This window comes from Saimiri boliviensis, chromosome 12 (assembly GCF_048565385.1).
Source record: "Saimiri boliviensis isolate mSaiBol1 chromosome 12, mSaiBol1.pri, whole genome shotgun sequence".
NCBI classification, from domain to species: domain Eukaryota; kingdom Metazoa; phylum Chordata; class Mammalia; order Primates; family Cebidae; genus Saimiri; species Saimiri boliviensis.
This window is the reverse complement of record NC_133460.1, coordinates 57,065,395-57,208,715: the sequence shown is the minus strand read 5'-3', so window position 1 is coordinate 57,208,715 and position 143,321 is coordinate 57,065,395. Positions and strand designations below refer to the sequence as shown.

The following is a 143,321-nucleotide window of genomic DNA, read 5'->3' as shown; positions in this document are numbered from 1 at the left end:
ACATCTTTCTCCTTTGCCTGTAAGGTGACATCCCTGTAAAGTGACAGTGAGGAAATTTAAAAGGCATAAACCTAAGACAGCAAAGAGAACAGGGATGGAATATCAATGGACAGGAGATCTCATGTATTTCTTAAATATAGAAACTCATTGAATATTGACAATGTAGAATGGAAGAAGAGGCAGCCTAGAACACATGGGAATGAGGTTACAGCCAGTGAGGAAACCATCCTGCCATGTCCCATCATGGAGATGTTCAAGACTCAAAGTTGCCAGGTAAGAAGGAGGGTGGGAGCTGAAACTCTGCCATGGTGTTAGTGCTTTCCTACTCAACCTTCACAGGGGAACCCTGCAAGCCCAAGCCAAGATCACAAGCCAAGATGGCACCACTGCACTCCAGCCCGGGCCACAGAATGAGACCGTCTTGGGGGCTGTGGGGCGGGGAATCTTATTTTTGCTTGTAAATCTGCCATTTAGACCGGTCTCGGTAGGGACAGTTGTCTCTGCTCCATGTGGCACCAGCTGAAGAGGTTCAAAGGCTGGGAGTGACTCAATGGTTTCAAGGCTGGAATTAAAATAGCCACTGCAGCTCCCACCTTACACCCCTTCATGAAAAGTGAGAGAATGGATTTCTCGAAATTCCCAACAAACATCTCACTGAGCCTCAGAGTATCTGATTGGGTCTCACATATACATGCCTGAGCCAATTACCATTGCCCAGTTAATGCAGTGCAATGACTGGCCCCGCCTTGGTCATGTGCTGGCCCCTCACCTGAGCTGGAGAGAAGTCCCACGGCAGCATGAGTTGAGTGTGGCAAATGAGAACATCCCCAGATGATAAAAGGAGAGGGGAAAGCAAGATGGATCCTGGAGGGCAAGCATCAAGCATGTAGGCCTCCCAATCTCCTGGTTACTCCCCTCCCCTTCTGCCTGCTCTTCCATGGAAGGAAGTGCCCTGTTCCCATGTCTTGCTGGGTGGAAGGAATGCTAATTCCTCTCACTGGAGAGCTCTCTACTCAGAAGGGCCATTTACACTCAGCTCAATAAGACTGATGAAGCGTACACTAATTAATTCTTGGAGTGGGAGTATCCCTATCAGGTTTTTCCCAAATAGTAATGAATCATTATCAGCCAAAACCTTAACATGTGCTTACTCGGTCAATCCACCTCTAGTCACATGCCATTAATGTCAACTGCACTGTTGCCCCAGTACCAGGGAGCCTGGATCCCCAAGCCCCAGAGTCTCATTAGCCTGTGTGGCCAGAGAACCTCAGGCCTGTAAGGGGATGAGGATTTTTTTTTCCACCAGCACAGGGGTGAGGCTTGTTAAGGAATGGCTGAGGGCGCAGTGAAACAGTGACCCCATTTCCAGCGCTTTAAAAATCAGAAAATCTCGGAGATGAAGGGATCTTTGAGCCAAATGCTCTTCTATCTCTTCTTACACACCTCTGCTGACGGTGATCTCACGATTTCACATGGCAGCCATTATACCATTTTACACATCTGACTATTAGAATTTCTCAGTCTGTGCCCAATTAATTAATTATATCCAAACTTGAGACAGCTCAAATGGTTGTGTCCAACACCAAGGGGTAAAATGAACATCAAAATAAATCAAGGAGTATAAAGAGTATAATTAGCATTAGAAAAGCAAACCATCCCATTCTATAGACCTACAAATTTGACATGAAGCTACCTTGTGGCCAAAGGACAAAAGAAGCCATCATCCCTTACAAATTTACAGCATCGGTAAGAAATAAATAAAAGGTAGATTATTAGAAGGATACATAGATAACAGAAATATGTTAAAGCAACTCATTACTGAAGCTTTTCTCCTGAACATGTTTACTCATACCGAACCAAAATCTATTTCCCTCTAATTTCTGTGCATCTGTTTAACTCCACAGACATTTAAGAAATCCCCAGTGTCTACCTTATTCCACAGACTCCCTATGTTTGTGCTGAGCAAGACATCACATGTGCTCTTTCAAGTTCATATTCCCTAACTCATATCCTTTATTCCCTGTGAGACCTTCAGCAAGTTCCTTAACTCATGAGCTTCAGTTTCCTTGTCATAACACGGAAATAGCCCTACTTTGCAGGGTGGATGGTACAAATGATATATGAGACCTGCTCCACCTCCTAAAGATTGAGTTCTACTCTACCTGTTTGATCTTATCATCAACGCTCCCATTCACAAACTGTCTGCTCAAGGTGAATCCACCTTCCAGGTATATCCCCCGATTTCCACTTCTCAGTCTCTCTTGCTCAAGCTGCGCCTTCCACTCAGAATGCCTTCCTCCCTACTCCTACTCCCACCTCCAGTTTCTAAATCCTGCCCACGCTTCACAGCCCAACTCTAATGCCAGCTCCTACCGGAAGTCTACTAGGATTCTTACAGCTGCTAATTATACTTACCTTCCCCCAAATCTTTTAGCTCATATCTTCACCTCCCTCCAGACTAATGTATCTACTCAGAAATTCTTTTCTAAATTTAAATTTCCTTTCTAAACTTAAATTTCTCAGGAAGTCTAAATGTTTTCCAAATCTTAATTCCCTAAGAAAAATTGAGAAAACAAGAGAAAGTACCATAAATCTCCTATGAGAACTAGAGCTTATCAATTCAAAGACATCACTGGTTCAAAAGAATTCGCTGATGTCGAGCCAGTCCCAAAAATAGGAAACACTGACATCCAGAGTTGAAGGTCAGGTCTGACATCAGTCATGCATGTAACCATTGTCATTTAATTGGTATGTGTTTCCTGCTCTTTTTGCTGTGATCAATGAGTTATTCTTGCAAATAAAATAATATTAACATGTTCGTATGCATAGTACACTTTACACAAATTCTGTGAGTGGTGTTCCAAGAAATAAGTTTTGGAAACAAAAGAGAAGTCCCTAAATTCGTAATTTTGACATATGATTCTGCGTGGTGCTGTTAACCTTGCTAGCAGATCTCAATGTTACATTATTCAAATACCATCCAGTAGTGTTCCCTGGCATTTTCCCATGGTTTAATATCCACTATAGGCTACAGTTCTACTCTACTAACTTCATATTTCTTATTTCTTAAACAAAAACTTTAGCTAGACATAATAATGAGCAGACAGAATGACGAACATTAGTATCTTAAGAATAACTTAGGATTTTAAGAATTCGCAAGAATCCCTTGGAGTTCTGATTTTTGTTGTTGTTGTTCCAGAATCCTGAAGATTGGTATCACTACATTAAGATTTTCCTGCTTTCTATTTTGTGTTACAGTTATTCCCCTCATTGTCTCAGCTCCTCTAATTGACTGCTGGGTTTGATGACAATGTTCACACCCAAGTGCCTGCTAACCCTACTACCTCACTTGCCCTGCTTAGCATGAACCGTGCAGACAGAAAATCAAGATGAAGTCTCGAGATATAAAGAACACAGGCATTGGGGCGTGAATGTCAGCTTCATCACACTCTCATTGTCTGGACCTATGAGTGGCTTAAACTCTCCAAACTTTGGCTTTCTCATCTGTAAAATGAGATAATAACAATGTCCATCTCAAAGGGTTGTGATAAGAATCAAGTGAGATAATGCATATGAAATACACCCAGTACGTATGTTACCTTTCCTCTCAATAAAAGCTCAGTGCTGCCGGGCGCGGTGGTTCAAGCCTGTAATCCCAGCACTTTGGGAGGCCGAGGCGGGTGGATCACGAGGTCGAGAGATCGAGACCATCCTGGTCAACATGGTGAAACCCCGTCTCTACTAAAAATACTAAAAATTAGCTGGGCATGGTCGCACGTGCCTGTAATCCCAGCTACTCAGGAGGCTGAGGCAGGAGAATTGCCTGAACCCAGGAGGCGGAGGTTGCGGTGAGCCGAGATCGTGCCATTGCACTCCAGCCTGGGTAACGAGCGAAACTCTGTCTCAAAAAAAATAAAATAAAATAAAAATAAAAAATAAATAAAAATAAAAGCTCAGTGCTAATAGGATGGATGATTGAACAGATAAATGACTAAACTATATTGGAGAAAATGTCAAGTGCTTCCCATACACACATTGCCTACTCCTACCCCACAGTTCTTCTCTTCATCAGAGAAGGAGACTAAACTAAAAGATTTTAACGAGGCAATGACATTGCCCAGGTTGCAGGAAAAGAAGCCACCAAAAGCTAGTGTGCTATCTGTGATGCTATAGACCTAAAAGAAGCAAGAACAGAACCCATGGTCTTCAGCAAAACTATGGAGATCTGTTGTCTCTTAAAGAGCAGGGCCATAATCCAGTTAATAGAGATCATTTTTTTCTTCCATATAGGTTTAGGTTGTGCTCCTCTAAAAAAGAGAGAGAGAGGGAAAGGAAGGCAGGGAAGAAGGGAGAGAGGGAGGGAGGGAAGGAGGGAAGGAAAAGGAAAGAAAGCTTTTGAGTAGTGAGCTAACTTAACAGGTCACTCCTTGAGCTGCCATAATAAAATAAAATAGCCTGGGTGACTTAACAACAGAAATTTATTTTCTCAGAGTTCTGGGGGCTGAAAGTCCGAGATCAGGATGCCAGCACGCCCAGGTGTGGAATCTCTTCCAGGCTTGCAGATGGCCGCCTTCTCACTGTGTGTTCCCATGGCTTTCCTCAGTGCTTGTGCATGAAATTAGGGGGGAAGGGGAGGGTGTAAAGGAGGGAAGGGAGAGAATAAGCTCTCTGATAGTTCTTATTAGGGCTATTTCCATCATTAAGGTCTCACCCTTGTTACCTCCCGAAAACCTCATTTCCAAATACCATCACACTGGGGGTAGATTTTCAACATATGAATTTGGGAGATACATTCAGTTCTTAACAGTCACCTAGTAAGGAAACAAGCAAGTCAACAGTTCTCACTCATTAGAAGATGAATTAAGAATTAGTGACCCATTTTTTTTTCTTTTCCTCATTGGGATAAAACTCACTCATACATACACACTAGCCTTCAAGCCTGGGCCAACTCAGACATGGGATTAGTCAAGACTCTTTCAGCTGCAAGTGACAGGAAACCAGTTCAAAATGACTTTAGCAAATAAAATGTATTGACTCCAGTAAAGTCCAGGGTAGACCTAACTTCACTCAAAATTGAATATAGGAGTTGAAACTCTTTCTTCGAACCTTCCCCTCCCCCTCCCCCTCCCTCTCCTCCTCCCCTCCTCCACTCCCCTCCCTTCCCCCCTCCACCCTTCCCCCTTCCCTCCCCCTCCCCCTTTTCCCCCTCTCCCCCTCTCCCCCTCTTCCCCTCTCCTCCCTCCATTTTTCAGCTCTGCTCCACTCAGTTTTGAATTCATCCTCAGGGATACAGCCTCCATATGGTGGCTCTTTCCTGACTTACTTTTCACCAGCTTAGCAAACTCTAAATACAGAACTTCTATACTAGCAAAAAAAAATTTAAAAATGAAATTTCCTCCAGGTGCAGTGGCTCACACCTATAATCCCAGCACTCTCGGAGGCTGAGGCGGGCAGATCACTTGAGATCAGGAGTTTGGTACAAGCCTGGCCAACATAGTGAAACCCCATTTCCACTAAAAACACAAAAATAAGCTGGGTATGGTGGCATGTGCCTGTAATCCCAGCTAATTGGGAGGCTGGGGCAGGAATCTTTAGAACCTGGGAGTTGGGGGTTGCCGTGAGCAGAGACTGAACCACTGCACTCCAGCCTGGACAACAGAGTGAGACTGTCTCAAAAAAAAGAAAGAAAGAAAGATTTCTTTAAAATACTTTTTACAGTAGCACCACAAAATATAAAATACTTTGGAATGAACATAATAAAAGACCTCTTCACTGAAAACAATCAATCATTGCTGAGAAGAATTAAAGAAGAACTAAATAAATGGATAGATGTATCATATTCATGGAACAGAAGATTCAATATGTATAGATAAGATGTCAACTTTCAACAAATTAATCTGTAGATTCAATCAGATCCCAACCAAAATCCCAGAATGCTTTCTGAGAACCTAATATTTATATACAAATATAAATAACCTATACAGTAAACAGTCTTTAAAAAATTAGAAAATGTATACTGTCTGGCTTCAAGGCTTACTATAAAACTACAGAAATCAGGTCAGTATGATATTAAGAACATACAAATAAATAAATATAAGAGAATGAAAAGCTCTAGAATAAGAAAAATCATCTATAGTGATAAACATCAGAATAGAAGTTGCTTCTTGTGTATGTATGTTAGGGAGAGGGTGGCATTGACCAGGGAGAGACAGAGGGAAATTTCTGGCATAAACTGGAAAAGAGCCTGGTGGAATTTGTTAGGGTGATGAAAATGATCTATATCTTGTTTGGGTGTTGATTACACAAATGTATATACATTTGTCAAAACTCTTTACACTGAACTCTAAAAATCTATACATTTTTGCTCTATGTAAATCACATCCCAATTCAAGAAAAAGAGCGCTTCCCTGTTGTAAAGGTCTAGTAAGTTCTCAGCGCTGACTCTCATTACACAGATGTGGGTCACACGTTCATCCCTGGACCAGTTCATCACTGGCCAGAACAGGATAATCTGATTAGACAGGACTGATTTACCTGTCTGTCCCTGGAACTCAGGCATGGAGTCAGCACCCAAGAACCACATGGCCTGGAATAGAGTACTTCTCCAAAATAAAGCCAGGGTGTCCATCCCTTCATGTTCAAGGGGTTATGGAAAGGAAAAGATTAGTGGAGGGAGGGGAAGCTGGAGGTGAGGTCAATGCGTTCTATCTTTCCTCTCCAAGCTGTGTCTCATCTCAAGGAGATACATTAGAGAGGTTGAGAGGAAAGCCAAGGTCATCCAAAAAACTAAAGGTCTACTTCCCATGCCCATTAGCAGGAGTCTGTGAGCCTACAGGAAAAGCCACTCATTTCCAACATGGCAGAGGGTGATGGCACAGTAAGATTGAAGGAAATGGTCTGATGAATGAGCCTGTGGCAGTACCCCTACCCTCCATCAAGAGGGCAGGCATGTCAAAGTACCAAAAGGGCAGAGGCCTGAGATCAAAGATAGAGGCCACCATGGATGGAAACCTTGTGACTCGAGGACAAATGGCCAAAACCACAGATGGCACCAGCAGCCCATCACCAAGGAGGCAAGAAGAGGCCTATCATGCCTTAGTGGCCTACTGTCCGGGGAGCAGACTGGACTAACCCTGAATATGAAGGACACAGTGTAGACCTGAGGCCCCTCTCCCTGTTGCCTTGTGGTTACAGTAAACCCCTTAAATACCCAGGCACCATCTTGAAGAGAAGGCACCAGAGTGAAACTCTGAAAGATGTAGCATTTGCTTAGTGAGTCATTGAGTAATCCCAAAAGGACTGTTTGAGCCAGCCCTGATAGGAAGATAGAAAAGCCAGAGTGGAAACATTTTCACTGAAAGAGACTAAATAGACTGGTAGGCACTCAATTGGCATGTTAAGTGTCCCTATTATCCTATAGAGAAGGAGCGCAAAAGGAAGGTATGATAAACTAGAGAGGCTACATGTTGAAGTATATTCAAGTATGGTTTGAGGAAATTTACAGGCTCTACAATTTAATTTTGGTGTCAGAAAAGCAAAATGACATGCCCAGGATCATACAGATGGTAAAAGATGTGAACAAATGTGAACCTGAAAGAGCCAATCCTTAAAGACAGATCCCAAGTGGCTAACTGGGTCTAAATTTAAAACAGGGCCAAGTGGCCATTTGCTGACAAGAGGTCACATATTCCGAGTTCTACAAAAATCCACAACTTTTTAACTTTCTGAGTTCACGTGAACTCAGAAACAATCAGAGCTCACCTGCCTCAGCTAACCAGGGCTCAGCTGTGTCAACCAATTAGGACTAAGCAAGTTTGAACTCTTCATTTGCATAAAGAAACCTGGGCAGAAAATGTTGCTATAAAACTCAAACCCTGGCCTGGTGCAGTGGCTCACACCTATAGTCCCAGCACTTTGGGAGGCTGAGGCGGGTAAATCGCTTGAGCTCAGGAGTTTGAGACCAGCCTAGGCAATATAGCAAGACCCCATCTCTACAAAAAAAAAAAAAAAAAAAAAAAAAAATACCAATATTAGCCAGACACAGTAGCATGCACCTGTAGTCCCAGCTACACAGGAGGCTGAAGCAGGAGAATCACGTGAGCCCAGAAGGTCAAGGCTGCAGTGAGCCATGATCACGCCACTGCATTCCAGCCCAGATGACAGAGTAAGACATTGTCTTATAAGGAAAAAAAAAAAAAAATACTCAGACCCTCTCTTTGTTCTCTAGAATGCACCTTCATTTTACACTGAAGGCTGCCTCTCCCTGGTTTGCAAACTGTTCAGTGGAATAAAATCTCTTTCCTTCAGATTTCTTTCTTTATTTTTTCCTCCAGATTTCTTTTCAGATAACTCTTATTCACAAAGACTAGGCTGAGAACTGAACAAGATCTGCCATGAACCAGAGATGCATTCTTTTTGTAGCCCTATGCCAGCCCCTGCCTCCCTGCCTTCCAGGGTCTGTCCTGCTGCATCTGGAACCTTCTCCCATGATCTCTCCCAACCCTGACATGCCTTTTTCTTGAGGGATGTTAAACTAGACCCTTTCACCTGCTAAGGGGGTAATGACTCTATGGGCAGACAGCCCCAGCACTAACACTCAATGGTAGCCCCAGGAACTGCAGACTCCCCAGCTTCCTATTCCACCTCACCAGCATGCCAAATCCCACTCCAAATGTTCCCCCATGGCCTGAGAGAGCACAAACTCCTCAGCCTGGCATGCCTAACAACTCCCCATCTGGCTCCAACCTGCTCTCTCTCTTGCCCCCCACTGTTTTTACACATTCTCAGTGCCAATCAGATCTGCCCACTCTTTGTTCCTGAGCCCTTTGTGTGCACTCCCCTCTCAGCACTTTTGCTTGCCGCCCTTGCTTCCAGGACATCCCCTCATCCTGAAGTCCCTCAAGACTATTCCACCCAACAATGACCTCTCCCTCCTGTAACGCCCCCAAAACTCTTTCATTTGGAAATCGTAGCTGGGTGGAGAGTTTTGAAAAACAGATCTAGCTTCAAATCTTGCCTACTAGTTGCTTGACACTGGCAAGTCACATTATCTCTTGATGCCTCTGTTTGACTCATCCACAAAATTGGAATGGAATTGCTTAGCTCACAGAGTAGCCCTAGAAGTTAAATGAGGTAATGCATGCCAAGTGCCTGTGGGGCCTGGCACATAGTAAGTGTCCTTTTGCTACATCCTGAGGATCTTTCTAATTTTATCCTCTTACTCACAAAGGGATAACACAATGTAAATGTGTCTTACCTTGTCTACTTTAGAAGGGTCACTTATATCAGGAAAATGGCACAGGAAAGCAAGGATGGCTTTTTGAAATGCATACTTGGGCCAGGCATGGTGGCTCATGCCTGGAATTTCAACACCTTGGGAGGTCAAGGCAGGAGGACCACTTGAGCTCAGGAGTTTGAGACCAGCCTGGGCAACATTAGAAACCCCATCCGATATGGTTTGGCTCTGTGTCCCCATCCAAATCTCATCTTGAATTATACTCCCCTAATTCCCACATTGTGGGAGGTCATTTGAATCATGGGACTGGTTTCCCCCATACTGTTCTTGCAGTAGTGAAGCAGTCTCTCGAGAGCTGATGCTTTTATCGGGGTTTCTGCTTTTGCGTCTTCCCCATTTTCTCTTGCCACCACCATGTAAGATGTGCCTTTTGCCTTCCATCATGATGCTGAGCCCTACCCAACAATGTGGAACTGTAAGACCAGTTAAACCTTTTTCTTCTCCCCAGTCTCAGGTATGTCTTTATCAGCAGCATAAAAACAGACTAATACACCATCTCTACCAAAAAAAAAAAAAATGATAATAAATTAACCCAGCACAATGGGGCACACCTGTAGTCCTAGCTCTGTGGGATGCTGGGGTGGGAGAGTCACCTGAACCCAGGAGGCCAAGGCTGTGATGAGCCATAGTTGCACTCCAGCCTAAGCAATGGAGTGAGATCTTGCCTCCAAAAAACAAAGTGTGCATACTTGGAGTCAGACAAATCTGGGTTCGAGTTCTGACTAGATGCATGAGCTGTGTGCCATTGGTCATATTACTTAACCTCTCTGAGCCTCAGTTTTGTCATATGTAAAAGGAAAGTGATGGGCCGGGCGCGGTGGCTCAAGCCTGTAATCCCAGCACTTTCGGAGGCCGAGGCGGGTGGATCACAAGGTCGAGAGATCGAGACCATCCTGGCCAACATGGTGAAACCCCGTCTCTACTAAAAATACTAAAAATTAGCTGGGCATGGTGGCACGTGCCTGTAATCCCAGCTACTCAGGAGGCTGAGGCAGGAGAATTGCCTGAACCCAGGAGGCGGAGGTTGCGGTGAGCCGAGATCGTGCCATTGCACTCCAGCCTGGGTAACAAGAGCAACACTCTGTCTCCAAAAAAAAAAAAAAAAAGGAAAGTGATAATAATAACTACTTCAAAGGATCATTTCGAAGATGAAAAGATTAAATCCATGGGCAGTTGGTTTAATAGAGTGAAATTAGCAAGCCACACATAGAAAACAACTTTTTTTTTTTTTTTGAGTCAGAATCTTGCTGTCACCCAGCCTCGAGTGCAGGGTCATGATCTCAACTCACTGCAACCTCCGCCTCCCAGGTTTAATCAGTTCTTCTGCCTCAGCCTCCTGAGTAGCTGGCGTTACAGGTATGTGCCACCACACCCAGCTAATTCTTGCATTTTTAGTAGAGAGAGGGTTTCACCATGTTGGTCAGGCTGGTCTCAAATTTCTGACCTCAGGTGATCCGCCCACCTTGGCCTCTCAAAGTGCTGGAATTACAGGCATGAGCCACCATGCCCAGCCGACTATTTATTTCTAGGCACTGCCTTCATCCATGCCCTGATGAATCTTGGTTTCCTAGTTTGTAATCACATTGCAGGAAGAGCCCCCAGCCTCCTTTCATTTTCAGTATCTAAAATGAAAGTCTAGTCTGGCTTCAAATCACAATTGTATGTCTAATTTCATCCTCCCCTTCCTCTCAGGCCAGCCGGGAATCAGCCTGAGAATCCTGCCATGAGGAAGGGGCCACAGCCTGCTCCTTTGCCCTCATCTCCTTCCTCTCCTGGGGCCCTTTCTGCACAAGTGCTTTTGGGCACGGAAAAATGATAGAAAGGAAAAGGAGACTGATAGACATTAATGTCGGTCAATAAATATTCCCAGTTCTAACCCCTTCCAGGCACATGGTAGGGTTATACTTTTCTGTCCCCTTGAAGTTAGATGGAGTCGTGGGACTTGATATAGTAAATATCATGTGAGCATGTATTCCACTAGGTTGAGTAGAGACAGACGTGAAGAATGAACAAAAAAGATTTCTGTATTTCATCAGACACTAAGATTTGGGGACTTTGTTACTTATCTAGCCTAAGGTTTTTTTTGTTTGTTTGTTTGTTTTGTTTTGTTTTGTTTTGTCTAGCCTATCTAACTGATACGGGTGGCTAATGGCTCTCGTGCAGCCCTCTCTTTGCTGTCTCTGGTAAGAATCTCTATGTTGTAGCTCCTAAACTGATCTTGGAATGCATGCATGAGCTCCTCAGGAGAACCCACAGGAAGGGAGGCTGTCCTCTAGACATCCCCAAGAGTGGCTCAACCTCACCTACTCTGATTCCCCTCAACTACCACCCTTGGAGGACCATCCCAAAGGCTTTTGCTGTTAAGCTTCCTTCTCCTGCAGCCAGCTGCTTGAATGGGTCTTGACAGAATGGCTCAATTCTGGTTGTGTATTAGTCTGTTTTCACACTGCTAATAAAGACATACCTGAGGCCGGGTGCGGTGGCTCAAGCCTGTAATCCCAGCACTTTGGAAGGCCAAGGCGGGTGGATCACGAGGTCAAGAGATCGAGACCATCCTGGTCAACATGGTGAAACCCCGTCTCTACTAAAAATACAAAAAATTAGCTGGGCATGGTGGCACATGCCTGTAGTCCCAGCTACTCAAGAGGCTGAGACAGGAGAATTGCCTGAACCCAGGAGGCAGAGGTTGCAGTGAGCCGAGATCCCCATTGCTCTCCAGCCTGGGTAACAAGAGCGAAACTCTGTCTCAAAAAAAAAAAAAAAAGACATACCTGAAACTGGGCAATTTACAAGAGAAAGAGGTTTAATTGGACTTATAGTTCCACGTGGCTGGGGAAGCCTCACAATCATGGCAGAAGGCAAGGAGGAGCAAGTCTCCTCTTACATGGATGGCAGCAGGCAAAGAGAGAATGAGGAGGATACAAAAGTGGAAACCCCTGATAAAACCATCAGATCTCGTGAGATTTATTCACTACCACAAGAACAGTACAGGGGAACAATCCTTTTGATTCAATTATCTTCCCCCAGGTTCCTCCCACAACACATGGGAATTATAGGAGTACAATTCAAGATGCTATTTTGGTGGGGATACACAACCAAACCATATCATTCTGCTCCTGGCCCCTGCCAAATCTCATGTTCTCACATTTCAAAACCAATCATGCCTTCCCAACAGTCCCCCAAAGTCTTCACTCATCTTAGCATTAACTCAAAAGTCCACAGTCCAAAACCTCATCCAAGGCAAGGCAAATCCCTTCTGCCTATGAGCCTGTAAAATCAAACAGCAAGTTAGTTACTTCCTAGATACGGGCATTGGGAAAATCCAGCCGTTTCAAATGGAAGAAATAGGCCAAAGCAAAGGGGCTACAGGACCCTGCAAGTCTAAAATCCAACAGGGCAGCCAAATCTTAAAGTTCCAAAATGATCTCCTTTGACTCCATGTCTCACATCCAGGTCACACTGATACAAGAGGTGGCCTCCCAACACCTTGGGCAGCTCCACCCCTGTGGCTTTGCAGGGTATAGCCATGCTTCTGGCTGCTTTCATGGGCTAGCATTGAGTGTCTACGGCTTTTCCAGGTGCACAATGCAAGCTGTCAGTGGATCTACTATTCTAGGATCTGGAGGACGGTGGTCCTCTTCTCACATCTCCACAAGGCAGTGCCCCAGTGAGGATTCGGTGCGGGGGCTCTGACCCACATTTCCCTTCCGCACTGCCCTAGCAGAAGTTCTCTATGAGAGCCTCGCCCCTGCAGCAAACTTCTGCCTGGACATCCAGGCGTTCTCATACGTCTTCTGAAATCTAGGTGGAGGTTCCCAAACCTCAATTCTTGACTTCTGTGCACTCGCAGGCTCAAGACCACGTGGAATCTGCCTAGACTTGAGGCCTGCGTCCTCTGAAGCCATGGCCCAAGCTCTACATTGGCCCCTTTCAGCCACAGCTGGAGTGGCTGGGATACAGGGCACCAAGTCCCTGGATTGCACACAGCACAGGGACCTTGGGCCCAGCCCACGAAACCACTTCTTCCTTTTAGGCCTCTGGGCCTGTGATGGGAGTTGAAAACCTGTGACATGCCCTGAAGACATTTTCCCCATTATCTTGGGTTAACATTCTCTTCCTCATTACTTATGCAAATCTCTACAGCCAGCTTGAATTTCTCCTCAGAAAATAGGTTTTCCTTTTCTATTAAATTGTCAGTCTGCAAATTTTCTGAACTTTTATGCTCTGCTTTCCTTATAAAACTGAATGCTTTTTATAGTCACCTCTTTAATGCTTTGCTGCTTAGAAATTTCTTCCACCGGATACCCTAATATGTCTCTCTCAAGTTCAAGTCCCACAAATCTGTAGGGCAAGGGCAAAATGCCACCAGTCTCTTTGGTAAAACATAACAAAGGTCATCTTTGCTCCAGTCCCCAACAAGTACCTAATCTCTACGTGAGACCACCTCTACCAGGATTTCATTGTCCATATTGCTACCAGCATTTTGGGCAAAGCCATTCAATGAGTTCTTGGAAGTTCCAAACTTTCACACATTTTCCTGTCTTCTTCTGAGCCTTCCAAACTGTTCCAACCCCTGCCTGTTACCCAGTTCCAAAGTCGCTTCTACATCTTCGGTTATCTTTTCAGTGGTGCCCCACTCTACTGACACCAATTTACTGTATTAGTCTGTTTTCAAGACTGGGCAATTTACAAAAGAAGCAGGTTTAATTGGACTTACAGTTCCACATGGCTAGGGAAGCCTCACAACCACAGCTGAAGGTAAGGAGGAGCAAGTCCCACATTACACGAATGGCAGCAGGCAAAGATAACATGAAAAAGACACAAAAGCGGAAACCCCCGATAAAACCATCAGATCTCGTGAGACTTATTCACTACCATGAGAACAGTATGGGGGAAACTACCCCCACGATTCAATTATCGCCCACCAGGTCCCTCCCACAACATGTGGGAATTATGGGAGTACAATTCAAAATGAAATTTGGATGGGACACGGAGTCAAACCATGTCAGGCTGCATTCTAAAATGTCCACTCAACCCATAAAGAAGCCATGCAATTGTACCATGCCAAACTGCTAAACCCTCTCTCCAACCCAGTGTCTCTGTATTAGATTCCTATTGTTGCTATGATAAATTACCACAAACTTAATGGCTTGTAATAACACAAAAAAAAGCTATCCTACGTTCTCTATGTCAGAAGTTGAGCAAGAGCTCACAGGACTAAAATCAAGGTATTGACTGAGCTGTGTTTTCTTCTAGAGGCTTTAGGAGAGAATCTATGTATTTCTGTTCCAAGCTTCAAGAGGCCACCTGCATTCTTTGGATTATGGCGCCTTCTTCCATCTTCAAAGCCAAGCCCACAATGGCAAGTTGAGTCCCTTTAACACTTTTAATTTCTTTTGCCTTTCTTCCCTCATCCCAGTCATCCTATATTTGACACCAGCCAAGAAAGTTTCTCATATTTCAAGGACATGTATGATTAGATTAGGCCCAACTGGATAATCCAGGATTATCTCCCATTTCAAAATCCTTAGCCTTAATCACATCTGCAAGGTCTCTTTTGCCATGTAAGGTAACATATCCACAGGTTGCTGGGACTTCTACATAGGCATCTTTGGGGCTAAAGGGAGCATGGGGTTTTTGTTTTGTTTTGTTTAAAGACAGGGTCTCGCCCAGACTGGAGTACAGTGGCACAATCATAGCTCACTGCAGCCTTGACCTCCTGGGCTGAAGCAGTCCTCTTGCCTCAGCCTTCTGAGTAGCTGGAACTATGGGTATGCACCACCACACACAGCTAATGTTTACTTTTTTAGAGACAAAGTCTTGCTATTTTGCCCAGGTTGGTCTCAAACTCCTGACCAAAAACAATCCTACCCGCCTTGGCCTCCCAAAGCACTGGGATTACAGACATGAACCACCTCACCCAGCCCAATGGGGGAAATTACTCTACTTACTGCACCCTCCAATTGTGTTTTACCCCAGTTCAAATAAACACAGGGAGAGATCAGCAATTGCCCTGCCTAAGAAGTTAAGCCAAAAAATAAGATGCCAATTGTATTAGTCCATTCTCATGCTATAAAGAACTGCCCAAGAATGGATAATTTATAAGGAAAAGAGGTTTAATTGACTTACAGTTCCACAGGGCTGGAGAGGCCTCAGGAAACTTACAATCATGGTAGAAGGAAAAGCAAACATGTTCTTCATATGGTGGCAGGAAGAAGAAGGAGAGCCCAGCAAAGGAAGAAGCCCCTTATAAAACCATCAGATCTTGTGAGAACTCACTCACTATGATGAGAACAAGATGGGGGAAACCGCCCCATGATCCAATTATCTCCAGCTGATCCCTCCCATGACATGTCATGTGGGGATTATGGAAAATGCAAGTCAAGATACGGTTTGGCTGTGTCCCCACCCAAATCTTATCACCAATCTTCATCAGCTCCTCCACATCTCTATGAGTAATTCTCTTAGAACCCTTTACATGAGGAGGGGGACAAACTTCCCACTAACCTCCCCTATGAGAAATCAGAGGAGTCACATCACCACCCTCCCAGGACTCCCTAATCTCTTGAGATAAATTCTTTGAATATCTAAACCATCACCGTCCAATAGAAATATAATGCAAAATACATATGTAACTTTAAATTTTCTGATAGTCATATTAAAGCAAGTAATATGACTACTGGTTGAATTAATTTTAATACTCTATTTTATGTAACTCAGTTTCTCCAAAATATTGCAACATGTACTCAATATAAAAAATTATCAATGAGATAACTTCACACCATTTTATTGCAGAAATCTTCATCCATTGTATATTTTACATTTACAGCACATGTCAATCTGGACTAGTCACATTTCAAATGCTCTAAAGCCACTTGAGGCTAGTGGCTACTATTAGTGGACAGTGCCAGACCTAGACTTTCATCTGTTAGGCTGGGACTGTGTAGGCTTCACAGGGTTGCATTTCGGTGATAGCTGGGAGGTAGAAGAAACCATTCAGTAGTTTCTGGGGGATTTTCTGTATCTCTTTGTTTTGAGAATTCTTTATGACACAAGGGTGTTCTGCCTCTTGTCCCTACCTTTACTTCCTGATGGTCCATTCTGAGGCAAGGGGAATTCACCAAGCTTTTAAACATGTTAAGTGCTCAACTCAGTGCTTAGCTCATAGTCTATATTCAGTAAATTCTATTATCCTACCTAATGCCAAGAATAGGGTCAGATACATGGTAGGTGTCCCCAAAGAACTTGTTGAGCAAATTGGCTCTTACTTAGTCCCCAAGTAGAACTTACCAAGTTCCATCAAGTTATCCCAACACCAGGCACAGGGCCAGGCACGAAACAGGACTCAATGAGCGCATCCACCGGGCCTGGCCCTGGGTGCCGACCACAGCAGGTACTCAACAAGAATACACTTGCACGTCACAACAAAGTAGAAAGGAGCGTTCAGTGTAAAAATGGAAATTAGACTCCCTTCCTCAAAGCACCAAGCTATAGCCAGTTAAGGAATTTAAAATGTAAATAACAGCATAGAATGTCAAAGCTGGGATAAGAGGTCTCTGAAAGGCCACCTCATCCAACCCCTTTGTCATGTGGAGTGTGGGAAGCTGAGGCCTAGAAATTGAAAGGGATTCATAGACCTAGGAAGGACAACCCAAATCCCCTCTCAGCAAACCAAGAGCTTAGTTTAAAATAAAGACTCCACAATCCTTCCCAGGGCTTTCAGTGCAGAGGAAAAGCTTTGCAGGTGGAGGGGTTGTGAGAAGTGGATCTGAAAGCTTTCATCTTGACTCTGCTTCCCACATCGTCTTAAGGAAGCTCCTTTCCTCTTGGATACCCGTCAGGTTCCAGAGGACAGGGAGAACAACTGAGCAAATGAGATGCTGCCAAGCTTCTACCAAGGTGTCATAAAATCACACAGACCTTCCATCCCAAGTTCCATTTTACAGATGGAAAAATTAAGTCTCAGAAATGGAAAAGGACTTAAATCAGATCACCCAACAAATTAGCAGCAGATCCTCACTCCCAACCTGAAGTTATAGGGCTCTTTCTTCTATGCCAGAAGCATCTCTCCAGACAACAGCACTCACTTCTTCCCCATCCTACTTCTTTGCTTTTGAAATACTGGGCAGAGGCAGCCATTTCTTCTTTGAAAGACAGAAAGGATCTGGAGGATGGGAGGGCAGTCAGCTGACTTTTCTAAAGAGGGCTCTGACACTGGGTGGGGGGGAAATGGGAATTCAAGGGCCAGGCTGGGATGAGAGCTGGCAGCCAACAATCCGGCCTAGAGAAAAATGCAAATGAAATGCCGCTAAGGAGAAGAAATGCAAAGATCTGAGGCCAATTCCACCAAGCTTACACACACACACACACACACAGCCGGAGCCTCACATCCCACGTCATTCAATTCCCCTGCGTGTTCTAAACCTAGATGATCAGATAATAAGAGGTTGAGTGGTATGCATAACATCAAGTTGATTAAATTTGTTTACTGATAATTCTTTCAGGTTCCCATGAATGTCATGTAATTTCCTTGCTGTATTTCAAACAGATTTGGGCTAATGCATTATTGACAGCACCCTTGCAGACCATCTCCACAATGTCATTCAGGATAATTATTTCACAACAGATTTCCAGGGCCTCTGGTTCCTGTTGGGATTCACTTGGGCATAAATTACAGAGCCGAATATTTAATCAGTGTCCCCATTAGAACCCTGTGGCTTATTTTTAGGAATTGAGGAGGGAGTGTGGGTGGGAGAGAGGATACTTGTATTATTACGGCATGAATACATTTCTTCTGGGCTGGGTGGGTGGTTGTGGTGGTGGTGTGCTGTGTTTTTTGTTGTTTTTTTTTCCCCCCAAAGCTCAACCAAGCTGAAAAGCAGCCTGAAGCATCATTGCCTTTTTTTTAGAAATAAACACATGCATTAATCTTTTGACTTCATTAAGTTAAATATTAATGTTAACGGATCACATAATATGATGTTAAAAAAACGATTAACATTTACACCACATTCTCTCTTCATGACTCTTCCACAAATCAGTCCCTCTCTTAACTAATAAGATCTAAGAACTGTCATCCTGGAGAGGTAGGACCAGGAGGCAGGGGCTCGGCTATTGTTTGGGGTATTTCTGAAAAACAACAAGGGGAAAGGTATCCACGGGCAGCCACGAGCTCAATCTGCCACCTGCTTAGGTAGTTCAGCCGTAACTCAGGTGTGATGGAGTTGCTTCCTCGCAAGGAATAATCTCAGGGCTAATTAGCAATGCCAAGTTATGCTGTGCTGGGTCTGGGAGTGTTTGCATTTCCGACTAGCTGTGTGGTTTGAGTGGCAGCATCAATCCTGCCACCATGATGCCCTAGAAAACCATCACGCTAGGCTGCCAGGGGCCTCCTTGCTGCCCGTTCCAGCCACCTCTCTTCAGCCCTCCAGAGACTGCCTTCTCTGTAGCCTGTAAAGTTGCTATTTCCCCTCCTTTTGAAAAGTGTGCCCCTGAGGCCAGGCGCGGTGGCTCAAGCCTGTAATCCCTGCACTTTGGGAGGCCGAGGCGGGTAGATCACAAGGTTAAGACATCGAGACCATCCTGGTCAACATGGTGAAACCCCATCTCTACTAAAAATACAAAAAATTAGCTGGGCATGGTGGTGCGTGCCTGTAATCCCAGCTACTCAGGAGGCTGAGGCAGGAGAATTGCCTGAGCCCAGGAGGCGGAGGTTGCAGTGAGCCGAGATTGCGCCATTGCACTCCAGCCTGGGTAACAAGAGCGAAACTCCGCCTCAAAAAAATAAAATTTAAAAAAAAAAAGAAAGAAAGAAAGAAAAGTGTGTCCCTGAAGTTTTGAGACTTCTTCTCACCCCTTTTCACTGTATTTACGCACTGCCCAACCCGTCAGAAGCCACCAGGCAATGTGATTCTCCCCTGCCTTCTTCCCTTCTTTTCCTTGACTGCTAACTCCAGCTCTGGCCTCCCCATGCCTAATTCAGACTCATCAAGCATCCCCAGTTGTCCTCATCCAGGCTCTACCGTTAGCCCTGGGCTTCCCACCTTACCACTGCCAGAGCCCACTTCCTTGCACAGGTTGACAAGGCAAGGCGAGAGAAACTCTCTGGGCCATAAGGGGGCGCCACCCATTTCCTGTCCAGGTCATTAGCAACCAACAACCTCTTTCCACCATTTGCAATGCACAGGATCTGGAGCCGGCAAACTGAGTTCTATCATCCTGGTTCAGCCGCTTACCAGTGATTTGATCTTAGGCAGGTCTTGGAAGAAAGGAGCCCCCATTTTTTCATGGGCAGAAAGGGAGCCAAACATAATCCTGCCATGAAGGCATGCAAGAGAACACAGGGAGAAAGGTGCGGCAAAAAGGAAACCCTGCAACTCTCCTACTGCACAAGTGTTCAGGGAGCAGAGCCCTCCCCCTAATACAGAAAACAGTACAGGCCTAACGCTTGTTTAAAATTTCCCTGCTCCTCTATACAACCAGAGTCTAGCATGTCACCAAGGAAGAGCCAAACAGATACCCAGGACTTACAGGTGACTTGGACAGAGTCAGGAGAGAATGCATCTCAAAGCTTTAGTCAGCACCTGTGTTCACAGGGCACCAGGGTGTGGTCCAGGCACACGTCCATAAGGAACATAAGCTGCATGCTAAGTTTTCCCTACAGCACAGTTTAAACTGGGGTCCTGGTACCCAGCCACCCTCATCCTAGTTCCCGGGTTTCCCAGTGATGCTCTGATGATCATATTCTCTTTCAACTAACGTCTTTACTACTCAAATCAGCCAGATCAATTTCTGTTGCTGGCAACAATGAAGTTGAACTAACAATGCTCACCCCAATGCAGTCTTCTGAAGCCAAGAGGAACTCCTGTCCTGAACCTCCTTCTCCACGTCCTCAGAGTGAGTGAGCCAACCCCAGAGGATTCTGGGGCCTTCCAGTTAAAGCTAAATGGTAATAATTATCCCCTGTGCTTAAGTATCAATTATACCCTTTTTTTTTTTTTTTTTTTTGAGACAGAGTCTCACTATGTTGCCCAGGCTGGGGTGCACGATCGCGGCTCACTACAACCTCCGCCTCCTGGATTCAAGCGATTTCCGGATGATTTTTGTATTTTTAGTAGAGACAGGCTCTCACCTTGTTGGCCAGGCTGGTCTCAAACTCCCAACCTCAAGTGATCTGCCTGCCTCAGCCTCCCAAAGTGCTAGGATTACAGGTGTGAGCCACCATGCCCGGCCAATTATACCCAGCTCAAAGCTATCGTATCCATTGTCCCACCTCATTGTCAGAGCCCACAGGTGAGGTAGACTGAACAGGTCTTTGTTATTGGCAGAGGAGGCTGATAGAGGCCAAGGGAGAGGACAGCATGAAGGCTGGGGCTCAGGACACTTAGGGATACTTTTGTTATCATTACTATTAACAACAATACTACAAGCCACCACCTGTTAAGGGATGGCTATTTGCAAGTACTGTGCTAACACTTCATATACATCATGCAACTCTGCAATGTAGGTATTTTGATCCCCACTCTAGTAATAAGAAATAAGCTCAGAGAAGTTAGGAAATGTGCCTAAGGGCATCAGTTGCTAAGTTCAAAAAAGGGCTCGAATCTAGGTCTGTCTGGCTCCAAAGCGATAATTCTTAGCCATTATATTAAATCGCTCTCACTGTTGGCCACTGCCTAGCTCTCCAGACAAGCCAGGATCCAATGTCACTGGTGGCAAAGTGAGTGCGCTGACTTGTACACTGACGTTCAGATTCTCCAGGTGAAAACCGAGCTCCCTTGAGACAAGGTTTTCTTGAGCTAAGCTCTGGTGGGGGAAGGAATTTAATTAGAACACAGGTCTCCTGGATCCCAGCACCAAGACTCACTGGACAGACTCCCATCCAGCCAGCCATGGAGGCCCGATTGGGCACGCAGCTCATCATTAGTAAGTCCTCTCTCCTGCTCTTTAGGCTGTCTTGGAAGCAGGAAGTGGGGGCTGACTGAACAGGTGGGCATCGCCATGTTATTAACTTGGATGCTGATCCACTCCACCTGCTAATTGGGAAGGATTCTAATTACAAAGCCCTGGGAAGCAAGTCCTGGGGATCTGCCCATTACTGTGCCTTCCCATGCCTTGCCCCAGGGGCCGGGCAGAAAGGGAGCACAGAGCAAAAGAAGGCTGGACAGAGAGCAGAGAGCCTATCTCTGCCAGTTCGGGTAGGGGATGGTGGCCCTACTGGGTAGCAAAAAAGAGGACTGGGTTCTGGGAGGCTCAGGTGGGGGCAGGCCCTTCCCAGTGCTCAGAGGAGATGGAACCACGCCCATCCAACCCAGGGGCACCACTTAGGGCATTTACAGGAAAACGGGAAGGGAACTACCTCCCGGCTCCATCTAGCTGCATTGGCTGAAGGAGCACCTATGACATTACACAGATTAACACTCCACTGAGCAAATTAATCCTTGGGATTTCACTCACTACCTGTGGCTTGTAAATTTTAATTGCTTCTAAACTGCCACCTGAATTGATGCAAGGTCTTGGTGATGTGAGGGAAGACATCAGAAACAGCACCAGCCATGAAACACATGTAGCTTGGGATGGAGGGGAACCATATTCCGGGGGCCAAAGGTGAGGGGAAAAGGGGACATCTTTCAGGTGCCTGTCCCCAGTGTCTCCATCTGCATCCGAGGGGGTGGGGGGAAGAAAGGGGCAGCCCCCAGCCTCCTCCATCCCTCCGCATGCCCCACGTTCACTTCACAGCTCAACAAGCTTCGGTGGAGCACTGGCGTGTGCCCCATCCTGGGTTGGGTGACGAGGAGTCAACTACACCTCAGCATTATCATTGGGGTTGCAAGAAACAAAAACCCACTCAAATTCTCTTGGGTAAAAGTAGGGGGCAGCATTGTTTTGAAGACACCCAGGTGTCACGGGACCTGGAAGGCCATTAGGGCCCCGTTCTCTCTGATGTCACATTCAGGGGTGCAGGTCTGTTGCCTTGCTCCCTCTCTCTCCACAGACAGGCTTCTCATCTCCCTGCACTCAGCCTTCCAAGCCACCCAAACATGGCAGCCCCAGGTCCTGAGTCTAATGACCTTGAACTCAGCACCACCTGCCAACTGTCCTTGACCTTGGGCAACAAGCATGCCCTCCACTTTTAGAGTGTTCCACTCTGGTCCTCCTGTGGCCACACCTTTCTCTCCTGGAGATGAGCAATCTGTGGATCCAAGGGGATATGCCCATGCAGACACCACGGGCCCCTTCTAGACCAGCGCTGTCTTGCACAACTTTCTGCAAGGATGGAGAAGTTCTGCGGTTGCAGTGGCTAGTGGCAGCCACAGCCTGCCATGGAGCCCTTGGTATGTGGCTGCTACTCCTGAAGAACTAATTTTTTTATTTTTCTTTAATTCATTTTACCTCCCACTTGGCTCCCTGCACTGCCAGACTTCTTCTGTAGCCCCAGCCCCACTCAATAGCAGTTTTTTTGTTGCTGTTTTTGTTTTGTTTTGTTTTGTTTTGTTTTTGAGACAGAGTTTCGCTGTTGTTATCCAAGCTGGAGTGCAATGGCATGATCTCGGCTCACCGCAACCTCCGCCTCCTGGGTTCAAGCAATTCTCCTGCCTCAGCATCCCGAGTAGCTGGGATTACAGGCGTGCACCACCATGCCCAGCTAATTTTTGTATTTTTAGTAGAGACAGCGTTTCACCTTGTTGACCAGGATGGTCTCGATCTCTTGACCTCGTGATCCACCCGCCTCGGCCTCCCAAAGTGCTGGGATTATAGGCATGAGCCACCGCGCCCGGCCTCAATAGCAGTTTTTGAGTCACTCTCCACTCCTATAAAATGTCAAGTGATCCTCTACCACCTGTGTATTTCAGAATCAAGTCTAACTGTTCAGCCTCATGGTCAAGGTTTTTGCATAGCACGCCATCTCCTGCCATGCTTCCTCCTGCCCCCCAGCACACAGACACACAAAGCAACGTCTGCGCCTTTTCTCTGTGTTCTTTGAATAAGTCCTGCCCCTTCTCACCTCTGTGCCTTACAAAGACTGCTCCCTCTGCTCAAAATCTCCCTCATCCCGCCATTGCTCCAGTGCTAGAAAACTATTCATCCTTCAAGACCCCAAGTGAACTGTCACCTCACCATCCCTCATGACCTTTCCTGACCCCCTTCTCCTCTCTGCCTGTTGGGCATGGCTGGCTCAGTTCCCAGGGACCAAACTCAGGCCTATATAAGCTTTGGGCAGCCCTGGACCTGTGTAGACTTAACAAGGAGATGATATTCATATCACTACTGTCTTCAATATTCATTCCATCCAATGTCCCACAGATATACAAGCATCCCTGCAGGCCTCTGAAAAGGAGGAGTTGGTCATTTTGCAGAGATGTGGGTTTGAATCTCCTGTGGGAAGGCTGGCATGCAGGGGGGGTTGTTCAGCTGATGCCTGAGCCCCGATAACCACCACCATCTGCATCTCAATACATACGGGTTATTCTCTAATCATTATTTATGAGGTAAAGTGATTTTTGAATGAAACAATATCTTTATTTGTTTAAAAAAAAAAAAAGTGCCCCTCTCATCAACGCCAGCCAAAAAGGGCTCTGTGACAGTGGTGTCTATAAATTCAGATGCAGGCCGGGCATGGTGGCTCACTTTGGGAGGCTGAGACAGGTGGATCACCTGAGGTCAGGAGTTCAAGACCAGCCTGGACAACATAGTGAAAGCCGTCTCTACTAAAAATACAAAAATGACCTGGGTGCGGTGGCGTGTGCATGTCCTCAGCTACTTGGAAGACTGAGGCAGGAGAATCGCTTAAACATGGGAAGCAGAAGTTGCAGTGAGCCAAGATCACAAGACTGCACTCCAACCTGGGCAACAGAGCAAGACTCTATCTATAAAGAAAGAAGCAAATCAAGATGGTCTCAGGATGTAACCAGTCTCCTGCAGTGGTTCTTAGAGGGTGATCACTACACTGGAGCATCAGTGTCCCCTGGGAACCTGTTAGCTACGCCAACTAGCAGCCCTCCCGGCCCTGCTGCACCAGAACTCTGGGGTGAGGCCCGACACTCTGTGTTTGAACAGGCCCTGCAGTGGTGCTGATGCCCGGGTCCATTTATGCATTGTGAGAGTTTGGAAGGCGGGGTCTGTGCCAGCCTCAGCTCTTCCTAGCAGGCCTGGCTCAGTACTCTCAAGGGATGGGCCTTCCTTAGCTTCACATGTGTGTGCTCAGTGAGCGAATGAATGCACACATGCTGAATGAATGGAAAGTTCAAAACAAGTAGAAGAGAAATTGAGCATCAGATACAAAAGAAGCTCCGAGCACTTCTTGTTAGGCATTCATTCAGCCCTGCTGATCCAATGAGGAGGAAAAGAAAGGTGGGAGAGGACAGTGCAGGTGTGGCAGCTCCCCTCCCCCACGGGGACCTCACCTCCCACTCCCACCCACTCCCCACCCCCACACCTGCCCCTGAACAGAGGCCTGAGTGACAACCCTTCACCACTCACTCCCTCCAAGTTAAATCCCAGGTGAAAACTGTCCCAGTGATTTCCTCAAACCCCAGAAGCAAGGGAGCACTTGGTCCTAAATGGCCTGTGCAGGACCCATAAATTAATTACTTAATATCATTTACAGAAGGCCAGTTGCTCTCCAGATGAATGGAGCCAATGCTGTTCTTGGCATCCAACTTAAAGATTCAAGGCGCCAGAAATACAAAGGAAGGTTTCTTTCAACTTCCAGACTAGACTGCTAAATAAAAGTGGAAGGATGGGATGAGGGCCCCTATTCAAGGAAGGAATAAAGGTTTCTTTGGTGAAGAAATATTAATCTCAATATTCACATGGCGTTAAAATATATGTTTGAGATCTCCAGAATGAGATGTTCATAAATAGATAAGCTCTAAGTGGATGATTTTTTAGCCTTGATTTTCCTTTACTGAAATATAATTAACACTTCCTGAAACCAGCTAGCTTGGAATAATTTAGTTCAATTGTAAGTATGCAAAACACTTAACAATTAGCTCCATGAAATGAGACCAGCAAGCACTGAGCCGACTTCATTAATGCCCTAAGTGCATATGCTCTATTATAAGAGCTTTCAGAAATATTGTATAAATCTGAAATGCCCCCACAGAATGGAATGGGGAGGGAGTTTCGATTATTTTCATTCATTTGAAAGCGACATCTCATAAATGCAGCGGTCTGAAAGATGATGGCAATGGGTTTTAATATTTTTACAGCCACTTCCAAGGTGGTAAAAAGAAAAGAAACTGAGATATTGTAATGGGGTCTTTAAAGCCAGGGTGACTAAACCTTTCACGAAGAGGGGCAGCTTGGACGGAGGGAAAAGCTCACAGGTTCTCGGACTTAGAGGCCTTGGTTTCAGCTGCCTGGCTTCGCACACATTCTTCCCCTGAGTTTTCTCATCTGTAAAATGGGCATAACCAGGGTTACTATTTAAATAGGTAACCATCAGTACAGCATGAGCCCTGACCTTGCATCCTGGTTGCATTGGAGCAGAATAATAACACCTCACTCAGAGACCTGTTGAGAGCATTGCAGGAGGTCATGAACAGGACGCAGCTTCAAAAGGGAAAAGCCTCAATTTAAATACGGGAGATCCAGATAAAGAGGAAGGCTGGGGGCAAAGCTCTCATGTGATTAATATCATCTCAGGCTACTTCCCCTTCCAGAAGCTCAGAATAGAGTGAAAAATGAAGAACTGCCAAAGCCGGAATGCAAACCAAAAAAAAAGTGAAGAATTTTCAACGTGCGCATTTACCAATATATTGCTTTAACCCACCAACCCAAAACAAAGCACAATGCAATGTGCTAAATCCTGTATTCCTGACAAGTATGAAGTCAAAGTCAACAGCCTGACACGTAATGAGGGCCAGGACTGAGGCATGAGTTCAAAACCCCAAGACGTACATCTTTCAGGCCCACCAGCCAGCTCTGGGACTGCAAATACGACTTCATGGGGCGATGACCTCAAAAGTCCGTATCTGAAGGCTTTGAAAATGTGAGGCCTGAGCTGAACATCCCATCCATGCTCATGTGGGACAGGCCCCAGGTAAGGACAGTTATGACATCTGGGCCCCCCGAAACAGGGGAAGTATCAAGGAGCTGGTTCAACCTCAGGGAAGCCCTGGCTGAAAGCGAGCTCTTTGTACTGCCTAGTCCTGATTCTGTCCTTGAGAGAACCCCTGACAGGAAACACTCAACACGACCCCCAGAGTCAAAGGGGCTCTCCTAGGGAAGAGAGTCCCCAGATGCATCCCACCCTGGGAGAAGGAGGTAGCGAGATGGATTGGGTTAGAATCTGCCAAGTGCCAACCCCACCACATCAAGTACTTTTCCTATGTTAAACTCTCTACTTTGTAGATAAGGAAACTGAGGCTCAGAGAGGTCAGGCAACTGGCCCAGGATCACACCACAAATGAGCAGTGGAACTGGGATTCCTGCTCGTATCTTCTACAACAAAGCCCACTCTGAGGCCAGGTGCAGTGGCTCATGCCTGTAATCCCAACACTTTGGGAGGAGTCTTGAGGCCCAGGATTTTGGGACCAGCCTGGGTAACATATATGAGATACCATCTCTACACAAAACTGAAAACTTAGCTGGGTGTGGGGGTGCACACCTATTGTCCTAGCTATTCAGGAGGCTGAGATAGGAGGATACTTTGAGCCCAGGAGTTCAAGACTGCAGGGCTGCAGTGAACTGTGATCCTGCTACTGCACTCCAGCCTGGGTAACAGAGAGATACTCCAATCTATAACAAAATTAAAAAAAAAAAAAAAAGTCCACACTGCCTCCACTCATCACACTGCTTAGAGAAACACATTGAGGTGGAAGTGCCCAGCAGCACCTGGCCTGACAGAGTTGCTATTAAATGCCTGTGCAGGATAGGCAAGGTGGCTCACCCCTGTAATCCCAACATGTTGGGAGACCAAGGCAGTTGACTCACTTGAGGTCAGGAGTTTGAGACCAGCCTGGCCAGCATGGTGAAACCCCATCTCTATTAAAAATACAAAAATTAGCTGGGCATGGTGGTACACACCTATAATCTCAGCTACTTGGGAGGCTGAGGCAGGAAATCACTTGCACCCAGGAGGCAGAAGTTGCAGTGAGCCAAGATCAAGCCACTGTACTCCAGCCTGGGCAACAGAGTGAGACTCCATCTCATTAAAAAAAAAAAGAATTGACCTGCATCCCCATTGTGCCCATAGACAGGGTCTCTAACATTAGAATCATAAGGCTTTTGTTGAAGGATCACTGAAGACATTTTTCAGGCCCCAGTTCCAGCAACTGGTTTGAAGACCCCGACAGAGGAATGGGATCAGCACAAGAACACAACTGCTGCTTTTCCCTACCCAATGACTTCACCCTGCACTCTTCCATCTCCACACTTTGCCCACTCCAAAACCATTAAAACCCATACCCCAAATTCCTTAGGGAGATGGATTTGAGGTCCTCTCCCATATCTTCATTCATTGACCCTGTGATCAAATCTCTTTCTCTGCTGCAACCCCATGTGTCGGCATATTGACTTGCTGTGTGCATCAGGCAATGAACCTATTATGGTAACAACTAAAGAACTTTTCCGTGTAACCAAACACCACCTGTTCCCCCAAAAACCTAAGGAAATACAATTAAAATTAAAATTAAAATTAAACCTATTAAGATTACAATAATAGCCATGTCTTCTTTAGATCAACCAAAAATTATTGCATTAATCAGGCTGCACTAAGTTACAACAAACATAATTCCAGGTTTTCAGGGGAAGACTCAGCATCAAATACTGGTACTCCTTATCAATAATGATAAAAATGTAGGACTACCATTTACATCCTTGGCAACATAAGAAGTACATTTTAAGGATTATATCATTTCATCCTTTAAAAAAAAGCTCTGTGATTTAGACATTATTATTCCTAATTTACAAAGTAGAAACTAAGGTTTCAACAATTGCATGATTTGCTCAAGGTCACACTTATTAAATGGTGGAGCTGGATTTGAACCTCACCTATCTGCGGTTAGACTGACCATCCAGTCAGGAATTGCTAGCTCAGCAATTACAGCCACCAGACAAACAATCTATGCATGGAAGAGAATGTACTCTGGAAGATATGAAGACAGTCTTAATATTAAAGGGAAGATCATTAAATAATATGGACATATCTGGGGCCAAATCCCAGTTCTACCATTTAGGCCTTGATTTCCTCATCTGTAAAATGGGCTAATAACACCCACCTCCTTGGGCAGGTGTGGAGATTAAAATGAGATAATGCATGTGATGCCATGTGTTCCAAAAGGGTTCCAAAAGACCAGGCAGTCTTAAGACTGCCCCAGAACAAGACTACGACCTTGAGCTACTCCCTTCTGTCTGGACCTAAGCCTCTTCCCATACACCGTGAAAAACAAATGCTCTCCAAGGCCCTCCGCCTCTGACTTTTGGAAACAAGACCTTACAGGCTTCTTCTGACTCCACACCAAAAACCTCTGGCTTCCCGACATTGCCAGCTTCTCCTTCCCCTGGTCCCAAGGTGGCCTCAGAATGGATGGGAATGTGTAAAAAGGTCTTAAAGAATCTTGCTCAGAACCACTTCGCACAGATGCCCTTCAAGCCTCTACAGCAGCATCGTTTATCAGACCCGTGAAAACACAGCGATGACTGTAGGCCTGGAGCCCAGACCCAAACTGTGTTCTGCGTGTGGATTAATGACTGGTGTGATCAAGCAGGAAAGGTTGGCTAGGGCAGCTCCATGCTGACGTCATCCAGGCAGCTCCTTTTGTCCCTGGGAAGAGAAGCTCCATCCCTCTCTGCCTCATACTCTTGGGACAGTCCCATCCATAGCCCAGCTGCAGTGGGCGGAATAGGCAGGTGGGCCGGGCGACCAGCTACCCCTGTGGTCACGAGGCCCAGGGCTCTGCCCCAAGGCAACACAGCAGCCCCTGGTGCAAGGAAGTGGCGTCGTGTCTGTCTGCTCTGCCTCTAACGGCTCTGTGACCTTGAGCCAGTCACCATCCTCTCTGTGCTCCAACTCCATCAGCTATAAAATAGAGGAAGTAATGTACCTATTTCGTAGGGTTGTTGTGAATTAAAATATGTAAGGTGTTTAAAAGCATGCTCGCCCATAGTGAGCGCTATATACTATTAGTAGCTACTTACTATCTTAGTAGAACTTGGCTCCAAGTCCCTTGACTGCCACATTAGTGCCCTTTCCATGACATCAGAGCCAGCTCTTGCCAGGTTAGCGCTCTGACATTGATACGTGTTTTCTCGCCTCAGGAAATCCTGAAACAACAGGAACCCAGGGTCCTCTCTCATTCTCCCAACTCATCCAAAACAGGACCGGCCCCTTCGCCACATACTCTCAGTGGTGGTTTCTACAGCATCTCCAACAAGGAGTTCATCATGACGACCAGGGAGCTTAAACCAACAGCCAGAAGCTCCCTCTCTGTGCAAAGAAAGCAACCAGGCAGAGGGGAGACGGCTGTTACCCCGGTTCCAGAAAGCCAGCCAGCCAGCTGGTGCCTGCTGGAGAGAAGCTGTGTCGGATCCAGAGAGCAAGAGAAAAGCTGCCACTTGCTCCCCAGCCTTCTGATCTCACCGAGCATCGAGGGGTGGCTGCCACTTCCGGGAAGCAGGAGGCCGGCCTGGAGGGAGCGGGACCTGGTTGGCTATTGTGATAGCCAATTAAGGATGGTCACCTTGTCACTTTGCTCATTAAAAGGCCTAATACCAAGGTCTCCTTTTGTCTCCCTCTCTTTCACACCACACCACACACACACACACACACACACACACACACACACACACGGCTTGTTATTCAGTGAAGACATGACCCCAACGTCAGGACAGTCCACAGGGGCACAGCGGACATGGCTGTCAGGGGCAGCTCTGACAAACATGGCCCTGCTTAGCCAGCTGGGCCTGCAGAGCTCCCAGACACAACCACGGTGCCACAGCGTGGAAGCCAAGCGTCCTTGTGACCCCAAGATGGGGCGGTCCAGGCAGGATGAGTAGGATTGAGGTCAGGAGGCAGAAATGAAGGAGAAAGGAAAGAGGGGCACACGCAAGGACCCCACTCCCCACCCCGACGTCAGCACTCACAGTAACCAGCTCAGGCCAAGGCCATGAGAGCACTCTTCCCCAGGCTGCCCCCTGGCCAGCAGAGATTCATCTTCATCCAGAACTTTTGTATTGCATGGTAAGAGGCCCTCAGGCCTGGGCTCCAATTCAGATTGTTCCACTTCCTAGCTGTGTGACCTTCTGCAAGGAACTTAACCTCCATGGACTTCAATTTTCTTATTTGGAAAATGGGTTTAAAAGGGAATTCTCTTGAAATAAATGGGGATGTGATTTTTTTTAATGGAAATTCTTTCATAGGGTTGTTCTGAGAACTAAAAGGGATACGGGCTGGGCACAGTAGCTCGCGCCTGTAATCCCAGCACTTTGAGAGGCCAGGGTGGGTGGATCACCTGAGGCCAGGAGTTCCAGACCAGCCTGGCCAACATGATGAAACCTCATCTCTACTAAAAAAGTACAAAAATTAGTTGGGCATGGTGGTGGGTGCCTGTAATCCCAGCTACTTGGGAGGCTGAGGCAGGAGAATCGCTTAAACCTGGGAGGCAGAGGTTGTGGTAAACCAAGATCCTACCATTGCACTCCAGTGTGGGCAACAAGAGCAAAACCCTGCCTCAAAAAAAAAAGTGGGGGATGCGTATATGTAAACCCCTTGGTTGGCATGGTCTCTGGTCCACAGTTAGCTTGCAGTAGTGGTATCTGCTGTGTACAATCACATCCCAGTACAGCCGTGGTACCCAGGAAGCATTCAGTAAGTCCTTGATGAACAAATGGATGTGACTTCATTTGTGTAATGGTAGTAATCAGGTCCTTTTTTCCTGGCAGGCTTATGAGAATGAAATGAGATTCCCTGCGTAAAATGTTGAGCACAGTGCCTGGCATGTGGGAGATGCTCAGAGCAGGGTATTATTAGACTCTTGATTGTGCAGAAGCAGGTCTCCCACAGCACTCTATCTCCTTCGTGGGCTCCCAATGACTTGAAACCCACCAGCCGATGGCTGTTTTCTGGTCCTCCCCAAAAGCACCATCTCCCTGCTCAGAGCCTTCAGAGGCAGCTGCCCACTCTGAAAAGATGAGACCAGGAGACAACGAGCCTGGGAAGCCATGCTGCAGGTTCTTCCGTCCCACCGATGGCCTGGAGTGAGACAGACGGCCTCAGCTAGTGCCTGGTCCAGGCAGATGTGCTAAAGCATCTTTGTCCTAGGTGCAATTCTAGGAAGTAGGAAGCCATGGTTGCACCACACGTTCTCCCTTGATTAGACTAGAGATAGATATCTGCCCTAAGGACCTCAAAGCAGATCATCCAAGAGGATGGCGACTCCAAGGGGGAAGGCTGGTTGTGCAGGGCAGTCATCTACAGCCTCACCCTCCAGTCCGTCATGGCCATCGTCAAGGCCACAGGCAACCTACAGACTGGCTTTGCCAACCCCTTCCATATGGGTGACGCTGGGCAACTGAGGACCTGTCCAGATGCCACCTGTGAACTGAAGCTGCCCAGCATCATCTGGAGCCTCTGGGCTGCCCATGGGATCTGCTCCACGGGAGACCTGTTTCATCCTGCTTTGACTGCTCATAGGATGCCAGCACCACAGCTCAGCTGCCTTTCACCTGAACGACCTGGAGCCACGGGGCACAGAGAGACCACGGCCCCAGACGGCAGGTCAGGCTGTAGGGCTGCTTAGAGATGCCCTTCACCTCCAGGGACCTACTCTCTTCAAGATGGTTGATGTGCCAGTCAGCAATCTGGGCAGAAGTGGACCCACTGCTTTGAGGGCATCACAACCATCATCTTCTGTACGGTCTTGAGCATCTGTGACCTGGCTCTAGCTGAGGATGAGCTGAATCACATGCACCAGAGCATGAAGCTGTTTGACCATCTATGTCAATGGTCACGGAAACATCCGCCATCCTCTTCCTCAAGAAGGACCTGTGTGAGACGATCGCGCGCAGCCTCCACCATCTGCCTCCGCAGGTACACAGGGGTCAGCAAGTCTGATGAGGCCGCCAGCTACATCGAAGTAAGTGGGAGGGCCCAAATCATGCAAGGACACCAGGGAGATTCACGCACACTCATCTGTGCTGTCACCAACATGAATAACAGAATGTGCAGAGCACAGCTGATGTCGCCATCGAGAATAGCCAGAAGGGCTGGGTGAGGTGGCTTATGCCTATTATCCTAATACTGTGTGAGGCCGAGGCAGGAGGCTCTCTCGAAGCCAGGAGTTCAAAATTAGCCTGAGCAGCACAAAAAAAATTAAATAAAACAGCCAGCCAGGTGAGGTGGCTCATGCATACAATCCCAGCACCTTTGAGAGGCTGAGGCAGGCGGATTACGAGGTCAAGAGATCAAGATCATCCTGGCCAACATGGTGGAACCCTGTCTCTACTAAAAATACAAAAATTAGCTGAGCATGGTGGTGTACGCCTCTAGTCCCATCTACTCAGGAAACTGAGGCAGGAGAATCACTTAAACCTGGGAGGCGGAGGTTACAGTGAGCCGAGATCATGCCACTGCACTCCAGCCTGGCAACAGAGTGAGACTCCATCTCAAAAACAAAAAAAAATCATGGTGGCGTGCACCTGTAATCCCAGCTACTTGGGACTAGGATCCCGAGGCAGGAGGATCATTTGAGCCAGGGAGTTAGAGGGTAAAGCAAGCTATGATCACACCACTGCACTCCAGCTTGGGTGACAGAGCAAGACCCTGTCTCAAAATAAAAAAAAATCATAGCCTGAAGAACTGTGGCCTATTCTGAGGGGCAGTGATGCTGGCAGGATGGGCCTACTCTGTGCCCCTAGCCCTGAGGATGATGGGGGCAAGAAGACCAGCCTCCTCCTGTCTGTTCCCTGGCCACTTTTCCCTTTCCTCTCTGTGTTCTTGGCTCCCTCTGTCCCCTCCCTCAGCTCCAGAGACAGGGGAGGGGTTGCCACAGCCCTCCCTGTTTGAAGGCTACCCTTGTTCTTGGTGCCTAGAATGGCCACAATACCCACTTCCTGGGCATCTGTTCTAGTTTTTAAACATTGCCTTGCTCTGTGATGGGGAGGGGAGAACACATGCTGAGTCTCCCAAAGCCTGTGTCTGGACGGGCACTCACTTGTCCAGCCTGGTCACTCACTGACCACCATCCGCCTATTCCCTTCCAGTGATTCTGAGCCTTGAGGGTGTCGGTGGGTTGATACCACCCCTCCCCTGAGGACACCACCCCTGCCCTGCCTTCCACAGAGCTGGGTTCCCAGGGCTGCTCCAGACAACTGCCAGTGTCACCATCAGGCCTGCCCCTGCCCTGGCCCAGTTCCTGTTAACCTAAATGCAGCTCCTCAGTGCTAACCCAGGAGCCACCGCAGCCCCCTGCCCTCACCCTCTCACTCCAGGCCCAGGCCGTCAGCACTGGGCACAACCTTGCTTCTTGTACATGTTTTATGGGATTCTTCATCTAGTTTAAAATTAGAAAATGTAGAAAGAAAAAACAATGTAGTTAAGATGGTGATGGCATTTAGGGTTGTGCATGGTCACGGCCACAAGGGACCTCTAGAAAACCAAGACACCTGCACACTGAAGCTGGAGGGGGCACACAGAGCAGGAAGACCCTCAGAGCAAGCAGGGGAAGCCTGGAGCAAGGCTTGGAGAGGAAAACAGAGCAGAGGCTCAGAGATAGGCAGAGATAAACCACGCAGCCCAAGAGAGAGGAGAGACAGAGAGAGCAGCTGCTTCCTCTCTGGGGCTTCCAAGATTCAGTTCCCACCAACCTCTGGCCTCACTTTCCATCTAGAGATCCATCCCTGTCCCACTCCAATAACCTTGCCCTGCCTGACCTCCCCCCAGCTTCCTGTGCTTGAGCTGGCTCCAAGGGGTTGTGTTCCACGAAATCCCGCCCACAACAATGGGAATAGCGCTTCCCATGGGGCACCCCAAAGGAGCAGCGGGGCATGTTCCTAGGCCTCTTGGCCCAGGGTATGAGCTGCGACTCCACACTGTCTGAATGTTCTTCCCAAGGGCCCAAGCCCCACATGCCTGCAAAGACTTCCCCAAATTCCTGTGGGAGTCTACAGATGAGGCCGCCACAGAACTCAGGACACCATGGCTCAGCCGTCTTTCAGATGAGAAGAGAGATATGCAAAACGTTCCTGGAGCCACTGCTCTTCACTGAGGAAGTTTCCACCCAGGCATGGCATAAAGAATGGTTTGTTTTGGTCGCCTGGAACTGAAAGAGTCTCCTCGACCACATAAAAATATAACCTTTCAAGGCCACTCTAGCATTAGCCAAGCAGGCCATTTGGAGTCAGAAGACTGGGGTTTAAATTCTGGCCCTGTTACTGCCTAACCCTATGACCTCAGGAAAATTTCCTAACCTCTCTGTTGCTCAAATTCCTCCACTCCCATGGAGACAGGATCTGACGGGTATGGTTTGGAAAGGATTTAGTAAAATAATGCATCTCATGTAAAGGATTGAACGAGATGATCCATCTGCCTGCCTTTCTTTCATTGTAAGTAACCAGCAATAAGTGGGTAGTCAATAAATGTGTTGTGATGGGTCGGGGGTGGTGAGTTGGTTGGTTTGTTTGGTTTTAAGAATCTAATTTGTGGTGGGGGGAGTTCCACCAGAATGAGAGAAATTCAGATAGTGGTGTGAATAGTGTTTTTTTTTTTCATAGGAGGTGATCTTTTCCCAACACTCTCACAAATTATGTGTTTGCTCATAATAAACACTCTGGAGAAGGCAGAACAGCGATCCCAACTCCCAGAGGCACAGGAAGGGAGCCCTGCACAGGTGGACCAGCTGTTCCTGCCCTGAGCACTGCCTTTCCTAGCTTCAGGGCTATAAAAGTCCCAAATCTTGGAGCTGCTTCCTTTTGTCACTGGTGGTGGGATGGGGCCCCTGGAATAGGTACAGGATTATTAGCACAACCTGACTCTTAGATCTCAGAAAGCCAGGAGGACTGCCTCTGCCCAGGGAAACGGCAGATCATTTCTGCCAACCCCAGAGCCTTCCTCTCCTAGGGGTAACTCACCCTCTCTGTCTCACACAGTATGTCCAGAACTATATCCCATAGTCTGATGCACTGCAGTTTGTTCCTGTGGGTCGGCCTGCCCCCACACATAGATTAAAAGTACCTGGAATTAAGAAGTGCCCCTCCCCCTCTGCAGGTGGCTGGCTGTGCTGCCCACTGCCACTGAATACACACATCACAGAGTCTGTGCACAGCTCCCACTAAACCACAGGCCCCTTGAGAACAGGAGCCGTGTCTTCTTCATTCTGCTGTCCTACAATTCCCAGTGCAGGCTCTGCCACAGAGGGGAAGAATTAAGAAATCAATGAATGGTTTCCTTATAGCATGTTCCCCTTCAGAATTGTTTGGCTCTAGTTATCAAGAAAATGCATTTAGGCCAGGCACAGTGGCTCATGCCTGTAGTGCCAGCACTTTGGGAGGCAGAGGCAGGAGGATCACTTGAGCTCAGGAGTTCAAGACCAGCCTGGGCAACATGGCAAAACGCTGTTTCTGCCAAAAGATACAAAATTAAGACAGGTGTGGTAGCATATTCCTGTAGTCCCAGATACTCAGGAGGCTGAGGCGGGAGGATCACTTGAGCTGGGGAGGTCAAGGCTGCAGTGAATTATGATCACATTACCACACTCCAGCCTGGGAGACAGAGCAAGACCCTGTCTCAAAAAATAAATAAATAAATAAAAATAAAAATAAAAATAAAATGCATTGTGAGTTCTCACCAGTCGCCTGGAAAAGCCAGGAGCCTAGTTACGTGCTTTGGACCAGGACTGCAATCTAACTGGAATGGAGCACACCAACTGTGGATTAGCACATGGATGTCCCTGGGTCACTGGCCACGGACACTCCACTTCTTCTGAGCCCAGGAACAGATTTTCCACTGAGACAGTGGCTCCCTGCCAATCTCTCTCAACCCCCACACACCAGGGAAGAAGGCCAACAACTGACCCCAACTACAGGGTCCCAATCCTCTTGGACAGTTGAGTGGCAGCCAGGAGTTGTGGGGAGCTGGCCAGGCAGGAACTCATAGAGATACCTCAGGGTCCCCACACAGGTTCTTTTCCTAAGGACCATCCTGCCGTGTGTAAAATGTCAATGCCAAAAGAGATACATCCAACTGGGCTGCCTATTCAGGGGACCAGGTGGAATCTGAGGGCCAAATTCTAGAGCAAACTCAAGGATTAAGAAAGCAAAGGGAGGCCGGGCGCGGTGGCTCAAGCCTGTAATCCCAGCACTTTGGGAGGCCGAGGTGGGTGGATCAGGAGGTCAAGAGATCGAGACCATCCTGGTCCGCATGGTGAAACCCCGTCTCTACTAAAAATACAAAACATTAGCTGGGCACGGTGGCACGTGCCTGTAATCCCAGCTACTCAGGAGGCTGAGGCAGGAGAATTGCCTGAACCCAGGAGGCGGAGGTTGCGGTGAGCCGAGATCGCACCATTGCACTCCAGCCTGGGTAACAAGAGCGAAACTCCGTCTCAAAAAAAAAAACAAGAAGAAAGAAAGAAAGCAAAGGGAAGTCAAAGATTGAGGATATTCAGAATTCAGACCAAGGGTGAGCGAAACTCCGTCTCAAAAAAAAAAAAAAAGAAAGAAAGAAAGCAAAGGGAAGTCAAAGATTGAGGATATTCAGAATTCAGACCAAGGGTGGAGTCTAGAGGAAGGATCAGGGTGAGGGCAGAGGGGCTGGCCTTGGGGTAGCTGTCTGACCCCAAATGGTTCCTCCAGGCCACCTCCTATAGGGGAGACTTCACCATCATCACCTGCTGGCAACATAGCATCCAAGTGAGAAGATACTTTGTGGTCTCCCACCCCACCCCATCATTAACAGCAGGGGTGAAGGTTTGCTGCAGAGGAGTCAACCACAACTTGCCCATGGAGGACTGAAAGGAGGGACGTGCTAAGAACAGAGTCAGGAAACCAGCCTATATTTTCCCACTCCCTACCCTGGACTTTAGACCCCCGGAGCATGGAACTGCTCCGAGTTCTCAGTGCCTGCTATTCCATGCCTCCGTACCTTTGCTCTTACCGTTTCCTTTCCTGCAATGCCTTCCTGTGTCTTACTTTGCTACTCACTGCAGTTCAAGGCTGAGCCCAGAGATCATCCCTCCTGGAAGCGGTTCCTGTGTGCCCAGAAAAAGTGACATATTCATGCCCTGTGCTTACCTTAGCTCTTCCCATTTCATACTGAAGATCTCTCCTTGGGTCAGTGGCTCCCACTGTGCCAAGAGTTCTTTGAGGGCAGTAACCGGTTTTGGTTGTCCCTACATCCCCAGCACCTATCACAGGACTTGGTATACAGTAGCTGCTCAACGGAGTGCTTGTGGGACAAATTCTTACTATAGAGAAAACACTGGCTTGGACTGTGGGAGACGGAAGGGAAGGAAAGAAGATGAGGTTGGGTCTGAGCAGACTTAAAATGGTGGCATGGCTAAGAGAACTCCTGCAGAGAAACCTCAGGGCTGGTGACGGAGGCTTGGGGGTCTCCCGCATGGAGGGGATAATTAGAGGCTTGGGAGCAATTTGGGTTCTTTGGGTCGGGAGGTAACTTAGGGATAGAAATGAAGGGGAAGAGCAGGAAGACCCTCGTGATGTTTCTAAAATCTTTCCAATCCTAAACAAACCCTCAGTCTAAATGTGCAACAGGATCTCAAGTGGGATTTAATTTTTACTGTTGCCCCAAGACACTGGGAACAAAACTAAGGGCAAAGTCTGCTCACTATCACACATCTAAAGAGACCCACCAGCGTCAGACAGGTCCCCAGGGTCTTCATGGAAAAGAAACAGAACCAGCCCGTCTAATACCAGGCTCCACCCAAACCACAAACACACGAAAGAAGAGGGTTGGGGGGGAAGTGGTTATGTAGAGAGCTGTCATTGTGATGCGAGGGGCTCCAAAAGAATCCCCCATAGAAATGGGGGTACCCCAGGGAAGGGAACATCACACACTGGGGCCTGGGGGGGTGCCTAGGGGAGGGATAGCATTAGGAGAAATACCTAATGTAGATAACGGGTTGATGGGTGCAGCAAACCACTATGGCACATGTATACCTACGTAACAAACCTGCAAAAAAAAAAGATCTCTTAATATTTGCCTTTTTATATTCTTTTGGTTTTTGAGTCATATAACTATATTATATTTTCAAAAATTAAATGTAAAAAGAGTGCCCAGTCTTCCTTATCACACACACAGAAAAAGAAATGGGGGTGGCCGGAAGATGGAAGGTGGCATTTCCCTCCCCAGCTTGGTGCCTGCCGACCTGTAGGATCTGCAGCCCCACTCTGTGGCTGCCGTGCGAGAGGAACCAGATCTAGGGAGGGAGTGCTCCTGCATGGTTAACCCAGGACACCTGCAGCTTGGGAATAGATGTGAACATGGAGCACGGTGCCCACGTCCCCCTGGAGATCTCCAATGGTGGAGGGCTTGTGGAAGAGCCTGCACCACCAGCAGCATATGGAGGGCACAGGGTAGAGTCCTCAGGAAGAAAAGAATGGGGTCTTCTGCACCTCCATTTTACGGCCCCTCCTGTGGAGCCACATGGAGATGTCGAGGTCAGAGGATGGGCCGGAACCCCAGGATAGTCCAGAAGACACAAGGCCCCACTCAGAAAGAGAGCTGGGTGAGTGCACCACTCATGGGGCTGAAGAGAACCCCCAGCTTCTCTCTGAGGGGATATTCAGTGACGGATGGTGCTGGCATGAGCTGAACTGTGTCCCAAGGACACCAGCCCCACCATCTACATGGAAACCACCACACCAGCCAGGGAAGCAAACTGTTGATGAAGCAGGGTCAGAGTAGAGTCACCTTCCACCATCCATGGGAAGCCCAGCCTCCAACCCCAGACGGGAAGACGCAAGGCTCTGGAGTGGGCAGAGGCATGAAAGAAGAGACACAGTCCCTCCCCACTTCCCTCGCCCAAGCATGGGTCCAGCCTCCAATGGGGAAAGTGGGAGTTTCAACCAGAGAGGATTTTTTTGGACCGGTTTTGAACCAGCTTTACACTATAACTGACCATAAAGCTCTGTACTCCGCTCCAGCTCATGTTAAGGAAAATTTGAGATAGTTCAGCAGAGAGAAGTAGCTGGAGAAAAATAAAAGCTCACACCTGTAATCCCAGCATTTTGGGAGGCCGAGGAGGGCGGATCACCTGAGGTCAGGAGTTCAAGACCAGCATGGCTAACATGGTGAAACCCTGTTTCTACTACAAATACAAAAAATTAGCCATGCGTGGTGGCACGTGTCTGTAGTCCCAGCTACTTGAGAGGCTGAGGCAGGAGAATCACTCAAACCCAGGAGGCGGAGGTTGCAGTGAGCTGAAATCACACCATGGTACTCCAGCTTGGACAACAAGAGCAAAACTCCACCTCGAAAAAAAAGAGAAAAGAAAAATAAAATCATTTCACATCTCTATGTTACCAATATGACACTCGTCAATAAGCCAGTTACACAGAGGCCAACGCGGAAGCCCGTCTCCGGGCAGATGAGCAGAGCAAGCAGGGAAGAGATGAAGTGGTCTCACCCACCTACCTCTGTTTCTCAGTAAGACAGAACTTAAGTCAAAACCTCCTCAGTCTTAATTACCAAACAAAAAAATAACCAGACGAGCCTCTCACTGTATGTCTTTATTTATACTGTCATCTGCTCCGGCATTTTAATATCCAACTTTCCGTTGGAAGACAGATGCCTGGATGTTCACACCCCGTTCTAATAGCTTAATACCCTGGGTACTGGAGCAGGGAGGGGCTGCAACGAAGGAGGGGGATGAGAGCCACCACCACATTGAGCACAACTTTGGAGCAAATGGGCTTGAATATTCATTGAACAACATTTAATTTAAACACCCAAACTCTGAAAGCAGCAGCATATGGCCTGTTTTATTTTACATAAACTGAATAGGAGGTTGGGCCATTAGTTTCTGCAGACATAATGTTCATTACCAATGAAGAACGCTTTCCTCTGAGGGGGCCCCACACTGTACTGGGCCCACTGCCCCAATCCTTCCCCCCCCACCCTCACGGGGTCAGATATGCTCAAATTGATGGCTCCCTGGCAGCCCCACTCATGGTGGCACAGCAACGTTGATCAAATCCCACCGGGGCACAGATTAGAGCTTCACTGGCTCCTTGGTTTGCACCTCGGGAGAGTGGATCAGACAGAATTCTGATCCTCCTGGATTGGGCCTCCTTAGTGCCTGGAGGCAGTGTCCAGATGGCATGAATCTGACCTCCTGTGTCCACACTGCCTAGGACTTAGAATTGTGTGCACGTGTGTACAGGAAACTCTGAGTACAGAGCCAGGCATATGTGTCCACACACTTCTGTGTGTGAACATGTGTCCCTGGAGTACATGGGCAGGTGTAAGTGTAACATTGTGTACCCTTCTGCAGGGGAGGGCGTGTACACCTGGCCCAATGTGCTACATATGGACATACGCATGTACACATATGCAGTGTGTCTCTGGGCATGCCTGTGGCTATATGTGTGTGTGTGTGTGTGTGTGTGTGCGCGCGCGCGCACACACACACAGCAGGTCCCCCTGGAGTGGTAAGAGGTGTCCCCTGCAGATCTCTCTGTGGGTAGCAGGATCCTGGTAGATGCATAAGTGCTTGTAGCTACACAATACACACACACACACACACACAAACACGCATTTTTTAAAATACCTGCCACTCAGGAGTGCTTAACTTGGGGTGCATAGCCACTCCCCATAGGGTCCACGGATAGAATGCAGGGGTCCCATGAACTTGGATAGGAAAAAAGTTACATCTTTATTTTCACTGACCTCCAAGATTTTTGTTTTTTTTCTTTTTTGTGTGTGTGTTTTTTAATTCTTTTCTAAGATTTTGTAGATAATAAATCCCTGTACTTTGAGTATTTCCAGAGACTTTGCGGCCAGTAGAAATCACAGACACCTTCAAATAACATCACAGCTGTTACAGATATTTCAAATGTCATTATGCTTTCCATCCCCACTTTGAATTATAGTGGTAATTGGGCCTGCCACAAGATAGCTATTAATGCATTAATAAGGAAACATTTATGTTGCTTCATCACAAACGTTTAAATATTTTGCTAAGTCTACTTGAACAGACTTGGTTTTCTTTGTAAGTTCATGTTTTTTCTGCATGTATAAATATTCCAGGAAGGAGCCCATTGGTTACCACCCACCAAGGGGCAAAGTAAAGAACCCCATCTGTGGGGTAGCAGGAAGCCATCTGTAGCTCTAGCAGGCGCCTGCTAACAGGTGCCCATGAGGATGTGTGCACAGACCTCTGGCAAAGGCATGGTCAGTGCTGTCGCCTCTGATCAATACCTTCCCAATAAGGCACATGTCCACGGACAGAACGGGAGGATAAAAAGGCAGTGACTCTATAGGAAGACAGATTTTTTTCCATGGCCCCAACGGTGCTAGAAACCATGCCGACAGCCCAAGATGCCCTGCTTTCAGGAAGAAATAGCTCAGAGCATTTCTTGGCACTTCCCATCCAGGCCAGGTGAGAGAGAAGGCTTCCCAGAGGAGCAGGTCTTGGGCAGGGCTCTGGAGCACATTTCAAGCAAAAGTCACATCTGGCCAGGCATAGCGTCTCACATCTTGTAATCCCAGCTCTTTGAGAGGCCTAGGACGGAGGATCACTTGAGCTCAGGAGTTTGAGACAAGCCTGGGCAACAAACGGAAAGGACCTCTCTACAAAAATAAAAAACGATTAGCTGGCCAGATGTGGTGGTTCCTGCCTGTAATCCCAGCACTTCGGAAGGCCAAGGCAGAAGGATCACTTTAGTCCAGGAGCTCAAGACCAGCCTGGGCAACATAGGGAGACCCTGTCACTACAAAAAAAAAAAAAAAAAAAAAATTAGCCAAGTGTGGTATTGTGTGCCTGTGGTCCCAGCAACTCAGGAGGCTGAGGCAGGAGTATCTCTTGAACCCGGATGTTGAGGCTGCAGTGAGCCATCATCACACCACTACCCTCCAGCCTGGGTGACAGAATGAGACTTTATCTCCAAAAAATATATAGAGACATTTTGTGCACACATATATATTTACGTGTGTGTGTGTGTGTGTGTGTGTGTGTGTGTGTGTGTGTGTGTGTATACACATACACATTTTAGCCAGGCACGCTGTGATCCCAGTACTTGGGAGCCTGAGGTGGGAGGATCACTTGGGCCCAGGAGATCAAGGCTGCAGTGAGCTGTGGTCGTGCCACTGCACTCCAGCCTGGGCAATGGAGTGACCCTTGTCTCCAAAAAAAAAGGAAAGAAAAAGAAAAAAAAGTCACATCTGTCTCTGGCCATCCCCATCCACACCCACGCTTCCCCATCGCTGCCTATCACAAGTCATCTCTCAGTTAGGATTTGTTCCTTGACAATGCTAGGATGACACAGGGGCCATCCAGAAACGTGTCACTTCCCTTCCTACAGATGGGCCTTGCCTCTGGGCTCTGTCACCCTGACACTCAAAGTGCTCCATACTGCTACACCTACTCTCAGTCTTAAAAAGGTGAGAATTTTCCAGAATTCCTGGGATTCATGAGTAACATGGAGAAAACCAACATGAAACCAGATCTTTAGAGCAGAGGCCAGGCAAGCAAATGATCTCTATCTGATCAGTGATCAGCCCCAAAACACTGTTTTGCTTTTTGTTTCTGTTCTTCCTGAACTTGGCTCTGTGTCTGTCTATAATTATGTGTGATATTTGTGTTCCTTTTTCTTTTTATTTTTTTTAATAAAGATAGGTCTCACTATGTCACTCAGGCTGGTCTCGAACTCCTGAGCTCAAGTGATCTGCCCGTCTTCATATTTGTGTTTCATTGCTCTCAGATGGTGAGCATAACATAGGTCTTATTTCCTACTACATTGTAGAACCCACATGGAAAATCTTTAATACAATTTTTGATAAAAATGAAAAAATGTTTTTTCCTTTTCAACAGAGTCTTGTTCTGTTGCCAGGCTGGAGTGCAGTGGTGCAATCTCAGCTCACTGCAACCCCTGCCTCCTGGATTCAAGTTGTCCTCCTGCCTCAGCTTCCTAAGCAGCTGGGACTACAGGTGTGTGCCACCACACGCAGCCATAAAAAATGTTTTTCAATAATAGATGACAGATAAACCAACTCAAACTACTTTCAGCAGTATACAACATTTATTAGCTCCCATAACTAGAGTCCAGGGGTAGAAATTCTTCAGGGAGGCTTGAGAAAGACTCTGGTTGTTCCCCTGCTGTTCTCTCAGCTCTGCCCTGCTCCAAATGCCAACTGTGTCCTCAGGCTGGCTTCACTCGTGGTAGCCAAACGTCTGTGGCAGTTCCAAGCCTCAGATCTGCGCATCACGACATCTGGAGCAAGTGTGATCTCTCCAACCATCAAAATGGAGCCTTGGCGCAACGTTGGCTGCACCACCCCTCAATCTACCACTTTGGCCGGAGGCAATTCTGTCTGTGCACTGATTGGTTCAGGTCTGGGTCACTGCTCACTCCTGAGCTATCGCTATGGCAGGAGTAGATGCCATACTTTCTTGGCTTAGGTCAGTCAATACTCACCCCCAAGAAAAGCAGATTGGGGAAGTAGAAGGGGGATAGAATGAATTCCTGAAGAGGGAGCCAGAAGATCCTCCAAGGTCTGTCTTTTTTCAAACTGCTAAGCAGGCATCTCAGCTTCCAAATCAACTGGCAGTGCCCTAGGACAGGAGCCATTTTCTGACTCCCTATTCACCCACCCTAAGGTGACCACCGAGAAAAGCACTTTGTACGTGTCCTCAGTCACCACGACAGACCCTCAATCAACCACCTAGTTCACTAAGACACTCAATAACTCTCACACTGGTCTTCTCCACCAGAGGCATCTCCCCCTCTCCCACAAACAGAGGAGGGGGCTTTAATAAGAAGATGTCTGGCCAGACATGGTGCCTCACGCCTGTAATCCCAGCACTTTGGGAGGTTAAGGCGGGTGGATCATGAGGTCAAGAATTTGAGACCAGCCTGACCAACATGGTGAAACCCCATCTCTACTAAAAACACAAAAATGAACCAGGCGTGGTGGCACATGTGTGTAATCCCAGCTACTCAGGAAACTGAGGCAGAAGAATCGCTTGAACTTGTGCGGCAGAGGTTGCAGTGAGTCAAAATCATGCCACCTCACTCCAGCCTGGGTGATAGTGCGAGACTCCTGTCTCAAAGAAAAAAAAAAAAAAAAGAAGAAGGTGTCCATCTGGGAGACAAAGGGGACTAGGTTCTGTCCCTAACTAGATGGGGAATTCCTTTTATGTACCTCAGTTTCCCCACAGGCACTAAGAAGGGATTACAAACTAAAAGCCTTCTTGAGTGACCGGTTCATGTGCCACAGCAGAGGAAGAGCTTCTAAACTTGGCATTCCGCAGCCCAAGAACCACCATCACCTCCAGCCTGAGTTTCTGCCGCAGCCTCTGCCTCACAGCCCAATCCACTCCCCACATAGCCGTCATTCCGTCAGCCAGTCATTCAACAAATAATGTAGGAAACAAATTTGTTTCCTACATTATTTGTTGAATGACTGGCTGACGGAATGACATGGTCTACTGTGTACTGTGCCCAAGGCATTGTTCTAAGCACCGGGGGTACAGCAATGAGCAAATTAGGAACACAGATGAAAAAAAAAAAAATCTCTAACTTCACACAGCTTCATTTCTAGCAGAAAAATATCAGTAAACAAGAAAATAATAAAATCAACTGCTGAGGAGGAAAAATTAAAACTAAGAAGGAAAGCCTAAAATGTGGTAGGACACACAGGAACTGGAAGGTGGTGGGGGATTGCGGGGACCCGGGGCAGTCTCTGGCATTTGGGTGAGAGAGATGTGAAGCCCTGGAGGGTTGTGGACAGAGGTGCCAGCTCATCTGACTCCTATTTCCATGGTGCCCCTCTGGCTGCTGAATGGAGAAGAAGGTGGAGGGATGGGCCGGGCGCAGTGGCTCACACCTGTAACCCCAGCACTTTGGGAGGCCGAGGCGGGTGGATCACGAGGTCAAGAAATCAAGACCATCCTGGTCAATATGGTGAAACCCCATCTCTACTAAAAATACAAAAAATTAGCTGAGCATGGTGGCACGTGCCTGTAATCCCAGCTACTCAGGAGGTTGAGGCAGGAGAATTGCCTGAACCCAGGAGGCGGAGGTTGCGGTGAGCCGAGATCGCACCATTGCACTCCAGCCTGGGTAACAAGAGCGAAACCCCGTCTCAAAAAAAAAAAAAGAAGAAGAAGAAGGTGGAGGGATACAGCAACCTCAGAAATGTAGCAAGGTGGCTGTGGCAGTAACATTAGTGGCCCAGATCAGGGAGCCGGGAAGGTGGGGAGAAGCAGCTGGATTCCTTGTGGATTTCAAAGAAAGAGCCAAAAGACTTGCTGATGGCCTGGATGTAGGGTGAAGGAGTCAAGGTTGCAAACAAGGCTTCCGGGAAGTGGAGTGGAGGGAAGTGGAGGACCAATTCGTCCACAGGGTGGAGAGAACCTGCAGGAGCAGGTGAAGCAGGCAACATCAAGGCTCCATCTGACCAGTGCCCTCTGCAACCAGCATGCCCGGCAGCACCTTTCTCTGTTTTCAGTCCTCCTCCAGGTAACGCCTACCTGTAAATACCTGCCAGACCCCTCCACAGTCTGCCATATATCCACACACTCCACGGTCGTGGCACTTCTGCCTGCCACATAACCCCCTGGCTTTCTCTGGACTTCCAGTTCTTCACATCTGTGCATCTCTCTTCCTGGGAAACTCTTCCCCATGCTTACACTCTATAAGCCCCAATTTCCTCATCTGAAAAAGTGGGAAGGATAGAGTAGTCTCAGAGGACTGTCCAGGTGCCTTCCATATGCCCCGTTCTGCACCTGTGGTCTGGAGTTCTGCAGCACCTCCCTCACCTAGTGCCAGGGAAGATAGGCAGCAGTCAGAGCCGAAGCTTGAAGGGAGGGCACACGGGAGGGCTGTAAAAGCCAAGCATCTGCAAGAGTTCGAGCCTCAGAACAGATGGTGCAGCATGGTCTGGAGTAGACAAGAACCCCCACACCAATCTGCCTTTGCCCCACAGAGCCCTCCACCTGGGCCACCTTCTCTTCTCTTCTCTTCCCACTCCTCCTTCATGGCCAGTGCCAGTGGCCCCTTCCCTGCACTAGTCCCCAGCCCTCCTCTGCCCACCCAGGCTCTCTGGCCATTCGCCCAGCAGCACTTGGGGCCACGCCTTAGGATCTAGAGGAGTACCCTAGACTCCCTGTGCCTTGGGAAAGCTCACCAAGGCATGGCTTTCACACACACCATGTGACTAGGAGGTAGGAAAACTGGACTCCAGGGTTCTCTCCAGGACTCTTTCCAAACTCAGCTCAAACCCCCCTTCCCCAGGAAGCCGTCCTGCTGCCCCCAGACCATCCCACTCTGCAAATTCGGTCCTGATAGACATGTTGGTCTCCTCCCAAGCTTAGGGCTCAGGCTTCATCTTGCCCACCTTGATGTCTACCCACTCCCAGCCCTGACAGAGTCCACCTAGAGACATGCATCAATATTCTGTGCCCAACACAGGAGCTTCCAGCTGGGAGGCACACCCTTCACTCAGTGAGCAACTTGCTTTTTGTGAGAAGAGAAAGCCAGAGGGGCTGTGGTGCAGCCACTCCCCTAGCCCCGGCCCACTCCTGCTCTGCCATTTCCTCTCCCCTTCAGGAGGTAAAGAAATCAAAGAGATTCCTTCTCCACTCTCAGGCTCCCTCACCTTCCACCTAGGGATGTTAGGAGAATTAATGGGATAACAGATGAAGTGCCTCCAAGGAAACGGGCTACATAAATCCAAAGTGTTGTTATTAAACTCCAAATTTAGCCCTCGGGATGGGTGAGACATGATGAATCTGGGCTGGGAGAGATCCCAGCTGCGTGGACAGGAAGTCCCTATGAAATCAGAAGCTATGACATACGGGCTCTGGGGGTTCAAGGAAAACCTAAAATCCCCCAGGACTCTGAACTTAAGGAGGTTCTACAGCAACCACACCTAGAAAGCAGCCAGGCTCTGCTCCTGCACCACCAGCCACAGGAGGCTTGCTGCTTCCCAGGGGGTGGCCCTGCCTTCTTCCATTAGCTCTGAAGGTTTTTTTTTTTCCTTTTTCTTTTTTCTTCTTTCTTTTTTTTTTGAGATAGAGTTTTGCTCTTATTGCCCAGCCTGAAGTGCAATGGCACAATCTCGGCTCACTGCAACCTCCACCTTCCAGGTTCAAGCAATTCTCCTGCCTCAGCCTCCCAAGCAGCTGGGATTACAGGTGCCCTCCAACACATCCAGCTTATTTTTTTGTATTTTAGTACAGAGGGGGTTTCACCATGTTGGCCAGGCTGGTCTTGAACTCCTGACCTCAGGTGATCTGCCCACTTCAGCTTCCCAAAGTGCTAGGATTACAGGCATGAGCCACTGCACCCAGCCTGCTCCGAGTTTTAAAAACTGCCTCCTGTGCAGCCCAAACCATTTCCCCCTATGTTGCACACTCCAAGACAAATGTCGCTCTTCTCTCACATGATAGCCCTTGACCAAGGATACCTCTCTCCTCATTTCCAACTAAACGGGCCTCACTTCCCATGATCTCAAAGAAGCCCCCATCAGGGTGCCCTTGTCTAAATAGACTTCTCCTCATGGCTTCCAAATCCAACATAACCCCCAGAAGGTCTCCAACAGAAGACAATGCAGAGCAGAACCTGCCATGCCTTCGCTCCAGGTGCCCACCTCACCTCCCATGGCAGCAGCTGTGGGCAACATTTGCTTTTTGTTAGCATCCTTATCACACTGTGAAATCACATGGTGAAGTCACACAATCTATGTTTAGGTTTTAGGCCATAATCCCTGCTGCGGATGTATCCAGCAATCAGGACGGCTAAAGAACCCCAGGAATGGTACCCAGGCTGGGAGCACAGGCCCACGCCCAGCCCCCGGACCCACTGACCTGAGTCTAGGTGCAGCTCTGCCACTTGACCAGTGTCATAAGCCCTGAGTTTAGTTTGCTTATCTCCGAAATATGGACAATAATCCCCTCCTTGAAAAACTCTTTCCAGGACAAAGGTAATATATACAATGTGCCCACCACAGTGAATAGTAGGCACTCAATAAAAGGAAGGTATTATTGTTACATTCAAAGTCTCCTGGGAACCCTGACTGCAGTTTCCAAGGACAGAAAACCCAGGGACTAGGCCAGGTGTGGTGGCAGGTGAATCACTTGAGGCCCAGAGTCCAAGACCAGCCTGGTCAACATGGTGAAGTGCATCTCTACTAAAAATACAAAAATTAGCCAGGTGTAGTGGAGCACATCTGTAATCCCAGCTACTTGAGAGGCTGAGACATGAGAATCACTTGAACCCGGGAGGCAGAGGTTGCAGTGAGCTGAGATAGAGATCACACCATTGCACTCCAGCCTAGGCAACAGAGCAAGACCCTGGTCTCAAAAAAAAAAAAAAAAGGATAATCCACAGAATGGGAGAAAATATTTGCAAACCATATATCTGATAAGAGACTTGTATCCAAGATATATAAAGTAACACAATACAGCCAGGCACAGTGGCTCACGCCTGTAATCCCAGCACTTTGGGAGGCCGAGGCGGGTGGATCACGAGGTCAAGAGATCGAGACCATCCTGGTCAACAAGGTGAAACCCCATCTCTACTAAAAATACAAAAATTAGCTGGGCATGGTGGCGCGTGCCTGTAATCCCAGCTACTCGGGAGGCTGAGGCAGGAGAATTGCTTGAACCCAGGAGGCGGAGGTTGCGGTAAGCCGAGATCACGCCATTGCACTCCAGCCTGGGTAACAAGAGCAAAACTCTGTCTCAAAAAAAAAAAAAAAAAAAAAAAAAAGTAACACAATACAATAAAAAGATAAATTACCCCATTTTAAAATAAGCAAAGGATTCGAACAGGCATTTTTCTAAAGACATACAAACAGTCAACAAGCACATGAAAAGCTGCTCAACACCATTAGTTATTATGAAATGCAAACCAAAACCATAATGAGATTCCACTTCATACCCACTTGTATGGCTAAAATCAGATACAGATAATAACAAGCTTCAAGAAGGGTGTGGAGAAATTAGAACCTTTGGACATTGCTGGTGGGAACTTAAAATGGTGCTGTCTCTGTGGAAAACAGTTAACCAGAGAGTCATCACATGGCCATGCAATTCCGTCCCCAGGTATATATCCAAGAGAAGTGAAAACATCCACACAAAAACTTGCACATGAATTTCCATATCTGCAAAATATTTCATAATAGCCAAAAAGTAGAAACAACAAAAATATCCATCAACTAACGTTGATATGGTAAATCCACACAAGGGAATGCTATTTGGTAATTAAAAGGAATAAATTACTGATACATGCTACAACGTGGATGTAGCATGGACATGTTATGCTGAGTTAAAGAATCCAGTCATGGCCAGGTGCGGTGGCTCACGCCTGTAATCCCAATACTTTGGGAGGTCGAGGCAAGCAGATCATGAAGTCAAGAGATCAAGGCCATCCTGGCCAACATAGTGAAACCCTCTTCTATTAAAAAAAAAAAAAAAAAAGAATCCAGTCATAAAAACCTATATTCTGTATGATTTCATTTATATGAAGTTTCCAGAATAGGCAAATCTATAGAAACAGAAAATAAATTAGTGGTTGCCAGGGGCTGGAGCAGAGGTTGAAGGAAATACGGAGTGATGCTAATGTCTACAGGGTTTCTTTTTGTTGCTGTTGTTGTTTGAGACAGAGTCTCACCCACTCTGTTGCCCAGGCTAGAGTGCAGTGGTGCAATCTTGGCTTACTAGAACCTCTGCCTCCAAGGTTCAAGCGATTCTCATGCCTCAGCTTCCCAGGTAGCTGGGATTACAGGTGCCCACCACCACGCCCACTTAATTTTTGCATTTTTAGTAGAGATGGGGTTTCACCATGTTGTCCAGGCTGGTCTCGAATGCCTGACCCCAGGCGATCTGCTCACCTCAGCCTCCCAAAGTGCAGGGATTATAAGCATGAGCCAGCCACCTGCCCAGCCAAGGGTTTCTTTTTGGCGTGATAAAAATGATCAAAATGGCTGGGTGTGGTGGGAAGATAGCTTGAGGCCAGGAGGGGCAACATAATTTTGTAGAAACTCTGTCTCTACAAAAACTTTAAAAAGGGGGAAAAAAAGGCCAGACATGGTGGCTCATGCCTGTAACCCATGCACTTTGGAGGCCAAGGTGGGTGGATCACTTGAGGTCGGGAGTTCAAGAGCAGCCTGACCAACATGGTGAAACCCATCTATTAGAAAAAAGAAAAAGAAAAAAAATTAGCTGGGCATGGTGGTATGCACCTATAGTCCTGCTTACTTGGTAAGCTGAAGTGGAAGGATCACTTAAGCCTAGGAGTTTGAGGGTGCAGTGAGCTATGATCACATCACTGCACTCCAGACTGGGCAGCAGAGTAAGACCCATCTCAAAACAAATAACAATGTTATTTGAGATGTAATAACATCTCAAAACAATGAAAATGTTTAAAAATTAGGTAGTAGTGATGGTTGCACCACTCTGCAAATACACTGAAACCCATTTAATCGCACACTTTACAAGGTTGAATATATGGTCTGTGAATTAAATCTCAATGAAGTTGTTATTCTTCCTTTAAAGCAGCCACCTGCAGAGGTCTAGGAGTGACAAGAAGGAGAGAAAGATGTCTCAGCAGCAGGAGCAGTGGCTGCAGTGGACACATCAGTGGCCCTCCTGCCTCAACTCTTCCCAGCAGGTGCTCCTCAGCTCCATGACTCGGCAGACCAGTCAGGATCTCGTCCCTGGGAAGTGGCAAGGAAGATGCATGTCTAACTGATCTGGCTGGACATTTCGAATGGAAAGCAATAAAGCCTGGTTGTGGCAGTCAAGGGACAGAAAGGGGAACAAAGAAAAGCCAGCCTGCAGAGAGAGAGAGAGGCACAGACTCAAAGAGGGGGAAGGAGGAAGGAGGGGAGAAGGAAGAGCTGATTTGTTCCGAAATGATTTTCCAGACCCAAGCCCAGGGAGGCTGCCAGCACTGCCTACCTTTTGGTTTTGTTAGACCACCCACAGCTTCCCAGTAAACTTCTCCCTTTTGCTGGGAGGTTTCTGTTGAAAGGGTCCCCATGAAGCAACCATTTTCTTCTTGCTATGGCAAAGACTAGTCATTGTCCCCTAAAACTGTGCTCCCCGCATCCGCCTGGGCTGGAACAACCCTGTATTTCCCAGCCCACCTGGCAGTTATTAGGTGTTGAAGGAGACTAAGTCACAGCCAATGGAAGAGCAGCAGAAACAACACAGGCGACTACTGATCTGGCCTTTGTGGAAAATGCGTGGCCTCCCGCAAGCCCCAAGACTAGGGCAAGGTGCTGTTGGGGTCAAGGAGATGCTGACCTTGCACTAGCACCACCGTGCCTGGAGACCTCCTTGGATTTCACATGCTAAACACTTCAATGCCTCACCCAGTCCCAGCCCCACAGTGATTGGCAACTATCCCTCAGAATGGCACCAGCACTGGCAGCAGAGTGGAGAGAGAAAACATCTACATCCTCGACGTTAAACTGCAGCATCCACCAACCCTGAAGGACCCTGGGCATCCAGGGTGTTCTTATCAGCACTAATAAGCAACCTCACCGTTCAAGGCAGTGTAAGCTGACTTCTCAGTGACTTGCAGAAGAAGGCCTCCTCCCTAACATACCCTCTAAACCCATGACAAAGCCAGGAGCACCAGTGGGAGACGTTTCAACTCTAGCCGCCTCCCAGGGAACATTTCTGTACCAGTGACACACTCTGTAAGACGGCACAGGGCAATGAACTGAACAGCAGGGAAAAGGTACCCCAGACAGCATGCGGTGCTTTGTAACCTTCAAAACGCAAGAAACAGCACTTGAGTAGCAAATGGCTCACCTGCTGTCGGGAGGGGTGTGAGCTCTGGGGGAAGAGGCCTGAAGCTCACTTCTTTCCCCAGCATGAACGAACTGAAGGTCTGGGGACCAGTCATCTACCCTCTCTGTGCCTCATCCATAAACAGAAGAAAAAGCAGCACATCCTGCATGCTTCATGAAGGTGCCAGAGGAACTGAAGAGCTCTCCTTCCCTGCTCCAAGGAGGCCTGACAGAAAGAGACAGCGTGTTTAACTTGTTTCCTCCACCAAGGACAGCTGCAGTTAACGATGTTTGCCTATAGGTTGGGCAATTGCTTTTTTTTTTTTTTTTTTTTTTTTTTTTTTTTTTTTTTTTGAGACAGAACCTTGCTCTGTTGCAAGGGTGGAATGCAGTGGCACAATATTGGTTCACTGCAACCTCCGCCTCCCAGGTTCAAGTGATTCTCCTGCCTCAGCCTCCTGAGTAGCTGGGACTACTTCAATGCCTCCCGAGTAGCTGGCACACGCCACCACGCCCAGCTAATTTTTGTATTTTTAGTAGAGATGGGATTTCACCATGTCGGCCAGGATGGTCTCGATCTCTTGATTTCATGATCTGTTCACCTCAACCTCCCAAAGTGCTGGGATTACAGGCATGATCCACCACACCTGGCAGGTTGGGCAATTTCTAACCAGACTCTGAATATCATCATCCACAGTGGGAGATTCAAGCAGACCACTCTCTTGAATCACCTTACAACCCAGGGATGAGCACATCTACAGCGCTCTGAAAAGGCGGTTCTGGAGATTTCCTGCCCAGGCAGAGCAGTGGCTCAGCTGGGTGAGCAGTCACCGAGAGTATAGGATGCCAATCCCTGGATTAACGAGGTGAATGCTGAAGCCCCTCCAAGGCAATGTATTTTTGGAAGAAATACACACTGCAGCAGAAAGGAGAACATGGTGTAAATTTTCCGTCTTCCAAACAGCGCAGAGTAGAAACCTATAAAAGCAAATCCTGGATGTCTGAAGATATGGACTGTTTAAAAAATCTAGCTTGAGGCCGGCTGCGGTGGCTCAAGCCTGTAATCCCAGCACTTTGGGAGGCCGAGGTGGGTGGATCATGAGGTCAAGAAATCAAGACCATCCTGGTCAACATGGTGAAACCCCGTCTCTACTAAAAATACAAAAAATTAGCTGGGTGTGGTGGCGTGTGCCTGTAATCCCAGCTACTCAGGAGGCTGAGGCAGGAGAATTGCCTGAACCCAGGAGGCGGAGGTTGCGGTGAGCCGAGATCGCGCCATTGCACTCCAGCCTGGGTAACGAGAGCGAAACTCCGTCTCAAAAAAAAAAAAAAAATCTAGCTTGAGATTTCACCTTACTGCCTTGCACCATATCCCCGGAAATGCTTACTTAAGTGGATGCTGGAGATGGGTATCACGTAGCAGGGCTTATAGGTCCCCTTGCAATCCAAGGTCCTTGAGAGGCACAAGGCGGTCTCTTTCTCACCTCCCAGGGCAGGATTTCATAGCGGAAAGAGATGCTGACAGCCACTTTATTGGCACCACTCTCTCAGTTTCCACGACAGCGTAGGAAACTGAGGCCCAGAGGAGAAAGGGACCTTGCCAGGGATCATGAAGTGTGGTGGGGCAAAGCTAAGGCTTGAAAATGGGTCTTAGACCCAGCACTGTGGCCCTGGACCCAAGCTTGTCAAAGAATAGGACAGAGACACAGCACTGCAGGGAGAAGGCTGAAGCAGAATCGGCTGCTGGGGTTCCAGCATTTGGCCCCCACCACAGAAACCGCAAGCTGCCTGGCTGGGCAGCTACAAAGGGGAATGCTGTCTGCACAGGATCTGCAGAGATCTTGCAGCACGGATGGGTAGACAGCACCATGCACATATGAACAGCCCTCCAGGTTCAGCTTCCTTATGAGGGCCAAATCCTATAAACAAGATTACCACCCCCATTAGACCTTCTCTGAGAAGAAAGAGTGACCTCTCCAGTTGATCTGGCACCAGGCTTTTTTCACGCTTCCACAAGGGTAACGGTCCTGACAACAAAGCAGACCGCTTCCACGCCTGTGCCCACAGTGCCCCCTCGTGGGAATCTGCACGGTGCATCACACCTCTTGATCTCACCAAGTGAAAAGGCAGGGATGGGGCAGTATACAGCATAGTCCTTCCTGGTCTCCATAACTCGGCCCCGTCTGGAATATCCTCCCCTCCCTCAAGCTCAGTGGTTCTCAAACTTTAGTGTGCATCTGAATCACCTGGAGGGCTTGTGAAAACACAGGTTCTAGCTGGGCGTAGTGGCTCACACTCATAATCCCAGCGCTTTGGGAGGCTAAGATGGGTGGATCACCTGAAGTCAGGAGTTCAAGACCAGCCTGGCCAACATGATGAAACCCCATCTCAACTAAACATACAAAAATAAAATAGCCAGGCATAGTGGTGGGTGCCTGTAGTCCCAGTTGCTCAGGAGGCTGAGGTGGAGAATTGCTTGAACCCAGGAGACGAAGGTTGCAGTGAGTCACTGCACTCCAGCCTAGGTGACAAAACAAGACTCTGTCTCAAAACAAAATGAAAAAGAACATAAGGGTTCCCTGGCCCCACCCACAGCTTCTGATTCAGTAATTCTAGGGTGGAGCCCAAGAAATTGCATTTCTAGGAGGTTCCCAGGTCATGCTGCCACTGCTGTCCAGGACCACACCTGGAAAACCACTGCCTCAGCTAATCCCCCACACCCATTAAGGCTCAGGACCATTTCTAGCTCCTTGGCGAGATGTTCCACAAATGCCCCCGGGCTTATCATAGGATGCAATGGTTGTGTAACCTTGACCAAATTCCCTAACCTCTTTGAGCCTCAATTTCCTCATCTGTAAAATGGGGGTAACAGTATTTCCCTCAGAGTGTTTTTAAAAAGTAGGCCGGGCGCGGTGGCTCAAGCCTGTAATCCCAGCACTTTGGGAGGCCGAGGCAGGTGGATCACGAGGTCGAGAGATCGAGACCATCCTGGTCAACATGGTGAAACCCCGTCTCTACTAAAAATACAAAAAACTAGCTAGGCATGGTGGCGCATGCCTGTAATCCCAGCTACTCAGGAGGCTGAGACAGGAGAATGGCCTGAGCCCAGGAGGCGGAGGTTGCGGTGAGCCGAGATCGCGCCATTGCACTCCAGCCTGGGTAACAAGAGCGAAACTCCGTCTCAAAAAAAAAAAAAAAAAAAAAAAAGTAAATGAGGCCATGTGCGGTGGCTCATGCCTGTAATCCCAGCACTTTGGGAGACTGAGGCAGGCAGATCACTTGAGGTCAGCAATTCAAGACCAGCCTGGCCAACATGGTGAAACCCCATCTCTACTATACAAAAATTAGCTGGGTTTGGTGGTGCACACCTGTAATCCCAGCTACTCGGGAGGCTGAAGTAGGAGAATCACTTGAACCCAGGAGGTAGAGGTTGCAGTGAGACGAGATGGCACCACTGGTGCAATCTAGCGCAATCCAGTGCTCTAGCCTGGGCAACAATGTGAGACTCCATCTCAAAAAAAAAAAAGTTAAATGAGATACTGTGTGCAAGACTTAGCTCAGTACCTGACACATGGTAAACAATACATGTTAGCTACTCTGTGGTCATTGAGCAAGAGTATTACTGCTCATCTGCCAACTTCTCAAGGACAAGGACAGTGTTCCCATTAGAATTCTCAGAGGCAGAAGGGTTCTTCAAGACCCTTTAGTCCAGTTTCCTCAAGCCTGACTATCAGCAGCATCACGTGGGAAGCTGTTAAAACGTCAAATGGTTGGGGGCCACCCAGATCTACTAACTATGAAAACTAAGGCAAGAGGTTGGGCATTTGATGCTGTTTTTGAGACAGAGCTTCACTCTGTCGCCCAGCTTAGAGTGCAGTGGAATGATCTCAGCTCACTGCAACCTCCGCCTCCTGGGTTCAAGCAATTCGTGTGCCTCCACCTCCCGAGTAACGGATTACAGGTGAGTCCCACCACACCCAGCTAATTTTTGTATTTTTAGTAGAGATGAGGTTTCACCATGTTGGCCAGGCTGGTCTCCAACACCTGACCTCGAGTGATCTGCCGACCTCAGCCTCCCAAGTGCTGGGATTACAGCATAAACCACCTCACCCAGACAGCATTTGTATTTTAAACAAGCCCCCGGTGGCTGGGCGTAGTAGCTCATGCTTGTAATCTCAGCACTTTGGGAGGCCAAGGCAAGTGGGTGGATCACCTGAAATCAGGAATTCGAGATAGCCTGACCAACATGGTGAAACCCTGTCTCTACTAAAAATACAAAAAATTAGCTGAGAATGATGACAGGTACCTGTAATGGCAGCTACTCAGGAGGCTGGAGCAGAATTGCTTGAACCCAGGAGGCAGAGGTTGCAGTGAGCTGAAATAATGTCACTCCAGTCCAGCCAGGCTGAGAGAGTGATACTGTCTCCAAAAAAAAAGAGACCCCAGGTGCCAGGTTTGGGAACTCATCTAGCCTGGATAGCTGACAAAGAGAGGGAAAGAGAAGCCCAGAAAAGGGAAGTCTTTTGCCCATTCATTGCCCCAGCTGATTGGAAGCTGAGTGAATGGAAATCAGGAACTGTGTCTCCCGATTCCTCATCTGGTCCCTTTTTCTGAGTTATTAATACTTGAGGCCAGGGGCAGTGGCTCACACCTGTAATCCTAGCACTTTGGAAGGCTGAGGCGGATGGATCGCCTGAGATCAGGAGTTTGAGACCAGCCTGACCAACATGGAGAAACTGTCTCCACTAAAAAATACAAAATTAGCCAGGCATGGTGGTACATGCCTGTAATCCTAGCTACTCAGGAGGCTAAGACAGAAGAAACCCTTGAACCCAGGAGGTGGAGGTTGCAGTGAGCTGAGGTTGCAGTGAGCTGAGATTGCACCATTGCACTGCAGCCTGGGCAACGAAACTGTCTCAGAAAAAATAAAAATAAAAATAAACTTGGATGCCATCTCACCGACCCATAACCTCCTACACAAATTCTCTCTCCAACACGCATGATGAGCAGTGTTGAAGTATTTCCTGTGTGGAGGAACTCAGCATGTGACAAGGACACACAATCCATTGCAGAACATCTAATTCTCCAGTGTTTTATTTAACCAAAATACTGAACAAGTGAAATCATTAGCCTGGCATACAGGGTCTTCCCTGATCTATTCCCCACTGATCTCTCCAGCCTCGTTTCTTACCAAGACCTCACTTGTACCGTCTCATCCAGACTGTGGTCCTGGGAGGTGGGTCTCATTTCTGCCTCCCCTCAACATCTGGCATGTGGGAAGTTCAAGGGTGAGTGAACAGGGAAGGACAGATGGGTGAATGTACGGTGTGTTCACAGAGCTCTAAAACCCAGGAGAGCCTCGCTGCCAGCAGAAATGAGTCCAGTGTCATACTTCTGTGCTCTATCAGCCAACCTGAAGACTATATTTGAAATGGAGTATCTACCACCAGAAATGCATTGTGTAAAACTCTGCTCAAAGGCACCAAAGTCACACAGGGCCTTCCATCTTGCTGATTCAAAGAGAATGCTGGCCAGGCACAGAGGCTCACACCTGTAATCCCAGCACTTTGGGAAGCTGAGGGGGGAGGATCATAAGGTCATGAGATCGAGACTATCCTGACCATGATGAAACCCCCTCTACTAAAAACACAAAAATTAGCTGAGTATGGTGGCACACACCTGTAGTCCCAGCTACTCAGGAGGTGGAGGCAAAAGAATCACTTCAACCCAGGAAGCAGAGGTTGCAGTGAGCCAAGATCACGCCACTGCACTGCAGCCTGGTGACAGAGCAAGACTCCATCTCAAAAAAAAAAAAAAAAAAGTATCCCTACCTAATGACTCTGCCCCCACCTCCCGTCTCACCCTCACTCTTCTCCCTGAAGAATGACTGGTCTCACCTTGTCCTACAGCTGCCTGCTCCCATCTCCCAGCTTTCTTTCCTATTTTTCGTGGTCTCAAATGAGAACTGATGTGCATCCAAATGGGATCACGTCTCTTGCCCCAGCTGGTGTTACAGTAATCCTCCCTTAACCGTGGGGCATAAGCTCCTAGACCCCCAGTGGATGCCACCTGCAAACCCTATCTATACCAAGTTTGTTCCTATACATACAAAACTGAAGTTTAATCTATAATTTAGGCAGTCAGATATTAACAACTAATAAACAATTATACCATAAAAGTTACATGAACACTTTTCCTCTCAGTATCTAGTTGTATTCACACTCGTGTGGGAGACAAAATGCCTAGGTGGTGAGATGAAAGGTGAATGACATAGGCAGGGTGACGTGTTAGGCTACTACTGACCTTCTGATGACACGTCAAGAGGATCTTCACTTTTGGGTGATCCCATACCACCGAGCCGTAACTTTCCAGACTGCAGCTGATGGTAACTGAAACTAGATAGGTGGGGACTGCTCTGTGTCTCCTGGACACCTTCCAAGATAGAGCCTCCCTGCACTGATCCTGGCTCTCAATTTCTATGTCATATGACTATACACTATCTGCTAATTCATAGAAACGAACGGAAGCCAGACAAGGAGATCATGGTCAACTTCCTCAGAGCTTTCAAGACAGAAGCTTCTTTATCCCCAACTTCCAGAACAGGGACTTCGCAGTTTATCAGTAAATGGGGAATTTGGCTAGCCATCTAACACTTGTTCAATAAACCCATGGCAACTGGCACCCTGCTGGTAGTCATGAGTTTTATAAACCATTATATGCACAGTGGAAAGTAGCTCAACAATGGTGTTGAGCCTGAAAAAAATGCAGTGTTTCAGTCCGATGATTCCATTCCAATCCCATTCCCACCACTTAATGGCCGAGACACTGGTAAGATGCTCAACTGACCTACAACCTTTCCAGCATGGGTCCAGTAAGACCTGCTTCTTAGATTTAAAATGCAGATTAAGAGATAGTCAGAGTGTAGGACATAGAGTGTAGACAGCACCTGTCTCAGCTCCACGAGAGCACCACGAAAGATGCCATCTTTAAGGGCAGCCTAAAATAAGCAACTTACCAGGGAAGAAAGGACGAGTGTAGAGTTGAAAGCTGCCTGATTACACAGGCACACCCAGTTACAAACAGAACTCATGGGTGTGGTGCTAGGGCAAGCTAAAAAGCAGCACCCAAAATATTCACTGCAGGTACCGTCTCAGAACCACCTCTAGCTTCTTTTCTCTCCACTCTTCAAAGATCCCTGCTATCTCTCATTTAAGCCACAGCTTCACATCCAGTACCAAGCTAAAGGAAGGGATGTGCTCCCTCACTGTTGATTCAGGTTAGTGTAAAGTCAACTTTGCATTTTATGGAGGCTCTTCCAAAGCCTGCTGATAGCACAGGGTATCCTGGTTACTGTCAAGGCCTACAATGTGCTGAGTCTCCCAAGAATCTTGAAGTTCAACAGCACAACCGTCCACAATTTGAGTTCCTGCAAGTCCCTGCTTCCTCACACACAACTGCTTAGCACGTTTCCAAACTTGTTCTCACAGTTGTTACATCCTCAGCCTCAACACAGCCTTGTGAGCCAGGGTAGCTAGCAGATACCCTTAGGAGCCCCACTTAAAGACAAGCTAACCCAAACAAGGGACCAGGTGACTTCCCCCAAAAAGCACCCAGATGGACTACATAGAAGAGAAGCAGGCAGAGGGGACACCAGACCAGAAGGTAGGTACAGGGCATTAGCTGGCTGTAGGGGCAAAGGCTTGGCGACTGGAGAACATCTGTCCCAAGGGATGCAGCCAGCCTGGAGCCCTGACAACTGTCATCACACAGGAAGATAGGCTACTATTGCTGCTGACATTTCGAAAGCCTGGAATCTAGACCTTTATGTAAAATTCGCCCATTTCCAAATGACATGCCTAAGAAAGCTCACAGCAAGACTGCGAGTTTTTCTGTAATATCCCAACTCAACTGGATCCCTTGGAAAAATAGACCCAGCCTGAGTTTCATCCCACTTCCCTTCCCCAGAGGCTGAAGTGAGCACAGCTCAATAGGAAAGCTTCCTCACTGTGACTTTGATGCCAACCTTCCTTCAATCATTCGGGCTCTCTGCAGCTATGCCCTTTGTCTTCACAGCACAAACTATTTCCTACCCTTCAGTTCTTGCTCGATTGCTTCCTTCCACTGTTCAACTTAGCGACCGCCCCCAGCTCCACATTCTATCCTGTCCCTGCAGCACTCAGGATCCTCACCACCTGGCCTCCACAAGCTGCTCACAGGGTGCCTTCTCTGCTTCCACATGCCAGCTCAGTCACAGGAAACTGCATCTCACACCCCAACCTTTGCTGCCCCCAGCATTATCTTCGGCCTGTATGCACTGTTCACCAATAAATGCCAAACACAAAGACCTCATCATTCCACACGTTCTGTATTAGTAAGCCGTCGGCTCCTAGCAAAGGAGTAACAGATTCCTCAGCTAGAAAACCCATAGGCCCAGAGGCCCCACAAACTGAAGTACACAGCCTCTCTGTAGATCCAAAAAACAGAACTCCAACCACCCCAGGCCAGCAGGTCCAACTTAACTCTTCACAGCCCTGCCCTCCCGTCTGTGGGTGCCTCATACAGGGGCTCTCACCATCTTCTCTCCAAAAATTCTACCACTCTTCCTTCCTGCAACCTCAACTCTTCTGCCTTCATGGTATTGCTTTTCCTGGGTCCCCTTTACTCCCAACCAAGTCTTTCAGTTCTCTACTGCTTCCTGAGATTTTTCCAGAGTTTATCTAGACATGGTATTTTAAAGACACTCTCAGTCAGATGTGGTTACTCATGACTGTTAATTCCAGCACTTTGGGAGGCTAAGGCAGAGGTCGCTTGAGCCCATGAGTTCAATCAAGACCAGCCTAGGTTAACAAAGTTAGGCCATATATATACACACACATATATATACATATACACATACACATACATACATACACACACACACACACACACACACACACACCCCTACCTCACTGTAGCCTCAAGTTTCTGGGCTCAAGCTTAATCCTCCCACCTCAGCCTCCCAAAAGTGATTACTGTGAGGCACTACACCGTGTCCAGTGCAGACATGGTTCTTACACAGAATTCACAAGACCTGACTCCCAGTGGAACCCACTTAAACTATAAATCAATCAGCAGACACCACCCAGTACACTAAGTTTTCACTGAATGCTTAATGAAACATGTGAACTTAGGCAGTGACTGAAATCAGCAGACTAACTTCCTAGCACTCCCAGTAAACTGCAAATACACTTCGAACAACCAGACACACCAAGTTTTTAGTTTATTAAGCTTCTCGTGAAAAATCCACAACGGCCATAGATAACATCATTGCAGCATCTTTACTCCTTCGGCTGTGAATCAAGAGAAAGAAGTTTAGTCAGCAACTGCTTTTAAAATTCTTTAAAGTCTTAAATTCCAAAAGTATTAACATTCATGCAAAACAAATATTAGTTAACATCAAGTTATTTTTGCGTTATAACACAATTTAAGCATCAAGAAATGAAACGACAAACATTCAAGTTAGAAATGAAACAAAGAAAATGGGCTACATATTGCTAAACCTTAAAAACAAAACCTTGTCACTCGTATTTTAAAAGGTTACAACTATTTGGAATATTTGCATATCTACTTCAAAACGTATTACACACGATCTGCTTTTTAATTGTTACATCAGTACACCAAGGAGTCTAGTAATCTACATGACTACATGAAAAGCTTGAATTGTACCTGTGATCCAATCTCCAGCTCACTGAATCAGTGGCAGGGGAAGGGAAAAAGAGAAAGGAGGGAAAAGAAAGATTTCATTAATAGTCCCTTTTCAAACTCCAATATAATCTGCATTTAAGTGCATGCAACCAGGTGTACCTTAAAGATGGTTGTTTTGTTCTATGCAATTGTATACAGAGCACTGCCTCATCCAACACTCACTGATTTAATTCCCCCCAATTCTCACTAATATCTTGCCTGATTACTGTGGTTCTTATGCTAACAAGGTAGCTGCACAATGCAGAGATTATGCCAATGTGGTACCCAGAATGGCCTTGCCCACAGGTCAATGAAGTACATACCTGAGCTTCTGCCCCTCTGCTTTGCCCAGCAACACTGTGCTGGACACACACCAGGAACCGATGAGAATCATTACAGATTAAATTCTAATTGAACCGCAATGGGAGTGGCTCTAAATGATCAGGCAAGTCTTTTAAAAGCTGCCTCAGTTCAATACTTTAAAAGACACCATTCACAGCCACAACAGTAACACAAGTTAGTATTTAAAAAGAGGCATTAATTTAACTGTAAAAATACAACTGCTCTTCAGATATGAGACTACTAATGCCTTAGTATAAGTAACTTAGTATGGGCCGAGAACCATGGCTCATGCCTGTAATCCCAACACTTTGGGAGGCCGAAGCGGGCAAATCATGAGGTCAGGAATTCGAGGCAAGTCTGGCCAGCATGGTGAAACTCCATCTCTACTAAAGACAAAAAATTATCCGGGCATAGTGGCACACGCCTATAGTTCCAGCTACTCGGGAAGCTGAGGCAGGAGAATTGCTTGAACCCAGCAGGTGGAGGTTGCAGTTAGCTGAGACCACCACACTGCACTCCAGCCTGCCAGCCTGGGTGACAAAGCGACACTCCATCTCAAAAAGAAAAAAAAATTAACTTAGTATTTAACTCCACTGGATTCAAAAGACAAGAACAAATACCAATTCTAACATCTGAACAGAACTGTATTAAAAGCAACATTGTTATGGTTATTTCTTTGGAGCCAAACTATTTGTGTACCCAAATGCATCAATTTTTCCAGCTGGCTTTTCATAGCAGCGCTAGTAAGAGGTACAAGTGTAATCTGAGGGAGAAACAGTGTTGGCTCAGGTCCCCACGTGTAGCTCCTTCATACATGTGGGCTCCACAGGCTGAGCACACTAACTCATAGGACTCAAAGGCTGGATGAAGAGAAGAATCAATGTGTTAAATGTCCTTCAGACCTAGGTCAGAGGACAAATATTGACTAATTCTTTTTGCAACTTCTCTCAACAGGCACAATCCTCAAAAACAGGGAGCGGTTCTAAGTAGTGAGTAGTTCTGCTGGCAGTTCATTCATTACTAACTCCACGGTGATGGAACGTCAATGTGATTACAGTCCTGGCCAGGCAATCCCAGGTTTACTGCCTTGCCTGGCAAGGAATCATTGCAAAAGGAAGCCAGAAGAGCAATGGCCTTCACTGATTCAAAATCCCCCTAGGTTCACCCCACTCCTACCCCACTTTACACATTACAATTTTAGGCTGTTCGGATGTGCAAAATTTGCTTTAAATGCAGTAACAACCTGAGCACAGTGGCTCACATCTGTAATCCCAGCACTTTAGAAGGCTGAAACAAGAGGATCACTCAAGTCCAGGAGTTCAAGACCAGCCTGAGCAACATGGCTAAATCCTGTCTCTATAAAAGGTTAGCAGGGCATGGTGGCACGCGCCTATGGTCCCAGCTACGAGGGAGGCTGAAGTGGAAGAATGACCCAAGCCCAGGAGGTCCAGTGAGCAATGATCATACCACCGTACTCCAGCCTGAGAGACAGAGAGACCCTGTCTCAAAAAATAAAATAAAATGAGGTAATGGGCCATTCTGACCAAGTGCTTGTGGGAAAAAGTGTATCCACCAAAGACTTCGATATGAATACATAATTACACACAAATTTTCTATTAAATAAAAAAGACACCAGACAGAAAACTGGAGACCAAGTAATAAAAAGCAATGGAAATGGTAAAAGGCAGCTCTGAGGGTATCTAAACAGGACAGAGGCTTTGCCGGATTTCACAGATCAGTGTATGATCAGAGCTGCCAGGCTGGTTTCATGGCTCCAAAGACTGCTCCTTGGATAGGAGAGCCCTTCCCAAGCCCAGTGGTAACTGAAGCCACTTCCTAAGTATGGGGACACAGTGTTTCCCAAGTGCAAGCTAAAAGGTGCCTACTGGTAAAGCACTCACCTTCCTCCAGTGAGTCACTTCACATGTAACATGCATTTCGGAGTTTTCAAAATAAACATGATTTTAAAAGTTTTCTCCTTTGCTCATAATATTACCTTAAAACTCATCAGGTTGGTGCAAAAATAATTGCAGTTTTTGCCACCGCAATTTCTTTTGCACCAGCCTAAATAACACTGGCATTATAATCAACCATACTCTAAATCTGTAAGGCCAACATGCAAAGCATCAACGCAAACTCAGTGAAGGTGATGCATCCCCACACCGTGCTTACAATCTCAGTACCTGCTAGACACTTCATTTCTGATGAACAAGAAATCCAAGAAAGTAGAGAGGAAAAGCAAAAAAAAAAATTCACAGAACACTTGATTATTTGTTAATTTAACAACCCAACACCTTAATTCCATTCAATGATTTACAATGTCCAACTATTTACAGCTAGCAAAGCTGGTAAAAAGCCCCTGATTGCTAAAATCACTTGTCTTGGCTAACTGGAGAGGAAAGCAATCCTGAGATCTCAGCTGCCTCTCCAGTGTGCCAGGAATACACGGGCCACATTGATCCAACTGCTTCTTAAACCAACGTCTGTATTAGTAAGTAAAATCCCAGGGAACAAGATCTGCTCTGCATTGAAGGGTCTATGCCAATTAGTAAAATTAAAACTTCCTGTGATAGGCTTGAAAGGTGCCCACCAGGATCAATGAACCAATGTGGCCTCCAGATTGTGCTGTGAGCTGATAAGGGGTGGGCCAAGCTACTCTACTGAGGTGTTAAGACACCATGCTACACAGTTTCTTAAAACGTTACCTTCTGTAATCCAGAAGAGGGGAAAAAAGAAACATTAAGTTATTAAAAAGAAAAAAACAAAATCCCCTTCCTAGAAACTAAAGACCTACAATTAATGACGTTTCTGTGTTTTCCTTGATGAACTATACCTTTTTGCCAGCACCAACATTGGCCTTTGCAGTCCCCCTGACTTTCTTCATTCTGTTCTTGCGTTCCTTTCGTTGCTTTCTTGAGGTCTTTTTCTTCTCATACAGGCCATGCTGAAGGAGAAAGGAATACATTCAAGTGACTTGCAAACATTAAAATCATTACCCACCACTCTGGTAGGGAAACTGATCTTAAGACACACAGCTGGCCAGGCGCGGTGGCTCAAGCTTGTAATCCCAGCACTTTGGGAGGCCAAGGCGGCTGGATCACGAGGTCGAGAGATCGAGACCATCCTGGTCAACATGGTGAAACCCCGTCTCTACTAAAAATACAAAAAATTAGCTGGGCATGGTGGCACGTGCCTGTAATCCCAGCTACTCAGGAGGCTGAGGCAGGAGAATTGCCTGAACCCAGGAGGCGGAGGTTGCGGTGAGCCGAGATCGCGCCATTGCACTCCAGCCTGGGTAACAAGAGTGAAACTCCGTCCAAAAAAAAAAAAAAAGACACACAGCTTTCCAAACCGAAACTTTTACGTACATTTAATACATGTTTTTGCTGGAAAAGAATCATCAACGGATTTTAAGTATGAATACCCTCACAGGAAACAAACGGTCCACTCAACACTCTTGTCCACACTTGAGCCCACAGGTCACTATGTTCTCTTCTTTTGGCACTACCAAAACAAGGTACCTCTCAATGGCTGAAGGATCTCTTCCCATTTCAACTCCCCATTACTCCCTGATGACAGAGAAGCCTTTACCACCCCACACCACAAAGATTCCAATCTACCCACCTCCACTCTGCCCACCTTTGCACTTGCTGTTCCTGGGGCCTACAAGACTGTTTCCGTATCTTTACAAAGACTACCTCCAAATCCTTACAAGGATCTCAGCTTCAATGTCACCTCCTCACCAAGATCTTCTCAGACCGTGAACGCAAACTCAGTTAAAAATAGTGCAACTTCTATGACATCACCAGGATTTTCCCTCATGGCTATTGTATGGGAAGATTTATCTAACAGGAGGGGGTAAGGTGGGTTAAACGAACAAACAAGCATTTCAAGGTAATGATGCTTACTTATTTACTAGAATGTAAGCTGGGGGGCTTGCCCAGTTCACTGTAGTTCACTCAGCCATGTTTGGCACTCAGTATGAAATCAAAAACCTTTCCTGGTTCCTGGCTACCTATGGGATTAAGTCCAGACTCAGACTTAATCCACACTAAATGAATTTGGTGCCAGGCTACCTTTGCAAACACATCCCTCTACTTTCCCTCTGGAAAACAATGCTTATCCCTAGCCCACCTCCAAGAACACTACTTCAGCTGCCCTTCTGAACTCAGCTCAAATGCCAGGCTTCAATTCTGAACCTCCTTACTCTACCTATGCACTATATCAAAGAACTTTTTCTCTCAATCCCTTCAGAGTTCTTTGTCCATCTGTACACTGACCCTCCCAGATTGCTCGGTCTTGCCCATTTTACTACACACACAACACAACACTATTGGAAAAAATAGGTATTCGGTAGCTGATAAATGAAAAGACACCTACTCTTGCAAGTCTATGTTTGGGTTCATTTTTCTTTGCATAATCCAGGGAATCATAAATCATGCCAAAGCCAGTTGTCTTGCCACCACCAAAATGAGTTCTGAATCCAAATACAAAGATGACATCCGGTGTGGTCTTGTACATTTTGGCTAGTTTTTCCCGAATTTCTGTCTTAGGCACTGTTGCCTTCCCGGGGTGAAGGACATCAATGACCTAAAAGGAGATACCAAGTTTAGCGTTCACTGTAATAAAACAGATCTTCAGAACAAAGGACCTCAACAAAAGTTGATGTGCCCTTCCTTACCATTTGTTTCCTCTGAAGCAGTCGGTTGGTCATGAACTTTCTAGTGCGGATAGTTACTGTGTCGTTCTGAAAGCATAAACACTCTAGTTAATAAAACTACTCAACCTTCCCTTGACCTTGTTGTGATATTCCAAGACCTAGTTGCAGTCCAACTTGTAGCCATTAGCCATGTAGCGAATTCAAGTAAATACCCATTGTGCAGGGCCAAACTCACAGGCTAATACATAAAATACCAAGAAAATACAGTAGTTTACATAAAATCTGTACATCTCACTTTATTAGGTTATGTTTATCACTCTGGGGCAGGGTTTCTGAACCTCACCACTACTGACATTTCCATATGGATAATTCTTGTTGTGGGGACTGTATGTTAGAACAAACAACTATAAAAATCCCAGGCCTCTAACCACTAGATACCAGAAGCATTTCCCACCCTTCCCAGTTTTGACAATCAAAAATGTCTCCAGACTTAGCCAACTGCTTCCTTAGTGGAAAAATCACTCCAGGTTGAGATCAATTCTCTGGAGTAAAAACTTCTGTGGCTCACATAAACGTCACATTCAAAAAACTGTGTTTATCATGTCCCGCACAAATATGACCCAAACCTTGCACTTACTACCTGCATGTCATCCACGCTAGAACGGCCATGGCAGAGATCAGAAAACGATTTCCTTCTTAAGGACTTAACTGCACCTTTACTTAATATCGTCCAAAGAATGTGGGCATTAAGCAATTTACGCTAACAATTTTACCAAAAAGGAGGGGCACGAGACTTTCATGGTAGCAAATGACTTGCTAGACTTTCTCCATTTTACTTTGAGAAACCACACCAAATTAAACCCACGTCGGTGGTACTCAATTCCTTAAAGTAAAAGATCAAAGGTAAAGAAGAAGGAAAAAAAAAAAAACAGCTTGCAGGTAAAGTTACAACCGGATGCTGGAGGAGCTAACAACGTATGACTTAAGAGCAGGACTACCTTTTGGTAACATCCCTTTGCAGGGCCTCCGTTTCCCCAGTAAGAAACAATAAGATCTATTCAGATGACAAGTTTTCTAGCTCACACGTGGGAATGGTTTCACTTGCCGCAACTCGCCCAGGCGCTGCCGGCACCTTCTTCACCTCTTGGGCTGCCATCACTTGCCAGCCGTCTACCTAGCCCAGTTTGGAACTGCAGAAGAGATGTGCCTCCCAGTGCCTGTCTATCCACTCCCCGCCATCCACTGTGCTCCACGAAGTCGACAGAAGCAGCCGCTCCTGCAACGCCTAGGCACTGGAGACCGAAGCCCGGCGTGTTCGGTTCCGCAGCGCAGCCCGCCAGCCCCGACTCCCTGACAACAGCCCCGAGGCCCTCGACAACCATCCTCCGACAGAAACGGCCAGAGAAGAGCAACCGGGCTTCGCGTGCCTATAGCTCAGATACTAGGACCCGGGGACCAAGGATGACTCGGATACGCGGCAGATGACTTCCCGGGCCCAGAGAGACTCACCATGATGGCGGCCTATCCTTACGAAGCCGGGGAGGGAAAGAGAGCCACAGCTCGCCGGCCAATCATATCAACGCGCACGGAAGGACCCCGGGAAGCGCCGGCGTGGGGGCGTGGCCAGGCCGAGGCTATCCGCGCCGGTGCCTGATTGAAGCTGCCTACGGGCCTCACCTCGCAGACCTTTGGCCACACCACTGGGACTCTGAACTGGCCAATCCGGAGGCAGAACAGCTCGAGCCGAATACGCAAGCACGTGTTCAATTTCAGTTCGATTCATTACGTTGAATTGCACATACTTGAATTGCGGTCAACCAAATTAGTTTAAATTGCCTTCTTCGGAGTTAGAGGTGGGTAAACCTGGAAAACATTTTGGAATATCCTCTGGAGCAGCCTCCTCGTTATACAGCTAGAGAAACTGCAGGAACCCCTGACTTTAAAACCTTTGTTATTTCAAGTAGGCAACATTGCCCATTCTAATTTGTTATTCATAATTATTAATTTTGGGGACTTTCATGAGTCTCTACTTGAAAATAAATGATCTCTTTCATTTGTATTTTTCTGCAAATCTTGGTTCTTATGCAAAATTAGCTTTTTTTTTTTTTTTTCTTTTTTTTCCACCCAGGCTGGAGTGCAATGGCATGATCTCGGCTCACTGCAACCTCCACCTCCCAGGTTCAAGCGATTCTCCTGCCTCAGCCTCCTGAGTAGCTGGGATTACAGGTGCGTGCCACCGCGCCCAGCTAAAACCGCGCCTGACCGCAAAATTAGCTTTTAAAAAATATTTGGCTGGGCTCCATGGCAACACCTGTAATCCCAGCACTTTGGGAGGCTGAGGCGGGCGGGTCAACTGAAGTCAGGAGTTAGATACCAGCCTGGCCAACATGGCAAAATCCCGTTCCTACTAAAAAAAAAAAAAAAAAAAAAAAGGCCAGGCACGGTGGCGCATGCCTGTAATCCCAGCTATTCCGGAGGCTGAGGCAGGAGAATCGCTTGAACCTAGGAGGCAGAGATTGCGGTAAACCGAGATCTCGACATTGCACACCAGCCTGGGCAATAAGAGTGAAACTCTGTCTCAAAAAAGAAAAGAAAAGAAGGAATAAAATATATTTGGTTGATCCAGAAATATTTTCCTTAATGTGAAATAGATATGTAAAGAATGTAAATATACATGTGCTGGAGAAACAGTAAGAAGAATTTCCCAAATGTTAATGCAGAGGAGGAGTCCAAGGTGCAAGCTTTTCAGGCTGCTTTCCTGTTTTCTTTTTCTCTTCTATTTTTTTTTCTTTTTTTTTTTTTTTTTGAGACGGAGTCTAGCTTTCGTCACCCAGGCTAGAGTGCAATGGCTTGATGACGGCTCACTGCAACCTCCACCTCCCAGGTTCAAGGGAGTCTCCTGCCTCAACCTTCTGAGTAACTAGAATTACAGGCATGCACCACCACGTCCGGCTTTTTGTATTTTTAGTGGAGACGGGGTTTCTCAATGTTGGCCGCGCTGGTCTTCAACTCCTTACCTCAAATGATCTGCCGGCCTAAGCCTCCCAAAGTGCTGGAATTACAGGTGTGAGCCACCATGCCCCATCAGCTATTTTCTTAAGAATAAGGATAGGCCGGGCGCGGTGGCTCAAGCCTGTAATCCCAGCACTTTGGGAGGCCGAGGCGGGTGGATCATGAGGTCAAGAGATCGAGACCATCCTGGTCAACATGGTGAAACCCCGTCTCTACTAAAAATACAAAAAATTAGCAGGGCATGGTGGCGCGTGCCTGTAATCCCAGCTACTCAGGAACTTGAGGCAGGAGAATTGCCTGAACCCAGGAGACGGAGGTTGCAGTGAGCTGAGATCACGCCATTGCACTCCAGCCTGGGTAACAAGAGCGAAACTTCGTCTCAAAGAAAAAAATAATAAGGATAGTTGGCCACTACAGGCATGAGTTGGCAGTAGCTCATGCCTGTAATCGTAGCACTTTGGGAGACCTAGGCAGGCGGATCACCTGAGGTCATGAGGAGTTCAAGACCAGCCTGACCAACATGGTAAAACCCTGTCTCTACTAAAAATACAAAAAATTAGCCAGGCATGGTGGTGCATGCCTATAATCCCAATTACTTGGGAGGCTGAGGCAGGAGAATTACTTGAACCTGGGAGGCAGAAGTTGTAGTGAGCCAAGATGACACCATTGCACTCCAGCCTGGGCAACAGAGTGAGACTCCGTCTCAAAAAAATAATAATAAAAAATAAGGATAGTTAATACTGAGTGCACCCTAGGCCAAAGCTCGAGTTCTCCTGTTACGTTCTAATTAGTTTTACCTTCATTTTGTTGTTTAACCTTCCCACGGACTCTAAGAGATAGGGTACCTATTACTTACCCATGTTATAAATGGGGAAACTAACACACAATAAGATTAAATAACTTTCCCAAGGTCACACAACTTTATTTATTTATTTATTTATTTAGAGGCAGAGTCGTACTCTGTCACCCAGGCTAGAGTGCAGTGGCATGATCTCAGTTCACTGCAACCTCCGCCTCCCGGGTTCAATTGATTCTCCTGCCTCAGCCTCCCAAGTAGCTGGGATTATAGGTGTGTGCCAACATACCTGGCTAATTTTTGTATTTTTTAGTAGAGACGGGGATTTCACCATATTGGTCAGGCTGGTCTCGAACCCATGACCTCTAATCTACCCACTTTGCCTCCCAAAGTGGGATTACAGGCGTGAGTCACATGCCCAGCCTACACAACTTTAAATGGTGGAAGGTAGACTCCCATGATGGCACTGTGATTTCGGAACTTCAGCTCTTACCCTCTAGATCAGGCGTCCCCAAACTACGGCCCGCGGGCCGCATGCAGCCCCCTGAGGCCATTTATCCGGCCCCCCCGCCGCACTTCAGGAAGGGGCACCTCTTTCATTGATGGTCAGTGAGAGGAGCACAGTATGTGGCGGCCCTCCAACAGTCTGAGGGACAGTGAACTGGCCCCCTGTGTAAAAAGTTTGGGGACGCCTGCTCTAGATGATACGTCACCCACGATCCAAACCTCGTTGGTATAGTATTGTCAGCATTATTCCAAAGACACATTAAGTGATAGACTACTGAAATAGATTAGTAAAACCTGATATGCCTTGTTTTTTGTCTGTGACATTGTGTTTTGCTAGCGAGGATCTGAAAATGAGATAGCATCCCTTCTTAAATTGAAAGTTGTTAAACATTTTGTTATTTTTTGAGTTTCTCACAAATAATGAAGAATAAGTTCTGGGTTTTATAGTGCTGAGCCCTGGGGTAATGTGATTTCCTTGCTAGTCCAGTGCATTAAGACATCACACTAGGATGACCTCCCACCAGTTGTCACAGACTATAGACTATTTCAAGATATGAATGATCTTTACTTTCCATTCTCCCTTTCCTTCTGTAGATCACCATGGCTATTTTCACTCTAACAGATTTTCAGCTGTTTTCGTAATCAAGAATATAAGTTTAATTCTTTCTCCCCTCCCCCCAAATAACGTCATGTACTGGAGGCACATGTGTGCCCGTATTTTCTGCTCTGTTTATTTTTCCTTTGTTGGTCCTCAAGACAGTGCCCTGTGTTGCATGGACAGGTTCGTTTTAGCCTCCACCTTCCCTTAAACAATTAGGCTCTTGATTTAAATGGTACTAATGTAAATGATGATTTTTCATTTTATTCACGTTTTGGCCCTCTGCCTGTCTAAAAGTCTTGAGGCACAGAGTTACACGCTGCTTCTCCGCAAGCGTCTGATGACCTGGAGAAGTTGACCAGAAATGGGATTTTTAAAATACAGCGCAGGCCTCGGTGCTATTTCCCGGAAGCGCCACCAGGTGACGGTGCAGGGAGAGGGGGAAAAAAAAAAAAAAAAAAAGCGGCACGCCGGAAGTCTCTCTTGACAGACAGATGCGCCGGCGAGTAGCGGAAGAGGAAGCGGACACGTGGGCCGCTCTACGGTGGCCGAGAGGATGCTGCCGATGTGCTAGAGGCCAGTCCAGAAGCAGCCCCAGAAGGTTCGGAGGGCATCGTTTCTCGAATCTGGCCTCTCGAGTGCCAAGGAGGCACCCTGGCAGCCGTCATCATGGTGAAGGAGCAGTTCCGGGAGACGGATGTGGCCAAGAAAATGTAAGATGGAGAAAGGGTGGCCAAAGGGCGGAGAAATAGGGCAAGAGGTCCGAGGTCAGCGGTCCCGGGTCTTGGAGGGTCAGAGATGGGGTCCAATGGGAAGGGGAGGGCCAAGTAGTCCCACAGGTGTGAGCAACGCCCAGAAGTACCGGCGTAGGTCAAAGAGCATTGGTCAGGCCGAAGGGATTCAGCACCTCGATAGGTCCCTGGACTGGGGCGGAGAAGGCAGAATGGTCTGAGCCTTAATAATTCGTGCACCCTGTGCCAAAGCTCGCGTTCTCCTGAAGTCCTACGATGACCCCTGTTCTTCAGCGAACCTATCCCCTGCTGCAGCGAGGGGAGCAATCTGGGGCAGAGACTTGTCTCTAATTCGGTCAGCTGCAGAGCGTCTGACAGGGAGGCAGGAGTTGCTCACCAAAAGGATGGGGTTGCCAACTAGAAAGCTGTACCGCAGGCCGACGGATGGCAGTGTCAGAAATGAGGCTGCTGTATTCGGGGCTTTTGCCTTCAGAAAAGCCTTATGAGGCGGTTGTTCCTTCTTACAGTTCTCATTGGGAAATTGAATCCAGCCGGGCGCGGGGTGGCTCAGGCCCGTAATCCCAACACTTTGGGAGGCAGAAGCGGGTGAATCTCCTGAGCTCAGGAGTTCGAGAGCAGCCTGGGCAACATGGCGAAATCCCGTCTCTAACAAAAATACAAAAATTAGCCGGGCATGGTGGCGCGCGCTTGTGGTCGCAGCTACTGGGGGAGGCTGAGGCTGGAAAAAACATGAAAAACATATGAGCCTGGGAGGCAGAGGTTGCAGTGAGCCAACCTCCTGCACTCCAGCCTGGGTGACAAAGTGAGATGCTGTCTCAAAAAAAAAAAAAAGGCGGCGGGAGAGGGAATTCATCATTCTTACAGCAGACACTGAGGAGGGTACTTCGTGTTACACCCACCCGGTGTTGGACGTTAAAGATAGGATCCGAATAAAACTTTTGCTGCCTAATATAGTTGGAGAAGGTACACAAGTCAACACTGGGTATGACAAGTGCAATAACAAGGGCAGGTCCAGGGGGATTGGAGAGCACATAATGGATCCAGGCCAAAGAAAGCAGACCAAACTCGAGGAGCATAACAGAGTGAGAGAGCATGGGTGATTAAAAGGAAGCAGAAGACTCGAAGCTGTGTTAAGTGTCTTGCAGGCAGTGAGGAACCTTTGAAAGATTTTGAGCAGGAGAGTATCTTGATAAGAGTTCTCCTGGAAAATCTCTTGATTCATGGTGGAAAGAATGAGAGAGATAGGGAGACCTTGGAGGCCATTGCACGGATCCAGACAGGGGATCTGGCTGCCTGCACTAGAGTGGTAGAGTCATTGGGAGAGGTGGATTTCAGAGAGGCTTAAGGTGCAAAATTGAAAGGATCATTAGGGATGAAGGCAAGGAGATACGAGATGGGTGTACAGAATGCCTTGCTTGGGCATCCGTGTGGATGGTTGCCATTTGCTGGACAGGTGTCCTACCTAGGTGGATGCCGCATCCTCCCATGTGGCAGCTCTACACCCACACTGGCCTTTCACACACACGTGTACACCTGCTCCCAGTCAGATATAATACATTCTCACAAAACAACTCAAGTGCTTCTGTTAAAGTGCAAATTAGGGCTATGTCAGTTTAGCTTAAAATCGTTTAGCAGTGGCCAGCAGCAGTGACTCATGTCTGTAATCCCAGCACTTTTGGAGGCTGAGGCAGACAGATAACGAGGTCAGGAGTTTGAGATCAGTCTGGCCAACGTGGTAAAACCCCATTTCTACTAAAAATCCAAAAATTAGCCAGGCATGGTGGCTCATGCCTGTAATCCCAGGTACGTAGGAGGCTGAAGCAGGAGAATTGTTTGAACCCAGGAGGCAGAGGTTGCAGTGAGCCGAGATCGTACCACTGCCCTCCAGCCTGGGCAACAGAGTGAGACTCTGTATCAGGAAAAAAAAAAAAAAACAACCCTCTAGCAGCTTTCCATTGCACTACTATTTACATTATTTAAATTAATTTCTACCAAAGTTCCAAAGCCCTCATGCTTTAGTCCCTGCATGCTTCACTGACTTCATCTTGTATTATTAGCTTTCTATGCTGCAGTATATACTGATTTCATTTGGTTTCTTGAAAATGCCAAGCTTGTGCCAGTTCCAGGATCCCTGCCCTAGTCATTCTCTCCACTTCAGATGCTCTTCCTTCTGATTGTCAGTTTTACAGAGAAGCTTTCTGACCATGCCACATACAGTAGTTCTTCAGACTCTATTGCTTATATTACGTCTGCCTCTGTTCACATTTATGTATCTTGTCTGTTTGTGGTCTGTCTTTCCCACCCCAAACTGTGAGTTCTGTGTTGGCATGGACCTTGTCTGTCTTAGCTAATCTGTCTCAGCCTCTAGGATGGTGCCTGGCAATAGGAAACACCCAATTTGTTGGAAGAATGAATGAAGGGACAGATAGGGCAAAAAACAAGTATTGGGGTCTGTGTTCAATGTGTGGGGCTTGAAGTGCCCGTGAGATACCCAGGTGGAACTGTCCAGGAGGAGGTATCTATACAGGTGTCCAGTTGGGTAGCAGTAGCTGGCCTGTAGAGATAGATTTGATAGACATCAGCATGTATGTGAGTGGCATGGTCACTCAGGAGAATGTGTAGAATGAGAAGGTAAAAGGAGGAAGATTGTAATGCTAGGTGATACAGTACACCGGTATTTAAGGGATAGCAGTGGAAGAAAAGACCTCAAAAGCGATTGTGCAAGGAGCAGCCAGAGAAGGGAAGAAGAAAACTCAAAGAGTATGTGGTGTCACCCAAGCTGAGAGAAAAGAACTTCAAGATTGGACAGGGTGCTGCCTTTGCTGCAGAGGTAAAATGAAGTTCTTACTGGATTCAGCAGCAGGCAGGTTGCCTAGGTGGCCTTTTGAGCACTGTTGCTTTGATGGTGAGAGTAGAAACTGGCTTCCAGTAAGATGAAGGAATATTTGTGAAGGAAAAATGAGAAAGGGCTGAATATGTTTAATACTGGTAGGAAAAGCCAGTGGAGAGAGTTGGAAGGATATATTGGTTGTGGTGGGCTGTGCATGTAATTGGTCACAGGTTTTGCTGTGATTTTTACCTTTTTTCTTCCCATTCCAGAAGCCACATCTGTTTTGGAATGAAGTCACCCGAGGAGATGCGCCAACAGGCGCACATCCAAGTTGTGAGTAAGAACCTGTACAGCCAGGACAACCAACACGCCCCCTTGCTATATGGGGTGCTCGACCATAGGATGGTAAGGCCCTCTGACCCTTCCTGGTACCTGTTGATAAAACTGGTGACTTACCAGACTGAAAGGAGCAAGGGTTTCCTTCCATCTCCCCAACTTCCCCGCACGTATCAGACCAAGTCAAGAACTCTGGCCTTTAGTCAGCAAGGTAGGAATACCTGATTTTGATTCCAAGTCATGAAAATTAAAAGAGAAAAAGAAAAAAAAAGTGGGAAGTGATCTCAGAAAGAAAATTTAAAAAGCAAAATAAATGATTCTTGGTCACCTGACCAGGCATGATGGCTGGGCCCTCTTTCCCATCCAGCAGTCTGTGTTGATCATTGGGTGTGCTTTTGTCCAAAGGGAACGAGTGAGAAGGATCGTCCATGTGAAACCTGTGGGAAAAACTTGGCTGACTGTCTAGGCCACTACGGGTATATCGACTTGGAGTTGCCATGTTTTCATGTAGGGTACTTCAGAGCAGTCATAGGCATCTTACAGGTAAGCACACAGGTGCCAATTTCTAAGACATCAATTCTGGAGTGATTGGTCAGGGACACTGGAATGAACTTAGGAATTGTGAGTGGTGGGGGATACATCTAGGGGACGTTTTTATGGTAAATACGTAATATTTTCTTCTCACCCTACATTAAATCACTCAAGGATCATTCATTTTATTTACGCTGAGAAGACGGTAGATACATGTTGTTAAAATAAATAACAGTAGTAGTTCAAACAATACAGAATAGCACAAAGGAAAAACAAAGTGAACAAAGTCTGGCTACTGGCCGTGAGTACTGCTAATCTGGTGAACACACGCTTTCTCTCTATGCGTATCCATAGTACGGAGCCATTTGCAGATGTGTGTATGTGGTCACTCAGTTAAGGGTACAAGACAGGGTGACAACATTTTTAAAAGACAAGAATGTTTCATTCTCTCTTATGCTTTTATCTATCTTGCTTAATTTGAAAAAGATGATCTGTAAAACCTGCTGCCATATCATGCTATCCCAAGAAGAGAAGAAGCAGTTTCTGGACTATCTGAAGAGGCCCGGCCTGACCTACCTTCAGAAGCGAGGGCTGAAGAAGAAAATCTCTGACAAGTGCCGAAAGAAGAACATCTGCCATCACTGTGGCGCTTTTAATGGTGGGTGGAATGCACAGAAGGCTGAGCGAAAGCCCTTTTCACGCACTGGCTTTTGTTTAGTTTAATAGTTTTACATAATGTTCTGGAGTCAGCTTTTCCCCCTATAAATCAGGCCTAAGAACCTAACAACTGATGTCCTATTAGGAAGTGGACTTCTCATCTTTTGTTGCTATAGTAGTTTCATTGATTTCATTAACCACACTACAACCTCTGGCCAATCTGAGAACCTAATTTTTTAACTGTTGGTAATTAAATTAACCATTATAGGTACTGTAAAGAAGTGCGGATTACTGAAGATAATTCATGAGAAATACAAGACCAACAAAAAAGTGGTGGATCCCATTGTATCAAATTTCCTTCAGTCTTTTGAAACAGCCATTGAACATAATAAAGAAGTGGAGCCTCTGCTGGGAAGAGCACAGGTGAGCCTGAGAATGCACGCCCACCTTCTGCCTGCCTCTTCCACACATGACACACACACTCCCTCCCCCACCTCCGCCCCATCCCTAGACGCCCACTATCTTCCAAAATGAGAGGTCCAGTTAGGTTCAGCAGCTCTCCCGCAATTCTTATTTGACCATAACAAGTGTGTATCTGACACTAAGGTTAATGTGGACTGGCCTTGTAATGCCACATGTTTTTGTTTTTGCTTTTGCTTTTAATTGAGATGGGTTCTTGCTCTGTTGCCCAGGCTGGTCTCAAACTCCTGAGCCCAAGTGATCCTCTCACCTCAGCCTTCCAAAGTGCTAGGAAGTGCTAGCATTACAGGTGTATGCCACCAACCCTGTCCCCTTGTTTGTGTTTTTACCTTAGTTCTTTTTTTGAAAATTATTTTATATATTTGTTTATATATTATTTTAATTTTTGAGGAGAGGTCTTGCTCTGTCACCTAGGTTGGAGTGCGGTGGTGTGATCGTGGCTTATTGCAGCCCCACCCTCCCAGGCTCAAGTGATCCTCCCACATCAGCCTCCCAAGTAGCTGGGACTACAGGCACATGCCCAGCTAATTTTTTAATTTGTTGTAGAGACAAGGTCTTGCTGTGTTGCCCAGGCTACGAACTCCTGGGTTCAAACAATCCTCTTGCCTCAGCCTCCCAAAGTACTGGGATTACAGATGTCAGCCACTGCTCCCTGGCATTCATCAATTCATCATTTTTAACAGTAACACTTTTTTTTTTTTTTTTTTTTTTGAGAATCTCGCTCTGTCGCCCAGGCTGGAGTGCAGCTGCACAATCTTGGCAACCTCCAACCTCCACCTCCTGGGTTCAAGCAATTCTCTTGCATCAGCCTCCTGAGTAAGTGGAGTTACAGGTGCCCACTACCATGCCCAGCTAATTTTTGTATTTTTAGTAGAGACGGAGTTTCACCATGTTGGCCAGGCTGGTCTCAAACTACTGTCCTCAGGTTACCCACCCGCCTGAGCCTTCCAAAGTGCTGGAATTATAGATGTAAGAGCCACCACACACCAGCAGTAATTATAGAGATGAGAGCCACCACACCCAGCCAATATACATTTTTAATTGTATGGGTAACATGTTACATTTTTATTGTAAAAGATTTTAAAATCATAGCTATACAGGGCATAAACTATTCCTCACATGGATAATAAAGTACAAGAAAACTGTATGGAGTAAGAATGGATGGGACTAGACCAGCCACAGTGGAGATGGGTGTTAGAGGGAGGGATTAGAGATGAGTGAGTGCCCATATGTGGACAGAAAGGACAGTACTCCTGGAAACAGGGAGGACGAGCATCAGCTATTGATTCAAGTGGAGATCTCTCCAAGGCAGTTAGAATTAAGCAATCACAGAGGAAGTTAAGGAGAAGGTATGTTTGTCCCTGTACTGCCATGGAAGTGAGGAGCTCTCTGAGCTGGGGGCAGCCTGTTGAAAGAGCCCAAAGGGTAATGTGCCCTCCTGGCTGTGGCCTCACCTGCATCTCCCCGTCACTCACTGCTCTGCTCTGAGACCAGCCTCCCTAACATACCACTACTCTATAAATTGCTCCTCCCCAGGGACCTGCAGATAGTCCCGTTGCTTGTGAGGACCACTTCTCTGCCTCTGCAAGCTCTCAGCAGTAACAGTGATTGTCCTGCAGGGCCTGGGAGGCGTTTTATTTGAAAATGTCTCCTAAGTGATTTGGCCCAGGAGGGACCCACCTCCTGATGAAGAGTCACCTGTCTAGTGCCTCCAACTTGGACCTCTGGGCATTCCCCCACTGCCACCAGCTCCCTGTCCACCGCACCCCACTTTACCAGAGTTGACACCCTAGATGATTCAGGTGGTGGTCAAGAGCCTTGGCCTTGGGGTCAGATAGACATGAGATTAGAGCCAGCCCTGCTGCTTACCAGTTCTGTGACATGGGGCATGTGACCTAACCTGGCCTCCAGTTTCTTCATCTGTAGCATCGGATTGTAACTGTGTCTGCTTTAGAGCTGCTGGGAGCATTGAGAGATGAGTTTCAGATCAGGTGTTTAGTGCATGGCCTGGCACATAGCAAGTGCTTGGAGCTTGTTGCCCAGTTGCAGTAGTATTTATCACTGCCACCACCACTCCTGTCACAGTCATGATCATAATGAATGTAGCTGAGGGTTCATCCCACCTCTGCCTGCACGCTTGTACTCCCAGTGTTCCATCAGCCTGGCGAAGCCTCCCTCCCTCTTCCAACCCAGCCGTCCTCCAGTCCCTTAGCTGCTGTCACGAAGCCTCCTCTGCTATCTGAACCACCTCTGATCCTACCCTTCGGTGTTATAACTGTTCTTGGACAAGGTGCATTTTTTTTTTTTTTTTTTTTTTGAGACGGAGTTTCGCTCTTGTCACCCAGGCTGGAGTGCAATGGCGCGATCTCGGCTCACCGCAACCTCCGCCTCCTGGGTTCAGGCAATTCTCCTGCCTCAAGTTCCTGAGTAGCTGGGATCACAGGCACGCGCCACCATGCCCAGCTGATTTTTTGTATTTTTAGTAGAGACGGGGTTTCACCATGTTGACCAGGATGGTCTCCATCTCTTGACCTCGTGATCCACCCGCCTTGGCCTCCCAAAGTGCTGGGATTACAGGTGTGAGCCACTGCGCCCGGCCGACAGGGTGCATTTTTGTTTGATGCCTGTCATGACGCGTAGAGCAATGGTAGGTCCTCCGTAGTCACTAAGTCGTCCTGGGTCTTCTACTACCTGGGGAATGTGAGAGAGAGCAACACATGGATTCACCGTTTGTCTATCCACACAGCCCTCTTCAGAGAGGGCCCCTTTTGCATCTAAGGGATACCACATCGTTGAATACGTTCACCCTTTATGAAGAGGGCTTGCACACAAGTGGGCCCATGGCCCTCTGCTCACTGATCTCAGGATTGTCCATGTTCTGATGTGCTCCCCGCCTGTTTAATTTTCGGGAATATGGAACCTGTGGCGTACAGGCAGCACAGCATGACTGAGTTGGAAGAGACCCTAGAGCAGTGGTTCTTAACCTTTTCTGGGTCACAGACATCCCCCCTTACCCCACTTCAGGGATTGGACAGAAACTATAGACTCTGTACCCAGAAGGCTAATATGTACACATACCCAAATCTACGTCAACACAAGTCCAGGGATTTGTGGACCCTGCAGATGAGTCTCTCCATAGAGATCATCAGTCCAGGTGGAAATGCTTTCCGCAATGTCCCTGGCACACTGAATGGCAGGCTGATGTTCTCTCAGCACCACCCGAGGCAGCCCACTGCATCAGAGAGCTGTAGTCGATAAGATGGTCTTCTTGTGCAAAACCGAGCCTTTCCTGTGCTATCTCCATCAGTCCCTGCTCGGTTTCCCAGTGCATAGCAGAATAAGTTGGCAGCTTCTTCCATGACCCTCTTATGAGGCAATTATGTCACTCTTGACAACCTCTTGCTAAGAGATGGTTTCCAGATTCCTGCCAATCCTTGTGCCATCTTGGATGCTGGCAGTTCCATGATGTTCTCAATCTCTTGTTTAGTACAGGTTGAATATCCTAATCTGAAAATCTGAGATCCAAAATGCTCCATAATCCTAAACTCAGAGCACTAACATGACACTCAAAGGAAGTGCTCAATGGAGCACTTTGGATCTCAGGTCTTCGGATTAGGAATGCTCAGCTGGCAAGTGTAATGCAAGTATTTCAAGATCCAAAAGAATCCAAAATACTTCTGGTCCCAAGCATTTCAGATCGAGGATACTCAGCCTGTACTGACTGTGGTGGTACTCCAGGTAAATGCTGGCCTTTGTCCCATACCTACGTTTCTGTTAACACAATTTCAGGTGGTAGTGAGGTGCCCATTGCTGGAAGACAGGACAGCTAAGGAGGGGACTTCTGGTCCAGGCAAGGACCTGGGTAGAAGACCTCTCTGGCACAGTTTCTTGCTTCCCGTTTCCAACTACACTATGATGTCCTCCAAAGCAGGACAACAATAACTTTCTCTGACTACGGTGTCATAAAAGCAGTAGCTGTTCAAACATTTATTTCTAACTTTGTTCCCCGTCTCATTAAGTTATACTTAGTAAATTGTACTTAAAACATACACTCTGAATTACACAATTGTAGATCTCCAAGAAATTTCATAAGTCAGCCACAAGACAAGGTGACCATTGATACCTTTGATCTTTGGCTTTCTCTAATAATTGGCATATTTCTTATATTGCAGGTAAGTTGTTTACAGCATTGCAGTTTTATTAAATAATGTCAATACAAAGCTAATATAAGTCCATTAAAAAAATTTAAATATAAAAAAGAATCAAAAAGATGTGATTCATCTTACCTAAAGACAGCTCTGTTAACACCTCAGTGAATGCTTCCATTTCCTTTTCTCTGTACAAAGATGTACATTTCCCCTGATGTGAGACTAGTCATATTCATGCTTATTCCAGCTACCAATATTTTATGGACACTTTTGATGTCAATTGCTACGTTTGTATAGTATCTTTTTTTTTTTTTTCAAATGATTTCCTGCTTTTCTACATAGAAATATACAATGATTTTATTTAGCCAGTAACCTGTCAGGCTGTTTCCAACTTTTCACTATTAAGAACAGCTTTCATTACCTGCCTAAAAAAAAAAACCCCAGCTTTTGTGAACATTCTTGTAGCTAAATCTTTGTGTTCATTTCTGAAGTTACACCCCTTGGGATAATTATGAGAAGTGGAATTTTTGGCTTGGAATAAAAAACAAACATTTTTAAGGCTCTTGCAGCATAGCATGTCATCCTCAGAAATCTCTGTTGTCACTTATCCAAAGTAACAGATAGGTTAGAGAACATGGTGAAGGAAAACCTGGCCCAAGCTATGGAAAACTCACATAGTATCTTCATTTCTGCCTTTCATCCTTTCCACAGGAAAACTTGAATCCCTTAGTAGTTCTGAATTTATTTAAACGAATCCCAGCTGAAGATGTTCCCCTCCTTCTAATGAACCCAGAAGCCGGAAAGCCCTCTGATTTGATTCTCACGCGACTTTTGGTGCCTCCTCTGTGTATCAGACCCTCCGTTGTGAGTGATTTGAAGTCTGGCACCAATGAAGATGATCTGACAATGAAATTGACAGAAATCATTTTCCTCAATGATGTTATTAAGAAGGTCAGTGCCTTCCCATTAGCTTGTAAGTTTTGTAGTATATCTATCCAAAAACTTCTGGTCAAGAAAATGTGAGAAAAATCAATCTGAGCAGGTTTGTTTCTGTTGGGGCTGTGCTGGTTTCAGCATCGGATCTCAGGAGCAAAGACACAGATGATCATGGAGGACTGGGACTTTCTGCAGCTGCAGTGCGCCCTCTACATTAACAGTGAGCTCTCGGGCATCCCCCTCAACATGGCGCCCAAGAAGTGGACCAGAGGTTTCGTCCAGCGCCTGAAGGGAAAACAGGGTAAGTTTCCCACAAGACATGTAGAAGCCAGTCCGCTGTCTTTGGTTCCTTTTCATGGAGTGTCTGTACAGCTTCTCCAATTGGAAGTTACGAGCTTTTCTCAATCTCTGTTCTTACGATTCCCATCAGCACATGTTATGCCAGGGGAACTATGACATGTTTTTGGCTGTTTAGGTCGATTTAGAGGAAATCTCTCGGGAAAGAGAGTGGATTTTTCTGGCAGAACGGTCATCTCACCTGACCCCAACCTCCGGATTGATGAGGTAGCTGTGCCAGTCCATGTGGCCAAAATTCTAACTTTTCCTGAGAAGGTAAGTGACCACTCAGCTGCTCAATTCTTTGTCTTAAATTCAGTCTTTTACATTGTATTTTGGCATAGCAAACAGGCAGTAGAACGTCCCTAGTAACCCACCCAACCCACAGTTTGGTTTATATGAGTGTATGTCTCTTCCCAGTGTGTTTTATACATATATGGTGGTATATAGTCTCTAAAACATCTGCAGCCACATTTGTTTCTGGCTTCATGTATATACTCATTTGTATGCTATACTTACTCTTCTGCAACATTTTTTTCTGGTTAGTAACATCTTGACCAAGCATTGTAGCTCACGTCTGTAACCCCAACACTTTGGGAGGCCAAGGCAGGTGGATCGCCTGAGCTCAGGAGTTCGAGACCAGCCTGGGCAACATAGTGAAAACCTTGTCTCTACCAGAAATACAAAAAATTAGGCAGGCATGGTGGCACGCACCTGTGGACCCAGCTACTCAGGAGGCTGAAATGGAAGGATTTCTTGAGCATGGAAGGTGGAAGTTGCATTGAGCCAAGATCACACCAATGCACTCCAACCTGGGTGAGAGTGAGACCCCGTCTTCAAAAAAAAAAAAATCTTAGACACTTTTCTCTGTTGGTTCATACCTCATATTTTAAACTAAATGGTAAATATTACCCCTAGTTAATATTCTTGGGATAGATTTTTATTTATTTTTTTTTTTATTTTTTTATTTATTTATTTATTTATTTATTTTTTTGAGACGGAGTTTCGCTCTTGTTACCCAGGCTGGAGTGCAATGGCGCGATCTCGGCTCACCGCAACCTCCGCCTCCTGGGTTCAGGCAATTCTCCTGCCTCAGCCTCCTAAGTAGCTGGGATTACAGGCACGCGCCACCATGCCCAGCTAATTTTTTGTATTTTTAGTAGAGACGGGGTTTCACCATGTTGACCAGGTTGATCTCGATCTCTCGACCTCGTGATCCACCCGCCTCGGCCTCCCAAAGTGCTGGGATTACAGGCTTGAGCCACCGCGCCCGGCTAGATTTTTATTTTTAAAACCTTACAGTCACTGAGTCAAAGCATTTGAACATTTTAAGGCTATTGCTACATACCCAGAAAGGCTTTTTTTTTGAGACGGAGTTTCACTCTTGTTACCCAGGCTGGAGTGCAATGGCACGATCTTGGCTCACCACAACCTCCGCCTCCTGGGTTCAAGCAATTCTCCTGCCTCAGCCTCCTGAGTAACTGGGATTACAGGCACACACCACCATGCCCAGCTAATTTTTTGTATTTTTAGTAGAGACGGGGTTTCACCATGTTGACCAGGATGGTCTCGATCTCTTGACCTCGTGATCCACCCACCTCGGCCTCCCAAAGTGCTGGGATTACAGGCTTGAGCCACCGCGCCCGGCAAGGCTTTTATTTTTTAAGAGATAGACTCTCGCTCTGTCACCCAGGCCAAAGTGCAGTGGTACACTCATAGCTCACTGTAACTTCAAACTCCTGGGCTCAAGCCATTCTTCTGCCTCAGCCTCCCAAGTAGCTAGGACTACAGGTGCACATCACTATGCTCAGCTAATTTTTTAAAAATTTTATTAGAGATGGGATTCTCAGTGTGTTGCCCAGATCGGTTTTGAACTCCCAGCCTCAAGCAATTATCCCACCTTAACCTCCCAAGTCACTGAGATTATAGGCCCCTGTGCCCAGCTAGTACTTTTTTTTTTTTTTTTGAGACTGAATCTCTCTCTATTGCCCAGGCTGGAGTGCAGTGACATAATCTCGGCTCACTGCAACCTCCACCTCCCAGGTTCAAGTGATTCTCCTGCCTCAGCCTCCTGAGTAGCTTGGATTACAGGTGCCCACCACCACGCCCAGCTAATTTTTGTATTTTTAGTAGAGCCGGGGTTTCACCATGTTGGCCAGGCTGGTCTTGAGCTCCTGACCTCAAGTGATCCACCCACCTCAGCCTCCCAAAGTGCTGGGCTTACAGGTGTGAGCCACCATGCCTGGCTTATACTTTCTTTTTTTTGTTTTGTTTTGTTTTGTTTTGTTTTTATACTTTCTTTTTTTAAAAATTGAGGTCTAGATAACTGCAGGACCTGCTAACAAGACAATATTGATTGGCTTTACCTTTGAGACTCACAATTAGCCCAGATCATAGAAGCTCCTGGTAAGCTTGTATCATGTGTCCTCAGTTGAGTTATTAATGATCCAAACGTTTCTTTTTCCGAAATGGTATTCCACAAGGGCTTGTGGTGCTGGTGTCACAACTTTTAAACCTTACAACCCCACACCCTACCCCCAAAACTGTTTCTAGGATCACAGAAAGTCCCTATAGATCAATCTAGCCTACCTGTTTTACCAGTGGGGAAACCAAGCACCAAGAAAGGATTATGCCATGTCACCCAGTGAGCAAACAGCTGAGTTGACACTGGAAGCTGGGCACTTGTTTGCCAGTCTGTTGTTCACATTACACTCAAGACCATAGGTAGCAGGCTACCCAGGGTGCCACTCTTTATCCTAGAATTTGTACAAGGAAAGTAAAGATTAAGATGCAATTGAGTGGGTTTTTTTGTACTGCAGGTAAACAAAGCAAACATCAATTTCTTGAGGAAACTGGTTCAAAATGGCCCTGAGGTTCATCCAGGAGCAAACTTCATTCAGCAGAGACATACACAGATGAAAAGGTAATCTTTTCCCAATCTAGTTGAATTTAACTACCTTCTCATGGCAAAGTTCCCTGTGGTCATACTCAGCCTCAGAATGCAATCCGGAATACACTTTGTATGTCATTTTGGCATGTGGAAAATAATCTGTTTAAATTTCCGTGAGCCTAGGTATGTCATTTGCTCTGTTCAGTCATTGAATATACATGAAGTACTCCTTTGTTCTCAGGCTTGTAATATTATTGGATCCAGGAGAACAAAATACAGTAGATACTAAAGCCTAAAGTGGATCATTGTGGCTGGGCTTCTTGTAATCCTAGCACTTTGGGAGGCCGAGGTGGGCAGATATCACTTGAGACCAGGAGTTCAAGAGCAGCCTGGCCAACAGGTGAAACCCCTTTCCTACTAAAAATACAAAAATTAGCCGGGCATGGTGGCGCATGCATGTAGTCCCAGCTACTCAGGAGCCTGAGGCACAAGAATGGCCTGAACTGGGGAGGAAGAGGTTGCAGTGAGCTGAGATCACACCACTAGACTCCAGCCTGAGCAACAGAGCAAGACTTTATCACAAAAATATAGTAAATATATATAAAGTAGATCATTGCCTGTGTTACCTGGGCTCCTGGGGCTTTTAGCATTTCTAAAATTAAGATATATCTTAAAATAAATTTATGGGTTTTTTGGTTTTTTTTTTTTTAAGACAAAGTCTCACTGTGTCACTCAAGCTGGAGTGCAGTGTCACAATCATGTTTCACTGCAGTCTCCGCCTCCTGTGCTCAGGCGATCCTCACACCTTAGCCTCCCAAGTAGATGGGAGTACAGGCACACACCACCATGCTTGGCTAGTTTTTGTATTTTTTGTAGAGGCAGGGTTTCACCATGTTGCCCAGGCTGGTCTCAATCTCCTGGGCTCAAGCAATCCACCCATCTCAGCCTCTCCAAGTGCTCGCATCATAGGAGTGAGTCACCTTGCCCACTCTGTCCTAGTTTAACAGGGAGCTTCTTTTCTTGGCACGTAAAATAACAATATGATATTAAAATGGAGGTATCTTAGATTTTATGAAATGGTATATTAAAGACTGAATCCTGATCTGAAGAAGGAGAAACCGGGGGGAGAACTTTGTTCTCACAGATCATGTTTATTGTTGCACATTCAGGTTTTTGAAATACGGAAATCGGGAAAAGATGGCTCAAGAGCTCAAGTATGGTGACATTGTAGAGAGACACCTCATTGATGGAGATGTGGTGCTATTCAATCGGCAGCCCTCGCTGCACAAGTTGAGCATTATGGCTCATTTGGTGAGTGGGATCGCTTTTTAAATTTTCCATCGTGTGGGAATTAGCCATGACTGTTGAAGGCTAAACTCTGGACTTCTAAAAATAAAATTGCCTGTTATCTCAAGTTTTCATAATTTTTTTTTTTTTTTTTTTTTTGAGGCAGGGTCTTGCTCTGTCACTCAGCCTAGAGTGCAGTGACACAATCCCAGCTCACTGCAACCTTGACCTCCCAGGCTCAAGCAAGCCTCCCACCTCAACCTCCAAAGTAGCTGGGACCACGGGCATGTGACACCACCGATGGCTAGTTTGTGTTTTTTTGTTTTTTTGTTTTTTTGTTTTTTTTTGGTTGAAACGTGGGTCTCGCTACACTATATTGCCCAAGTTAGTCTGGAACTCCTGGACTCAAGTGATCCTCCCTCAGCCTCCCAAAGTGCTGGGATTATAGGTGTGAGCAGCCCCCACACCTGGCCCAAGCTTTCGTAACTTTTGGTCTCCTTCTCTCACATATTAGTTTGAGTGAAACTTTCTTTTATTTTTTTATTTTTTGAAACGGAGTTTCGCTCTTGTTGCCCAGGATGGAGTGCAGTGACGCAATCTCGGCCCACTGCAACCTCCGCCTCCTGGGTTCAAGCAATTCTCCTGCCCCAGCCTCCCAAATAGCTGGGGATTACAGGCATGCACTACAATGCCTGGCTAATTTTGTATTTTTAGTAGAGATGGAGTTTCTCCGTGTTGGTTAGGCTGGTCTCAAACTGCTGACCTCAGGTGATCTGCCTGCCTCAGCCTCCCAAAGTGCTGAGATTATAGGCGTGAGCGACTGCGCCCACCCCCAAATGAAACTACTTTTTAATTTCAAGCTTCCTTTTAGTAAGCTTTAATATATTTTAACATTAATTTTTTAGTATTTGCAACTTAATATTCATACAAAACACTAAAACAGGATTTAATTTAAAGTTAGTGTGAAAGTGACTAGCATGATTTCACAAAAACATACGCATATATGTGTTGTGTGCACAAACTTATATAAAACAGGTATGGCAGAAAGCTGACTTTTTTTTTTTTTTTAAGAGACAGTCTTGCTTTGTTACCCAGGCTGGAGTGCAGTGGCACAATCTGGTTCGTTGCAGCTTTGACCGCCTCAGCTCAAGCAGTCCTCCCACCTCAGCCTGCTGTAGCTAGGACTACAGGCATATGCCACAATGGCCAGCTTTTGTGGTTTTTTTTGAGAAAGAGCCTCTCTCTGATGCCCAGGCTGGAGTGCCGTGGTGTATTCTCAGCTCACTGCTATGTTCAAGTGATTCTTCTGCCTCAGCCTCCCGAGTAGGTGGGATTACAGGTTCCTGCAACCATGCCTGGCTAATTTTTGTATTTTTAGTAGAGCCAGGGTTTCACCATGTTGGCCAGGCTGGTCTCACACTTTTGACCTCAAGTGACTCACCCGCCTAGGCTTCCCTAAGTGCTGGAATTACAGGCGTGAGCCACCATGCCCAGCCTTTCTTTTTTTTTTTTTTCTTGATTATATGCTAAACAATTCTTCTTCTTTTTTTTTTTTTTTTCTTTTCCTAAAGTAGAGCTGAGGTCTTGGTGTATTGCCCAGATGTGTCTCAGTCTCTTGTACTCCATGGATCCTTCCACTCAGCCTCCCACAGTGCTGGGATTATAGGCATGACCCACTGTGCTCAGCCAGAAAATTGACTTTTGATTTAACTTCGTGTATTAACTAAGCAAGCTACTAAAATGCTTAAAAGATTTTTCCTTGCATTTCCTTAGTCCTCCAACTAAGATCTAAAACCATGTTTTTTGGTGATTTAGTTTTGCAACAGCAGCAGTTCCTTTTTCTGGAGGTTTAAAATGGAAATGAGATGCAGCTTTAATTTATTCAATATTCATAGAGTCTCCTGTCTGTAAAGCTGTTAATCCATGGTCCTTTGCAAACAGTGTTTAAGCAGACTCTCATGGTAACATTTTTTTCTAGATTCATTTTGGGGTATTCTGAGCACATTATGTCAGTCTGTTTACCTAACAGTAGAGAAATAACTAAGAAGTAGTTTGTGATTATGGGATTATGATTATGAGAACGTAGAGGGTTAACTAAAGCCTTCTCTTTCTGGAACTTTTTGCTTGGCTTTGGAACATTACAAAATAGAATTAATTAGGTTTTTTTGACTGGCAGTGACACACACCTGTAGCCGCAGCTACTAAGGAGGCTGAAGAAGGAGGATTGCCTGAGTCTAGGATTTCAAGGCTACAGTATCCTATGAACACACCTATAAATAGCCACTTTACTCCAGCCTGGGCAACATAGTGAGACCCTGTCTCCAAAAATAATAATAATAAAATAGAAATTTTTTTTTTTTTTTTTAATTTTCAGGCTGGGCACAGTGGCTCACATCTGTAATCCCAGCGCTTTGGGAGGCCAAGATGGGTGGGTCACTTGAGGTCAGGAGTTCCAGACCAGCCTGGCCAAAATGGTAAAACCCCATCTCTACTAAAATACAAAAAATTAGCTGGTATGGTGATGCATGCCTGTAATCCCAGCTACTTGGGAGGCTGAGGCAGGAGAATCACTTGAACCAGGAGGTAGAGATTGCACTGAGCTGAGATTGCGCCACTGCACTCCAGCCTGGGTGACAGAACGAAACTCCATCTCAAATAAAGAAAAAGAAAATAATTTTCTTTTTTTTTTTTCTTTTTTTTTTTTTTTTTGAGACAGAGTTTTGCTCTTGTTACCCAGGCTGGAGTGCAATGGTGCGATCTCGGCTCACCGCAACCTCCGCCTCTTAGGTTCAGGCAATTCTCCTGCCTCAGCCTCCTGAGTAGCTGGGATTACAGGCACGCGTCACCATGGCCAGCTAATGTTTTGTATTTTTAGTAGAGACGGGGTTTCACCATGTTGACCAGGATGGTCTCAATCTCTTGACCTCGTGATCCACCCGCCTCAGCCTCCCAAAGTGCTGGGATTACAGGCTTGAGCCACCGTGCCCAGCTAAGAAAATTTTCAAATACACACTAAAGTAGAAAGAATGGTCTAATGAACTTACATGTTGCCATCCTCTATATGCAATAATTTTCAAGATTTAGCCACACCTGTTTTATCTTTCCCTTTTTTCTTCAATGAACCCACATCTATGTCATTTTTCATTATGTATTCAGTTTACATTTGTAAGAAAAACTCTCATAACTAGAGTGATGTCATCACACCTAACAAAATTAACAGTCACCTCTTGACATTCCCAGGTTCATACCTGGTTCATGTTCGGATTTCCCCAGTTGTCTCAAAAATGTGTTTTTGCAGTTTGAGTCAAGATGCAAGCAATGAATTCGTTCTAATTCATTCATTTATTATTGCCTGTGTTATTTTATTGGGCTACAAAGTGGAACCCCACTTTTTGAATCTGTCATTCCTTTCACATTTATTAGCTAGAATTCTTGTAATGTAAAATGCCCCCTTGTTAATTAGGCCTGTTTGCTTGCCCAGGGGTGTAGCTCATAAAGCAAAGACTGTGTAAATGTTTAATCTTTCTCCTTTATTGTCGTTTTGGGAAGTAAGACCTTAGTGCTCTCCTGTGTTAGTTTCCTTAGGAAAAATTATTTAAAAAAGAAAATAAAGGAGTTAGTGCTCAGTAACTTCCAACTAGGTTGATTGAGATTTTTGTTTTGACTTTCTCTTTTTTCAGTGTCATTATAAACACATGAGTTTTTATTGGTGTATTTTAATCAACTTCTGCTGTTAATCTTTTTGATACTTGAAACCCTGACATCCTTGGCCAGTGGAAGCCTTCACATTGGCCCCTTTGTTGAAATTCACTGCTTTGGTTTGATCTAATAAAGCTTCTTGAGTGAGGTGTTTTTTTTTTTTTTTTTTGAGACGGAGTCTCGCTCTGTCACCCAGACTGGAGTGCAGTGGTACGATCTTGGCTCACTGCAACATCCGCCTCCAGGGTTCAAGTGGTTCTCCTGCCTCAGCTTCCAGAGTAGCCAGGATTACAGGCATGAACCACCATGCCTGGCTAATTTTTGTATTTTTAGTAGAGACGGGGTTTCGCGATGTTGGCCAAGCTGGGAATGGGTCTTAAATGATACATATCACTGGGCAGGACATACTGGAAATCTACTTCTTAAGCCAGTGCCAAGTTTTCCAGGAAGCCATTTTTAATGTTTCAAAACAGAGAAGCTTTTGGATAAATGCCTAACTCCTCTTCCTATTTTGTTTTGTTTTGTGTTCCACAGGCCAGGGTCAAGCCCCACCGGACCTTCAGATTTAATGAGTGTGTCTGTACACCCTACAATGCTGACTTTGATGGTGATGAAATGAACCTTCATCTTCCTCAAACAGAAGAAGCTAAAGCAGAGGCCCTTGTTCTGATGGGGGTACGTAGGGTGGCACAGCCCAGATTTTGCGTAACAGCTCCCTGAAAGGAGGCAAAAGGGAACTTATATGAAAACACCACCACAACTAACAATGCTAGAGAAGCCAGGCTCTTTCTGTTCTTAAACTGACCACTGTCTGCCTAGTTGTCGCTCTTTTCAATGGTTTCTTGTGAGCCTTTGAAGATCTCTTTGGAAATAGTGTATACACGAGTTAGGGTCTGTAACAGATGCATTGAGGGGATTTTCCAGCCTATAAATGTGGGTTCTGGGAGAAAATGTACACAGGAGAACCAGTTATGACAAGATAAGAAAAGAATAAAGCAATACCAATGTTGGTTGTCACAGGGGAAGATGTCCTAAGTAAATTTTCCAGTAGCTGAAGATTCATTAAGCACCAGCACATTTTCTTGAACATTCTGAATGGAAACCTTCCTAAACTGTATTATATGCCTCACCTTCTTAATGCAGTATTTTACATAATGATAATAATTCTTACCACTGTTTTATTTTACAAATGCATAAGGAGTAGATACTGCAGCGGATCAGTGACAGTAAGGCACGTGTCTGCTCTTAAGGAGCTTACACTTGGGCTTCTGCTGTTGGCACAGGCCAGGCACAGTGGCTCAGGCCTGTCATCCCAGCACTTTGGGAAGCCTAAGCAGGTGGTTCACTTGAGCTCAGAAGTTCAAGACCAGCCTGGACAACATGGCAAAACCCCATCTCTACAAAAATTAGGTGTGGTGGCACATGCCTCTAGTCCCAGCTACTCGGGAAGCTGAGGTGGGAGGATTGCTTGGCCCAGGAGGTCAAGGCTGCAGTGAGCTCTGATTGTGCCGCTGCACTTCAGCCTGGGCAACAGAGCAAGACCTTGTCTCAAAAGGGAAAAAAAAAACCTGTTGGCCCTACATGTACTATTCACTCCTGACCCATCAGTAACACAGTGGGGCGTAGTACCTGCTGTGTAGGATTTTTCCCTCCTGAACTTAATGATCCCCAGCTATTGAGTATTTCAAGCTTCAGGCTTTCTTTTTTCAGTTTTCCAGTTTCCTATATTAGGAACTGATAAGTCTTACAGTTAAAAGTGTCCCTCCCTCCACAAACACTTTTGACCATTTCTGATATGATGCTTTTAAACTGTTTTGGTTTAGACTTTTAGTAATGCATCATAGTTTTGGGGTTTTAAGTTGTCTATATGTTTACATTTATTTTCTACAATGAGCATATATCATTTTTGTAGCAAAAAGTCATGTTTAGAATGCTGCTAGGAATAATAGCAATCAGGTTGCTATTATATAGCAGCCAACCGTTTAGACTTTGCTGTTGACTCTGCCTTTGAGGATCCAAACTGTGGACATTGTGTTATAACTACATATTTCACTGGCTACAAATGGCAGTCATAAAACAAAGGCTCCACAGAGGTTTGGATAGAAGAATCCTTAGTTACCATGTGGGACAAGTTCCCTCAATTTCAAGTGAGAAAATCCCTATCGTTCTGATTTAGTGCTGTTCTCAGTGGAGTGCATAGGGCTCTAATTTGAATGTGGGCCCAAATTACTCAGGAGACCTTTTCAAAATACACAACGTTCAGCCCCTTGCACCCTGCTTCTACCCCTAGACTGCCTATATCCCACCTCAGAGAGATTCTCTAAACCAGGAGGAAGAACAGGCAGGTGTGCAATAGGCACATCTGGCTGAACAGCTGCCTCCCACCGTAGTTGAAGGGTTCCTGCTTTGGATTGTGGCTCAGAAGTAGCTGGTAATGGGGCTTTGTCTGAGAGGACCCTGCATTCTGGGTGAGAAGGCCCAGAAAACCCACAAACACACATGCACTTTCACATCAAGATTAGAGCAAATGTATTCTGATATACACGGTCTTCTTTACATGAGTTAATTATGTTTTACCAGCTAACACCCTTTTTGGCCCAGCGTAGACCCTTGTTAAATGTTTAATTAAATTATGTTGTTGGATTATTATTAAACCTTAATGTCTTAACCAAGGGACATTTAGCAGTTCTGTCATCATTGTGGACAAGTGTGGAATTGGTTGACTTCAGAGGTAACAACGCTCCTTATCATTCACAGAAATGAATTTTCTTTGGAGAAACATGTATAGTAATAACAATTGGGCCGAGTGCAGTAGCTCATACCTGTAATACCAGAACTTTGGAGCCCTAGGCAGGAAGATCTGTTGAGTCCAGAAGTTCGAGACCAGCCTGAGCGACAAAGTGAGACCCCCATCTCCACAAAAAATGCAAAAACTTAGCTGGGCATGATGACATGGGCATGTAGTCCCAGCTGCTTGGGAGGCTGAGCTGGGAGGATCCCTTGAGCCCCACGAGTTTGAGGCTGTGGTGAGCCATATTCACGCCACTGCACTCTAGCCTGGGCTGTTGAGCAAGTTCCTGTCTCAAAAACAAGCAAACAAAAAACAATAAAATCTTCTAACATGGGTAGAGTTCTTCCTAGAATTCTGAAGCAACTTCACTTGGTATTTCATTTTGGTGTTGGTAGGAACCTCCTAGGTCATTCTTGCTGTATTTTTTTCTCTCCCCTTGACAGATAAAGAAACTGGGTGTTAGTGATGAAGCTGGGGTTCAGACCCCTGTGTTTCATTTCTCAGCTTCATCCTTCTGCTACTCTGTATTTGTTCACAGCTATTCAAAAACCTTGTGATTCAGGCTTTGGGCTGCATCATGCATCCGTAAACAGCTAACTTACTGCACTTAACTTTTCCTACAGACTAAAGCAAATCTTGTAACCCCGAGGAACGGGGAACCGCTGATTGCTGCTATTCAGGATTTTCTAACAGGTGGGTTGGTGAAGTTCACTTAAAGGAGACTTCTGACTGGAACACAGTGTTCCTCTTTCACAGTGATTCATGTGATGACTTGAAAAGCTATTTAATAGCCTGTGTTTAATTTGGTCTTTTGTTTGCTAAGTTTGATCGTGAACTTCCTCGTGGGTTTTTTTCCTTTTTAATTGGTTGGTTATTCATTAATTCAGCAAGTCTTTAGTGAGCTCCTCTCATGGACTGGGCATTTTCTAGACCTAGTGTCTGGCTTAGAATCTGTCCCCTTTGCCTGGGGATACACAGTGAACAAAACAAAGTCGCTTTCCTGTGGAGCTTGATGCTAGTTGGAGGAGAGAGCCAGTAGCAGCTGTTTGTTTTAATTTGCGGCATTGGTCATGGTTCAAATGTATTTTAAAATGGAAACCTTGCCGTTTTCTCACAATTTCATTCCTTTTCTTTGTTTTGTGTTGGTTCCTAACACTTAGGTGCCTATCTCCTCACTCTCAAGGACACTTTCTTTGATCGAGCCAAGGCTTGCCAAATCATTGCTTCAATATTGGTTGGCAAGGATGAGAAAATTAAAGTTCGCCTTCCACCACCTACAATATTAAAGGTGTGCGTGGGAGCTGTGTCTTGGTGCACAGGGGTGTGTTTGTGTCTGGGTGGGTGAACTGGTGAAGTGAGTGGAACCATGTTGGTACCAGGCTTGAGGGCAGTCCCTGGGCCATCTGGCTTTGTCTACTGAAGGGGGTTTGAGACCGTGCTCAGCCCACTGACTCTCAGGCTTCCTCCCCGGCCTCAGCCCGTCACCCTGTGGACTGGAAAGCAGATCTTCAGTGTCATCCTCAGGCCTAGCGATGACAATCCAGTGAGGGCCAACCTGCGAACCAAGGGCAAGCAGTACTGTGGCAAAGGGGAGGACCTCTGTGCCAATGATTCCTGTGAGTGGCCGGGACTCCGGTGGGGAGGAGGGGGGACGTGACAGGAAATCAAGTGGCCAGTGGTCAGCTTCACTGGTACTTTCACTTAAGCAGGCAGAGTCAGTGTTTCTCTGTGCCTTAGGTGGGAAGTTTATTCTTCAGGAAAATGTAGCTGGTATTTCTTCTCTCAGGTGTAATTCCCCACTTCTCTGAAAAGTAGAGATCACATAGACACATGACCCAATGGCTAACATGTTCTCTCTAAATGTGTTTTGTCTTAAGTGACTAGTTTTTGTCACTCAGTACAGTCTGTCTTTATTTTGTCTTTTTTTTTTTTTTTTTTTGCCATCAACAATGATTTTATTACTTAAGGCGTTTAATTCATTATTTTGCATCCAAAAACATGTTCATTATCTAACAGTATGACCAAAAAGTATAATTTCAACTTTTTTTTTACTTGTTTTGGAAAGGATTTTTTTTTTTTAAAGTTGAACAAGTTCTCCCCATGTTGCCCAGGCTGGTCTCAAACTCCCAGGCTCAAGCAATCCTCCCACCTCAGCCTCCCAAAGTGCTGGGATTGCAGGTGTGAGCCACCACACCCAGCCTGGGAAAGGATTTACATGCAAGTCATCTGAATCTGTCTAAACCAGTTCAACCCGAAGTGAGTGTAGTCCACAGAGCACTGTTTTTTAGCCAACATCTTCTTTTTTTTTTTTGAGACGGAGTTTCACTCTTATTACCCAGGCTGGAGTGCAATGGCACGATCTCGGCTCACTGCAACCTCTCTGCCTCCTGGGTTCAGGCATTTCTCCTGCCTCAGCCTCCTGAGCAACTGGGATTACAGGCACGTGCCACCATGCCCAGCTAATGTTTTGTATTTTTAGTAGAGACGGGGCTTCACCATGTTGACCAGGATGGTCTCGATCTCTTGACCTCGTGATCCACCCACCTCAGCCTCCCAAAGTGCTGGGATTACAGGCTTGAGCCACCACGCCCGGCCCTAGCCAGCATCTTTTGAGTTACTTTCTGATGTGAGCGCCTTAGCTTACCCAGACCACTAACAAGCAGTTCTCCAGCAGCCTAGTTTGAGTAGCACTGACTTAGAATGGGCTTTGCTGGCGAGACCTCAGGACTAGAAATGGTTCTCCAGAACTCTGTACTGAGGAACTGAATTGCAGAGTTTTTCTGAAGGTCAGGATTTCTGCTGTCTTCTAATGAAGAGCAAATGTTTTGAAGGGCACTGATATTCCTTAGGTTTATTTCTTTGGAAATGTGCTCTCTGATCTTTAAAATACTTCAGCTTCTTATTTTAGACTGTTTTGTTTCATCGTGGATGTGAATTTCATGTTGCTGTTGTGTAGGCGGTACATGATGGTACCTTTGTTAATTTTCAATATCTTATATGAGGCCGGGCGCCGTGGCTCACGCCTGTAATCCCAGCACTTTGGGAGGCTGAGGCAGGCAGATCACGAGGTCAAGAGATCAAGACCATCCTGGCTAACATGGTGAAACCCCATCTCTACTAAAAATACAAAAATTAGCTGGGCATCGTGGTGCACACCTGTAGTCCCAGCTACTGGGGAGCCTGATGCAAGAGAATTGCTTGAACCCGGGAGGCGGAGGCTGCAGTGAGCCGAGATGGTACCATTGCGCTCCAGCCTGTCACCTGGCGACGGAGCAAGACTGTCTCAAAAGAAAAAAAAAAATCTTACATGAGTAACAAATTGTTTTCAGTTTATAGAGCACTTTACTGTACATTATTTCATCTGATGCTCAAAATAGCCTATAACATAAAGATGACAAGTGCTTGATACTGTTACCCACAGTTCACAGATGAGGAGAGTGAGAGCCAGCTAGTATATTTCAGATTACACACTAACTGGAGTTTTTATATTTTTCAAAAATTCGCAGGTTTTCCTTTAACCATCCCCAAACAACTTTAAAGAGAATTTCTATTTGTTCTGCTTTAACTGTCAGTATGGGAACATATTTTCTCAACAGTCTCAAATCCATTTTGGAATAAGGCAAAGCAATAAATGTTTGTCTAAATATGTAACCATTCTTTCAGACGTCACAATCCAAAACAGCGAGTTGATGAGTGGCAGCATGGACAAAGGAACCCTAGGGTCAGGATCCAAGAACAATATTTTCTACATTTTGCTGCGGGACTGGGGGCAGAATGAAGCTGCGGATGCCATGTCACGGCTCGCCAGGCTGGCCCCCGTCTACCTGTGTGAGTTTCTCAGCTTTCTCCTTTTAGTGCTGCAGTTGTTAGAGCTTTAAGGGTTTATGTTATTTTCTTCTTTTACTGCCAGCTCATCCGCACCACACATATACACACAGTAAAAGATAGTCGTTTCAGGCGAAATTATGTGTGCTGTTATTAATGAAATTAACTCAGTACTGACCAGTTTCACAGCAGATTTGAATTTGCTTTTCAGTTCTCTTCTCAAAACCCGCAGTAGCTCCCTACCGTTTTCCAGGCAGGCTTAGATTCTAAAACATCCTTGATGTGCTGCTTCCAAGGTACCTGTGGAAGCGCTGGAGCATCTGGGGCTGTCCATGATTCAGTTCTCCACGATTACTCATTATTTGCCTGCTATGCTTTCGCTGTTCTATTTTTTTGTTCATTTGCTCATGCTTTGAGTGTGCCATGTGTCAAGTGATGTTTGCATGCCCTAGAAAATCTTTATTCCACTCTTTTACCTGCCTGGGCATACAATTTTAGAGTGAAAATTATTTTCCCTCGAATTTCGAGGTACTGCTCTACTTTCTTCTGGCTTTTAGAGTTGTTGAAGGGTATTGTCATTCTTACTCCCCAGGTTTTTTTTTTTTTTTTTCTGAGACAGAGTTTCGCTCTTGTTACCTAGGCTGGAGTGCAATGGCGTGATCCCAGCTCATTGCTGCTTCTACCTCAAGTGATTCTCCTGCCTCAGCCTCCCGAGTAGCTAGGATTACAGGTGCCCACCACCGTGCCTGGCTAATTTTTTGTATTTTTAGTAGAGATGGGGTTTTACCATGTTGGCCAGACTGGTCTCAAACTCCCAACCTCAGGTGATCTGCCTGCCTTGGCCTCCCAGAGTGCTGGGATTACAGGCGTGAGCCACCACTTGGCTTTTTTTTTTTTTTTTTTTTTTTTAAGATAGGATCTTGCTCTGTCACCCAGGCTGGAGTGCAATGGTGTGATCTCAGCTTACTGCACCCTGCCAAGTAGTTGAGAATACAGACACATGCCACCATGCCCAACTAACTTTTGTAGAGATGAAGTCTCACCATGTTGCCCAGGGTGGCCTTGAACTCCTGGGCGAAAGCAATTCACCTGCCTCTGCCTCCCAAAGTGCTAGGATTACAGGCATAAGCCACCATGCCTGGCCACTGGATTGTTTTTTCATTCTAGAAACTTTCAGAATCCTCTCTGTTCTGTGGACGTTCACAACGATATACCTTTGATGTGGGTCTTTTTTCATTGATTGTGCTAAGCACTCAGTAAATCTCTTTTAATCTGCAACTGTGTGTCCTTCCATTCTGGAAATTTTCTTATGTTGTTTCTTTGATAATTTTCTCTCTTATTTTCTCTGTCCTTTATTTTTAGAACTTTTGTTAATTGCATATTAGAACTCCTGGATTGATTATCTAATTATTTGTATTATTTTCCCTGTTTGCCATTTCTTTATTCTAGATTCACTTTATCTTTTAACACTTCTATTGAGGTTTAAAATTTTTTCACTATCATGTATTTAATTTCTAATTTAAGTATTCTTATTCACAGGTAGGGTTTTGTTTTGTTTTGTTTTGTTTTTAAGGCTTTTTTGTTTTGATCCCTGAATGTATCTTCTTTGATCACTCTGAGAGAATATTATTTATAGTTTTATTATATTTGCTTCCTAAATTTTCTATGTCCTTTTGGTTTCTTTCTCCTGTGCATTTGTGTCTTTTGCCTTTCATGTTAAAATCTTTCCTCAGATATCTGGTGGTCCTTTAGGAGTAAGGACTAAAACACTGGAAATAGAGCTGACTGGTTGATGGACCTCTCAGTTTTTTTATTGAGGAAAAAAAATATTTTATTGAGGAGATACCAAATATCCTTATTAGTAACACTTTTCTCTAGGCAAGCTTGATTTCCCAGAGATGTCTTTTGCAGTCTCTGTCTCCTAACTAAGGGTAGAGATCTGGCTGCTGGGATTTGGGGAGCTGCACAGGAAATCAGTCTAAGGGTTCTCAAGTGTGGAATATACAGACTTTCCCTCAGTACTCTTGCTTACAGTTATTTCATCTGCCTGGAATCCCCAGACCCAAAGCCGCTCTGATTCCATTTTGCTGGGAGTAAACTCCCATCTCCTACTGGAGTAAGGGCCTGGAGCCTGTCCTTACACAGACTTTCCACTAGGTTTCCTTGTTGTTTCCAGCACATTCATCATCTTCAGCATTTGCAGAACCTGATGATCTCATTTCTGAGCCTTTCCAGGTCCATGAGTCCTCTCGTCTACAGATACTTTTAGGTCACCCGTTCCTATCCTGCTAAGCCAGAAGCCACTGAGTCACTTTATTTCTTCATACAGTATATTATGGATCGGATCAGTAGTGGCACCTAGTTCCATCAAAGGTGGAGAATACTTTTTTTTTTTTTTTTTTTTTGACACAGGGTCTTGCTTGTTGCCCATGCTGGAGTGCAGTGATGTAGTTATGGTTCACTGCAACCTCCACCTCCCGGGCCCAAGCGATTCTCCCACCTCAGCCTCCCATGTAGCTGGGACTACTGGCATGTGCCACCATACCGGCTGATTTTTTAAGGTTTTTGTAGAGACAAGGCTGGTCACAAACATTTGGGCTCAAGCAATCCTCTTGCCTCAGCCGCCTGAGTCACTGCACCCAGCTCTCAGGCCACCCTTTAGTGTTTAATGTCACTCTGCTTTAGATGATAGTTGGAAACAGTATTGTATTACCCCACGAGGCCGTAAGGTCTCTGAGAGAACTTCAGTGAGTCTGAGTCATTTTGTGTAACTCCCTAATAACTGAGAGAATTAAAAATTTAATTGAATTGTGATGAATTCTGTGAAGATACAAACTTTTTTATACTTTAAACTATACGTAGGTAGATGATATATAGTACAAACTATATCTAGCAGGCATAAACTATATTTAGCAGGTTTGCTGAGTCTCATTTATGGCCCTTTCTTCCTGCTCTGTCTACCAACTCCACAGCTAACCGTGGTTTCTCAATTGGGATCGGTGACGTCACACCTGGCCAAGGACTGCTAAAGGCCAAGTATGAGTTGCTGAATGCTGGCTACAAGAAATGCGATGAGTACATTGAAGCCCTGAACACCGGCAAGCTGCAGCAGCAGCCTGGCTGCACTGCTGAGGAGACCCTGGAGGTGAGCCCAGCCCTTTGGTTCAGGGTCGCCACTTTCCACGCGTGGTGGCTGAGATGGTGCCCTCTGGGGTTATGCTGAGCCGTGAAGAGAGGTAGCAAAGGAGTGGGCAAGTCAAGGCCCTGGGCTCACTGTGTGTGTTCTCATTTGTTTCCTGAGGGTTAAGGCCTTTCATCAGATCCTCACGTCCCTCCCAGCTGTCACATTCCAGGTGGTGAAAACGGCCATCTATTTGTTCGGCCACATGGCGCTGCTCTTGTTCCGGTAGCACACTCAGACCGCTTCTGTAACTGGTACTCAAGAGCTCCTGCCGTTTGTTTTCAGCATCCTTTAGGTAGAAACTGACACCACAGCTCTTTGGAGTTTGTTGTTGTTGTTGTTGAGACAGAGTTTTGCTCTTGTTGACCAGGCTGGAGTACAATGGCGCGATGTCAGCTCACTGCAACCTCCCCCTCCCGGGTTCAAGCAATTCTCCTGCCCCAGCCTCCCGATTAGCTGGGATTACAGGCATGTGCCACCATGCCCAACTAATTTTGTATTTTTAGTAGAGACAGGGTTTCTCTATGTTGGTCAGGCTGGTCTTGAACTCCCGACCTTAGGTGATCTGCCTTCCTCAGCCCCCCAAAGTGCTGGGATTACAGGTGTGAGCCACCATGCCTGGCCACATTTTTTGTATTTTTAGTAGAGACAGGTTTCACCAATGTTGGCCAGAATGGTCTCCATCTCTTGACCTCATGATCCACCTGCCTCTGCCTCCCAGAGTGCTGGGATTACAGGTGTGAGCCACTGCACCCGGCTGGGTTTTTGTTTTTTTAAGACGGAGTCTCACTCTGTCACCTGGCTGGAGCACAGTGGTGCAGTCTTGGCTCACTACAACCTCTGATTCCCTGGTTCAAGCGATTCTCCTGCCTCAGCCTCCAAAGTAGCTGGGATTACAGGCACGCACCACCACACCCAGCTAATTTTTGTATTTTTAGTAGAGACGGGATTTCACTATGTTGGCCAGGATGGTCTCGATCTCCTGACCTTGTGATCCACCTGTCTCCACCTCCTAAAGTGCTCGGATTACAGGAGTGAGCCACCGCACCCAGCAGATTGTTCATTTCTTTGTTTGTTTTAAGCCAGAGTCTTGCTCTGTTGCCCAGGTAGGAGTGCAGTGGCGCAATCTCGGCTCACTGCAACCTCTGCCTCCTGGGTTTAAGCAATTATCCCTGCCTCAGCATCCAGAGTAGCTGGGATTACAGGTACCCACCACCATGCCCAGCTTATTTTTTTTGTATTTTTAGTAGAGATGGGGCTTTGCCATGTTGGCCAGACTGGTCTCGAATTCCTGGCCTCAGGTGAACCACCCACCTCAGCCTCCCAAAGTGCTGGAATTATAGGTGTGAGCCGCTGCACCTGGCCCTACCACAGTTCTTTGAATGTATGGTCTTTGAAAGAGACCTGGATGCAGAAGAAGGAAAATTCATGTAAAATAGTCACAGTCTTAGCCTGTGCCCCTCATTTGAAACTAGTTTAGCTGAAATCTCAACCAGCATAGGTCAGAATCAGTATCACTGCCAGCCCGTAAGAACCAGAAACTCCCTCAAGCAGCAAGGTCAGCACTGTGAGTGCACCCCTTTCACCTGGCCGTCTTCTGCCTCACCAGTAACCTGTGGCTCTGAGCTTTGACTCACTTGAGTGTGGAAAAAAGGCCCTTTAAGCAGTGGGAAGTTTTCTCATGAAACACATTTTCTAAAGCAGGGAGAAACCAGAATTGTGTGAGGTATTTACCATTAGCTCATTCTTAATCTTATTCTCACCAAGTCGTAAAGAAAGAGAGAGAAAAGGATATTTCTCACTGGTACCTCCTAGAAAATTACTTGAGGCCTCAGCAGCAGCAGTTTTTAGTGGAACCAGACTCCTAACTGATTCAGCATCCTAGTTTGTAAGTTGAGGAATAACTGTGTGGATGAGCTCATGAGCCAGAATATTCTTGTGAAGTCATCTCATCACATGCCTGGCTTGTGGGCATTCAGATGTCTGCTTGGCAAGAAGAAGTAGATAGACAAATTTACAAATAGTACAAGCAATTCTCTTTTACATACTACATGTTATACATATTTATAGGGGTATGTATGTGTGTCCACACAGCTATGTATTTACAATGTTTTGTTGTATAGGGTAATATACATAAAGCCATACATTCTACCTGATGGACCATTTAAAGGATTTTTCAAGTTTTTTTACTGTCAATTTTAGGCCAGGCTTTGTGACTTATGCCTATAATCAAGGCAGGAGGATTCCTTGAGGCCAGGAGTTCAAAACCAACCTGGGCAGCATAGCAAGACCCATCTCTACAAAAAAATTTTTTTTAATTAGCCAGGCATGATGGGGACATGTACCTGTAGTCCTAGCTCCTCAGGAGGATAGGGCAGGAGAATCGCTTGAGCCCGGGATTTTTGAGGCTGCAGTGAGCTATGATCATGCCACTGTACGCCAACCTCAGCAACAGAGTGAGACCCTGTCTCTAACAAAAAAAAAAGAAAAACTTTCTGCCTTAAAACCTTGTAGAAGATGCATGTGTTTGTATAGCCAAGGCATTTTGCTCCTCTAAGGTTCTGAAACATTTATTGATTGAAAATACTAAGGCAAGATAATTTTCAGATTTCTTTAAATGTCAGATTGAGCATATGTAATCCACAAAGGCAATAAGGACAACCCACCAAGAATCTCCTTTTCTCCCCCTAGGCACTGATCCTGAAGGAGCTGTCTGTGATCCGAGACCACGCCGGCAGCGCCTGCCTTCGGGAGCTAGACAAGAGCAACAGCCCCCTCACCATGGCTCTGTGCGGCTCCAAAGGTGAGCATACCCCTCTCTTACATGCTGGCAATGTGTTCTCTGTATAGGCTGGTTTGGTTCCAGAAAATGTAATAGTCACAACTTCAAACAGGCATTTCATTTACTTAAGGGAATCTTTTTAAATCAGAGAGAGAGAGACTTAATTATTTGCATTTGGGTAAGTTTAACTGTTTTGGAGGAATTTGTTGGCAATGTGTGGATTCTGAGTTTGAGGGTACTTTGAGCAAATGTCTTTAAAAGAAGAGGCCACATGCTGTGGCTCATGCCTGTAATCTCAGCCTTCGGGAGGCCAAGGCCAATGGATTGCTTGAACCCAGAAGTTCGAGATCATCCTGGGCAATATGCCATAACCCCAACTCTACAAAAAATGCACACAAAAAAATTAGCTGGGCATGGTAGCCTGGGCATGGTGTGCCTATTCTCCCAGCTACTCAGCAGGCTGAGGTGGGAGGATCACTTGAGCCCAGCGTGCTGAAAAATAAAGAAAACGAGGAATTTTTTAATGTACTTAATGATGTGGCAGAATGCTTTAATTTTGTAGATACGAGGCCCTCAGAGCATTAGGTTGTGATAATGCATTCAAATTCAAAACCTCCGTGCTTCTATTTCTGTACCGCCCCCCCCACCTTTATTTTACAGGGTAAAGTCCAGTCTCTTTAACTTTGCTGGCTTTTACCGCATTGTCTCCTGCTTCCTGCCCTGAGGACATACCCCACACTTTCCCATTCCTCTGTCTTTGCTTCCCACTTTCCCACCCACTTTGCAATTCCTCCCCCTCTCCCTTTATGTCCTGATCATAATGTCTTCCAGGAATCCAACCTGGACTTGCTGACACCTCCTTGAAGACTCGCCTGTCACTTCCCCAGCCTTTCCTCCGACCCACACATGCTCCTGGCTCCTCTTGCCCTCATTCTGCCTTTCTTGTGTTCCTGACAGTTCCATGTTGTCTTGATTGTATTTCTGCCTTCTACTGTTCTGGGACCATGACCTTGTTGAGAATAAGGGCCTATGCTCTGCTTATTCCTGTTTTACCCTTCTGATCTTCTTGAACTTCAATTAGTGTTATTTTTGTGAATGAATGTTACATTTCTGGCCCATTTTCCCAGGTTCCTTCATTAACATATCACAGATGATTGCCTGTGTGGGACAGCAGGCCATCAGTGGCTCTCGAGTGCCAGATGGCTTTGAAAACAGGTCCTTGCCTCACTTTGAAAAACACTCAAAGGTAAGCAGTAGCAGATAGGTAGAACTGTGAAGGCCTCTTCATCTGCACAGTCCTCCAAGAAACACAGACCTATCCAGATCAAAGACTGTTGGTCAGTTTCATGCGGAGTTTTACATATGTCTTTTTTTGCCATTCTATTAAGATACCCTTCAGGCCAGGCACAGTGTCTCATGCCTGAAATCCTGGCATTTTGGGAGGCCAAGTCGAGAGGATTGCTTGAGGCCAGGAGTTTGAGACCAGTCTGGCCAACAGAGTGAGACCCCATCTCTACAAATAAATAAGTTTTACACTTAATCTTAGCCAAAAGGCCAAGAAGTGATAAAATAAACTTCAAGTACATATATACTTCCTATGTAATTATTACAATAATACTTCATATGTAATTCACCCATGTAAGGCATACAGTTCCGTGACTGTTAATATAGTCACAGAGTTGTGCAGCCATCACTACAATCTACTTTTATAGAACACTTTCAGTGCCCAGAATGAAACCCTGTAGACATGAACAGTGTGTGGTTATGTTTTGGAGGCAGACAGGTCTGGCCCACAGGAAGGATGTCTTGATGGTGTCATGTCCCAGGGAATGGGCAGGCAGCGGCCATCCACAGGGTGTCCTCTGAGGTCCTTGACTGCTTGCCTGCTTTAAGGAGAGGAGCCGGATCTTAGGTTTCCCTCTCCTGGGCCACTTGCCTGCCACTGGCACCAGCACCAGCTCCGGCTGGGCCCTCACTCTCCTTGTTGCTGGTACAGTTGCTTTGTCCAAATTATTTCTCCACATAGATTATTTCAAGGGCATAGAAAACCTGCCATTTCATGAGAATACTGGCCAGGTTCTGGAGGGTCTTTATAGTCTCAAGGTGGTGTATTTTCTGATTTGAGTGGATTTCAGAATTGTGGGCCTTGAACTTTTTTTTTTACTTTACTTTTTTTTTTCTGCCTCTCTTTAGCTCCCAGCTGCCAAAGGCTTTGTGGCTAATAGCTTTTATTCCGGTTTGACACCAACTGAGTTTTTCTTCCACACAATGGCCGGTCGGGAAGGTCTAGTCGACACGGCTGTAAAGACAGCTGAAACGGGATACATGCAGGTAACCTGAAGAAATGTATGCCATTAGCAACAGAGCAGGACAGGGCTCTGTGGATTTTGACTGTTGAGTGTTTGCACATTTTGCACGTGAGCTATAATTTGTCAATCTTGCGTTAAATTTAAAAGGAAAAAATTAGAAAGGTAGATGCCCTGGAAATGAACAACCAAAAAAAATCATCCTATGTCCCTTGAGTGATCAAGACCAAGCCAGAGCCAAGCATAGCAAAGCACTATTAGAGGAGGACATGGCTGGAAGTACGTTGTGGGACATGTCATTCAACCTCGCTAGGCCTCGCTTTGCTAGCACGTGACAATGAGGGTGATAATACATACCTCCTGGTTATTGCGGGGCTTCTGCCTCTCTCTTTGCAACTAGTTTTGTGTAACTCATTATTAATATCATTCTAATTAACCCTAAAGACCTATTCCAATGCCTGCTGGAGGGCTTGGATGCTTAGGAGGAAAACATTTCCCCAGAGAGTATACAGTTCTAAGATAATAGACTCTGGGGCACAGGGCTAACCTAGAGACTTCTCTGTATTTGTGCTTCTCAAACTTTGCCACAAAAGTACCCCTAATGGCAGAGGAGTGAAAAATACATCTTCCTGTGGTCTTATGGAAGACTGAAAAGATGTCTTTTCAGTCTCTCTACTCTGTACTCCAGGCGTTCCCAAACTACAGCCTGTGGGCTGCATGCGGCCCCCTGAGGCCATTTATCCGGCCCCCCGCCACACTGCAGGAAGGGGCACCTCTTTCATTGGTGGTCAGTGAGAGGAGCACAGTATGTGGTGGCCCTCCAACGGTCTGAGGGACAGTGAACTGGCCCCCTGTGTAAAAAGTTTGGGGACGCCTGCTCTACTCAATAATTTAACTATTTTTTGGTTTCTTTAAAGTAATGTTTTAAATTACTCAAAACACCAGATAAAGCCAACATTACAAGTTGCTGGGCCATGACATGCTATGGCTTTGTGTCTTCCTTACTGTGGGATCATGGCCCTTTGCAAGCTGGAAAACCAGGGCAGATAAATCAGAGATGTGAATGAGTGGGCCAGAGCAAACACGGTGATTAGTGTGACAGTGAACACCTATTTCCAAATCAGTAGATGCCTATTTCCATAATCTCTCCTATACCTTGTGTATCTTTGTCATACTTTTAATCATCTTTTTTGTGTGTCATCCATGGAATACAATTAATCATCTTTCGATGGGAAATTGCCCTTCAGTTTTAGAGTACGCTGCCTTTGTCAGAAACCCAGCAGGCTGTGAAATACTTTTACCACTCTTGCCATATTGTGTGTTTTGACTTAACTTTTTTGTCTTTACTTTCTTGAAGCAGAGAGTATGACTTTCCCAGAGCAGTGTGTTAACATAAACCAAATTAGTTCTGGCATAAGGGATTTTTGTTTTGAAGTTGCCTAGAGGAAGATTTCTTTCTCTTTAATTCACTGAGCCACCGTAGCACTGCTGGCTGGGGTGTTCAGCTGGTGGACGGTTCTCCCTAAGTAGATTTGAGAAGTAGTTGCTGCCTGCTGGTTCAGACACAATACTGTCCCTGTTCTCTCTTCTTCCCGCTCTGTCCCAGAAGAGGGCCTGCACCTGATCCTCTGTAATTCATATTGAAGTCTGCAGGGGTCCTGGCTTAAGTTCTGTTTAGAAATGCAAAGCTATTGCATTAATTTATACCTTAGGGAGAAAGAGAAGGAAGGTAAAACAGCCTAGGAAAACAGTGTTTGCAGAGTCCTTTGTGGGTGATGGGGTTTAAATTGCATCTGTTCTAAAATACACTAAAGTGCAGGAGGTTGGAGCATATTCTAAATCGCACTGCACAGGCTATTAAGGCATTCTTGCTCTTGTTCTTGGGGTGAGAGGACTCTTTTTAAGGGATTTCTAATAAAGTATTTTTATGTGATTAAAGTGCTGGTAACCTTGAGACTCTTGAGTTGCAAATCTTATCCTCTGCACATGTGACTAGTCTTCTTAAAGCAACTGAGCTTTTTCCTCTTCCTTTAGCGAAGGCTTGTCAAATCTCTTGAAGATCTTTGCTCCCAGTATGACCTGACAGTCCGAAGCTCTACTGGTGATATTATCCAGTTCATTTATGGAGGAGATGGCTTAGATCCTGCAGCTATGGAGGGCAAAGATGAACCTTTGGAGTTTAAAAGGGTTCTGGACAACATCAAAGTAAGACTTAGCATTATATCTGGGGATAGAGTGTTTTTAAGGGTGTTTCTTTAGAATGGAAGTACTGTTTGAACTGTCACTTGCAGTTAATAAATTCTTCAGTTATGTCTGCCCAAGCACTGGATTAGTATCTTTTTCATTGTGTCACTCTGTATAATTTTTCGATATTAAAAGGGAAGGGCCGTGCACAATGGCTCGCTCATGCCTGTAATCCCAGCACTTTGGGCGGCCAAGGCAGGAGGATCGCTTGAGTCCAGGAGTTTAAAACCAGCCTGGGCAATAAAGTGAGACCCCATATCTATTAAAAATATATATATATTTCTTTTTTTTTTTTTTTTTTTTTTGAGACGGAGTTTCGCTCTTGTTACCCAGGCTGGAGTGCAATGGCGCGACCTCGGCTCACCGCAACCTCCGCCTCCTGGGCTCAGGCAATTCTCCCGCCTCAGCCTCCTGAGTAGCTGGGATTACAGGCACGTGCAACCATGCCCAGCTAATTTTTTGCACTTTTAGTAGAGACGGGGTTTCACCATGTTGACCAGGATGGTCTCGATCTCTCGACCTCGTGATCCACCCGCCTCGGCCTCCCAAAGTGCTGGGATTACAGGCTTGAGCCACCGCGCCCGGCTTTTTTTTTTTTTTTTAATTTCCAATATTGAAAAGGCCAGGCACAGTGGCTTACACCTGTAATCCTAGTAATTTGGGAGGCCAAGGCCGGAGAATCACTTGAGGCCAGAAGTTTGAGATCAGTCTGGGCAACAGAGTAAAATCTCTATCTCTAAAAAATACTTTTTAAAACATTAGCCAAATATGATCATAACACCTGAAGTCCCAGCTACTCAAGAGGCTGGGGCAGGTGAATCCTTAAGCCCAGGAGTTTGAGGTTAGAGTAAGCTGATCTCACTGCTGCATTCCAGCCTGGGTGACAGAGCAAGACGCTGTCCAAAAAAAAAAAAGGTTAAAAAAGAAGTTTGTTTTCAGCTGAAAGTCTAATGTTAGTAATAATCAAATGCCAACAGAAGAGGGCTTTGTTTGGTCTCTTTCTGTGTCAAGTAGTGTGTACTGGAGACCAGTTTTGTAAGTCATGGGTATTGAAAAGCAGGCACACTTCACATACTTTGAGAATATAACTTGGAACAACCTTTTTGGAGAGTAGTTGGACTATTTCAGTCTGAACTTTAAATATAAGTCCCTTTCGACCCAGTAGTTTCTCTTACAGAAATTCCTTTTGCCCTTTAGAAATGGTGTAATTATGGGCCGGGCGCGGTGGCTCAAGCCTGTAATCCCAGCACTTTGGGAGGCTGAGGCGGGTGGATCACGAGGTCAAGAGATAAAGACCATCCTGCTCAACATGCTGAAACCCCGTCTCTACTAAAAATACAAAAAAAAAATCAGCTGGGCATGGTGGCACGTGCCTGTAATCCCAGCTACTCAGGAGGCTGAGGCAGGAGAATTGCCTGAACCCAGGAGGCGGAGGTTGCGGTGAGCCGAGATCGTGCCATTGCACTCCAGCCTGGGTAACAAGAACAAAACTCTGTCTCAAAAAAAAAAAAAGAAATGGTGTAAGTATGCCAAGAAAGTTTTTTCCAGGCTGTTTACAGTAGAGGCAAACCATCCACAGAGGACAGGTCAAATACATAATGGTATGTCTATACAAAATAATAGTAATGTAGCCATTAAAATGTTGAGTCAACTGGACAAAGCAGAGGGGGAGAAAAAAGAGGAAATCGCCAGGTGCAGTGGCTCACATCTGTGATCCTAGTTCTTTGGGAGGCCGAGGCGAGCAGATCACTTGAGGTCGGGAGTTTGAAACCAGCCTGGCAACATGGTGAAACTCCGTCTCTCCTAAAACTACAAAAAAATTAGTCAGGCATGGTGGCATGCACCTGTAATTCCAGCTACTCCAGAGGCTGAGGCAGGAGAATCACTACTTGAACCTGGGAGGCAGAGGTTGCAGTGAGCCAAGATGGCACCACTGCACTCCAGCCTGGGCGACAGAGCAGGACTCCATCTAAAAAAAAAATCCGAGCATGGTGGCTCACGCCTGTAATCCCAGCACTTTGGGAGGCCAAGGCCAGCAGATCATGAGGTCAAGAGATCAAGACCATCCTGGCCAAGATGGTGAAACTCTGTCTCTACTAAAAATATAAAAATTAGCTGGGCATGGTGATATGCACCTGTAATCCCAGCTACTTGGGAGGCTGAGGCAGGAGAACTGCTTGAACCCAGGAGGCAAAGGTTGCAGTGAGCCAAGATTACGCCACTGCACTCCAGCCTGGAGACTGGTGACAGAGCGAGACTGTCTCAAAAAAAAAAAAAAAAAAAAAAAAAAGGAAATTCATGAGCTTGAGAAGTGGGAGAGTATTTTTACTCTTGAAATGTTTGAGTTTTTTAAATGACAGTTTATAATTTGTTTTTCTTTTTTTTTAAAGATGGGGTTTCACCATTATGGCCAGGCTGGTTTTGAACTCCTGACCTCAGGTGATCCACCCACCTCAGCCTCCCAGAGTGCTAGGATTACAGGCGTGAGCCACCGCGCCTGGCGACAGTTTATATTTTTAATGTAAGTCTGGGTGGGGCAAAGGCCGGGAAGTGATGGGACAACACCTGCTGAATAGCCCAGAAATTTTTGTGTAGGATGGAGTATCTGTTTCTTTACTTGTCACCTTCATATGAAAGTTGAGTCCATAAATTTGTTTTGAAAGAAAAATCGCAGGTTGCTAAAAATGCACTGGGTAAGATCATTTTATCCCTAGTAAGTTTTCTCATCTACAACTGCCCCCTTTTCTGTGGTCCCCACACATAACGTAATTTTCTTTTAATAATCGAGGCAGTCTTCCCGTGTCCAAGCGAGCCTGCTCTCAGCAAAAACGAGCTGATCCTGACCACAGAGTCCATCATGAAGAAGAGCGAGTTTCTCTGCTGCCAGGACAGCTTCCTGCAGGTGAGCTCCGCCAGGTGCTGGCTGCTGCACCCAGCCTGGCCGCCATCAAGAACTCTGTTTGCCAAGGGCTGGCAAGGGGATTTTATAAGCTGGGTTTTTGTTTTTTTTAAGTAGAGTTGTTCCTTCGTTAAAAAGTTCAAAAATGGGCCAGGCACTGTGGCTCACACCTGTAATCCCAGTACTTTGGAAGGCTGAGGCGGGTGGATCACCTGAGGTCAGGAGTTCGAGACCAGCCTGGCCAACATGGAGAAACCCCATCTCTACTGAACGAAAATTAGCTGAGTGTGATGGTGGGCACCTGTAATCCCAGCTGCTGAGGAGGCTAAGGCAGGAGAATCGCTTAAACCCGGGAAGCGGAGGTTACAGTGTGCTGAGATGGTTCACTGCACTCCAGCCTGGGCAACAGAGTGAGACTCCATCTAAAAAAAAAGAAGGTCAAAAATGGCCAAGGCTGGGTGCAGTGGTTCATGCCTGTAATCCTAGCACTTTGGGAGGCTGAAGCGGGCGTATCACCAGGTCAGAAGTTTGAGACCAGCCTCACCAAAATGGTGAAACCCCTTATCTACTAAAAATACAAAAATTAGCCAGCTGTGGTGGCAGGCGCCTGTAGTCCTAGCTACTGTAGAGGCTGAGGCAGGAGAATCTCTTGAACCCGGGAGGCAGAGGTTGCAGTGTGCCAAGATTGTGCCATTGCACTCCTGCCTAGGCAAGACTTGCTCTCAAAAAAAAAGAAAAAGAAAAAAAAAAAAAATGGCCAAGGCAAAATCTCACCAGCCAACATGCAGAATTTATCTCATGTCTTTTTTAGTTTATGTCTTTGACTCGAGCCATTTCTCTACTAGAAAAAAAAATGTTCTTTTTTCCCTTTTAGAAGAAAAATGCTGATTTTGTTTAAGCCCTCTCCCTAACACCCACTCTATCCTGTGAGCCAACTTTCCCTCAATCATTCTGAATCCCAATAATTGTTAGTAGTAGTAGTCTTGTTTTAATACCATTTGTTTTAAACTCCTCTTTCTTTCGCTATATTATGGATCAAAAATCCATTGAATCAACCTTTTCTATTCTTCCAGGGAGCTGTTACCTTGATACCCTCTTGAGGTTTTCTGGTTGCTTTGTTTGTTGTTTTTTTATGGTCCTGACCTGCTCAGGCAGTTCCTTCATGTTTATAATCATGGTTAGGATCAAAAGCAAAGGGATATAGAAATCAGTAAATGGTTTCCTTTGTGTACTAATTGGTAATTCAAATGTAGCACAGATCAGCAGACCAAGGAAGAATGTATCTCTTTCAGCAGATCAAAAATAAAAATAACAAGTGAGCTTAACTAAGAGTATTTGTGTTAAGGAAGCCCCTCATTTCTTGTGTTCATGTGTCGAGGTATGAACGGTGAAAAGGAGACTCTTCTAGATTATAAAATCAAGAGTGTGGCAAGGCTGGGTGCCTTTGTTTTGTTTTTCTTCTCCAAAGGCTTTCTTAAAAAAACTAACAAATGCCGGGCGCGGTGGCTCAAGCCTGTAATCCCAGCACTTTGGGAGGCCGAGGCGGGTGGATCACGAGGTCAAGAGATCGAGACCATCCTGGTCAACATGGTGAAACCCCGTCTCTACTAAAAATACAAAAAATTAGCTGGGCATGGTGGCGCATGCCTGTAATCCCAGCTACTCAGGAGGCTGAGGCAGGAGAATTGCCTGAACCCAGGAGGCGGAGGTTGTGGTGAGCCGAGATCGTGCCATTGCACTCCAGCCTGGGTAACGAGCGAAACTCCGTCTCAAAAAAAAAAAAAAAAAAAAACTAACAAATTAGAGTTGTAATTTGGTTTTTCTTCATGATTATGTTTACTTATTAATCTGTTTGTCCTTGAAGACCTTAACTGAGACAGGTTATGAGAGCTCTCACGAGGTAACATGCTTAGCATGCTGTGAACACCAACAGAAGGCCCGTTCTAGCAGCACCCCAGCATTTGCCAGCACCAGAGAGAGCAGGTTTCTGTCTAGGTTCTGGCAAACAGTGCTTTGCTTTGGACTGGTTCCTTTCTTGCCCTTGAAAAACTTTAGCAGGTGACCTCCTGCCCCGCAGCATTTGTTTACTCAGTGAGTGCTGGTTCAGCCCTTACCATATGTCACATAGTCCACAAATCCCAGGGATGCAAGGATGACTAAACATGTCCTTGCTGAGAGGGTCTAGAATCCACTGGCCAGAGCAGATGTGTCTGAGCCTGTGAAATGTTCTCCAGCCCTAGCCTGCATCACAGCCGAGGTGACAGAGGTACTCCTGAGTGGCATTGAGCCCTGGCCCCTGCCAGAGGTGGACGCCCGTGCTCATAGGCCTGCTGTGGAGTGTGAGAGGCTAACTATTGGTTAATCATGTGATGAACTGCCTGCCGATAGCCATGTTGCGAGTTCCCTCTAGTATGCATGGGCTGACTCAGTGTAAATTTTTAGCTGATTGTTTCAGTTTTTATTTCCAAAAAGTAAGCTGTTTTTCTTTTTTTTAAATATTTATTTATTCATTCATTTATTTTGAGGTGGAGTTTTGCTCTTGTTGCCCAGGCTGAAGTGCAATGGCGTAATCTCGGCTCACTGCAACCTCCACCTCCCAGATTCAAGGGATTCTCCTGCTTCAGCCTCCCAAGTAGCTGAGATTACAGGCATGCACCACCACGCCTGGCTAATTTTGTATTTTTAGTAGAGATGGGGGTTTCTCTATGTTGTTCAGGCTGTTTTTGAACTCTCTACCTTAGGTGATCCACCTGCCTCAGCCTCCCAAAGTGATGGGATTACAGGCATGAGCCACTATACCCGGCCTCTTTTTTTCATTTTTAGACCTAATTTCCAGAACCTTTGTGTAGGGAAAGTCATTCAGCAAACCTGTGGGAAGCATGTCCATTGGGATGGAAGCTGAGCTGTGTCATTTCCAGTGCCTAAGCCGGCAGATTGTTGTAGGTGTGTTCTTTTTACTCCATATGTGTGCACAGCCCCTTGCAGATGAAAACCTTCTGGGTCTGCTTGGCCTTAGGTTCCGCTCCTGGTTTCCCTGTGCCAACAGGTGAGGCAGCTTTTAACAGCTGGTGATCAAATGGCAACGTCTGGGCCAAGAGGGCTTTTGGGAGCTTTCTCTAAAGGACCAAGCCACCGCCAAGCAAAACCCCCTCTTATACTGATAAAAGTTTTTTTGTTTTTTTTTTTTTTTTTTCCTGAGACAGTCTCACTCTGTTGCCTAGGCTAGAGTGCATTAGCACAATCTCGGCTCACTGCAACCTCCACCTCCTGGGTTCAAATGATTCTCCTGCCTTAGCCTTCTGAGTAACTGGTCCTACAGGTGCATGGCACCAAGCCCAGCTAATTTTTGTATTTTTAGCAGAGACAGGGTTTTGCCATGTTGGACAGGCTGATCTCGAACTCCTGATCTCAGGTGATCCACCCACCTTAGCCTCCCAAAATGCTGGGATTACAGACATGAGCTACTGCACCCTGCCGGTAAAAGTTCTTAAATAAAAAGCACTTTCCATATAGAACAATGATTGGGTGGCAGGGTCACCCTCTGTGTATCTCTGTACTTTCTCAGTGTGAAGAAAGAGAGTTGGCCAACACTGGCAATCATGGGAAAGCAGTATTCCTGGGAACTGATGGCTAGGATGTGATGGGCCCCCGAGGTAGCCCCTTGGCTGCCTGGGCTCCTGGGAGACAGATGGAATTTCCCAGCAGGCAGAGATTACATCGAAGAAACCCCTGTTCAGAGAAAAGGCTTTGAAGAAAGCATCTGACTTGTGGAGAAGTTGGTTGCCTTGGCCAAGTGCTGACCTCATTCAGCCCTTCAGTGCCCTCTGCTCTAGAGTGATGGGGCTAAAGCCATGCCTCCTCACAAGGAGTTCTTGCCAAACTGGGCAGCAGCTGGCTGGAAAAGGCATAAGACCATGTGAACACAGATGCTAAGGCTGTTTAAACAAGAACATAAAGTTCTAGCGTTTTGCTTTTAGAAAGGATAGTAACTAGAAATTGCTAGATCGGAGGCTAAAGAGATTTCTTTCTACAAGGTTAGGATAGAATGGGGCTAGGAAGTCTTAAGCTGTCTTTGGGTACCTTATAGGATTTTATTTTTGCAAAAATGGGCTCCTGGTTTACACTTAGGCATTTTCAGCCATATAATAGGCTAAGTGGACTTTGGGCAGAGCATGCTGGCCTTTTCTCTGGGGGACCCTGAGCCTACCCCAGAATCAAGAAGCAAGATCTCATGAGGCTTCTTGGCCACCACAGTGTGCAGGTTGTCCTCCGTGTGTGGGGGGGTCTATATTCCCAGCCACACAGAGCAGCTGGATGCTTGTATTTGGCCAGAGTGCCATTCAAGCTTACCACCACCGTGATTTCCTTGCTGCTACAAAGGAGGGGTAGTCTATTCTCTCTTCCCCATATTCTCAGAGACCGTCCCTGGGTCATGCCAAAAGCAGCTGATGCTGGCTCCCAGGATGGCAAGATAATGGCTCTGGAGGACAGTTGCTACTGCTTGGTGGTGCCATCAGCTCTCCCTGAGAAGTGCTCTTACAGCCAATCTGTAGCGTTTGATGATTGACCCACTGTGAGCAGGATGTTAACCGTTCCTCTGTAAGTGTTCCTTCCCCGTGAGCACTCCCCAGGAGAAGATGCCGACTGATCCCGGCTTTAGGAGTGGTGGTGGGCTGGATCTATTTCACAGACACACTATAAATCCTAAAACAGATAAATCCTAAAACCACCCATTTGAGTGGTCACCTGAAAACCTGAGTCAGGGCTTTAGTCTCTCACCCCGCTCTGATCTTCCAACCGTGTATTTTTCACCTCTTTCTTGCTCTACTTGGGTCCTCCCAGTGGGAATCAGATATATACTGATGCTTCCCATCTGGCTTTGACAGTGGTTTCCAGGAATCCTTACAGAGTTCTAATTGTGTGTGGGAAGAGAGCGTGGGCCTAGGCCTGCGGGGAGAGGTTGTTACCAGAGGGGAAAAGATAAGCTGTGTTTCAGGAGTGTTTTCTTTGAAATGAAGGTAAACTCATAGTGCGTGTTTGAAATGTATATCAACAAAGCTATGCTTTAGTTGGTGGCATTTAAACTGATCAGAAGAAACCCTCAAAAATTAATCTGGAGAAGAAAAGTATAAATGGTGCAGTTGTACCTGTCCCGAGCTGTGTTCTTGTAGCCCTCGTGGCATTCAAGAGCATGAGCAAAGGCTCCCACGTGCTATGTGGGGCCCTGCAGACAGTGCCACGAGAGCGGTTGGAGAAGGCCTTAGAGACACCACAACCAGTGGAGCGTGTGTCTGGGGTATGGACAGTACGTGTGTTCTTCGGAAAACTACTTTTTAGTAGAAGCAGTATCCAGATTGTGTTCTTTGTACTATATGTTGAGTAAACACTAAAATATGATGGGCTTGTCATATACAACTGAGGTTTATGAAATGAATTATGTCATCTGAATGACTGTGAAACTTACAAATGATGTTTGCTGTGTAATCTTTCAGGAAATAAAAAAATTCATTAAGGGGGTCTCTGAGAAGATCAAGAAAACCAGAGATAAATATGGCATCAATGATAACGGCACAACAGAGGTAATATCTCTCCAAGACGAATTAGAACCCCAAGCTGTTTGCAGGTGCCTCCGGCCCTTAACTCTGTGCTTGGCTTGTGTTCTTCCAGCCCCGTGTGCTGTACCAGCTGGACCGTATCACCCCCACCCAAGTAGAAAAGTTTCTGGAAACCTGCAGGGACAAGTACATGAGGTAGTCATGCTGTTGTCTTGGACTGACGGTCATCCACATAGGTCTCACGTATCCCTCCTGTTTCCCCATGGGTACAAAACCCTGCACCAGTGCACTTATTAACTGCCGTTACTTGATCAGATTCTGTCCCATCTTCTCTAGGGAGTCTGATGAATTGCTGGGCTGAGTGCTCCAAGATATGGAAATAATTGCAAGGAAATTTCTTAATGTCTTCTCCCCATGGGGAAACTGCTGATGAATACGGCAGATGCTATCTGCTCTGTTCACCATCCATACCATTGGTTAGCAGACCACTTAGATCTTCTGCATCCGTAGCCACGCAGAATTGAGTTGCACTGCTGCCCCCTCTGGGAGCATGACTTTCCCCTGTCTGCACCTATTTCTGGTCTATACCAGGCTCTTCCTCTGTCACAAGCATACCCTGGCCTATTGCCAATTCCTTCCTGACCCTAATAGCATCTGTATTCCCTGTTGAAAGTGATAACCACAAGCCTCTCCCCAGCAGTTTTGCTGGACTTTTCTTTGTCATCCTGTGTTCTTATCCATACCCTTGCCTTCCAGGGCACAGATGGAGCCAGGTTCTGCAGTGGGCGCACTGTGTGCCCAGAGCATTGGTGAGCCAGGCACCCAGATGACCCTGAAGACTTTCCACTTTGCAGGCGTGGCCTCCATGAACATCACCCTGGGCGTGCCTCGGATTAAAGAGATCATCAATGCTTCCAAGGCCATCAGGTGCCTGCTTCCATTTCCCTCCTGTTCCACACATGCCTGTCTGGTTTCTTGAGAAGCAGTGATCCTCTTGTCACATGCATATGTGTGATATTCTTATAGGACAGTGTCTCAAACTCTGGGTGGCATGCTTGCTGTGTTAGTCATATTCTGGTTTTTAAAAAAGCCACTCAAGAAAAAGTCTAAACTGGATACATTCAAAATAGAAGCAATGGTTTTCTTTGGCCACAAATAACATGAAAGAGAGAAAATGTTAAAAACGACTAGAAAAATTGGAGCAATGTGTCAGTGGAGAATTCATCCTTTTGATGTCATCATTCCAGCCTAACTAGGCCTGACTGAAGTGTTGGCCATGTGGCCTGTGGTCATATTCTGTGATTCCTGGTGATTTCATGACGGGATTTCTAGTTGATCTAAGGCTGGAAGAAATAGAAATGTATTACAATGCCTTTGATAACAGAAATCATGATGACCTAATTTTTAAAAAATGACAATACATAGCATTAAATGAAAGATAGCCATACTTGGTTGTAGAAGCACAACCGTAGATATCCAGGGTGTTCGGAGCTCTGCTTGCCCCTTCTGGGCTGGTCAGTTTAGTCCCAAGAATGTGTATTCTGAGGATCCTGTCCAGAACAGTAAGGACAGAAGCCAATGGCTAGTGATCAGAGGAGTTGGAGGTGTTCCTGGAGAAGCAGTGTTGCGAGAGAAGAGGGATGAAGGAAATTGTAGTATACAAAAGGTCACTTTATAGGCCAAGCATCGTAGTTCATGCCTGTAATCCCAGCACTTGGACAGACCAAGGCTGGAGGACCACTTTAGCCCAGGAGTTCGAGACCAGCCCAGGCAACGTTGGAAGACCCCAAGTCTACAGAAAATTTAAACATTAAATTATCCAGACATGGTGGTGCACACCTGTGGTTCCAGCTGTTTGGGAGGCTGAGGCAGGAGGATCAATTGAGCCCAGGTGGTAAAGGCTACAGTGAGCTGCAATCCTGCCACTGCACTCCAGCCTGAAACAGAGGGAGATCCCTTTCAAAAAAAAAAATCTGGGTGGTCAATTTACACAGGAAACAGAACTAAAATAACTGCTGGTTATGATTGTTAGGACCAAAGAAAAACAGGTAGGATTCACTTTCTTTCTTTTTTTTTTTTTTTTTTTTTTTTTGAGACAGAGTCTTTGTTGCCCAGACTGGGATGCAGTAGTGTAATCTAGGCTCACTGCAACCTCTACCTCCTGGGTTCAAGCAATTCTCCTGCCTCAGCCTCCTGAGTAGCTGGGACTACAGGCGCGCACCACTACACCTGGCTAATGTTTATGTTTTTAGTAGAGATGGGTTTCGCCATGTGAGCCAGGCTGGTCTCAAACTCTTAGCCTCAGTTATCTACCCGCCTTGGTCTCCAAAGTGCTGGGGTTACAGGTGTGAGCCACCATGCTCGCCCAGGGTTCCCTTTCTAAGGAAGAATTTTCTGAAAATCTTTTCATTCATTTATGGAGTAGATTGCCTGGGGACCATTAAAAATAGTAAGTGTAATGTCGGGCGCGGTGGCTCAAGCCTGTAATCCCAGCACTTTGGGAGACCGAGGCGGGTGGATCACGAGGTCAAGAGATCGAGACCATCCTGGTCAACAAGGTGAAACCCCATCTCTACTAAAAATACAAAAAGTTAGCTGGGCATGGTGGTGCGTGCCTGTAATCCCAGCTACTCAGGAGGCTGAGACAGGAGAATTGCCTGAACCCAGGAGGCGGAAGTTGCGGTGAGCCAAGATGGTGCCATTGCACTCCAGCCTGGGTAACAAGAGCGAAACTCCGTCTCAAAAAAAAAAAAAAAAAAAAAAAGTAAGTGTAAATGAGAATGTATGTGAACCCTTTAGCATACCTGAAAGTAAATGCTCAGTCAACTGCGGTTGCTAGTAACTATGATTCTGAATAGTACTTGGGTTTAACAAAGCAGTGGTCTTCAGACAGGCTTCTCCTTTGTGGTAGCATCATTTTTCCTTTGCTTCTCAACAGCACTCCAATTATCACAGCACAGCTAGACAAGGATGACGATGCGGATTATGCTCGCCTCGTGAAAGGAAGAATTGAGAAAACCCTCTTGGGAGAGGTAAGAAGAAATCCCTGTTGATAACAAGAAAACTAGCTCAGCAATGTTGCAAGGAAGTGTAAAAATCAGCAGCAATGGATTGACCAGTCTGTGGCGTCCACGCTACTCCAGCTCTTCAAAAAAAAAAAGCAAGCAGTCGCATGCTCTTAGGAAAGGGGAAAGTGGCTAATGAACACTCTGATCTTTTAACACTCCAGATTTCCGAGTATATTGAAGAAGTGTTTCTTCCTGATGACTGCTTTATTCTCGTCAAGCTCTCCCTGGAACGGATTAGACTTCTGAGACTGGAAGTGAGTCACATAATTAAATGTAGAGAGGAAGTCATCCTGTTAGTCCCAAGATAGGTACCGATAAACTAGGGCAAGAGCTAAGCAAGGCAGAGGAAGCATTGCAGAAGCTTCTGTTTCGTTTCTGGTTTTTGTGATTCTGTTGTTCCCTCACATTTTCTTGTTCTAAACCTGACTTTGATACAAATATAGCCATCTAAAGACTCACAGGAAATCAGTTGAAATTTTGTGCAGACCACAATACCAGTTCACTGTGACGTGGTATTATGATAAGTGATCTTGTTGCTCCTCTTCCCAGTGTCTGGAAGGACCCTAGGGCTGGCTGTGTCTTACTTTCCTGTGGGTCCTCAGTGCCCACCATGGCAGCTAACCTAAGAGGTTCAGTAAATGTTTTTTAGTTGGGGAGATTAACCTGGCTTCTTAAACTGGCATTCATGGGAAATAGGTAACAGTTGAAAGATGATCAGCCTTCCTCACAAACACACTGACATGGAGTGCAAAATGAGTAACTTCCTGACACCGTCTTGTAGCCCTTACAACACAGTCTGTCAGCCCGTTCTCTCAGGCGCCAAGTTCCTATGTTACCCATATGACACTTGACTCTGAAATGCAGCAACCCACTCTCCAGTCTAGGGATTTCTCTAGCCTGCTTCTTGCTGCCTGCCTTGTGGCTGTTTTGCAGAAGACCTGAGTTGTATCCAGGACTGTCTCACATGAACCATTGTGGAAATGTCAGGTGAAGGCGAGGCCCCACAGAAGTTTTTAAATCAGCCTGGCCTCCAACCTCCAGCCTCCCTAGAGCTTCCCACAGAGGCTGCTGCGTGTGTTGCCATGAACTGAGCATGAATTTTCTGGGGCAAATATTTTGTTGTGGGTGAACAAAATCTCTTTTTATGAATAAAGCACAGATAAAATACACATATAGTACATAAAACAGATAGGCGGTATATCTATGGCATTAATTTCATGGTGGGGGGGCGGCTTAGAACAAACCTGACTGAAGAACTTCCTAGAGGGGCAGTAATGAAAGAAAGATGAAAAACACTGGACTCGAAGCCTCCAAACCTCTGTCAGTAACACCTACGCCCGGCCATGTTGCAGGTGAACGCTGAGACAGTGCGCTATTCCATCTGCACTTCCAAGCTCCGCGTGAAGCCTGGTGACGTGGCTGTTCACGGTGAGGCTGTGGTGTGTGTCACCCCCAGAGAGAACAGCAAGAGCTCCATGTACTACGTGCTGCAGTTCCTGAAAGAGGATCTCCCCAAGGTAAAACAGAAGTTGCTTCTCCTGGAGACCCAGCGTCTTCCTGTGGTGTGACACCCAGGGCTGGGACCTAAGGGCTTTGTCACTTAGTCCCATTTCTTCATTTCTTCTTCGCCTTATCCCCAAGGAGCTAGTCTGTTAGATTCCTCTCTACTCTGTCAAAAACCTGATGTTAGGATGAGGTGCAGTCCCCTGAACGTCTTCGGTTCTCCCATCCCCCTAAAACTAGCTCTAGTGTGTCTCAGATGACCACTGCTGACAGCTGGGGTGATCAAGGTGACCAGCCCAGGATGTGGCTCACCCCGTCCTCACAGCCGTCTCTGCCTCTGAATCCAGGTGGTGGTGCAGGGCATTCCAGAGGTGTCCAGAGCTGTCATCCACATTGATGAGCAGAGTGGAAAGGAGAAGTACAAGCTTCTGGTGGAAGGTGATAACCTGCGGGCGGTCATGGCCACACACGGTGTGAAGGGCACCCGAACCACCTCCAATAACACCTATGAGGTACCGCTCAGCCCTTGGGGTTGCCTTAGGGTTAGGCTGTCTGCCTTGTGCCATCTGCAGGCCTTCCGCTGGTTCCCACCATACTTCTCTGACCATCCCATTTGCCCTGGGTCTACAACTAAAAACTGTCCAGCAATCCATTTCTGCAAAATGGCACAGGGTTTGCTTGGAACCTGCAGGGCAGAGTAGGAAGTGGAGAGGATTTGCAGTGGCCTCCCGGAAGGGGCTGCTTCTGTTCATTCCTGGCTCTCTGTAGGTGGAGAAAACTCTGGGCATCGAGGCTGCCCGGACAACGATCATCAATGAAATCCAGTACACCATGGTGAACCACGGCATGAGCATTGACAGGAGACACGTGATGCTGCTCTCTGACCTCATGACCTACAAGGTGTGTGGGCAGGAGGCCCTCGGGTGCCTGGGTGTCCTGAAACTCACTCTTAGGAGAATAAACCTATGGAGTTTCTAAGACATGTAGAATATGCTACCGTGAGGATCATCACAGCAGTTCACCATTAAGATGTGAACATTGCTCAAAAACCAAAGTATATGCTGCCCAGGCTGGGTGTCCCGGTCAAATCCCAATGTGAGAATTACAACCTCATGACAAACTCACACCCAGTCGGTGGAGTAAAGAGAGCTGGAACTTGGTTCCATTTTCATCCTGAATGTCATCCTAAAGCACATTTAGCCATTGCCAAAGCCCAGAGAGTCCCATGCAAGCTGAGGTGTTTCTTTCTTATTACACCCATCCATCTCTCTTCTGTAGCCATTCCCAGGAAAGAAGAAGTTAATGTGACCTGAAGTTGATTGGTTGTTTTGATTTTATTTCTCTCTCTCTTTTCCAAAAAAAAAAAACCATATTTCCCTCTAGCTGTGCCTTAGGGCAGCATGTTTTCATAAGGCTTCCCTAGACAAGTCAATAGTGTATTACAGGATATTTAGAAACCAAGTGAGGGAAATGGCCCATTTCCGACCACCCTGAGGCTGTGAGTTTGAAGGCTCCCGTGAAGTCCTGCATCTATTCTGGCACAAGGTGGTGTGGGGGGACTTCTTTGAAGTCCATGTGCATCTGTTACTTGAGTTGCAGCAAACAGTGTGATGCAGTTTTTGTTCTGACTTTTGTTTAACATCACAAGTATTTTCCATCTTGTTTCATGGTTTTAATAAATACACTTTTTAAATTATGGCACAGTATTCCTTTGAATAGAATTACCTAAATTTAATTAATTCTCTTCATACTTGAGATTTTTAAATTCTTTTCATTTTCAGTTATTTGAGCCATAAGAACCCTCTTCAGAAGCACTGAAGTTAGTTTCTGGATTCTACTTCTCAGTTGTTTATTCTTTGTTCTGATGGGATCTGGATGCGAGTGTAAGGTTCCATGTTGCCAATGACTGACCACCTCAGTGGGACACAGAGGGCAGACATAGCTCCTCCGAGCCTTTCACACCAGAGGTTGGGCTGAGGTTGGGACTTGGGGAATTTTTGTTGATTTTATTGAAGGTGCACCGTGCTTTGGTTTTGCGCTTTTGCCAGTGGTGTGAGTACCACCGTGACTCTTTTTCCCTTGACACAGGGTGAAGTCTTGGGCATCACTAGGTTTGGCCTGGCCAAGATGAAGGAGAGTGTGCTGATGCTGGCCTCCTTTGAGAAGACAGCTGACCATCTCTTTGACGCTGCCTACTTTGGGCAGAAGGACTCCGTGTGTGGTAGGTTTGATGTTTCCATGAGCAGCATCAAAGGCCTTTACTATTTACAACTTAGACCGTGGCTGGGCTTCTAAGGGAATGAACAAAACTGAGTGGCAGAGCGTTTATTTTTTCAAGAATAATGTCACAGATCATGGAATTGGAACTGCTGGATCTTTTATCTCCAAAGCCTGATTATAGCATCCTGCGTCCCGTTAAATCTGTTGGAAGGCTTCCCTCTGTCAGCACAGATGGTTTTTGGTCCAGGAAGAGAAGAGCAACCCTGGGCGTGTAAGAATTTTTCTAGCCCTTGACTTTGTAGTCAGCCACACTGATCCTGACCCCTCTGTGTGACACCAGGGCTGACAGAAGGGAGTAGTGGCTGGGCGGCACTGAGCAGAGCAGAGCGTCTTGCTGTCCTGGATTCCTTGGGAGGTGGCCATTGATGCCTGCTGAGCCCCCGTGCCAGGCACCCTATGTGCTAAGTATCTCAACCCACCCGTAGGGTATGAATATTAAGCCCTTTCACAAGTCAGAAGACGAAGGTGACCTCACTTGCTGTCAAGACCAGATGAGGCTCTATGCCATGCCTCATCCCCCCACCACTCCCACCCACAAAGCATGGCTCTGATGGGGCAGTGCTGGCCTGGGTGAGAGGGAGCACGAGGGGAATTCTCCCCAGTGTCTGGCTTCCCTGCCTCTTCCGTGAGGCCAGCACTGGCTACTGGGCTTTGCTCAAGCATTTCTGATTCCACAGCAAGACCCTGCAGGCCTGGGGTGGGAGCTGGTGAGGGGCTGGGGTTCACGAGGGTCAGCACCCCACCCCGGGTCACACACCAGTCAGGTCCAAGCAGGGATTCCAAGGCTGGTTGCCGTTTGCAGGCCAGAGCTCTGCTTCCCAGTAGCCCTTTGCTCTCTTATCTCACTCTTGTACAGATTGGCCTTATTAGAGTGTACGCCTGTTTTTTGCCTCTAAGATTACCCCCTCCTCTTTTCAAAAGGGACATGGAATTTTTTCTTTCTTTTTTAGAGAGATGGGCTTTCACCATGTTGGTCAGGCAGGTCTCAAACTCCTTATCTTGTGATCTGCCCACCTCAGCCTCCCAAAGTGCCGGGATTACAGGTGTGAGTCACCACACCCGGCCACATAATTCTTTTTTTTTTTTTTTTTAAACCGCACATCAGGTTTTGGGGTACATGTGAAGAACATGCAAGATGGTTGCATAAGTACACACAAGGCAGTGTGATTTGCTGCCTTCCTCCCCATCACCTATATCTGGCATTTCTCCCCATGCTATCCCTCCCCAACTCTCCACCCTCCACTGTCCCTCCCTTATTTCCCCCCAACAGACCCCAGTGTGTGATGCTCTTCTCCCTGTGTCCATGTGTTCTCATTGTTCAACACCTGCCTATGAGGGAGAACATGCGGTGTTTGATTTTCTGTTCTTGTGTCAGTTTGCTGAGAGTGATGGTTTCCAGGTTCATCCAGGTCCCTACAAAGGACACAAACTCATCGTTTTTTATGGCTGCATAGTATTCCATGGTGTATATGTGCCACATTTTCCCTGTCCAGTCTATCATCGATGGGCATTTGGGTTGGTTCCAAGTCTTTGTTACTGTAAACTGTGCTGCAATGAACATTCGTGTGCATGTGTCCTTATAGTAGAATGATTTATAATCCTTTGGATATATACCCAGTAATGGGATTGCTGGGTCAAATGGGATTTCTATTTCTAGGTCCTTGAGGAATCGCCACACTGTCTTCCACAATGGTTGAACTAATTTACACTCCCACCAACAGTGTAAAAGTGTTCCTATTTCTCCACATCCTCTTCAGCATCTGTCGTCTCCACATTTTTTAATGATCGCCATTCTAACTGACATGAGATGGTATCTCAGTGTAGTTTTGATTTGCATTTCTCTAATGACCAGTGATGATGAGCATTTTTTCATATGTTTGTTGGCCTCCTGCATGTCTTCTTTTGTAAAGTGTCTGTTCATATCCTTTGCCCACTTTTGAATGGGCTTGTTTGTTTTTCTCTTGTAAATCTGTTTTAGTTCTTTGTAGATTCTGGATATTAACCCTTTGTCAGATGGGTAGACTGCAAAAATTTTTTCTCATTCTGTTGGTTGCCAATTCACTCTAATGACTGTTTCTTTTGCTGTGCAGAAGCTGTGGAGTTTGATTAGGTCCCATTTGTCTATTTTGGCTTTTGTTGCCAATGCTTTTGGTGTTTCAGTCATGAAGTACTTGCCTATGCCTATGTCCTGAATGGTTTTGCCTAGATTTTCTTCTAGGGTGTTTATGGTGTTAGGTCTTATGTTTAAGTCTTTAATCTATCTGGAGTTAATTTTAGTGTAAGGTGTCAGGAAGGGGTCCAGTTTCTGCTTTCTGCACATGGCTAGCCATGCAACACCATTTATTAAACAGGGAATCCTTTCCCCATTGCTTGTTTTTGTCAGGTTTGTCAAAGATCGGATGGTTGTAGATGTGTGGTGTTGCCTCTGAGGCCTCTGTTCTGTTCCATTGGTCTATATCTCTTTTTTGGTACCAGTACCATGTTGTTTTGATTACTGTAGCCTTGTAGTACAGTTTGAAGTCAGGTAGCATGATGCCTCCAGCTTTTTTCTTTTTGCTTAGAATTGTCTTGGCTATGTGGGCTCTGTTTTGGTTCCATATGAAGTTTAAGGTGGTTTTTTCCAGTTCTGTGAAGAGGGTCATAGGTAGCTTGAATGGGGATAGTGTTGAATCTGTAAATTACTTTGGGCAGTATGACCATTTTCACAATATTGATTCTTCCTAACCATGAACATGGAATGTTTCTCCATCTGTTTGTGTCCTCTCTTATTTCGTTGAGCAGTGGTTTGCCAGCCACATAATTCTTTAAGATAAAGGTCAGAGCCAGGCATGGTGGTACTGTCTGTCATCCCAGCTACTTGGGAGGCTGAGGCAGGATGATCGCTTGAGCCCAGGAATTTGAGGCCAGCCTGGGCAACGTAATGAGACTTCACGTCTATTTAAATTTAAAAAAAATAAAAAAAATAAAAAATAAATAAAAAAACAAGCGTGAAGGGAAAGAAACAGAAGCAGCGATTACAGTGGGGCAAGAGGGAGGGACACAGAAGACTGGAAAAAGGCCCGAGGCCAAGAGAAGAGCCAGTCTGCCTAACAACAGTCCTGACACCCGGAAACTGGGCCTTTGCTACAGCTCTGCAGCCCCACGCACCACCACCTCCTTGACGGCCTGGCACTGCCACCCCACACCCACTTTGAAGTTTTCCCCTCTTCCTGGTCCTTCAGCACGTTGTAACCCAGTGATGGTCTCATTGTATGTCGGTCTTTTTTTTTTTTTTTTTGAGACGGAGTTTCGCTCTTGTTACCCAGGCTGGAGTGCAATGGCGCGATCTCGGCTCACCGCAACCTCCGTCTCCCGGGTTCAAGCAATTCTCCTGCCTCAGCCTCCCGAGTAGCTGGGACTACAGGCGTGTGCAACCATGCCCAGCTAATTTTTGTATTTTTAGTAGAGACGGGGTTTCACCATGTTGACCAGGATGGTCTTGATCTCTTGACCTTGTGATCCACCCGTCTCAGCCTCCCAAAGTGCTGGGATTATAGGCGTGAGCCACCGCGCCCGGCTTTTTTTTTTTTTTTTTTTTGAGACGGAGTTTTCGCTCTTGTTACCCAGGCTGGAGTGCAATGGCGCCATCTCGGCTCACTGCAACCTCCGCCTCCTGGGTTCAGGTAATTCTCCTGCCTCAGCCTCCTGAGTAGCTGGGATTACAGGCACGTGCCAACATGCCCAGCTAATTTTTTGTATTTTTAATAGAGACAGGGCCGGGCGCGGTGGCTCAAGCCTGTAATCCCAGCACTTTGGGAGGCCGAGGTGGGTGGATCACGAGGTCGAGAGTTCGAGACCATCCTGGTCGACATGGTGAAACCCCGTCTCTACTAAAAATACAAAAAATCAGCTGGGCATGGTGGCGTGTGCCTGTAATCCCAGCTACTCAGGAGGCTGAGGCAGGAGAATTGCCTGAACCCAGGAGGCGGAGGTTGCGGTGAGCCGAGATCGCGCCATTGCACTCCAGCCTGCAGCCTGGGTAACGAGAGCGAAACTCCGCCTCAAAAAAAAAAAAAAAATAGAGACAGGGTTTCGCCATTTTGACCAGGATGGTCTCGATCTCTTGACCTCGTGATCCACCTGCCTCGGCCTCCCAAAGTGCTGGGAGTATGTTGGCCTTTAATTTGGTTGTTGGCCTCTCTGGTTCTCTGCCCCTCTGGTTCTCTATTAGCACAAAGTCTGCCACACAGTAGCCACTTGCTTGCTTGTGGTAGACTCAGTCCTGATACCAAGTTGACACAGCGCTTGGAGAAAGAATGTGCAGCACCCCCTTACTCCTCTAACTCTGTAGGAGCCCTGCCTTCTGAGGGTTTCTCATCAGGGCTGTGGAGCATCACGTCTCAGATGCTCTTAAGCCTGGCCTAGCCCCTTCCCTGAGCGCAGCTAACAGCTGCCTGCTGCTGTTTCCAAGGGGATCGTATTCTGCTCACTGCCGTCCCAGCTGTTTGCTTTTCTTGTAGGCTGCAAGCTAAGGAAGCACTGGTTGGCAGACTTAGAGCTTCCTGAGCATCCGTCAGTATTCTTGCTAAGTTGGGTTCTTAAAGGCAGGGCCCTCCCAGGGTGCTTTTGGCTCAGGTGGGAGAGAACTGGTGGAGCTGACTCTGTCTCCAACAAGCTCCTGGGCTGTTGAACAGGCACTGCCCTTCCCTGAAAGTGCGGAATCCCCCCACCTGCGTTCCACAGCCACGACCCTTTTCTAGATGAGAAGGAAAGGGATTTGCTGAAGTTCAACCAGTTGATGTGGAGTGGCACTGGGACTCACATCCTAGTTTTCCGACACTTAAGCCAACAGTCTTTCTTCCTGAAAACTACCTTGTGTTTAGAGGCTCTCTGATGTTCATTCTGGTTTGTTTCAGGGGTGTCTGAGTGCATCATCATGGGAATCCCAATGAACATTGGAACCGGGCTCTTCAAGCTGCTCCACAAGGCCAACAGGGACCCGAACCCTCCCAAGAGGCCCCTGATCTTCGACACAAATGAATTCCACATCCCCCTTGTCACATAATGCAAGGAAGGAGGGGATAGTACCTGGCCTTCACTCCCTGTCCTGTCTGCAGCTGATGTGAAGAGTTTTGTGCTCCCTGGGACGGAGGTCCTGATGTCCCCACCGGTGCCAGCAATTAGAGAAGTCCCCTTGGCATCCCCAGGAGAGGCTCCTCCTCTGATAGGGCGCAGCTCACACCAGTGACCTTGACTGTGCCACACTGCTTGGGAGAGCTGAGGGTTTTATTGTTTGCTTGCTTGAAACTCAGTCTATGGATGGCCCCACAGCTCCTGCACACCCTGCCTCCCTGGACTTAAGAGAAGGCCCAGCCCGGTGTCATGGCCTATCCTAGCTCGCTGCATACATCCATTGGCTCCTCTTGGTGTCTTCACACCTGATGGTGAGCCAGGCCTGAACCCCACACAGGCCAGGGCACATTCGTGGATTTTCCATTCCTCAGTTATGCTGGAATCTCTCAATGTGACATACTCATGTAAATATTGTTACTATTATTTATTTGCTCCATTTGAGGGATTTGGAATTTCTGTTATTTTGGTTTTATTTTTGAAACCAAACATCTATAGAAACCAAGAAAGCCAGCATGTAAGCATCACTGGAAAAACTGGTTTAAGCAAATAGAGCCATCCGGGATTTGTAACTGAGCTGCAACTGTCACGAGGCCCAGGCAGCTCTGTTACATCTTCTCTAGATACACCTGGTTACCCTGTTTTCGTCTACCTCAGACCCCCATCCTGGGGCTCTATCCTGTGACAAGAGCCGGACCCATTCTCCATGGCCTATGGAAGCCTCACTGGAGTTTGGGCCTGCTGAGATGGGGATGAGATGGCTTTTTACAGAATTACACTTGTGCTCCTTGAATCGTCTCTAGTTGATTTCCAAAGTTCTGAGTTGATGCTGTTAAGGTACCTGGGGTAGCCAGTTGGTTCTCGGATCTATGTTAGAATGGGTGCTTTCCCTCCGTACTGATGTGATTGTACATTAGGAATTCTTGACCTGAGTGGTTTTGGCCAGTGGTTGGGTTTAAAATTCTATAAAAATTTGTAGTTTGGGCTGGGTGCAGTAGCTCACATCTGTAATCCCAGCACTTTGGGAAGCCAAGGAGGGTGGATCGCTTGAGCCCAGCAGCTCAAGAGCAGCCTGGGCACATGGCGAAACCCTGTCTCTACAAAGAATATAAAAATTAGCCAGGCATGGTGGCAAATGCCTGTAGACCCAGCTACTGGGGAGGCTGAGGTGGAAGGCTCACTTGAACCTGGGAGGTGGAGATTGTAGTGAGCCAAGATAGTGCCACGACACTCCAGCCTGGGCAACAAAGCAAGACCTTGTCTCAAAAAATATTAAGCCTAAAAAAAATTAAATTTTAGCCAGGCGCGATGGTTCAATCCTGTAATCCCAGCACTTTGGGAGGCTGAGGCGGGTGGATCACGAGGTCAAGAGATCGAGACCATCCTGGTCAACATGGTGAAACCCCGTCTCTACTAAAAGTACAAAAAATTAGCTGGGAATTGTGGCGCATGCCTGTAATCCCAGCTACTCAGGAGGCTGAGGCAGGAGAATTGCCTGAAGCCAGGAGGTGGAGGTTGTAGTGAGCCGAGATGGCGCCATTGCACTCCAGCCTGGGTAACAAGAGCGAAACTCCGTCTCAAAAAAAAAAAAAAAAAAAATTAAATTTTATAAAAAATTGTAGTTTGGGCCGGGCGCGGTGGCTCAAGCCTGTAATCCCAGCACTTTGGGAGGCCGAGGCGGGTGGATCACGAGGTCGAGAGATCGAGACCATCCTGGTCAACATGGTGAAACCCCGTCTCTACTAAAAAATTAGCTGGGCATGGTGGCGCGTGCCTGTAATCCCAGCTACTCAGGAGGCTGAGGAAGGAGAATTGCCTGAACCCAGGAGGCGGAGGTTGCGGTGAGCCGAGATCGCGCCATTGCACTCCAACCTGGGTAACAAGAGGGAAACTCCGTCTCAAAAAAAAAAAAAAAAATTGTAGTTTGACCCTATGATTTCCTGCATCTACAAGGTAGACCTAACTTCTCTTGGGGTCTCAGTGATATGAAAAAAAATGCCATTTTTCATAATGTTTAGCCCCCCTTTGAGTTGAGCTAGAGCCTGGTTTGTGACAAAGGATTAAGTTTGTTAATGAACACTAATTCAGGGCTTCTACTTGAGACCCCACCAAGATCACTGCTTCTCATGTAACCTGGGAAAAGTCATAAAGGGGTACCCCCACCCCAGTTGCCTTCCTGAAAGTGTGCCTGGGAAGTAAGTTGTAGGCCTGATCCAAGCCAGGACCACTGGGATACGTGCAAAGGCCAGGGGAGGGTGGAATTGGGTCATGGCAGGGAACACTGGCACCTGTTTTCTTCTGTGGATGACGTACACTTTAAATGTAACAGAGGTTGTGGCCATAACTTGTAGCTGGGAATAATAAAGGTGGCACCACCAGAGAGCCTCATCCTGCTTGAGCGAGTACTCGGGTGCTGCAGAGTCTAGAGTATGTGTGAGACGTGTGTGATTGTGATGGGTGCAGATCAGCGTGTAACACTTGGGAACAAGGCAGACCTTGGAGCAGAACGATTATGTGAAGGATCACTTCACCCATCACTTTCCACCCAGGAAGTCATACATCCCGAGGGTGCTGATCCTCCTTCTGGAACTGCCAGCCTTGCTAGGACTATCAATATCAACAGCATTGCCTGGTAAACCCTACTGTCTCTGCTCCCCACTGTGTCTCATGACTGGTGTTAAAATTCTCCCTACTGTGATCATCTGCCCTGCACTGGCATTGGGCTTTATGCCAGCACAGAGCTCAAAGGCTAGGAAGCAGCACATCCTCAAGCATGAGAGCTCAGTCAAAGGGTTACATTTGACTCTCCGCACCGGTTTGGAAGAAATAATAGGCTGGGTATGGTGGCTCATGCCTGTAATCCCAGCACTTTGGGAGGCTGAGTCGGATGGATCATGAGGTCAGGAGTTCAATACCAACCTGGCCAAGATGGTGAAGCCCCGCCTCTACTAAAAATACAAAAAAATTAGCCAGGCATGGTGGCAGGAGCCTGTAATCTCAGCTATTCAGGAGGCCGAAGCAGAGAATTGCTTGAACCCAGGAGGCAGAGGTTGCAGTGAGCCAAGACTGCACCACTGCACTCTAGCCTGGGCGATAGAGCGAGACTCTGCCTCAAAAAAAAAAAAAAAAAAAAAAACTATAAAAAATTTTTTTAATAATAATAATACATGTGAATTCCATCTCCCAGTTCCTTGTGATTTTTATGTCTTTTGTACAAGGGAGATTAAAATAGCTCCTGACTCAGTTACAGCCCCATGCTGTATTCAGCACTTTGGGGGTGGGAGAGACATTCTGGACTCTTTGGGTATGTGTGTCAGTTAAATTATGGTGCCATGTTTGTATTTCAGGGTTTATCCATATGTATTCCCATTGATTCATTTCTAATTGAACCTGGCATTGTATAATGATTATTTCTCTTGATTTTTGCTGCCTGTTGGCAGACCTCTTTATTTTTCAACCGAAGCCTTAGAGGAAATACTTGCATTACATAAAACTATAGCAGAAGCATCTTTGTGGGCTGTGAAAAAGGATGCTGGGCTTTTATGAGCTCTAACTCCTAGAATGAGAACTAACCCCTGCTAGGAGCTCCCCTCTCCAGGTGCTGGAGGTCAACAGTGAATATCCCAGTCACCCCGACCCCTGTGACTTAGAAATGTAAGAAAGTGGCCCCTGCGTGCTGATAATCCAGCCCCAGTAGGAGGCGCTGGAAGGACTTAAGTCCAGAGTCTGGTAGCACCACCTGGCCAGGATCAGGTACACAGCTTCACTTTTCTTTTATTCATTCAACAAAGATTTAAGGCCTGCTACTTTGAAGGCACTGTTCTCGGTATTAGGGGTGCAGCAGTAAACACGACAGGCAAATCAGATGTTAACATATCTGGCCACTTTGGGAGGCCAAAGCAAGTGGATCACCTCAGGTCAGGAGTTCTAGACCACCCTGGCCAACATGATAAAACGCTCTCTACTGAAAATACACAAATTAGCCAGGTGTGGTGGCACGCACCTATAATCCCAGCTACCGGGGAGCCTGAGGCAGGAGAATCACTTAAACCTGGGAGGGGGAGGTTGCAGTGAGCCAAGATGGCACCACCGCACTCCAGCCTGGGAGACAGCGAGACTCCATCTCAAAAAAAAAAAAAAAAAGATGTATATTAATACATCTCAAAGGAATTCCACAGAAGCAGGCGAAGCAGAGAGGTTCAGGTTCAATGTGCAAAAGTGTGTCCGGCACACTCTGAAGTGAAAGCTACAGATCAAGGGATTGTGCTCCTGTGGGCACATCAGGCCCCACCAGGGTAGAAAAAGGCCCCTCTGAGACTGCAGCCCTCTGGTTCTAACACCTCCCGCAGGGCTTCTTATGACACTAATTTGGCCTCCTTGCCTTAGGCTCAGATTCTGGGGAGTGTGCCCTGAGCAAGGACACAAGCCTACTGTCACAGGGAAAGGTTGCTACCATCCTCTCCCCAACCTACTGGCAATGTTAGCGTATGAACATTTGAATCCATTAATATCTGCTATACTTCTGCTCTGTGCCAGGCAGTGCACTAGGGCCTTAGGGAAGGTCCCTGCATGAATGGAGCTTACCATCCGGTCAGGGTCATCTTGTTAAGAGCCTGAGTTCTACAGTCAGTATCAAGATTTAAATCCCAACACCCCCTTTCTTTTATTTTTATTTTCTTTTTTAAATTTCAAATAGACGGTCTTGCTATGTTGCCTTGCTGGTCTCGAACTCCTGGGCTCAAGCAGTCCTACCAAAGTGCTGGGATTTATAGGCGTGAGCCACCATGCCCGGTCCCAACTCCCCCTTTCCATCTGGTGAACATGAACAAATTACTTGACCTCTCCTTGCCTCACTTTACTCATTTATAAGATAGGAATACTGTTTAGTAGTGTCTGACTAATAGAGTCATTGTGAATTTTAAACATGATTACACATATAAAGGTCTTATTACAGTGCCTGGCACATCATAATACACATTAAATGTTTGCAATGATTAATACAGTGACGTTAGTTTCTACTGAAAAATACAGTCTGTGAATTTACAACTAAAAACCAATCCTCTGGCTCTTTTTATTTGACCCCAAGTGGACCCTGGTGGACTTGGGATCCAGCCTCTCTAGACATAACAACTACCCCACTGTCTGCTCAATCAGTAGGTCATGGGAAGAATCTTACACGGGAGAGGAGAAGGGTTAGGGAAGGGGACGGATGTTGGCCACCGCTTGGGTGAGAGCTTGAATACTCTAATGCAAGCCATAAAGTAAGTGTGATCTCATTTTAGAGTCACAGGTAGTAAGTAACAGCAGAGTAATTCAGACAGGCAGGTATTTTGTAGAGATACAGGTGTTGATAACAGCTATGTATTTAGATAATATAAGAAGGTATCCCATAAGGGAGGACTTAACCTTTTTCTTTCTCTTTAGAATAATATATTAGGGCCAGGCACAGTGGCTCATGCCTGTAATCCCAACACTTTGGGAGTCCAAGGCCGGTGGATAATTTGAGGTCAGGAGCTCAAGACCAGCCTGGCCAACATAATGAAACCCTGTCTCTACTAAAAATATATAATTAACCAGGCAGTAGTGGTGTGAACCTATAATCTCAGCTACTCGGGAGGCTGAGGCAGGAGAATCACTTAAGCCTGGGAGGCAAAGGTCACAGTGAGCCAAGATTTCGCCAATGCATTCCAGTCTGAGCGACAGAGTCAGATCATGTTTAAGAAAATAAAAAGAAGCCGGGCGCGGTGGCTCAAGCCTGTAATCCCAGCACTTTGGGAGGCCGAGGCGGATGGATCACGAGGTCGAGAGATCGAGACCATCCTGGTCAACATGGTGAAACCCCGTCTCTACTAAAAATACAAAAAAATTAGCTGGGCATGGTGGCTCGTGCCTGTAATCCCAGCTACTCAGGAGGCTGAGGCAGGAGAATTGCCTGAACCCAGGAGGCGGAGGTTGCGGTGAGCCGAGATCGCGCCATTGCACTCCAGCCTGGGTAACAAGAGCGAAACTCCGTCTCAAAAAAAAAAAAAAAAAAAAAAAAAAAAGAAAAGAAAAAGAGCTGGGCGCGGTGGCTCACGCCTATAATCCCAGCACTTTGGGAGGCCGAGGCGGGTGGATCACGAGGTCAAGAGATCGAGAGTATCCTGGTCAACATAGTGAAACCCCGTCTCTACTAAAAATACAAAACATTCGCTGGGCATGGTGTTGTGTGCCTGTAATCCCAGCTACTCAGGAGGCTGAGGCAGGAGAATTGCCTGAACCCAGGAAGCAGAGGTTGCGGTGAGCTGAGATCGCACCATCACACTTCAGCCTGGGTAACAAGAGCAAAAACTCCATCTCAAAAAAAAAAAAAGATACCTGGCACCGTGGCTCACACCTGTAATCCCAGCACTTTGGAAGACCGAGGCGGATGGATCACCTGAAGTTGGGAGTTCAAGACCAGCCTGACCAACATGGAGAAACCCCGCCTGTACTAAAAATACAAAATTAGCTAAGCATGGTGGCACATGCCTATAATCCCAGCTGCTCAGGAGGCTGAGGCAGGAGAATCACTTGAACCCAGGAGGCAGAAGTTGTGGTGAGCCCAGATCCCACCATTGCACTCCAGCCTGAGCAACAAGGGCAAACCTCCATCTCAAAAAAAAAAGATTTATTAAACCAGTAATAATGGTTGTCTCTGGGAACAAAAACTGGGTGACAAGGACAGAGGTAGGAAGTGACTCTGTTTTTTTGTTTTTCAAACAGGTTCTTGCTCTGTCATCTAGGCTGGAGTACAGTGGCGTGATGATCTTGGGTCACCGTGACCTCTCCACCTCCCAGGCTCAAGCAGCCCTCCCACCTCAGCCTCCCGAGCAGCTAGGACTACAGGCACATCGCCCAGCTAATTTTTTTTTTTTTTTTTTTTTTTTTTTTTGGTAGAGATGAGGTTTTACCGTGTTGCTTAGGCTCTTCACTCTGTGTTCTATTGTACCTTTCTAATTTTGTACCTTCTGAAGATGTTGCCATTTTTTTTTTTTTAAATCAATACCTAGCAGCCTGGGCAACATGGCAAAACCCTGTCTCTATTAAAAAAATACAAAAAAAATTAGTTGGGTGTCATGGCTTATGTCTATGGTTCCAGCTACTCAGGAGGCTGAGGTGGGAGGATCACTTGAGCCCAGGAGGCAGAGGCTGCAGTCAGCCAAGATCAGACCACTGCATTCCAGCCTGGACAACAGAGCAAGACCCTGTCTCAAAAAAAGTAAATAAATAAGTACCTGATGGTAAAGAAATCCAGTCATCTTGGAGCAAACTTTGTCCCGGAAAGTACTGGAGTGTTCTGAAGGTAGTTGAGTGGACCCTTCCAGTGATAGCCACATAAAGCTGATAGGCACCAGTCACCAGTTAGGACAAGGTGACCAAAAAATGCAAGTCAGCAAGCCTTAAATACACGGGATTTTCTTTTCTGACATAAAAAGTCCACAGTAGGCATTCCAAGGCTGATACGACAGTTCATTGAGTTGTCAGGGAGGAACCCAGGCCCCTCGCAGCCTTCCGTTATACCCCTCCACCATTCCTCCTGGTTCAAGGTGGCTGCTAAGGTTCCAGGCATTCCAGCCAGGAGAAGAGGAAAGAGACACAGCACTTCCCTTTAAGGAAAGTTTCCAAAAGTTACTTGACACTTCTGTTTACATCCCATGAGCCAGAACTTACGTAGCCAAACCCAGCTCCAGGGAGGCTGGAAAATGTCTGGACTCTGGGTGGCCATGTGCCTAGCTAAAAATAGGCGCCTCTGTTAGCAAAGAAAGGGAGGGGGCACAGGAAGTGGGGAATGATCGTATCTCTGCCTCTGATGGGCAGGACCTTTCTTTTCTCCTTTTTTGTCTTGACCAAGGTCAGAATATCCCCTCAATCCCTCAGAAAAAAGGGACTGAGACCCTGATCCCTACATACTCCCTTTTCCTTTCCTCTTCTTGCAAATTGCATGCTTGAGTTACAGTTTTTTGTTGTTGTTGTTGTTTTAATATATAAACTGACATTTAAATTAGACCACATTCCCTTCACAGGCTGTTTAAAATGTTTCTGGGATGATGGAAAATGTGACTATCAACCATTCATTCAATAAATAACACTTTTCTGACCACTTACTATATCCTGGCCCCAATACCAGGTCCAGGGATTAGAGCAGTGAACGATACTGCTATGGCTCCTTTGGCTTCTTTCCTTATGGAATTAATCTAGTCACAGCACTGTCCAGCAGTACTGTAGTATATAGTAATATAGAAAACTAATTATGTAAGTCATATGTCATTTTTTTTTTTTTTTTTGAGACAGGGTCTTGCTCTGTTGCCCAGGCTGGAGTGTGGTGGCACAATTTCAGCTCATTGCAACCTCCACTTCCCAGGTTCAAGCAATTTTCCTGTCTCAGCCTCCAGAGTAGCTGGGACTACAGGCGCACAGCACTACACCCAGCTAATTTTTTTGTGTGTGTTTTTGTAGAGATGCGGTTTCACATATTGGCCAGGCTGGTCTCAAACTCCAACCTCACCTGCCTTGGCCTCCCAAAGTGCTGGGATTGCAGGGATGAGCCACCACTCCCAGTCCATATGTAATTTAAAATCTAGTATTAGCCAGGCATGGTAGCTTATGTCTGAAATCCAAGCACATTGGGAGACTGAGGCAGGCGGAGTGCTTCAATTCAGGAGTTGAGACCATCCTGGACAACATGTCAAACCCCTATCTCTACAAAGAATACAAAAAATTATCCAGCATGGTGGCATGCACCTGTAATTCCACCTACCTGGGAGGCTGAGGTGGGAGGATCACTGGAGCCTAGGGAGAAGAAACAAGAAGTTAATTTTAACAATACATTTTATGTGTGTACTCAAAATATCATTTCAACATGTAATCAATATAAAAATGACCGAGATATTTTACACTCTTATTTTCATACTAAGCTTTCAAAGTCTAGTGTGTGTTTTAGGCTTGGCCCATCTCGAGTTTCAGGTGCTCAGTAACTACATAGCCCAAGGGTTGGCCATTTAGCTCCTCTACTCACTGTCCAAGAACTTTCCAGTAAATGCTTCCTAGGGCCTAAATTAACCAGAAATGATTTTCTATTGCCTGCTAACCTGGCCTCAAACCCGAGATCTATATGAAGGTGGATAGGGCACACTCAGAAAAGAGAAGCAGATGGTAGTCATGGAAGTCGGAATCCACCAAGGAGTGTGGGACAACTCACCTGCCAAATGAACTCGTCCTAAAAATATGGATCTAATCCGGAGGCGGAGTTTCACTCTGTTGCCCAGGCGGGAGTGCAGTGGCACGATCTTGGCTCACTGCAACCTCTGCCTCCCAGGTTCAAGCGATTCTCCGGCCTCAGCCTCCCAAGTAGCTGGGATTACAGGTGCCTGCCACCATGCCTGACTAATGTTTGTGTTTCACCATGTTGACCAGGCTGGTCTCGAACTGACTTCAGGAGATCTACCCACCTTGGCATCGCAAAGTGCTAGAATTACAGGCGTGAGCCACTGTGCCCAGCCATGGATGTTTTATTTTGCTAATTTTCTGCCTCTCCCCACTCAAATGTAAGCTCCATGAGGACAGGGGTTTTGTTTTTTAATTCACTGCTGTATTCCCAGTGCTTAGCACACAGTGCCTGGCACGTTGCAGCCACTTTAAACATATTGGTCAAATAAATGAATGTAGGAAGGAGTGGATTCCATCTTAAATTTCCTCTTGGAATTTGGCATCAAGGAGGAGTGAGGGCCTTGGAGCCCAGCGGAATCCCTGGAGTGGAATCCCTGCTTGGTGACTGCATAGCACCAAGTTGCCCCCATCCCGATCAGGGTTAAAATGTCATCCTGGCCGCAGGGTCTTCCTGTTTAAGAACTGCACAGGCCTGACTGCCTCCTGTCCTCACACCACTTCGCAAAAGGCTCAATTCCAATTTTTCCCAGAGAGGGCCCCTCACAGGGCCAGACCGAGGGCATCGGGCTCTGACCACCATCCCCTGCCGCCCCACATTTTCTGCCTTCGGGCCTGGGCCCCAACCCTGGCCCCGAACACAAGAGCCAGAGCCAAACACTTCTAGTATATACCACCACGGGTGATTTATTTAAGGGTCTCCAAATAATTGCTTAAGCATCACCATGGCAACCCTTCAGGTTGCCATGGAGACTGGAACAGGAAACGTCCCCATGGAGACCCCTGGGAGACTCTCTAGGAAATCATTACCAGGTGGAGGGGCTTGGGAAGGGGGAGCTGGACAAATAAGGGAGCCCCTTGGTTTGTGTGCTGGCACAGTAAGGGGGTTGAAGGGGCAAAGTGGAAGGACCAGCTTAGAAAAGCAGGCAAGTTAATGATCTCCAGCTCTAGGGTCCCATGTGATAAATAACTTCCATTATATCCATAGAAGAGAGCTGACAGAAAAGACAAGAATCTGGTGTTAATGGTGGCCCCCGGGATGGGGTTGGAGGAAAGAGATTTCTTTTTCACTTTATACTCCTTTGCACTGTTTGACTTTCTTTTATCATAGGCACTTAAATAGTAATTATTCCAAAATTAAATGCTATTTACTTAGTATGTTAAATATTTTATATCCTCAAAACAACCCCATAGGGTAGGTATCATCTCCACTATATGGATGAGGAAACTGCTGTTCAAAAAGGCTCAGGAAGTGGCCCACAAGGCTGGCAGTGGCGGCTCATGCCTGTAATCCCAGCACTTTGGAAGGCGGAGGCAGGAAGATTGCTTGAGCCCAAGAGTTCAAGACAAGGCTGGGCAATAGAGTGAGACCCTGTCTCTACAAAAATAAATAAATAATAATTAACTGGATGTGTTGCACACCTATGGTCCTAGCTACTCGGGAAGCTGAGCTGGGACGATTGCTTGAGCCCAGGAAGTCAAGGCTACAGTGAGCCCATGATCTCAACAGTGCATTTCAACCTGGGCAACAAAGTGAGACCCTGTCTCAAAAGGAAAGAGAGCCGGGCGCGGTGGCTCAAGCCTGTAATCCCAGCACTTTGGGAGGCTGAGGCGGGTGGATCACGAGGTCGAGAGTTCGAGACCATCCTGGTCAACATGGTGAAACCCTGTCTCTACTAAAAATACAAAAAATTAGCTGGGCATGGTGGCGCGTGCCTGTAATCCCAGCTACTCAGGAGGCTGAGGCAGGAGAATTGCCTGAGCCCAGGAGCTGGAGGTTGTGGTGAGCTCAGATCGCGCCATTGCACTCCAGCCTGGGTGACAAGAGCGAAACTCCGTCTCAAAAAAAAAAAAAAAAAAAAGGAAAGAGAGAGAGAAGGAAAAAAGGGAAGGGGGAGGAGAGAAAGAGAGAGGGGCCGGGTGCAGTGGCTCATGCCTGTAATACCAGCACTTTAGGAGGCTGAGGCGGGTGGGTCAGCTGAGGTCAGGATTTCGAGATCAGCTTGGCCAACCTGGTGAAACCCCGTCTCTACTAAAAATACAAAATTAGCTGGGCGTGGTGGCTTATAATCCCAGCTACTCGGGAGGCTGAGGCAGGAGAATTGCCTGAACCAGGCAGGAGGAGGTTGCCGTGAGCTGAGACTGCAGCATTGCTCTCCAGCCTGGGAACAAGAGAAAATCTCTGTCGGAGGTGGGTGGGGGGAGAGAGAGACAGAGACAGAGACAGAGACAGAGGGAGAAAAGAAGAAGAGAGGAGAAGAAAAAGAAGAGAAGGAGGAAGAGGAAGAGGAGGGGATGAGGAAGGAAGGAGGGAAATAAGGGAGGAAATAAAAGAAAGAAAAGGAAGGAAGGAAAGAAAGAGAAGGGGGAGGGAGAGAGGGAAAGAAAGAGGAGGAGAAAGAGGAAGAAGGAAAGAAGGGAGGAAGGGAGGGGGGAGGAAGGAAGGGCACAGTCATGGCGACGATTGGGAATCAAACCCAGAGGTTCTGGTCCCCTGTGCAAGCCTGGATTCTCTGGTCTCAGCCCAGCTCTGCCACTAATACGCCAGGTGCCTTTAGGTAACCTGCATGCATTCCTCTGGGCCTCAGTTCCCTCACCTGTCAGCTAGTTTAGCAGTTTAGACTGGATGAAGACGATGGTCTCTCTAGCTTGACATCCTGAGTTCACGAAGGGTTTCTCTCAGCACCATGGAGAGTCACATCTGTGGGTGTGGGGTGGGGAGTAGCAAGTGTGGTGACAGGGAGTAAAAGGATGTGACAACAGCCCTCAGAGACCTGGAGAAACCTCTCGATTCTCCCTTTGCAGAGTGTAAGAGAAGCAGGGAAGATGAGCCACCAGGAAAGTACACATCAAAACCACAATGGGGAATGGGGCTGGGCGAGGTGGCTCCCGCCTGTCATCCCAGCACTTTGGGAGGCTGAGGGGGTGGGAATCACTTGAACCCTGGAGTTTGAGGTTACAGTGAGCTAAGATTGTGCCACTGCACTGCAGCCTAGGAGACAGAGGGAGACCCTCTGTAAACTTTTTTTAATTAAAACATTTTTTCAAATAAAAAAATCAGTTGGGCGTAGTGGTGTACATCTGTAATCCCAGCTACTATGGGAGGCTGAGGTGGGAGAATAACTTGAGCCCTAGAGGTTGAGGTTGCAGTGAGCCAAAATTGCACCACTGCACTCCAGTCTGGGTGACAGAGTAAGACCCTGTCTCAAAAAATAAAAAATAAAAATTTTAGCCTGGACATGGCAAAACCCTGTCTCTATTTAAAATACAAAAATTAGGCCGGGCGCGGTGGCTCAAGCCTGTAATCCCAGCACTTTGGGAGGCCGAGGCGGGTGGATCACGAGGTCGAGAGATCAAGACCATCCTGGTCAACATGGTGAAACCCCATCTCTACTCAAAATACAAAAAATTAGCTGGGCATGGTGGCACGTGCCTGTAATCCCAGCTACTCAGGAGGCTGAGGCAGGAGAATTGCCTGAACCCAGGAGGCGGAGGTTGCGGTGAGCTGAGATCGCGCCATTGCACTCCAGCCTGGGTAACAAGAGCGAAACTCCGTCTCAAAAAAAAAAAAAAAAAAAAATTAGCCAGGCACTGTGGCTCACACCTCTAATCCTAGCACTTTGGGAGGCTGAGGTGGGCAGATAACCTGAGGTCAAGAGTTCAAGACCAGCCTGACCAACATGGAGAAACCCTGTCTCTACTAAAAATATAAAAATAGCCAGCCATGGTGGCACATGCCTGTAATCCCAGCTACTTGGGAGGCTGAGGCAGGAGAATCACTTGAACCAGAGAGGTGGAGGTTGCAGTGAGCTGAGATCATGCCATCGTACTCCAGCCTAGGCAACAAGAGTGAAACTCTGTCTCAAAAAAAAAAAAAAAAAAAAAAAAAATTAGCCAGGTGTGGTGATGCACACCTATAGTCCCAGCTACTTGGGAGGCTGAGGTAGGAGGATCAGTGCTTGGGAGGTCAAAGCTACAGTGAGCTGAGATCGTGCCACTGGACTCCAGCCTGGGCAACAGAGAGCCTGTCTCAAAAAAAAGAATTAGCAAAGCTCAGTGGCTCACGCCTGAAATTCCAGCACTCTGGGAGGCCGAGGCAGGCAGACTACGAGGTCAAGAGATTGAGACCATCCTGGCCAACATGGCGAAAACCCGTCTCTATTAACAATTCAAAAATTAGCTTGGCATGGCAGTGCTTGCTTGTAGTCCCAGCTATTCAGGAGGCCAAGGCAGGAGAATAGCTTGAACCCAGGAGGTGGAAGTTGCAGTGAGTCAAGATCGCACCCTTGCACTCCAGCCTGGGCAACAGAGCCAGAGTCTGTCTCAAAAAAAAGAAAAAAAAATTAATAAAAGAAAAAAAATTAAAAAACATACGGCTGGCCGGGCGCGGTGGATCAAGCCTGTAATCCCAGCACTTTGGGAGGCCGAGGCGGGTGGATCACGATGTCAACAGATCAAGACCATCCTGGTCAACATGGTGAAACCCCGTCTCTGCTAAAAAATACAAAAAATTAGCTGGGCATGGTGGCACGTGCCTGTAATCCCAGCTACTCAGGAGGCTGAGGCAGGAGAATTGCCTGAACCCAGGAGGCGGAGGTTGCGGTGAGCCGAGATCGCCATTGCACTCCAGCCTGGGTAACAAGAGCGAAACTCCATCTCAAAACAAAAAACAAACAAACAAAAAAACCATATGGCTGATGCCGGGCTCAATGGCTTATGCCTATAAACCCAACACTTTTTGAGGCTGAAGCTCGTGAATCAATTGAGGTCAGGAGTTCAAGACCAGCATGGCCAACATGGTGAAACCCTGTCTCTACAAAAATACAAAAATTAGCCAGACATGCTTGCTTGAGCCCAGGGGGCAGAGGTTGCAGTGAGATGAGATCACGGCACTGTACTCTAGCCTGGGTGACAAATCGAGGATCTATCTCAAACAAACACACAGCTGGGTGCAGTCATTCTCACACCTCTAATCCCAGCACTTCCGGAGGCCAAGGTGGGTAGATCGCTTAAACCCAGGAGTTTGAGATCAGCCTGGGCAACAGAGTGAGACCCTGCCTGTACAAAAAAGAAAAAAGAAAAACTTAGCCATGCATGGCGGCACACACTTGTAGTCTCATCTCCTCTGGAGGCTAAAGTGGGGGGATTACTTAAGCCCAGGAGGCAGAGGTTGCAGTGAGCTGTGATGGCAACACTGTACTCCAGCTTGTGTGACAGAGCGAGACCCTGCTTCAGAAAAAAAAAAAAAAAAAAAAAAAAAGCCTGGGCTTGGTGGCAAGTCTCCAATCTCAGCACTTTGGGAGGCTGAGGCAGGTGGATCACCTGATGTCAGGAGTTTGATACCAGCCTGGCCAACATGGTGAAACTCCGTCTCTACTAAAAATATAAAAATTAGTGGGGCATGCTCCAGCCTGGGTAACAAGAGCGAAACTCCGTCTTAAAAAAAAAAAAAAAAATTAGTGGGGCATGGTGGCAGTCTCCCGTAATCCCAGCTGTTTGGGAGGCTAAGCCGGGAGACTTGCTTGAAGCCGGGAGGCAGAGGTTGCAGTGAGCCGAGATTATGTCATTCTACTCCATCCTGGGCACAAGAGTGAAACTCTGGCTCAAAACAAAAAACAAAACACCCACAAACAATG

At 46.5% G+C, this 143,321-nt stretch overlaps 2 protein-coding genes and 1 long non-coding RNA gene across 6 annotated transcripts; 1 reads left to right on the top strand and 2 right to left on the bottom strand.

Annotated features, from left to right (window-relative positions):
- Positions 1-61,459: 61,459 nt before the first annotated feature.
- RPS24 (ribosomal protein S24) lies at positions 61,460-68,287 on the bottom strand. 4 transcript variants are annotated; one of them, XM_074382468.1, is made up of 7 exons: positions 68,048-68,286; positions 66,964-67,029; positions 66,663-66,872; positions 65,116-65,226; positions 64,455-64,483; positions 61,923-61,944; positions 61,460-61,546 (listed from the first exon to the last, which is right to left on the bottom strand). In XM_074382468.1, exons 1-5 carry the CDS (start codon positions 68,096-68,098, stop codon positions 64,478-64,480), a joined length of 444 nt encoding a protein of 147 aa, XP_074238569.1. In that variant the 5' UTR covers positions 68,099-68,286; the 3' UTR covers positions 61,460-61,546; positions 61,923-61,944; positions 64,455-64,477. The 4 variants fall into 4 exon arrangements, with proteins under 4 accessions (XP_074238569.1, XP_074238568.1, XP_074238570.1 ...); XM_074382467.1 differs by having other exon boundaries at positions 64,466-64,483; positions 68,048-68,285; XM_074382469.1 differs by lacking the exon at positions 64,455-64,483 and having other exon boundaries at positions 68,048-68,285.
- Positions 68,288-72,386: 4,099 nt separating this feature from the next.
- On the top strand, positions 72,387-133,333 carry POLR3A (RNA polymerase III subunit A). The gene is made up of 31 exons (XM_003939766.4): positions 72,387-72,568; positions 75,707-75,842; positions 76,179-76,316; positions 76,791-76,962; positions 77,230-77,384; positions 82,301-82,540; positions 82,664-82,826; positions 83,001-83,137; positions 85,681-85,784; positions 86,921-87,062; positions 91,272-91,412; positions 94,152-94,221; positions 94,689-94,816; positions 95,006-95,144; positions 97,192-97,356; positions 100,326-100,498; positions 103,226-103,337; positions 104,444-104,562; positions 105,510-105,647; positions 107,657-107,827; positions 110,655-110,768; positions 116,258-116,344; positions 116,433-116,515; positions 117,077-117,247; positions 119,259-119,352; positions 119,550-119,642; positions 120,741-120,905; positions 121,239-121,403; positions 121,660-121,791; positions 122,980-123,112; positions 128,067-133,333. Exons 1-31 carry the CDS (start codon positions 72,525-72,527, stop codon positions 128,213-128,215), a joined length of 4,173 nt encoding a protein of 1,390 aa, XP_003939815.1. The 5' UTR covers positions 72,387-72,524; the 3' UTR covers positions 128,216-133,333.
- Positions 117,241-135,868, bottom strand: LOC104653163 (uncharacterized). The gene is made up of 4 exons (XR_746421.3): positions 135,537-135,868; positions 119,125-119,366; positions 117,769-117,930; positions 117,241-117,663 (listed from the first exon to the last, which is right to left on the bottom strand). It is a non-coding gene; the product is annotated as an uncharacterized LOC104653163 (long non-coding RNA).
- Between the last annotated feature and the right edge of the window lie 7,453 nt (positions 135,869-143,321).

Excerpts from the sequence above, each read along its gene's own strand:
- POLR3A (XM_003939766.4), top strand. The coding sequence starts at position 72,525 with ATGGTGAAGGAGCAGTTCCGGGAGACGGATGTGGCCAAGAAAAT. Across the intron at positions 76,963-77,229 it reads TCACTGTGGCGCTTTTAATG|GTACTGTAAAGAAGTGCGGA; the intron begins GTGGGTGGAATG and ends TAACCATTATAG. Across the intron at positions 116,516-117,076 it reads TGCAGGGACAAGTACATGAG|GGCACAGATGGAGCCAGGTT; the intron begins GTAGTCATGCTG and ends CTTGCCTTCCAG.
- RPS24 (XM_074382466.1), bottom strand. The coding sequence starts at position 68,098 with ATGGCAGCCCAAGAGGTGAAGAAGGTGCCGGCAGCGCCTGGGCGAGTT. Across the intron at positions 67,030-68,047 it reads CAGCGCCTGGGCGAGTTGCG|AACGACACAGTAACTATCCG; the intron begins GCAAGTGAAACC and ends TTATGCTTTCAG. Across the intron at positions 65,227-66,662 it reads CCAAACATAGACTTGCAAGA|CATGGCCTGTATGAGAAGAA; the intron begins GTAGGTGTCTTT and ends TTTCTCCTTCAG.